At 43.5% G+C, this 143282-nt stretch overlaps 4 protein-coding genes, 2 long non-coding RNA genes, 1 other non-coding gene and 2 pseudogenes across 10 annotated transcripts; 6 read left to right on the top strand and 3 right to left on the bottom strand.

Moving 5' to 3' along the window:
* Window positions 1-12912: 12912 nt before the first annotated feature.
* SMIM42 (small integral membrane protein 42) lies at window positions 12913-15527 on the bottom strand. The gene has a single exon (XM_088834956.1). It carries the CDS (start codon window positions 13606-13608, stop codon window positions 13393-13395), a length of 216 nt encoding a protein of 71 aa, XP_088691082.1. The 5' UTR covers window positions 13609-15527; the 3' UTR covers window positions 12913-13392.
* Window positions 15528-17156: 1629 nt separating this feature from the next.
* On the bottom strand, window positions 17157-29428 carry LOC129541641 (uncharacterized). Of its 2 annotated transcripts, XR_008682860.2 has the most exons (5): window positions 29244-29428; window positions 27691-27876; window positions 23462-24153; window positions 20626-20697; window positions 17157-17899 (listed from the first exon to the last, which is right to left on the bottom strand). It is a non-coding gene; the product is annotated as an uncharacterized LOC129541641 (long non-coding RNA). The 2 variants fall into 2 exon arrangements; XR_008682859.2 differs by lacking the exon at window positions 23462-24153.
* A 174-nt stretch (window positions 29429-29602) lies between these two features.
* On the top strand, window positions 29603-39735 carry LOC129541468 (uncharacterized). The gene is made up of 3 exons (XR_008682826.2): window positions 29603-30137; window positions 32951-33028; window positions 39211-39735. It is a non-coding gene; the product is annotated as an uncharacterized LOC129541468 (long non-coding RNA).
* On the top strand, window positions 33499-36964 carry LOC129541466 (ferritin heavy chain pseudogene; annotated as a pseudogene).
* A 6475-nt stretch (window positions 39736-46210) lies between the features above and the next one.
* On the top strand, window positions 46211-46282 carry TRNAF-GAA (transfer RNA phenylalanine (anticodon GAA)). The gene has a single exon. It is a non-coding gene; the product is annotated as a tRNA-Phe (tRNA).
* Window positions 46283-82361: 36079 nt separating this feature from the next.
* LOC129540919 (antigen-presenting glycoprotein CD1d-like) lies at window positions 82362-87086 on the top strand. Of its 2 annotated transcripts, XM_055402456.2 has the most exons (6): window positions 82368-83019; window positions 83313-83342; window positions 83445-83591; window positions 84324-84602; window positions 85361-85460; window positions 85557-87086. In XM_055402456.2, exons 1-6 carry the CDS (start codon window positions 82443-82445, stop codon window positions 85576-85578), a joined length of 1155 nt encoding a protein of 384 aa, XP_055258431.2. In that variant the 5' UTR covers window positions 82368-82442; the 3' UTR covers window positions 85579-87086. The 2 variants fall into 2 exon arrangements, with proteins under 2 accessions (XP_055258432.2, XP_055258431.2); XM_055402457.2 differs by having other exon boundaries at window positions 82362-83019; window positions 83313-83591.
* Window positions 87087-94982: 7896 nt separating this feature from the next.
* Window positions 94983-99819, top strand: LOC129540918 (antigen-presenting glycoprotein CD1d-like). 2 transcript variants are annotated; one of them, XM_055402455.2, is made up of 6 exons: window positions 95110-95775; window positions 96069-96098; window positions 96201-96347; window positions 97080-97358; window positions 98117-98216; window positions 98313-99819. In XM_055402455.2, the coding sequence occupies exons 1-6, from the start codon at window positions 95199-95201 to the stop codon at window positions 98332-98334; spliced, it is 1155 nt and encodes a 384-aa protein (XP_055258430.2). In that variant the 5' UTR covers window positions 95110-95198; the 3' UTR covers window positions 98335-99819. The 2 variants fall into 2 exon arrangements, with proteins under 2 accessions (XP_055258428.2, XP_055258430.2); XM_055402453.2 differs by having other exon boundaries at window positions 94983-95775; window positions 96069-96347.
* A 17258-nt stretch (window positions 99820-117077) lies between these two features.
* On the top strand, window positions 117078-121999 carry LOC129540920 (antigen-presenting glycoprotein CD1d-like). Its single transcript, XM_055402458.2, has 5 exons — window positions 117078-117759; window positions 118263-118541; window positions 119252-119530; window positions 120289-120388; window positions 120485-121999. Exons 1-5 carry the CDS (start codon window positions 117183-117185, stop codon window positions 120504-120506), a joined length of 1257 nt encoding a protein of 418 aa, XP_055258433.2. The 5' UTR covers window positions 117078-117182; the 3' UTR covers window positions 120507-121999.
* Window positions 122000-141793: 19794 nt separating this feature from the next.
* LOC129540429 (deoxycytidylate deaminase pseudogene) overlaps window positions 141794-143282 on the bottom strand; it is a 1496-nt pseudogene continuing 7 nt past the window's right edge.

Below are 143282 nucleotides of genomic sequence, written 5' to 3' on the forward strand. Positions count from 1 at the left end.
AAGATGCAGCCACAGGTAATTCCACTATGAGATGGGGTGGGGGAAGCTGCTAACCTCACCTGGGATTTCAGAAGAGGCTCTAGGGAAGAACGAGCAACATACTGAGATAAACTATACAGCTACAGCGAGAGGAAGCGTGTGGCAGGCTCTGCGCTAAAGAACGTGGCCCGAGAGAGAACTATCGATCACAGAAGACTCCTCGCTGGAGCTCTCCCTGCCCCTCCACAGAGGACATCAATCACTCTGTCGTGGTGGGCTGCCCAATGTGCCGCACATATTCTGCTCTGCTCTTTGGTGATACAGACCAGTCTATGCCAGACTCGGTGCCGGACATTACACTGATGCTCAACAGACGCCCCACGAATAAATGACTGAACAAGGACAACATTTCTTTTAGTTTTATTGATGAGGGAGTCGAAGCCGTCCCTCAGATTTGGAAGAACTGAAAACTAAATTTTTTGTAGATTCCGTGGGCTTAAACAGTCTGTTTTTCTTAAAAAAAAAAAAAAAAACCAAAAAACAAAAAACAGTATGTTCACAGGTTTGACTTATTTAAGCTTTCATGCTGGTCAACATAAAATGATTATAAGAATACAGTGAAAATCACCACCATTTTAATTAATTTATTTAAAGTTTAGAAAGTTCGTAGGCTATATACGTTATCGTCCACGTTTTCTCCTGGGAACATTAAAAAATAAAATCCTGTCGTTGCAACAGAAAAAGTTTTAATCGAAAGAGGAAGGAAAAATGGGACGATAGGGGAAGGAAAAGGGGGAAGATAGTGGGTGTGGGGAGAATGCAGGCAGGAGTCTGGGGGATGGGGAGGCCCTCCCCCTATCCCTGAGAAACTGCAGTTCCCACCGCTTCCAGAGCAGAACCAGGGGTGCCGGCTGGGACCCCCCAGGCTCTGGGCGGCTTCTCCTCTAGAGGGCGCAGCCGAGCCCCTGTGCCGGGTCCGCACGGGCCCTGGGGGTCCGGCATGTGGCCTCTCATAGAGCAGCTCGCTTTGGACGAGGCGCGGGGAGCGCACTGACTGTGCCTGCGTCTGTCGTCACCCAAGAGCCACGACACAGTCCAGAGAAGCCTCCGCGCTTGGGCCAGGGCCCGCCGCAGTCCCTCCCGGCCCCGCCGCCCGCCCAGCCGTGGATGAGTAATGGGTCGGCGGGCTCGGCGTCGGCCCCTGCCCCGCCCGCCCCTGCCCCCTCCTCCCCTCCACCACACGCAGTGTCTGGAGGTGGCCATACCCGGAGCAGGGTAAGGCCGAGCACAATCTGTCTTTGTGCAATTATCTGTCAGGTACAGCTGGTGAAGCCTGGGCCACCTCCCCCCAGCCCCGCAAGAAAATAAATTACACACATGCACTTGGAGACACGGATGGCACGACGGCGCCCTCCACCCCGCAGCGGGCTCATCTCCCGGAGGAATGCGGGGCTCACGTGAGCCCAGGACCGCTGGTACCTGCACTGCGGCCGGACACCCATCCTCCCTCCTCCCGGCCCTGACACGTTTGCTTTCCTTGTTTTCAGCCCGAGTGCCTCCCCTGGAGACAAGGGGAAGAGCCATTTGGCCGCTAAGAAGTCATGGATGCTGAGAGAGAAGGAAAACAAATTCTTAGCCGTTTCTGACAAGAGGAGTTGGAGATGGGAGAATGGCCTGAAAGTTGCCTATAATTTCTAAAACAGACTGTGAGGCAACCACGATGCAATGACTGAGTCTCTTCTCCGTGGCGCTGATGGCGGCCAGTGTACGGGAAGCGGATGTGAGCCCCATGCCGAGCTCTTTACACACGTTGTTTCAGGGAGCTCCGCCAGGAAACCCTATGGGATTGGTGTTTTTTGTCCCCCCTGCGCAGAGGAGGACTCGGAGACTCAGAGGAGTTGAGTTGAGTGACCTGAGTCACACAGATGGTTGTGCCTGACTTGAGGCCAAGCTCTTCTCTATTGTGGGGTGGGGCTCCGCGGAGCTTTAGCCCTTGAAGGCAGAGGGCAGGAGATGGGCTGTTGCGCATTTCTTGTGTGAGCTTCTGTTTCTTCCTCTTTAAAATATGCACAATACGGTCATCTTCTCTGAATTCTTGTAACAGTTCAACAAGATACCAAATCTTACTATTTGTAGGGGCTGGAGAAAGGAGGCCCTCTCTCCACTGTCTCTAAGCAGGGAGCTTGGTGCTATGAGCCTGGTTGGACACAGACACCCTTGAGGACTCAGAGGGAGCATTTGGGGTCAGGGGGCTTGATCCTTTCTATGTGCAGGACTCCACTGGCAGCCTGGTGAAGCCGATGTTCCCAAATGCATACACTGAAATACCTAAGATTACGAAGGAAGCCAATTGTACTGAAATACTGTTATCAAAAGAGTCAAAAAAAAGAAAACCACACCAAATTTCTGACAGAGTAATCTACCACTTCCTTTAACAATGCATTCAATAAACAGATCTAGCAGCAGATCTAATAACTACAATGATTTCCAAGTTGTGATGAGTGCAAATAATATTTCAAGAGACCTGCAGCAACTGAGAGACTGTGAAAGCATCTTGATTTCAGTTAGTGACAGGAGCACAGGAACTGCTAATCCTGCTGGGGCTCGTAGAAGAGAAATACTAAATTCACTTAGAGGTTAGTGAGATGTATCCCCCTCTCCAGTTTGTTCTCAGAACCCATTGCCCCTTAAAATCTATCCATGGATCCAGGTTAAGAGTAGAAGTGACTGGCTGAAATACATATTAGTATGAATTACAAAGTACAATTTAGGGGCAGACAACTGGGGAGACAGGCCTTCCCTGGTGGCTCAGATGGTAAACAATCTGCCTGCAATGTGGGAGACCTGGGTTCAATTCCTGGGTTGGGAAGATCCTCTGGAGAAGGAAATGGCTACCCACTCTAGTATTCTGGCCTGGACAATTCCATGGACAGAGGAACTTGGCAGGTTATAGTCCTTGGGTCTCAAAGAGTTGGACACAACTGAGCAGCTTTCACTTTACAGTGGGGGAGATAAAATGAAGCCTCCTTCAGACAGAGAGGTCTGACAGTACTTGGGCCTTCCTTTGGCTTGTGTTTATACATGGAATAAAGGTATATTTGGAAACATACAAGGTGTATCTATGAATGAAGCCACCAAGGATCAGGGTGGTTCAGGGATCTGCTTGAGTGCCCTGAGGAATGAGTGGAAGTTAGCTCAAAGTCTTCAGTGCCCCAGATTCTGGTCCTTAGTGGTCTCCACCTCACTGTGGCCCCTTTTCCCTCTGACTTCTGTTGGGCTCTGCTCCCCCCTTGCCTCCACACTGCCCTGTGCCCCCAGCTGCCACATGGCTCGTGTGGCTTCACATGGCCCAGTGCTGCACAGCTGTGGGCTGTGAGAAAACTGCCTGGGAGGGTTTGGGCTGGGTGCTAGGAGGAAGTTGGGCTCAGAAAAGTGGTGGCAGTTCCTTAAAACTGAAGAGTAAGGCCATTTTGCATTTCAGGAGAAAGCCACCTGCATTAACTGGAGGTTGAGGAAGTGTGGGCCAGGAGCCCTCAGGCTGGATAAAGTCAGCCTTGCAAAGTGGTTGGTGATGGAGCTGCCCACAGGCCATGTCTGAGATGTGAGATGGAGGTGGTGATTCTTTTACCACCCCACTCTTCTGAGGCTGCACAGTGGAGAGAATGCAAACCTTGGATTCAGAGGGTCTGGCTGTACCCCTGACTTGCTTTGAGATCTTGAGCAAGTGACTACACTTCTTTGGGCCTATTTTCTAACTATGAAAGAAGATGAATGAGAATGTCTTCTTCTCTGTTTTCAGGAGGAGTTGGAGGAATGTGAGCAAAACCACTTTGTAAGCTATAAAGTGTTAAATAGGTGTTAATTCTTATTAACGGGAAAGTGCGGTTCTTCTCAGGTCACATTTGTATGGTTGTCTTCTAGAGCCATCTTATTTGGACTGAGCTTTAATTAAATCAGGAAACCCAGAAAACTCTAAGGAACTTGATCTTGCTCAGTCACTGGGCCTTTCCGATCCAAGTCAGGCATGTATATATTTTTGGCACACATTCAAAAAGACTTACATATCTATATACCTATCTATCTATATCATGCATGTGCGTGAAGTCACTTCAGTTGTGCTTGACTCTTTACAACCCCATGGACTACAGCCTGTCAGGCTCCTCTGTCCATGGGATTCTCCAGAAAAGAATACTGGAGTGGGTTGCCATGCCCTTCTCCAGGGGATATTCCCAACCCAGGGATGGAACCCGTGCCTCTTATGTCACCTGTATTGGCAGGTGGGTTATTTACCTCTAGTGTCACCTGGATTTACCTATTTGGCTTTTCCTAAGATATAATATTATTAAAGAGCTTATAGCGCCTCAGACTTCACAAAGATTCTTTACATCATTCTCCTTCGAGCCTCATAATCCTATGAGATGGGTATGCTTTTTCCTTCTTTCAGTTCAGTTCAGTTCAGTTCAGTCGCTCAGTCATGTCTGACTGTTTGTGACCCCATGAATCACAGCACACCAGGCCTCCCTGTCCATCACCAACTCCCGGAGTTCACTCAAACTCATGTCCATTGAGTCGGTGATGCCATCCAGCCATCTCATTCTCTATTGTCCCCTTCTCCTCCTGCCCCCAATCCTTCCCAGCATCAGAGTCTTTTCCAGTGAATCAACTCGTCGCATGAGGTGGCCAAAATATTGGAGTTTCAGCTTTAGCATCAGTCCTTCCAATGAACACCCAGGATTGATCTCCTTTAGAATGGACTGGTTGGATCTCCTTGCAGTCCAAGGGACTCTCAAGAGTCTTCTCCAGCACCAGAGTTCAAAAGCATCACTAATGAGGAAACTGGGGCTCACTTATATAGGGAATTAGTGGCCAAGTGGGTCCAGGAATCCATTTTATGACACCTAGCATTTGCTTTCATTGAAATTAAGACAGGCTTATGAAGTTGAATGGATCTATGAAGACCTACAAGACCTTTTAGAACTAACAACCAGAAAAGATGTCCTTTTCATTATAGGGGACTGGAATGCAAAAGTAGGAAGTCAAGAAACACCTGGAGTAACAGGCAAATTTGGTCTTGGAGCACGAAAAGAAGCAGGGCAAAGACTAATAGTTTTTGCCAAGAGAATGCACTGGTCACAGCAAACACCCTCTTCCAACAACACAAGAGAAGACTCTACACATGGACATCACCAGATGGTCAACACCGAAATCAGATTGATTATATTCTTTGCGGCCAAAGATGGAGAAGCTCTCTACATTCAGCAAAAACAAGACCAGGAGCTGACTGTGGCTCAGATCATGAACTCCTTATTGCCAAATTCAGACTGAAATTGAAGAAAGCAGGGAAAACCACTAGACCATTCAGATATGACCTAAATCAAATCCCTTATGATTATACAGTGGAAGTAAGAAATAGATTTAAGGGACTAGATCTGATAGATAGAGTGCCTGATGAACTCTGGATGGAGGTTCATGACATTGTACAGGAGACAGGGACCAAGACCATCCCCATGGAAAAGAAATGCAAAAAAGCAAAATGGCTGTCTAAGGAGGCCTTACAAATAGCTGTGAAAAGAAGAGAAGCGAAAAGCAAAGGAGAAAAGGAAAGATATAAGCATCTGAATGCAGAGTTCCAAAGAATAGCAAGGAGAGATAAGAAAGCCTTCCTCAGTGATCAGTGCAAAGAAATAGAGGAAAACAACAGAATAGGAAAAACGAGATCTTTTCAAGAAAATTAGAGATATCAAGGGAACATTTCATGCAAAGATGGGCTCGATAAAGGACAGAAATGGTATGGACCTAACAGAAGCAGAAGAGATTAAGAAGAGGTGGCAAGAATACACAGAGGAACTGTACAAAAAAGATCTTCACGATGAAGATAATCATGATGGTGTGATCACTCACCTGGAACCAGACATCTTGGAATGGAAGTCAAGTGGGCCTTAGAGAGCATCACTACGAACAAAGCTAGCAGAGGTGATGGAATTCCAATTGATCTATTTCAAATCCTGAAAGATGATGCTGTGAAAGTGCTGCACTCAATATGCCAGCAAATTTGGAAAACTCAGCAGTGGCCACAGGACTGGAAAAGGTCAGTCTTCATTCTAATCCCAAAGAAAGGCAATGCCAAAGAATGCTCAAACTACCGCACAATTGCACTCATCTCACACGCTAGTAAAGTCATGCTCAAAATTCTCCAAGCCAGGCTTCAGCAGTATGTGAACCATGAACTTCCAGATGTTCAAGCAGGTTTTAGAAAAGGCAGAGGAACCAGAGATCAAATTGCCAACATCTGCTGGATCATGGAGAAAGGAAGAGAGTTCCAGAAAAGCATCTATTTCTGCTTCATTGACTATGCCAAAGCCTCTGACTGTGTGGATCACAATAAACTGTGGAACATTCTGAAAGAGATGGGAATCCCAGACCACCTGACCTGCCTCTTGAGAAACCTGTATGCAGGTCAGGAAGCAACAGTTAGAACTGGACATGGAACAACAGACTGGTTCCAAATAGGGAAAGGAATACGTCAAGGCTGTATATTGTCACCTTGCTTATTTAACTTCTATGCAGAGTACATCATGAGGAACACTGGGCTGGAAGAAGCACAAGCTGGAATCAAGATTGCCGGGAGAAATATCAATAACCTCAGGTATGCAGGTGACACCACCCTTATGGCAGAAAGTGGAGAGGAACTCAAAGGCCTCTTGATGAAAGTGAAAGAGGAGAGTGAAAAGGTTGGCTTGAAGCTCAACATTCAGAAAATGAAGATCATGGCATCTGGTCCCATCACTTCATGGGAAATAGATGGGGAAAGAGTGGAAACAGTGTCAGACTTTATTTTTTTGGGCTCCAAAATCACTGCAGATGCTGATTGCAGCCAGGAAATTAAAGGACGCTTACTCCTTGGAAGGAAAGTTATGGCCAACCTAGATAGCATATTAAAAAGCAGAGACATTACTTTGCCAACCAAGGTCCGTCTAGTCAAGGCTATGGTTTTTCCAGTGGTCGTGTATGGATGTGAGAGTTGGACTGTGAAGGAAGCTGATCACCGAAGAATTGATGCTTTTGAACTGTGGTGCTGGAGAAGACTCTTGAGAGTCCCTTGGACTGCAAGGAGATCCAACCAGTCCATTCTAAAGGAGATCAGTCCTGGGTGTTCATTGGAAGGACTGATGTTAAAGCTGAAACTCCAATACTTTGGCTACCTCATGCGACGAGTTGACTCACTGGAAAAGACTCTGATGCTGGGAGGGATTGGGGGCATGAGGAGAAGGGGATGACAGAGAATGAGGTGGCTGGATGGCATCACCAACTCGATGGACATGAGTTTGAGTGAACTCCGGGAGTTGGTGATGGACAGGGAGGCCTGGCGTGCTGTGATTCATGGGGTCGCAAACAGTCGGACACGACTTAGTGACTGAACTGAACTGAACTGATGGAGCCAGCAGTGACAAGTTGGGGACTTTGGGAAGGACACTGCTATATTTAAAATCGATAACCAACCAAGAGCTACTGTATAGAACATGGAACTCTGCTCAATGCTGTGTGCTAGCCTGGATGGGAGGGGAACTGGGGGAGAATGGATACCTGCATATGTGTGGCTGAGTCCCTTCGCTGTTCACCTGTAACTACCACAACATTGTTCATCAGGTATACCCCGACAAAATGTTTTGGGTGTTAAATAAATAAAACGCTAAACAACAACAACAACAAAATCCCGAGGGTGGGGACTGGGGAGGTAATACAACTTTTGAAATCTTTCCTTGAAAACAGATCACTGGGACTCTTCAGGGTTGTTTCTCATATTCTTGGTTTATCATCCCTGTTGCCAGGTTGGCTGCCCTTACTGGTCTTTGGAGAAAGTCACAGAGGTTTCAGGGGCTTCCCTTGTGGCTCAGCTGGTGAAGAATTCGCATGCAATGCGGGAGACCTGGGTTCGAGCCCTGGGTTGGGAAGATCTCCTGGAGAAGGGAACGACTCCCCACTCCAGTATTCTGGCCAGGAGAATCCACAGATCGTATATAGTCCATGGGCTCCCAGAGTCGGACATGACTGCGCAACTATGACTTTCACTTTTCTGGCAGGTCAGCGCCCCTCACTAGTTGTTGGAGGAATATCACAGAGGTTTCAGGGAGACACTCTCTGAAAGAAGGCATTCTTTGAAGTTAACTTTTTCTGTTCTGAAAGCGCCAAGCTTATTTTTTGTCCTGAGTGGGCTCTGCTGTTCTACTTGTGGGGGCGTGCTGCCCTCAGGTGGTGACAGAGGTGAACTATAGCTGCACAAAGGTTTCTGGGCCCTCTGTGGCACAAGACAATCTAGTAGAACTGTCACTCTTTGTTTGCAGACCTTGATATGGGGATCTGCCTCAGGCACACAAGGGGACTTTGTGCCTGCAGACACTGGCTTCCAGTAGCATAGCATCTTCATACCCAACTCTGCTTCATCCCCCACACTCTAGGGTCTCTGAAGTGAAAGTGTGGAAGTCTTAGTTATGTCCGACTGTTTGCGACCCCCTGGACTGTAGCCCACCAGGCTCCACTGTCCATGGAATTCTCCTAGCAAGAATACTGGAGTGGGTAGCCATTTCCTTCTCCATCCAGGGGATCTTCCTGGCTCAGGGATCGAATGTGGGTCTCCCACATTGCAGGCAGATTCTTTACCTTCCCAGAGAAAGCCAAGAACAGATCTGAGGTGAGGTTGGAGAGGCCATTGTTCAAGAAACACAATACAGGAGACCTTGAGCAGAAGTTTTGCATTTTATCTGGAGTACCTTTTTCTAAGTCTCAAACTAGCCTGTGAGATAATATGCCCATTTTGCAGATAAGGAAATGAAGACCCAGAGAGCTTAAATTCCTACTTCTCAAACTTTTTAGTTTCATTATCATCCAACACTTTTAAGAAGTATGGAGAACCCCAAGGAACTTTTCTTTACGTAGGTTATATTCATCCATGTTTACAATATTAGAAATTAACACTGAACTTTAACAAGAACTTATTGATTCATATAAAATAACAACAAACTTATTGTTAACATAGATAAACTCTAAAAGGGAGGAAGAAGAGTACTGTTTCACAGTTTTGTGAATCTAACTCTTGAGTTCCTAGAAGACATGTCATGTACCCTCTCAAAAACTCATGAGGGAATGAGAACGATAAAGGAAAATAAGAATTTACTGTTTCTGTGAAAATAGTTTCAATCTTTCAATTTCCTGAGAGAGTCTTGGGGGAGCACCAGGGATCCCAGGATCACACTTTGAGAGCCACTGGCTTAAATAATTTGCCTGTGGATGCATAGCTAGTGTGAAGTGGTGATCTTACCTGCTCTGGCCTCTCCTCCACACTCACTGTTTCCCTCACTTCCCCTCTGGGCATCAGGGGCCTCTTCTGTGAAATGAGAGTGGGGTTCTGGATGGCCTAAGGCCCTTCTGATGCTGACGCTTCATGGTTCAGTCCAGACGCTGGCAGCTCTGATTCCCAGGCTGCAGCTGGCTTAGGGAATCACAGTGTTTGAGCTTCAGTCGTCTGGAACAGTTAGGGCACCTAACGGACTGGAGAAAGAGCAGTGGGGGTGGGGGTCTCCTCCCATCCGCGCATCCTCCTGAAAAGACAGCTCTGAGAGTTTAAACTTTTCTAAGGAAACAGATGTCTCACCCCACCCCCAGCTTGTAGCATCATCTGTTTCAGCCCCTGACACAGTCACTCAGCTCTCAGGGCTGGGAGAATGGGAAGAGGCAGAGGTCCTCCTCTCTATGGCCTGCTTTTAGGCCAAGTCCTAGGATGTACCTCTCTGGATTCCACTCTCCCTTAAAAACTATTGAGCAGAGAAAGGTTTACGAAAGGGCATTTCAAGTGGAAGGAATAGAATGAGCAAAGTCACAGAAGCAGGAAAGTACCAGAAATTTCAGAAAGTCTTGTTACTCAGCTGGCATTTTTACCTGTCTTCTCACTCAGTCTCTCCTCTCATTTGCTGACACATTGACTATGTCAGAGTAATCTTGTTAATGTTTATTTCACTTGTCACTCCCCTTGTCAAAACCCTTCACTGGCTCCCCCCTAGTTGAAATCCAGCACTCTCGCCTGGCATTCAAGGCCCTTTCCCACTGACTGGTGCTCTATTCTAGACCTGATTTCCTGTTGTTTCCCTTCATGCATTGTTTGGTTGACTCACTGCCCCTTATTTCTATCACATGGTCCTGCCCACTCCTAAATCCAAGCCATATATTTTCCTAACAATTCCCCTGCTTTGGGGAACCCTTTGCCCCCAACTGATTTAGCCCATAGGGGTTCCCCAGGCTTCAGAATGCTGAAAGCATTCCATTAGTACCCCACCCCTGGCCTTTCTCAGAACCCGCCTGGCAGTGTGATTGAGGAAGCCCTCAGTCACAACTGGCTGAAAAACTCCCTGCAAAAGGGAGCAATGTCTTCTCTTTTTCACTACCTTTGCCCTCTGGTTCCTATTACCCACAAGGAAAGATTGAGGGCAGGAGGAGAAGGGGGTGACAGAGAATAAGATGGTTAATAGACATGAGTTTGAGAAAATTCTGGGAGACAGTGAATGACAGGGAAACCTGGCATGCTGCAGTCCATGGGGTCGCAGAGTTGGACACGACTGAGCAACAGAACAACAGCAACACCTCCTACACTATGCACTATGGTGCACTATGGTCGTTGGTATTTGTTGACTTCATCCCTACAAGTGCAGGACCTGGAGTTGCAGACAGACCTCTCTGAAGGTGCTAGGGAGAAGTCAGAGGAGGTGATAACAGGGAAAGATGCAGGGCACAATATCAACTCATGCTAGTGGCAATTTGGAGCCAACAGACTTCTGGTAGGGAAAGAAGAGATGCCTCTGAGCAGGAGATGTCTTATTCCTCAATGAATGCAGGAGGCAGCAGGGAGAGGAAAGATAATATGGCCCTGCTGTGAGACATTGGATGGAGAATTAGCCTGTTTAGGAGTTGAGCCTTACTCAACTTCCCACCTGTGGGCATAATGTCCTTTTCATAGTGTAGTTAAGCAGAAGAGAGACACTGCTAAGAGCCAGCACATAACTGATGCTAAAAAATTATGAAATTTCTAGCCCAGAAGATCTGGATAAGAGATTCCCATTATCTTAAATAACCTAATTATCGTCTCTTAGGGACTAACTTTCCAACTCTCATAGGGTGAAGGAGAGGGGCTCGCCCAGCCTAGGGGTTGCCGCAGGGGCCAGGTTTGCTGACTCTCTGCTGCCATCAGGTGGCCATAAGCTCACAGTGCAGTCCGATTGATTCGTCTGCACGTATCCAAGTTCGGATAAAGCTGAAGAGATTTGTGTGCGTGAGAAGTTTGGGGAGGGAGGAGATCCTGGAGGGTAGAAGAAAATGGGAGGAGGCTGACTTCGAGTCCCCGGGGAGCATGGAGTGACCTGGCCCAAGAGTCTCGTAATCTGGTACAGCGCTGTTAATTCAAGGAACTTTAGAGGACTCACCCATCCCCCTCACGGCCATCCTGACTAGCATTGCCCACAGGGGTGCGGTGAGATCCAGTCCCACAAACTTCTCCAGCTCCATACGGTTCCGTGCTCGTGCTCCAGAATCACCGTCTTTCCGGCCCATTGTTACAACAGGCCCGTTGCTACAGGCCTTCGCACACGCCGATCTCTGTCTAGAAGGCCGTGCCCCTCCCCACACCCGTCAGCGTCTAACTTCCGCTCGCTGCTCAGTTCTTAGCTCCGCGGTGAGTGACTGCCCCAGGTAAACCTTCCCCAGGCCACGTCAGTTTCCTCTGATACACGCTCTCACAAAGCCACATTCTCTTCGGAGCACTGTTCTCAGTCGATAATGAAGCGTCCATCCCTGTGAGTAGTTGGTTAACATCCACCTGGCACTGCTGTGTAGGCGCTCCTATGCCGAGCTCCCAGGTCCGGAGCCTGATACACGTCGAGAGCTCAGTGACCTCAGCTGGATGAATAAAGGCGTTGCGGGATAGGAGAGAACGGTCTGGAGGCAGTGAGGAGTGGTGAGGATCTTTCTGCCAACTCTGAGGCATGACTGACCTTTCGCGGACCGTCCCTTCCCCCAAAAGAGGTGCGTAAGAACCCCACGCACCTCATTTCCCACTCCACGCCATCCTACCGCACCCCCCACCTACTTCCCAAACAGGCAAGGTGGACTGAGAGAAAGTGTGACAGTCATCTTGAAGGGAAGGTTCGGTTCGGTTCGGTTCAGTTGCTCAGTCGTGTCCGACTCTTTGCGACCCCGTGGACTGTAGCCTACCAGGCTTCTCCGTCCATGGGATTCTCCAGGCAAGAATACTGGAATGGGTTACCATTTCCTTCTCCAGAAGGGAAGGTTAGCCGCCTCTATATAGGGTCCCTCTACCAGAGGGGAGAGGGATATGGCTTCCTTGGCCATGAGGCCTTGGGTCCTCTTGCGGGCCACCTGTAATCAGTGTCTGCTGAAGCTGGTCAACCCCCAAAACACACACCACCCCTGCCAGGCACTGGAGGAAGCAGATGTGAGGGAGGCACATGTGGGCTCCCCTTGGGTCTGATAGCCTAGTAACCTCTCCTCAGCAGCCAGTGAGCAAGCTCCTTCATTTCTGTGGGTTAAAGTGAAAGGGAAGGAATGACCCATGGGTTGAGAGCCAAAGTACACAGCTCAGAAAGCGGGGGTTGTGTACTCAAGCCTAGTTTTCTGAGGCTATGGATTTTCAAAACATTGTGGCTTTAATTTAGATTTCATTTGAAAAGGAAGTTAATGTGTTCCAAATTCAGAAAAAAATTCTTAAAAATCAAACAAAATTATGGTTTTAGAATATGCTATTTTAAAAACTTACCAACCCACAAAGTTGAAGGATGGGGAAGAAAAGAGAAAAAGTACTTGGTGCTTCAAACTGTTTTTTGAGAGGAAATACTCTTTATTTCCAGAATTAGGTGAGGAGGAGGGAGAATTTTACCTAGAATTCAGAGTAGGTGAGCCTTTCAAGGATCTTCTGGAACTGAGCTTCCACTATGGTTTCATTGTAGAGTTTGAGATGCTATGAGTTTCCAATAATTTCAATATCCCAGAGTCAACACATATCCAATTTTAAAAATGTGGGCTTTGTAAGTGATTTTTAATCCTCCATGTGTCTTTTCCTTTCATCTGTTAATGCAAAAATCAAAAGCCATTTATAATTTCAGTCTGGAAAGATCCACGGAGAGAAGACATTTAAACTCAGGAGTTGGAGAAGACAAAGAGCAGCAGAATGAATGTGAATTACAGCAGAAGTGGTCGTAGGGGAGGGAAATGAGGCCAAGGGGAGCATATGGCAGGGGGGATGGAGTGCCCGAAGCAGCTCTTCTTTCCCACGCTCTACCAGCCCCTAAGTGGTCCGCCTCTTGGCCTCCAGGTCTTCGCTTCAGTGGGGTCTCCACCAAGAAGCATAGGTCTTCACGCCAGCAGTGTCGCCTCCTTTCTTTGGTCTGGTTGTTGTTTGTTCTTGTTGCCTTTGTCTTTGGTTACCTTCCAGACTAGGATGAGTAGAGAGACCAGAGTCATCAGGAGTGCAAAGAAAAAGAGGACTTTGACCAGGTAAGCAGGATCAGATATGGCAGTGGTGAGTGTATGCTTGTCCCATAAGAAGGCTGGAAGCTGTGGGGAAGACATAGGTTTCTCAAAGACAGCTGAGATATGTGGTAGAAGCAGACTGCCCACACGACCAAGAAAACACGAGGAAAATTGGTCTTGCCCTTTGTAAGAGCTTAGGAATGAGTGTCAAACGGTTGAACTTGTTGCTCACATGGGGCCATTTTCCTTCCGATGTAACTGAACAGGAGATCAGTTTGCTCAGCAAGGTTGAACAACTGCTTCCAAAGTGAACACAGGCCTGACATGTAGTTCAACTGGCAAGACTTCTGAGAGATAGGTGGAGCTTCTGAGGCTTTGTGATGTCACTTGAAGATAAAGTGAGGGTCTGACTGAAGGTTCCTGTCCAGAACGCTCTGTCCTCTGGGCACCATCTCCCTTCATGTCTGGCCTCCAGAGTGAAATGGGAGCTCCCTAAATGCCTGTGAAGTTGCCCCTTCAATCCTCTTTTATTTAAAAAATTTTCATTTTCAAATTATTTTAGATATATAGGGATTTACAAAGATAATACAGAGAGGTTCCATGTCTCCTTCACCCAGTGTCCCCCAGCGTCCCCCAGTGGCTAATCTTGTGTAACTATAGTACAAAATCAAAACCAGTAAATGGACTTAGAAACAAATGTGTGCATATAGTATATGTACAGACATTTTATCATGCAAGTAGATTCAGCCCTGAAATCAAGATACAGAATAATTCCATCACCATGGAGATCCATTGGTGTTCACATTGTCAGTTGGAGATAAGTGTAGAAAACTCACCTCCCTTTAAGTCCCTTTACCACCTCCATTTAGAATATAATTCTAGTAAATATTTCTTCTACATTCTTTGAAATTAACATTTAGACAGTGTTATACTTTTCACTTTAATTTCTAAACGTAATTTAGAAAACACAAGAGGAGAAGGAAAGTATTATTTTTACCCAAATTACTCTGTTTGGATAATTGACTCAACTTGGGTCATTTATATTGTTTGATCTTCAGTTTCATTGTTCATTGATTCTTTTCCTCCTTCCCTTCCATTCTGCTGTTGAGCTTTTCCATTGAGTTTTTAATTTTCGTAATTGTATTTTCTAGTTCTAAAATCTCCATTTGGTTCTTCTTTATATCTTCAGTTATTTCACTGAGATATTCTATTTTAAAGTTGTTTGTTGAGACATTTTTGTGATTCTTCAAAATCCTTGTCAGATTATTTCAATATCTGTATCATCTTGGTTTGGGCCTCTGCCAATTGTCTTTAAAAATTTAAGATGAGATTTTCTAGGTTCTAGGTGTGATTTCGGAGAAGGCAATGGCAAGCCACTCCAGTACTCTTGCCTAGAAAATCCCATGGATGGAGGAGCCTGGTAGGCTGCAATCCGTGGGGTCGCTATGGGTCGGACACGACTGAGCGACTTCACTTTCACTTTTTACTTTCACACATTGGAGAAGGAAATGGCAACCCACTCCAGTGTTCTTGCCTGGAGAATCCCAGGGACGGGGGAGCCTGGTGGGCTTCCGTCTATGGGGTCACACAGAGTCGGACATGACTGAAGTGACTTAGCAGCAGCAGCAGCAGGTGTGATTTATGGTCTCGATTGCCTGCTGGACGTTTTCGGTGTAATGAGACTCCGGATCATGTTAAAATCTTCTGTTTTAGCAGGGTTCCTCTGACATCATGCTAGTTGTGGGGAGGGGGCATCACCTCACAAACACCAGGCAGGAATGAATGTCCACGTTCTCCACTCAGGCCTGTTTGTTCACCCAGGGGAGAGGGGAGAGGTAACTCCTTATTGCAGGGTGGATGTGGGATTTCAAACTTGCCAGGCGGCCTCCTCTGACACTCTGGCAGAGAGGGGGAGGGGTGTCTTATTACCTCCGGATGGGGAGCTCACTACCTCTGGGCAGGAATGAAAGCCCAGGCTCCCCGCTCTCCTCTGATACTGCTCTGATGAGGGATGAGGTGTGGGGAAGGGTACCTCATTGTGGCCGGAGCCTAGGGTCTCTACCTTCCTATAGGGTTGGAGGTGGGACCATGATTTTTTTCCATGGTGTTTGGCTGGAGTAAGGCAGTGATTGTCCAAAGGTTTTCTGTCTTGCTGAATTGCGTTTTTCCCTGTCCTTTGGTAAGCAGGCTTTTCTTGGGACTTCATTTTGTCTGTGCCTGTTGACATTTCCAGGTTGTTTTCTAGCATCCAGTCCAGAATATATATGAGGCAAGAAAACCCAGGAACTCTTGTTATGTCAATCTTTGGGTTCCAAGAGCCCTCACCAGTCTGCTTTCTTCTTCCCACCTTTCAGATCTTCCTATGTTGGTTTTATATAAAGTGTCCAGGATTTCCAGCTGTGCTTAGCAGGAAGAATAGGGAGAACTGAATTTACTCCAAGTGCATCTACCCTATCCTGGTCTAGAACCTCTTGATGCTATATCAAGATTCAGGCAGGTGATGGTAGAATGGGTACCAAAGGATGTAGAGGGCAAAGACAAAGGCTGAATCCAACCCTGGCACCTTCCAGCGTGGGTGACCTTGGTTAGATCACTTAATCTTTCTCACCCTCCATTTTCTCATTGGAAATGAAATTATAGTGATAATAACAAATTTACAGGTTTTTATGGGATTGCAATGAGCTGACAAATGCATAATAACTTTTCAAACCATAAAATTCCATACAGATGGAAGTTATTTTAAATATGAACTAGGAAGGAAGGGAAGTGAGGAAGGAGGTGTTTAGAGAATGAAAGGCAGTTAGAATTTTCTCAAGTTCATTCTGTCAACTCTCCTATAAACTTGCGAAGATCTATATATGAACTACCCCCTTCCCCCAAGATATCTATGTCAATCACTTGGAACACATGAATGCTACCGTATATGGCAAAAAGTGTGATTTAATTAAGGACATTGAGAGGAGGAGTTTATACTGGATTATCCAAGTGGAAAGACAGAGCAGAGAAAGGTGCAGACACAAGCCTAGGAACAAACCCAGAAAAGACAAGGAATGCGTTCTCACCGAGGGCCTCTGGAGGGAGCATGGTGTTGTCAGTACCTTGATTGCAGCCTTATAGCCTCCAGAACTGTGAGAGAATAACTTTCTGTTGTTTGAAGTTTGTGGTAATTTGTTACAACAACCCCAGGAAACTAAGACAGGAACCTTACAGGTCATCTACTCCAGTGCCTTCATCTAACAGGTGAGGAGAGTGGGGCACGAGAAGGGAAAGTGACCCAAGTCACACAGAATCCGCCTGCGAGTGTAGGAGATGCAAGACAGCAGGTTGGATCCCTGGGTCAGAAAGATATACTGGAGTAGAAAATAACACCCCACTCCGGTATTCTTGCCTGGAAAATGTCATGGGCAGAGGAGCCTGGAGGCCAGACAGTTTGAGCTCCTTTCAGTAACTCCAGAGGAAATAGTCCTTGGGGCTGCAAAGAGTTGGACAGGACTGAGCGACTATAAACAAGGTCACATAGTTATTGGCACAATAAGCAAAGGACCGGAATTCTGGTCTCTTTTCTCCTAGTCCACTACAGCTAGTGGCCTGTGTCTTTTCTAAAATAAATTAATCGTCTTTATTGAGGTAAAATTCACATACCATACAATTCACCCATTTAAAGTATATAGTTCAGGGGTATTCCCTGGTTGCCTAGTGGTTAGGATTCTGGTATTTCACTGCTGTGGCCCAGGTTCAATCCCTGGTTGGAGAACTGAGATCCCACAAGTCATGTGGCACAGCCAAAAAAAAAAAAAAAACAAAAGACAACATACAGTTCAATTTTTTTTTGTAGATTCGTAGGATTGTTCAAACATCATCACAATTTAATTTGAGAATATTTCCATCCCTCCCAAAAGAAATTCTGTATCCATTAGCATTCTTGCCCGTGTCTGTTGCCCTTCCTTGATTCAGGTATATTGGCCTTATCTCCTCAATCAGACTAGATTTCTCCGTCTCTTATCGTTATACTCTTTTCTCCTTCTCTAGGCTGATGCTTTATTGGGGTTGTGGTTTGATTGCTGACACTCACTCACTTTAGATGAGGTGCTGAGGAGTCTTTGGCGAAGCTCTGGACCTGGCAGTTTCTTTTATGTTCCCCAGTTATGTTGCTGACTTGTAGGAAATGACCGATCAATTATCATTCTCTGAACCGACAGCCAAAGATAAGCAGGTGGAATTGTCCTTCATGTATTTCTGGAGAGGTAGGGCCCAGAAATGAGTCACAAAGGCCAGACAGTTTGAGCTCCTTCCAGGATCTCCGGGGAAGTTCCACTGTGTCACCCACAACAGTGTTGAGGAAGACTGGCCGGGCCACCATCTAATGACCTGAATGGTGATCTGTGGAAGCCTAAGGGGAAAAAAGAAACAGAGAGTGGTATTGGGGGAGCACTTTCTCCACATTCCTGGTGTTTTCTTTCCTAGGACAGAAGACTTTTACTGACATTCCTGGCATCTCTCCACTCAGCTTTCATTCCCTTTCTCCCAGGTGCAGGGAGCAGTCACCTGGATCTGCTTCTTTCCAGCCGTTTCAGAGAGGCGCACTCCCACAAGTCAGAAATCTATAGTTTTCCAAGGATAATTATGATGGGGTGGTGAGTCATCTAATTCTGAACTTCCTGTTAGGAAAAAACTTTTTTAATAAAGGGAGTTTCCTGGAGGCCTGATGGTTAGAACTCCGTGTTTTCAGTGCTGTTGCCCAGGTTCCATCTCCCGTCAGGGAACTGAGATCCGAAAAGCCATGCAACGCAAGTGAAAAAAAATCCCAACTTTGTGTTAGGAAGCCCACATGTGGGCTAACACTTTGTGTTAGGTGGCTGCACACCTAAGCCATGTCTTCCAGTATGGTCTTTATCAGTTTTAAAGGTGAGCATTGCCATCTGCCTCATTTTTCTATCTCCACTGGTTCAGAACTTGGGTGGAGAAGAGAGACCTGTTATGTACACAGGTGGGGAAAAAGGAGGTGTTATGCATTGACCACTTAGCTCCTAACACATGTGTCTTCCATGAATTCTGGAGGTCCTGAGCTGTGATGGTGAATTTTATGTGTCAACTTGACGCGGCTAAGGGATGCCTGTATGTGTATGTGTGCATGCTCAGTGGCTCAGTCATGTTTAACTCTTGGCGACCCCATGGACTGTAGCCCACCAGGCCTCTGTCCATGGAATTCTTCAGACAAGAATACTGGAATAAGTCCCCGTGTCCTATTCCAAGGGATCTTCCCGACCCAGGGATCAAACCGTGTCCCCTGCAGCACTTGCAGTTGGCAGGAGGATTCTTTAGGATGCCTGAAAGTGAAAGTCACTCAGTTGTGTCCGACCCTTTGCAACCCCATGGACTGGAATTTTCCAAGCCAGAATACTGGAGTGGGTTACCTTTCCCTTCTCCAGGGGATCTTCCCAACTCAGGGATCAAATCCAGGTCTCTCGCATTGTGGGCGGATTTTTTTACCAGCTGAGCCATCCTGGAAGCCCATGAATACTGGAGTGGGTAGCCTATCCCTTCTCCAGGGAATCTTCCCGACCCAGGAATCGAAACGAGGTCTCCTGCATTGCAGGCAGATTCTTTACCAACTGAGCTATGAGGGAAGCCTCTTAGGATGCCTAGATAAAAGTAAACAATTTTTCTTAGGAAGTCTGTGAGGATGTTTCCAGAAAAGATTAAGATTTGAACGGGTAGACTAAATAAAGAAGATTGCCTTCACCAATGCAGGTGGACTCATCCACTCCACTGAGGGTCTGGAAACAACAAAAAGGTGAAGGAAGAGAGAGAATTTACTCAGTTTAAGTTGGGGCATCAATCTTCACCTGTCTGTGGACATCAGTGCTTCTCGTTCTCAGGTCTTTGGACCTGGGGTGCATTAAACCACCAGCTTCCCTGGATTAAACCCATCCAGCTTGCAGATGGCAGATCATCAGACTTCTTGGCTTCTGTCATCCAGTGAACCAATTCCTATAGCGCGCGCGCGCACACACACACACACACACACTCCTGTTGGTTCTGTTTCTTTGGACACCCCTGACTACTATATGAATCTTCTTACCTAGATGACAGTAACAGAATCTCAAGAGCTACCCAGCTTCCAGAGCTTCTCATGCCCTGTTTACAGAAAGCATTTAGTTTAAATTTTTCATGCAGAGCAGTTAGTTTAAATTTCTAATATGAAAGAGAGGAAATTAAAGTTCACTGAGCCTCCATGAAGACACTATCCTTGGTGCTTTGATGTGTTATTTTATTTAAAACAATAACTCTGCGAGACAGTAATAGCAATAATTTATTGTGTTATTTCTTTACGTAGCTTCTGGGCTAAGTGCTTTACCTGTATCAGCTGGTTTCATCCTCTCAGGCAACTGAAGCGCAAAGAGTTTGTGTAATTTGCTCAAGGTCACGCAGAAATTAATTCTAGAACCAGGCATTTAAACTAAAACAAAACAAAACAAAACAAAAAACAAACCCAAAAACCCAACATAGTGTTTTTTTTTTTAAATTCCAAGTCTCTTTCTATTGTAGTGTTGTTATTACATCTTTCAGAATCCTAGGGCAATTCTTAATTTATCTTGTATCGGTGCTAACTCATTCTTGGGGCTTTAATATCCTCTACTGATTACCTGCTCAATCAGCTCAGCCAGCGTTTAAGGAGGGAAACTTGATCCCAACATGCCACCTTGCACTCCCATATTCTTTTTTACCTCTGAAGAATCCTTTCCACCTGCAACACCTCCTATTCTGTTCTTTTTTGTTGTTTTGTTTTTTTGAATATTTATTTTTATTTATTTGGCTGCACTGGGTCTTAGTTGTGGCGTGTGGGATCCCTCCACTTCTGTTCTTTAAGCTCATTCCTTTCAGGCCTTTGTGCAGAAGTCTTCATTGTTGGGAGTTGTGAAGCCTTACCAACCATTTTGATCACCTTAAATCAATATTTTCCCCGTCCTTTAAGTTTGTTAATTTATTTTTTCATCATTTCATTTATTTGCTCATTCCCAAATATTTATTGAGCATCTGTTTTGCAAAAGAGGCTAAGCTGGAAGCTCTGGGAGAAACAATGATCAATCAGAAGTGAAATTTTGGGGCACTTACATGACTGCATGTGGCGGGGCTTGTCAGGCTGAAGCAGTGACAAAACAATGGTCCTTCACTGGTGTAGGCACACTTAAATGAATAAAGGAGAAAAAAGAATTGAATGATATGTTAAAATTTTTTGTCATTATGTCACTTAATGTCCAGGACCCACAACGTTCGTTCCTCTGTGTTCTGGATACAACCCTTTAAGACTAGGGGTTCTTGCTTTCTCTATCTCTCTCTCAGAGTCTCTCTCCCTCTCCTATGTTTGTAAGGTCTTTTTGATGGCTCTATCTCTTCAGCATATACATTTAAATATTATTATCAGTAATAATATTTTGAGCAAGTACTATGTGCCAAAAGTGATGAGCTGTGAAATGTCTCTTCAAAGATCTTCTATCCTAATCCTCAGGAACATGTGGATACGTTCTCATACATGGTAAAAGGGACTTTTTGAAGATATGCTTAAGTTAAAGATCTTCCTGAATTATCTGAGCAGGCCAGGTGTAGTCACCAGTATCCTTTTAGGAGTCAGACAGAAAGGCAATGTGACAAGAGAAGCAGAGAGACAAGCAGAGGCCGGTGGGGAGACAGAGACAGAGACCGAGATTGGAAGACGCTGCTCTGTGGCTTTGAATATGGAGGAAGGGGCCACAAACCGAAGAATACAGGCAGCCTCTAGACGTTAGAAAAGGCAAAGGAACAGATTCTTTCCTAGAACCTTCAAAAGTAACACAGTCTTGCCAAACATTTTAAGACTGCTGATCTCCAGAAGTGAAGATACTAAATTTGTGTACTGCCCCTGCCAAACCCTGCTTCACTGCACTCTGCAATTTGTGTACTTTTAAGGTATGAAGTTTGTAGTAATTTGTTACAGCAGCAATAGGCTAATATACCAAGCTAAGTCTCTCTTATCTTTAAAAGAAAGAAATGAAGGGAAAACCCATTCCGCAATGTTGTGTTTTCTCTCCTTTGCATAAGAGTTTCTTGAAATGTGCTTATCTCCACCTCCTTCCTCCCACACTTGCTTCTAATCCCACTTTGACCTAGGGTCCATCTCTACTACTGAATCATTTTCCCCCAGAGTCAATAACAACCTCTTAGTCCCAAATATCGGAGAAGGCAATGGCAAGCCACTCCAGTACTCTTGCCTGGAAAATCCCATGGATGGAGGAGCCTGGTGGGCTGCAGTCCATGGGGTCGCTAGGGGTCGGACACGACTGAGCGACTTCACTTTCACTTTTCACTTTCACACATTGGAGAAGGAAATGGCAACCCACTCCAGTGTTCTTGCCTGGAGAATCCCAGGAACAGGGGAGCCTGGTGGACTTCCATCTATGGGGTCACACAGAGTCGGACACGACTGAAGTGACTTAGCAGCAGCAGCAGTCCCAAATATATAAGCACTTCTGAAATTCTATCCTGATGTTTCAGAATTGACCAATTATTCTTTCATGAAACACTTTGCTCCATCTAGTTTTTTTTTTAATTAAAAAATACTTGTTTGTGGCTGTACTGGGTCTTTCTTCCCGCAAGAGAGCTTTCTCTACTTGCAGTGCAAGGGGACTACTCTCTAGTTGTGGTATTTGGACTTCTCATTGTGGTGGCTTCTTTTGTTGCAGAGCATGGGCTTTAGGGTGCTGGGCTTCAGTAGTTGTGGTGCATGGGCTTAGTTGTGCTACAGCATGTGGAATCAAACACAGTTCTGGTTGTTGGTCAGTCGCTTAGTAGTGTCTGATTCTTTGTGACCCCATGGACTGTAGCATGCTAGGCTTCCCTGTCCTTCACCATCTCAAACCCATGTCCATTGAGTTGGTTGAATGTTGAGTTTTAAGCCAGCTTTTTCACTCTTCTCTTTCACCTTCATCAAGAGGGTCTTTAATTCCTCTTCACTTTCTTCATAAGAGTGTCATTTATATATTTGAGATTATTGGTATTTCACCGGCAATCTTGACTCCAGGTTGTGCTTCATCCAGTCCTGTGGCCACTGGTGGGTTTTCCAACTTTGCTGGCATATTGAGTGCAGCACTTTAATAGCATCATCTTTTAGCATTTGAAATAGCTCAGCTGGAATTCCATCACCTTCACTAGCTTTGTTCATAATGATGCTTCCTAAGGCCCACTTGATTTCGCACTCTAGGATGTATGGCTCTAGGTGAGTGATCACACCATCGTGGTTATGTTGGTCATGAAGATCTTTTTTGTATAGTTCTTCTGTGTATTCTTGCCACCTCTTCTTAATATCTTCCGCTTTGGTTAGGTCCATCCCATTTCTGTTCTTTATCGAGCCCATCTTTGCGTGAAATGTTCCCTTGGTATCTCTAAGTTTCTTGAAGAAATTTCTAGTCTTTCCCATTGTATTGTTTTCCTTTGTTTCTTTGCACTGATCACTTAAGAAGTGATCCTTGCTATTCTTTGGAACTCTGCATTCAGATGGGTATATCTTTAATTTTCTTCTTTGCCTTTCACTTTTCTTCTTTTCAACCCACAGACCAGGGATCAATTCCATGTCCCCTGCATTGGCAGGTGGATTTTTAACCACTGGACCACCAGGAAGTCCAACTTCTCTTAGTTTTAGCAGTGGTAGTTGCTCAGTTGTGTCCGACTCTTTGCGACCCCATCAACTGTAGCCTGTCAGGCTACTCTGTCCATGGAATTCTCCAGTCAAGAAGACTGGGGTGAGTAGCCATTCCCTTCTCCAGGAGATCTTCCTGACCCAGGGATTGAACCAGTCTCCCACATTGCAGGCAAATTCATTACCATCTCAGCCACCATGGAAGCCCCAGTTTTGGTAGATGCCTACACAATCTTCCTCCTACTTTGGCTCCTCCTTAGTCTCTTTGCATCCAATTACCTTTGTGTAGTATACTTGGTATTTCCTCAGGGTCCACCCTCAGTTTTCTTATCTTCTGAAATCCTCTTTGAGTGATCTCATCTATTCTTATAGTTTCAATGACAACCTGTATGCCAGTGGTTCTCCAATTTGTGTCTTTACTCAGATCTCGTTCCTTACTCCACACTCCTAAATGTAACTTCTCATTGTCTTGCTTAGTTGACTGTTCAACGGTAACACAGACATTTCAAACCCTCATATCCAAATGCATTTTAAATATCTTTCCTTTCAAGCCTGCTTCTCCTCTATACTTCAGTTCAGTTCAGTTCAGTCGCTGAATCACAGCACACCAGGCCTCCCTGTCCATCACCAAGTCCCGGAGTTCACTCAAACTCATGTCCATCGAGTCGGTGATGCCATCCAGCCACTTCATTCTCTGTCATCCCCATCTCCTCCTGCCCCCAATCCTTCCCAGCATCAGAGTCTTTTCCAGTGAGTCAACTCGTCGCATGAGGTGGCCAAAGTATTGGAGTTTCAGCTTTAGCATCAGTCCTTCCAATGAACACCCAGGACTGATCTCCTTTAGAATGGATTGGTTGGATCTCCTTGCAGTCCAAGGGACTCTCAATAGTCTTCTCCAGCACCACAGTTCAAAAGCATCAATTCTTCAGCAATCAGCTTTCTTCACAGTCCAACTCTCACATCCATAGTCTCTGAAATAAAATAAGAAATCTGGGAATCATGAGAGAATGCTCTTTCTTCCTGACTTTCTGCACCTATTATCAATATACTGTCAGTTCCACTTCTGAATCACATTCCCTCCTCTTTATAGTCATTGCTACTACCTTAGTTCAAACTTTTATTTCCTAGTCCTTATTCATTCTTTCCTGCATCACTGCAAGAGCTTCTTCTTTTTTAAAGTGAAGCATAGTTGATTGACAATGTTCTTCTCACTTCTAGTACTCTTATTCCCTTATAACTTATCCTACTCCATGTTAACAGAGTAATAAATATAAATAAATCAGGCCACTTTACTCCTCGAAATCCATCATTTGGATCCCTGTGACCTTTAAGATAAAGTCCAAATGTCACCAATGTGGTATATAAACTCTTCATTCATGTTGTCTCTCCCTGCCTGTTGTAGGTGTGTGTGCCCAGTCATGTCAAACTCTGTAACTTTATGGCCTGTAGCCCACCAGGCTCCTCTGTCCATAGGATTTCCCAGGCAAGAATATTGGAGTGGGTTGTCATTTCCTTCTCCAGGGAATCTTCCCAACCCAGAGACTGAACCCATGTCTCCTGCATCTCCTGCATTCACAGGCAGATTCTTTACCACTAGAGCCACCTGAGAAGTCCCTTCCCTGCCTGTCTACCGAGTTTATTTTTCAAGTATGCTTTGCCATGAATCTTATACTCCTTTAGGAAAGACAACTCATGAATCCAAAGTACCAGGTAAGAAGGTGGGGGAGGGTAGCAGTTCTGGACTCAAACTTGCTGATTTGTGTCTTGGCTTCATCACTTATTGGCTTCCCAGATGACACAATGGTAAAGAATCCGCCTGCCAATGCAAGAGGTGTAAGAGATGTGGGTTCAGTCCCTGGGTTGGGAAGATCCCTTGGAGGAGGAAATGGCAACCCACTCCAGTATTCTTGCTTGGAAAGGGCAAGAGGAGCCTGGCAGGCTGTCATCCATGAGGTTACATCACTTATTAAGGAAACTGTGATCTTGTTTGATAAGTTTACTTCAGCTTTCCATGCCTTATGTGTAGCTTATACTTTAACTCCTTCATCTATCAAGTGGGCCTACTATCTATTTCAAAGAGTTGTGACAATCTAATGAGCCTGCAAGGCAGGAGACCTGGGTTCAATCCTTGGGTCAGGAAGATCCCCTGGAGAAGGAAATGGCAACCCACTCCAGTACTCTTGCCTGGAAAATCCCATGGACAGAGAAGCCTGGTAGACTACAGTCCATGGGATCGCAAAGAGTTGGACACGACTGAGCGACTTCACTTCACTTCAATGAGGTAATACTTGTTGAACTCTTAGGGTGGTGTCCAACAGTGCTTAGCACGGGTTTTCTTGTGTTATTTCTCGGACTCTGTACTTGGTGTGTATCCTGCCTGTGAACCTGCATTGCTTCCCTCCCTTTTCCTGCTTGGTTAATTTCTACTTTAAGGGTAAACCAGTATTATTTCTATTGGGAAGCTTTCCCTGACTTCCACCACCTCCAGGCCATAGGTGCAAAACTCTATCATAGTTCTTAGTGCTGAAATCGGTTTTCCCTCACTAGATTGTAACTTGAGAGCAGGAATTGTGTCTTTACTGTAGTATACCCAGAAACAAGCATATAAATACTGCTCCACATATATTTGTTGGATAAATGGGTGAATGTGATATTCTGGATAAATTCATATTTTAGTTAATCCATGAACTTGGTGTTTCAGACAAAATGCTGCCCCCATTTTCAAAGAGAGAGTAGACAGTTCGGGGCATGGGACTGTAACAAGATCTTTTGTCTGGAACTGACTTCCTAAAAAATGAGATCATATTTCATGTCAGGTTTCTGAAAGCCAAGGGGCATTTTTCCATAGGCTTGTGGCATAACTTTTCCTTTCTGCTCCATTGCAGGGGCATGGACAGGAAGGGAAAGGGAAGAGGGAAGGAATGGCTTGGGCTCTTTGGAACTCTAGGGTCCGAGCATATGTATATGCTTATTTTGGGAATTCGTTTATCCTTCATCCTGTTGCCAGTAGCCTGAAGGGCCCTGGTAGGACACACTGTAAAGCTCTCTCAGCTCTTCTAGGTCAGTTAAAAATGTTTTGCATGAAGGAATGTTGCATCCAGAGACTATAATGTAGTCATAGGAGAAGCCATCGTTTCCTTCCACCACAGACCAACAGTGGGAAGGGAGATCCTACTGGGCATACTCAAACTTCTAAACAAATGGGAAGGGAATTCTGGGCCTGCAAGGAATGGAGTCAAAAGTGTAGGGTAACACCCGATCCTTGACTGCCTCACAATTTCCTATTTTACAAACTTTGCCAATGCTTATATAGCTGGTTGATAGAATAAAACTAATTTATAAAAGTGCAGATTTTCAGACAGCTCTTTAGATGTTTCAGAGATGTTCCAGCAACACAACTTGATATACAAAGTAGGCGCAGAGAACAGCAGGTCTCAGGGAGGTAGAAGCAGCAGGGACAGAGGCATTGGAGCAGGACCCGGGCTTGCTCTTTTCTATTTTTAAAACTCATTGTTTTGGCTGCACTGGGTCTTCATTGTGGTGTGTGGGCTTCTCATTGTGGTGGCTTCTCTTGTTGTGTAGCTTGAGCTCCAGAGAGTGTGGGCTCAATGGGGGCTTAGTTGCTCTCTGGCATGTGGGATCCTAGTTCCCTGACCAGGGATTGAATCAGCATCCCCCACACTGGCAGGTGGCTGCTTAACCATGGGGCATGGAGAAGGAAATGGCAACCCACTCCAGTATTCTTGTCTGGAAAATTCCTTGGACAGAAGGCCTGGTGGGCTACAGTCCATGGGGTCCCAAAGGGTAGGACAAGACTGAGCGCACATCATTTTTTTAACCACTTGACCACCAGGAAAGTCCCGCAACCCTCAGCTCTTTCAAACCACACAGACTCTTCCCCAAAGCCTAGGAATCCTTCGTTTATGTATTTAGTGCTTTCTGTGTATGAGTGACGATGAGAGGAAGATGAGCAAAACTGACAGGGTCCCAGCCGTTGTGGTGCCTGGGCTCATGGGCAAGATGTACTGTCAAGAGTCATTTAGAACATAACGTGGTAAGTGTTATGATGAGGGAGGCAAGAGGACCTTTGGAGGTGATAGATCCATCTGCTGCTTTAGGCTTGGCAGTGTTAGGATTTCTTCTTGGCAGTGATGATAGTTACATTGATACATTGATAGTAAAAGATGAGAAGGAGCTAATCACAGATAAAGGGAAAAAAGAGAAGGTGTTGAAGTATGTGGCGAGTATCTGGGCAAAGGAGACAGCTTTTTTGTTTCAGGATGTTAAGCAGGACTCATTCAGTACCCTGGAATTGTCAGTTTTGCCACAAAAGTAAAAGGTACCATTAAGAGGTGGCAAGTCAGTTCTGCTATATCCCCAGTACCCCATCCTCTACCTCCCCAGGAAATAAATAGAAGATGGTGTGGAGGTGGAAAGAGGAAAGGGATTGATGGAGTCACGTGTCTATCACCAGTCAGAGGATCAAGTGCTGTGCATTTTGTCCTCACCTCCTTAGAATGAGGGGTCTCAGAAATTGGTGGCTTGGCAAGGAGAGACTGCATCTCAGTCCCTGGTTGGAAAGCTGTTGATGGGCTTGCTGATCTGTTCTTTGTGATCACTGGAGTAAAGAATGAGGGTTGACTGGAAAAGAGCTGTCACTTGTACCATGTGGTTTAGCAGGATGTATGAATTTCCTGTAAGTCAAAAGAACAGTGTGAAAAGTCAGTAGAGCTGGAGCCATCTTGCTGGTCCTCCTCCCAGGAAGACTAGTAGCAGGAGAGCTTAGTTTTACAGCCAAAGGCAGGACCTGAGGCCTTGTGGGAAGCAGTTAGACTGGAGCAGATTTACCATCAGGGGATTGTGCAATGGGGAGAGCTCCCAGGAAACTGATCCATGTGCCCATAAGCATTAGCATTTGGGCATCTTCTAAATGGAAGGTATCCACGATCAGTCAGCTTTAGCCTGAGAGTCAAACAACAAACAGATGATTACCATGACTTGCCCAGTTAGGGAAAAGGACATTTTGCCCTTCCTCCTAGGCCCTCCCCAGTCCTTCCTCCAGGTTCCAACACAACAAGTAGCTTCAGTTAGCAAAAGAGAGAGTTCTAGTTCCACTATTAAAGGACAGGATGTACCAATTCCCCAAATGGCATCCCATGCTGAAGGTTGGCTGGTGCTGAGGGTAAGGAAGCTACGTAAACTTGATGTGAGACTGAAGCTTTAAAGTGGACTCATTACATTAGGCTGGACTTCTAATAACTAAACAAACAGAAAGCTACATAATCTTTCAAAGAGGAAAAGGGAGAATTGACAGAGTATGGTGGAAGGCACTGCTTGAAACCAAGCCAGGATTGTGTTCAGCAGTGTTCAGAATGTTTATTACTTTGTTTCCACACATAAAAAGGCCAGGTGGTAGGAAGCAGCCTCCTGTGTTAAAAGAATTTGAAGGTGATTCGAACAAAGAGTGAGAGAAGACTGGCGGAGAAGGAAGAGACCAGACAATAAGAGCCTTCTTAAGGTGTTGGCACTTAATTTTAGGGGCAAAGAGAAGTTATGACACATTTTAATGATCATGTTTGCAGTTTACAATAGTTCAACAGGGGGTGGAGTGGGGACTGGAGACAGAATTTAAGCAAGAGATGATCTTGATCTGTGAATGACAGTAGGGATGCAGAAAAGTCAGATGGGATGATATTTAAATAGAGAATTATAAGCAATTGCTGGTAGAGGGGAAAACCCAACAAAATTTTTCTTTCCCCATTTCTCCCTCCAGCTGCCCCCCCGGATGCCATCCCATTTCCAGTTCCTATCTTTCACTGCATTCGACGATGCTCCACCAATGCTCAGCTCGGTCATTTGGTTTTCTGGTGCACTGCCCTTAGAAGTTTCCAGTGGCCTGGAAACTACAGTCCTACGGGGACCTGGAGGGCTGTGGGCACCAGCAGTTTGCATACAGCTCTGCCAGCAGCGCGAATAAATGACCTGCCCAATACCCCAAAGCCGGTGTGTTACAAAGTGCATATTTCAAATCCAGCTTTAGGGATTTTTCAGTAACACTTACTTCATTGCTGCTTCCCGATGTTAAACAAGAGAAAGTTAAAACAAACAAAAAACCCCAGCACTACCCAAAATACAATGTCCTGACCATAGCAACGGAAACAACCAGAGACCTCTGACAGCCTGTCAGGTCTTTTTCTAGGGGTACTAGTGCTGCAAGTCCGAGGCCAGTCCCAGGGAACGTGGAGAAGTGCGCATGTGCTAAAGGTCCTAGGCTCGCCCCATCACAGGGGCGGAGGAGGGACTGCGCATGTGTTGAAGGTCAGAGGTCCGCCCCGGAAGAGGTGGGGAAGGGGCCTAAAAGCAGAGGTTTGGTGCTATCCGTTAGCATAAACAGCCCACGTTCTGTTAGCGGAACCCATGCCACGGACGATTCATTACACCTAGGATCGCTGCCTTACGGCTTCTCCGTAAGCACTACATCTTTAGATTCCCCAAGGGCCAAAGAGAACATGGGACCGGAAGCGCCGACCACCCCCTCCGTGATATTTCAAGGGGCAGGAAGATGGAGAATCCTATTGGCTAGTCGGCATCAGAAGAGGGCGGTTCACTCGACCTGCGCGTGGGGCACTATGGGTATTGTAGTTCAGGGCTCCGCGGTCCAGCTTGCAGCGAGGAATCTTGGAAGCCGAGCTGGTCAGGGAAGCACCTTGCACGGGGGAATCAGGTGTGGAGTAGCTGCAGGGGTGTGTCTTCGTTCTGCTATTTCTCTTTCCGGTGAGGCCTCACTCTGTCTTGCCTTCAGGGGCCTTCACTTCATCCCATACTTGAGGCTACTTTATAAGCCCCAGTCACCTACAGATTATCCCTTACAATTCCGAGCTGGTCTTGAGTTCCTCCTGTCGTCTATCTCCCGCACATCCAAGCCCTGGAATTCTTCTCAGTCTTTCTTTCTCCCGTGAGTACCTTTTCTTGTTTCTGTTCTAGACAGAACCTCTCAACACTCTGCCCTTAACCCGTGAGGCGTGTCAGCCTCTCCAATAAAAGGCTGTCACAGCAAATGTTTGTAGGCACGAGAAGATCTGAGGCTTCCCCTTCAGAAGCCTTGCAGCTCACTTCTTTTGTGTTTCTCTTATAATCATTGCAATTGCCTTTCTTCCAATGCCGCGTCTGTGTAATCTCTGCCTAAGTCTGGCGGGCAGCCTTGGTTATACACGGTTTCCCCTTGGTCCTATCAGTTTGGCTCTGGCTGCCACATTTTGGTAATACGACAGAGGGCGCACACCTGGGCTGACTTACAGGACAGAGAGGGAAATGGAAAAAAAAAAACAAAAAACAAACTGAATAGAAACAAAAGAATAAATAGCAGAACTAGGTTTTATAGAAGTCAGAAAGATACATGGTGAAAGAGAGGGAAGAGAGAGCAATCCTTTCATTCTCGTACCTCCACAAACAATTTAGTGCTAAGTGTGAGCAGGGCTCAGTGGGCTCCGTGCTGGGAATGCACCACCAGAAACCACTTAGACACTGGGGGATCCAGTCCAGGAGGGCACAGACACACAGGTAAACAGCAGTGCAGGGTGATATCAGTGTGTGTCCTACCTTCCTGTGTGTTTCTCTTTTCGTTCTCTTCCCTCCATCAGTTCATTCCAAAGTACTTTCTCTTTTTACATCTTCTGTTCCATGCTCTTCTTTCCATTCTCAAACTCCCTTCTCCCCTTGTTCTGACCCAAGCTGTTTCTTTTGTATTTTGCTCTTTTGCCACTTTGACAGCAGAAAGTGTTGCAGGGAAAGTCATGCTCATAGGGGATTTAGTAACACGGAATGCCTGACTTCATCTTTATGTGAGAAATATCTATTAATTGTGATCTCATTCCAGGGCAATCTCAGCATTTATACACACTGCTTGTAGTAGAATCAATTGCAGATCTTTTATACCCCTTTTGCCAGAATCATGGAATGTAATTCACAATTGATGTAATTCTTATGCTGCCTGTTGAGTGATTGGAGGAATCTGAGGTTTGGAAGGTTAATCTCATGGAAACAGTAGTCAGGAACGACCCTTGATGTGTGATGAGAAGTAGAACCCTGCATGACTGGAGAGGATAAGCCTTGGCCTTTTAAAAAAAAGTATACCTTGGTGGATAGACTAGGATAGAACAGGAATATTACTGTTTTGAAAGATATTTTTGAACCATTATTTCAGAAGTCTACACCCCAGTCTATTCTAAATTGTCTTATTGGAGGCAATAAGATTCTTAGTGTAGGGTGGTAGTGGATAGATTTCCAAGTAATAAATAATCTAATAATTATGCTTACTTAGTTTAAGAATGCTTTGCAATGCCTTTGAGCAGTAGATTTACCTCTAAGATTTTCTACAACTAATCCTACTTCCTTTGTGTTTCTTGAGAATGGGATTCACCATGAAGAAGTGAAATTTCATCTTCGATTATACCTAAAGAAATTCATATCCAAGTCCCTACATGATTTGATCCCCAGTCACCTCTCTAATCTCATCGCCTTACCCTTGTCCTTATGGTCCCTTTGCTGTAGCTACCCTGGCTTTCTTGCTGTTTCATAAACTCCCTGTGCACTCTCCTGCCTGGAATACTCTGTTTCAGGTATCTTTGTTATGGGCTTTACTCAAATGTTCATCTCGTCAGAGAGACCGTCTCTGATCACCTTATCTAAACTAGAACCTTTATAAGAAAAATTAGAGCCTTCACCACTCTATCCCTATGTTAAGTAGTATCACTTCTTGAAAATATTATGTATTTGTTTACTGTATGTTTCTCAAACTAGAAGATAAGCTCCATGAGAGTATGGTTCTAATCTGTTTCCTTAGTTCCTAGAACGTGGTGTATAGAGAGTGCTCATTTGTAAAATGAAAGGATTTTTAAAAAAGCATGAACAGAGCACTTATGTGTAAGTCACTGTGTGTACAGTGAATAATGAGGGACCTGCCGATACAAATAAGATATAGTCCTTAACACTGAACAATCTGCGGTGTAGAAAGACTATAGAATAATCTAAGATAATTCATGAAATTGTAGCTGAGCAAAAAAGTCTTAAGTCTGAAGAGCCAGGGTCAGCTGTGGTGTATTTGGTATGTAGAAGCTTTTGTCCCTTATATCATAGTTTTGAACTGGCCTCTGTGCTGCTCTATTATTTCTGTGACCAATTCCCACTGTGTCCTTGTATAGGATGAACTTGACCAATCAGGGACAACACAAAAGGAGCTATTGCTTTACTTCTATCTGACCTCCTAGCTGCCAGTCTCACTTCTTTTCCAGGGCATCCAGTTCGTTTCCACCAGTGTGCCTATCATCAACCACATATCTCACAGTGTCTCCCACTTAAAACCCTTCAATTGGCAACTCAGTTGGCATTCCAGACATCCCCTTCTCCCCTCTCCCTACTCTGACTCCTTTTTACCTCAGCATCATTTTTTTGTTTTAGATTATTTATTCATATTTGTTTGTTTATTTGGCTGTATCAGGTCTTAGTTATAGCATGCAGGATCTTTAATGGTAGTACATGGGATCTAGTTCCTTGACCAGGGGTGGAAGCTGGGCTCCCTGCATTGGGAGCACAGAATCTTAGCCACTGGACCACCAGGGAAGTACCCTACCTCAGTATCTTTATCTTCCTCAGTACTCTTCCTGAACGTTTGACTCAGAAATGTGAAATTTGCAGTTCCTTGTTTGATTTTTCTCTGTGTTTTTCTCTTTGCCCCGAATGCCCTTTCCCTTAATTCTTACCTTACTATAGTTGCTGGTCTTCCACAACTCAGAGGAATCAGCCATCTTCCAAGAAGTTTTAGCAACTCTCCTCTCCTATCCAGGATAGGTGAGTTTCTTCCCTCCACCCCACTCCTTTCCTCAAAACAAAACACATTTCAGTACTGATCAGTCTCTCTTACCTACTACATTTTAGGTCCTTCGAAGGTGATCATTTGAAGGGCTGTCTGCTTGGTTTTTAAGAGTCCAGGCATTTGAATTCCAGCTCTGCCTCTTGTTGGCCAACTGTCTTTGGGCCAGTCATATGATTCATTGAGCCCATTTCTTTTTCAGTAAACTCTATTTGTACTTGCCTTTGTATTGCCAACCTCTGGTACCATGCTTAATGCACTCAACTTGGTTATCTCTTTGTAGATTTCTTTACATTCCCTGCCCATCTCTTGTTTCTACAGGTTTGAGATGCTAACTCTTGGCTATAAGGACAGTAGACCTGACCTGTGTGAGTGATGAATGATTGTGTCTCTGTGTATTTGAGAGAGAGAAGGAGAGACAAAGAAGAATAATAATGTGTGAGTAGGCTGTATCCCACTCAGTCTTGCTCTGTTAAAGAGTCAAAAGTGGGTAGTGTATATCTGCGTAAGGTGAGGTGGTGACAGTAGGAAAGAAGAATAGATTTATTAAGCAAAACAACACTGGAAAAGATTAAACTTTCAAACTACTTATACTTGCTTTTTATGCACTTCCCAGTTTAAAACCCACAAAACTAACTTTGAGTATGGTTAATTAAATTAACCTCTTAAACTTTAAGGTGGTTTTTATTTTGATTCATAGTATGGAAACCTGACCTGCCTCCTGAGAAATCTGTATGCAGGTCAAGAAGCAACAGTTAGAACTGGACATGGAACAACAGACTGGTTCCAAATTGGGAAAGGAGTATGTTAAGGCTGTATATTGTCACCCTGCTTATTTAACTTATATGCAGAGTACATCATGAGAAATGCTGGACTGGATGAAGCACAAGCTGGAATCAAGATTGCCAGAAGAAATATCAATAACCTGAGATATGCAGATGACACCACACTTATGGCAGAAAGTGAAGAAGAACTATAGAGCCTCTTGATGAATGTGAAAGAGGAGAGTGAAAAAGTTGGCTTAAAACTCAACATTCAGAAAACTAAGGTCGTGACATCTAGTCCCATCACCTCCTGGCAAATAGATGGGGAAACAATGGAAACAGTGATAGACTATTTTTTTGGGCTCCAAAATCACTGCAGATGCTGATTGCAGCAATGAAATTAAAAGATGCTTACTCCTTGCAAGAAAAGTTATGACCAACCTAGAAAGTATATTAAAAAATAGAGACATTACTTTGCCAACAAAGGTCCATCAGGTCAAAGCTATGGTTTTTCCAGAAGTCATGTATGGATGTGAGAGTTGGACTATAAAGAAAATGGAGCACTAAAGAATTGATGCTTAACTGTGGTGTTGGAGAAGAGTCTCAAGAGTCCCTTGGACAGCAAGGAGATCCAACCAGTCCGTCTTAAAGGAAATCAGTCCTGAATATTCATTGGAAGGACTGATGCTGAAGCTGAAACTCCAATACTTTGGCCACCTGATTTGAAGATCTGACTCATTTGAAAAGACCCTGATGCTTGGAAAGATTGAAGGCGGGAGGAGAAGGGGATGACAGAGGATGAGATGGTTGGATGGCATCACCGATTCAATGGGCATGAGTTTGAGTAAGCTCTGGGAGTTGGTGATGGACAGGGAGGCCTGGTGTGCTGCAGTCCATGGGGCTGCAAAGGGTCTGATACGACTGAGCAACTGAACTGATGGAAACTTTTAGAGAAGGAAATGGCAACCCACTCCAGTATTCTTGCCTGGGAAACTCCATGGACAGACGAGCCTGATGGACTACAATCCATGTGGCCGCAAAGAGTCAGACACGACTGAGTGACTGAGCATGGCAACTTTAACTTTTGTTTCGAACAACCATGAGAGAGGCAATCTTTCTGGAGAATCACCACAATTTCCTGCTGCAGCAGTGCTTGGACAGAACCTGGTGCTCGTCCTTCGCCTTGGCCAGCCGCTCAGAGCCAGCCCTCGCCACCACACACCCAGAGACCTCCACCCGCCCTGGCCCCACCACCACCATGCAGCTGCCTGCCAGGATGACCGCAGCCTCTGGCAGATGCTACCTGGACTACCACCAGGACTCAGAGGATGCCATCAACCACCCCATCAGTCTGGAGCTGTTTGCCTGCGACGTCTGTGTCATCCCATTTTGACTGTGATGACGTGGCTTTGAAGAACTGTGCCAAGTACTTTCTTCGCCAATTTTGTGATGAGAGGGACCATGCTGAGAAACTAATGAAGCTGCAGAACGAGTAAAGTGGCCGAATCTTCCCTTCGGATATTAAGGAACTAGACCTTGATGACTGGGAGAATGGGCGGAATGCAATGAAATGTGTGCTACATTTGGAGAAAAGTGTGAATCAGTCACTACTGGAGCTGCACAAACTGGCCACTGACAGAAATGACCCCCATTTGTGTGACTTCACTGGGACTCAGTACCTGAATGAGCAGGTGAAATCCATCAGAGAACTGGGTGACCATGCAACCAACCTGTGCAAGACGGGGGTCCCCCGAGTCTGGCATGGCAGAGTATCTCTTTGACAAGCACATACTGGGAAACCGTGATAATGAGAGCTAAGCCTTAGGCTGACTTCCCGTAGTCACAGGGATGACTTCCCTGGTCATCAAGGCAGTGCATTTGTGTTTGGGTTATACCTACTTAAGTTCTTTCCTTGTTTTCCTTCAAATAAAATAATTTGGTATGCCACCCTCCCCTCACACCCAAAAGGAAAAAAAATGCAAGAAAAAGATTTGAGAAGTCTGTGTGCCAAGTTGTTTCAGTCATGTCCAACTCTTTGTGATCCTATGGACCATAGGCTACCAGGTTCCTCTCTCCAGGCAAGAGTACTGGAGTGGGTTGCTGTACCCTCTCCAGGGGATCTTCCCGACCCAGGGATTGAACCTGCGTCTCTTATGTCTCCTGTATTGGCAAGTGGATTCTTTACTATTAGCACCAGCTGGGAAGCCCTTCAGAAGTCTGTTCTTAATCACTCCTGGTGTCCAACTCTTTGTGACTTCATGACTATAGCCTGCCAGGCTCCTCTGTCCATGGAATTATCCAGGCAGGAATATTGGAGTGGGTTGACATGCCCTCCTCCAGGGGTTCAGTCCAACCCAGGGATTGAACCCAGGTCTCCTGCATTGCAGATGGGTTCTTTACCATCTGAGCCACCAGGGAAGCCCTTAGAAGTCTAAAATGTGTCATTTGATGGATGCCCTGGTAGATCTGCTTTAGAGAATGAGTTAATAATATCTCATATTAAAATCTGACTTCAGCCAAGCTTTTAGAAAACTTGTGGCTGTAGAACTTCTAGAATCTGCTTACTATGTCCTTCAAAGCATGATGTGTGCTTTATTGTGCTTCTGTTAAACAGAAATGGTTAGCCAGTTAGAATGGCTGCTATCCAAAAGTCTACAAGCAATAAATGTTCGAGAGGGTGTGGAGAAAAGGGAACCCTCTTACACTGCTGGTGGGAATGCAAACTAGTACAGCCACTATGGAGAACAGTGTGGAGATTCCTTAAAAAACTGGAAATAGAACTGCCATACAACCCAGCAATCCCACTCCTGGGCATACACACCGAGGAAACCAGAATTGAAAGAGACACATGTACCCCAGTGTTCATCGCAGCACTGTTTATAATAGCCAGGACATGGAAGCAACCTAGATGTCCATCCGCAGATGAATGGATAAGAAAGCTGTGGTGCATTTACACAATGGAGTACTACTCAGCGATTAAAAAGAATACATTTGAATTAGTTCTAATGAGGTGGACGAAACTGGAGCCTATTATACAAAGCGAAGTAAGCCAGAAACTAAAACACCAATACAGTATACTAACACATATATATGGAATATAGCAAGAGGATAATGATAACCCTGTATACGAGACAACAGCAGAGACTTGGATATGTGGAGCAGTCTTTTGGACTCTGTGGGAGAGGGTGAGGGTGGGATAATTTGGGAGAATGGATTGAAACATGTATATTATCATATGTGAAATGAATCTGACGTGGTTGGGGGCTCCCCACCTCAACACTCTGTGGATTTAAGAGACCGTTTCTTCCAGAAGTGTATAAATTAGCCTGGGATAGAACCTGCACGCTGAATTTACTAATTAAGAAATGAGAAACCAGAACTATAAAGGTGGCATAGAAATACAAGAAATTATTCTTAAGTAATTTTTTAAAACTTTGAACAGAGTTACAGATTTTGCCATTTGTTATAAACTGGTATATGTAATTTAACCAGAACCATGAGAAAGTTGGTATTGTGTGAATTCTGAGGCACTTTCAACATGTTGGAGGAGTGATGTGGACTTTTTTGAGTTTTACACATTCATAAATGAATGGTCTGTGTCTCTTGCCTTTGTTGGTTTTCTGTGAGCTGTAGTTTCTGGGAAATGAGCAGCTCTCATATCTGTAACTTTTGTAATCCAGTCATTCGTGTGCCTCCTTTATGAGGATTCAGTGTGGCTGTGGTGCTGTTATCCCTCTGATAGGAACTCTAACTCAGTGTAAAGCCCCAAAGATCTGTTACTTATTTTTATTTTATATTGTGCTATGATTTATTTATGTTTTTTTATTAAAAAAAAAGCTGAAGGTTAACAGTTAAAAGTAGACAGTGATAATAGATAATTGAAAGTTGACCATGGAGAAGGAAATGGCAACCCACTAGCATTCTTGCCTGGAAAATCCCATGGATGGAGGAGTCTGGGAGGCTACAGTCCATAATGTTGCAGAAGTCAGACACAACTTAGTAACTAAGCAACAACAAATGTGTATGCCATGGATATTAGTACAGCACCACTTTCAACGGTGTCATAAAATCTACCATCCTTTGCAAGATATTGAGTTTCATGCTGCCTTTTGTTTACATTGAATTTTTACTTTGAACTATAGGCAACAAATGACTCAGCAATGATATTGATTCAAAGGCCATGAATCAATTCAATGATTTGCTGGTAAATCTTGAACAACTAGTTCTCAGAAAAACAAAGAGATCTGGTTTATAGTGTTTCCCAATTGCCTCGTATAGGTTCTCCACTGTGGTCTATTCCAAGTGACCAAATGTGATGTCACTGAATGTGGAGTTGGAAAGGCACATGTACACCATTTCTGAGAGCCTGTATGAGCCAGCTCCAGGAGCAAACTCCCAGAGATAGTGAAAGACCGGGAAGCCTGGAGTGTTTCAGTCCATGGGTTGCAAAGAGTTGGACATGACTTGATGACTCCACAACAATAATATAATAGAAAGTGATCTTTGAGTGTTTACCAGTGTTTCAACTGGTTAGTTTTTAATGGGTATTTCCATGTTGTAATGACTTGTCTTCCTAGTAAACCTTGTATAACCTTTAGGATTCAATAATTAAGATTCTCATGCATATCATATAAAGTTCCCTAAGAAAGTAAATTAAAATCTTAGCAATATCGTATTATCTCTAGAGCAGACCTTGATTTACTCTCAGGGGATTTCCTGGTAACTCAGCTGGTAAAGAATCCTCCTGCAATGCAGGAGACCCCAGTTCGATTCCAGGGTTGGGAAGATCCGCTGGAGAAAGGATAGGCTACCCACTCCACTCCAGTATTCTTGGGCTTCCCTGGTGACTCAGCTGGTAAAGAATCTGCCTATAATGCAGGAGACCCTGCATTATATTATATTATTATTGGTTTGATCCCTGGGTTGGGAAGATCCCTTGGAGAAGGGAACAGATACCCACTCCAGTATTCTGGCCTGGAGAATTCCATGGACTGTATAGTCCATGGGGTCGCAAAGTGTCAGACACGACTGAGTGACTTTCACTTTCTCTGTATCTTGGTGAGTTTTCTTTTTCCCCAAAACAATTCTCCCCTAAACCCACCACCACTCCTACATTCAGGGATTAACTAGCAGGCCCCTCACATCTTTTTAGCAATATTCTCCATAAACACAGGGAGACTTGAAATGAGGCCTAAATTCCTCTGTATTTCTTTTACCTCCCCCAAAACACAGGAACTGAATTTTTGTACCTCTCCCCCAACCCATCCAATTCGTATGTTGAAATCCCTTCACCCAATGGGACTTTGTTTTGAGATAGGGCTTTTAAAGAGGTAACTTTGGTTAAGTGAGGTTGTAAGTGTTGGGTCTTAATTGAATATGACTGATGTTCTTTTTAGAAGAGGAAGTGACACCAGAGAGGCATACACAGAGAAGAGGCTACGCAAGGACACAGCAAGAAGGCAGCCATCTGCAAGCCAGGATGAGAGGTCTCTCTAGAAAACCATCCTGCCAGCACTTTGATCTTGCTTGACTTCTAGACTCCAGAAGAGTAAGAAAATAAATGTCATTTGTTTAAGCCACCCAATATGTGGTATTTTGTTATTGCAGCCCTAGCAGTCTAATACACAAATGAATTATTAGAATGACCTTGATCATCATGTAGTTCTTCTTGGTAAATGCATTTGACCCTGGGATATGTGCAAACATGTTTGTAAGCATAAATTTATGTATTACTCTTTTTAATTTGGTACACAGTTTACCATCATTTAAAGATTGTTGAGAAGGTTGATCTTGGACAGTCTGTAGATAATTGCAACTTGATCTACCAGATGACATGTAACTATTTGATTCCAAAAAATTCACTCACTTGGGGAATTACTGTAATTAAAATAAAATATTCTTGCATATTAAAAAAAAAAGTTGACCAGACATCGTTTTGGTTTTCTCCCTTTGTTCTGAATTCTTCAAAAGAGAAATATTGCATTATCCTAATAACCAATATTTGAGGCATGTAATTTTTTTTCTCAGGCTTATAGTTAGTTGTAGAATATTTCCAGGGTATCCAAGTGTACTGAAACAGTATGAGAAAAGTCAGTAAATGATGCACAGCATCCAAACTGGAAAAAATTAAGCAACAGGGAGATAGTGAACAATAAAGAAGTCTTCTCACCAACAAAAACGTGTCAGTAATTTCCCCTAATTTATTTTTGTCCTGAAGAAACATTCTCAGGGGAATAGGTATGAATATGCAGTGAGTTTGGGCTTCCCAGGGCTTCCCTGGTGGCTCAGATGGTAAAGAATCCAACTGCAAATTGTGAGACCTGGGTTCGATCGCTGGGTTGAGAAGATTCCCTGGAGGAGGGCCTGACAACCTACTCTAGTATTCTGCCTGGAGAATTCCATGGACGGAGGAGCCTGGTGGGCTATAGAGTTGGGCACAAATGAGTGATTTTCACTCACTTCACTTTGGGCTCTAGTGGTAAAGAACCCTCCTGCCAAAGCAGGAGATGTAAGAGATGTGAGTTTGATTCCTGGGTCAGAAAGATCCCCTGGAGGAGGGCATGGCAACTCACTCTAGTGTTCTTGCCTGGAGAATCCCATGGACAGAGGAGCCTGACAAGCTACAGTCCATGGGGGTCACAATTGAAGCGAGTTAGCATGCACACACACATGTGGTGAGTTTGAGAAGAGCTTCAGTTGGCATGCTGTCCTTAGAGAATGTACTCGAGGAGAAATCCCATATATATATGTTGTGTGTGTGTATGTGCAGCCAGTGTGACAGTGCTTCCTTCAGAGCTTTTATTTCATCCAGCACTACAGTTCAGTTCAGTTGCTCAGTCGTGTCTGACTCTTTGAGACCCCATGAATCACAGCACGCCAGGCCTCCCTGTCCATCACCAACTCCCAGAGTTCACTCAAACTCATGTCCATCAAGTCGGTGATACCATCCAGCCATCTCATTCTCTGTCGTCCCCTTCTCCTCCTGCCCCCAATCCTTCCCAGCATCAGAGTCTTTTCCAGTGAGTCAACTCTTCACATGAGGTGGCCACAGTATTGCAGTTTCAGCTTTAGCATCAGTCCTTCCATGAACACCCAGGATTGATCTCCTTTAGGATGGACTGGTTGGATCTCCTTGCAGTCTAAGGGACGCTCAAGAGTCTTCTCCAGCACCACAGTTCAAAAGCATCAATTCTTCGGCGATCAGCCTTCACAGTCCAACTCTCACATCCATACATGACCACGGGAAAAACCATAGCCTTGACTAGATGGACCTTGGTTGGCAAAATAATGTCTCTGCTTTTTAATATGCTATCTAGGTTGGTCATAACTTTCCTTCCAAGGAGTAAGTGTCTTTTAATTTCATGGCTGCAATCAGCATCTGCAGTGATTTTGGAGCCCCAAAAAATAAAGTCTGACACTGTTTCCACTGTTTCCCCTTCTATTTCCCATGAAGTGATGGGACCAGATGCTATGATCTTTGTTTTCTGAATGTTGAGCTTCAAGCCAACATTTTCACTCTCCTCTTTGACTTTCATCAAGAGGCTTTTGAGTTCCTCTTCACTTTCTGCCATAAGGGTAGTGTCATCTGCATATCTGAGGTTATTGATATTTCTCCTGGCAATCTTGATTGCAGCTTGTGCTTCTTTCAGCCCAGCGTTCCTCATGATGTACTCTGCTTATAAGTTAAATAAGCAGGGTGACAATATACAACCTTGACGTACTCCTTTTCCTATTTGGAACCAGTCTGTTGTTCCATATCCAGTTCCAACTGTTGCTTCCTGACCTGCATACAGGTTTCTCAAGAGGCAGGTCAGGTGGTCTGGTATTCCCACCTCTTTCAGAATTTTCCAGTTTATTGTGATCCACACAGTCAAAGGCTTTGGCATAGTCAATGCAGCAGAAATAGATGTTTTTCTGGAACTCTCTTGCTTTCTCCATGATCCAGCGGATGTTGGCAATTTCATCTCTGGTTTCTCTGCCTTTTCTAAAACTAGCTTGAACATCTGGAAGTTCACAGTTCACATATTGCTGAAGCTTGGCTTGGAGAATTTTGAGCATGACTTTACTAGTGTATGAGATGAGTGCAATTGTGCGGTAGTTTGAGCATTCTCTGGCATTGCCTTTCTTTGGGATTGGAATGAAGACTGACCTTTTCCAGTCCTGTGGCCACTGCTGAGTTTTCCAAATTTGCTGTCATATTGAGTGCAGCACTTTCACAGCATCATCTGTCAGGATTTGAAATAGCCCAGTTGGAATTCCATCACCTCCACTAGCTTTGTTTGTAGTGATGGTTTCTAAGGCCCACTTGACTTCACATTCCAAGATGTCTGGCTCCAGGTGAGTGATCACGCCATCGTGATTATCTTGGTCGTGAAGATCTTTTTTGTACAGTTCTTCTGTGTATTCTTGCCACCTCTTCTTAATCTCTTCTGCTTCTGTTAGGTCCATACCATTTCTGTCCTTTATCAAGCCCATCTTTGCATGAAATGTTCCCTTGATATCTCTGATTTTCTTGAAGAGATCTTTTGTTTTACTCAGTTTAAACTCTGTTCAGTTCAGTTCAGTTCAGTTCAGTCGCTCAGTCGTGTCCGACTCTCCGCGACCCCATGAATCACAGCACGCCAGGCCTCCCTGTCCATCACCAACTCCCGGAGTACACTCAAACTCATGTCCACAGAGGGATTATACAACAACAATGTATCCGCCTGGAGGACAGTTTCTCTTTCCTGAAAACCATCTGACTAATCCTGATATCTTAGAATGCATATTATGGGAGTGGGTCTGGAGGATCTTTCTATTGTTAAATTCTAATCTTGTTATTCTAAAATGTAAATTGTGGGAGTAAGTCTGGTAAAATTTTCACAAACGAGACATTCTTTTGATTCATCGTAATAACTAATTAAATGGTATATAACTCTGTTGCTAACACTAGCAAGGGAGTACTCTTTCTGCCCCCTTCTGATGTCTTTGTCAGAAGTTTTCTCTGTCCCTTTTATACTTTAATAAAACTCTATTGCACAAAATCTGAGTGATCAAGCCTTGTCTCTGGCCTCAGATTGAATTCTTCTCTTCCAGAGGCCAAGAATTTTGGCATCTTTTCATGGGTCAACAACAACCTTCCAAAAGCACAGTGATCAAACCAGTCAATCCTAAAGGAAATCAACCCTGAATATTCATTGGAAGGACTGATGCTGAAGCTGAAGCTCCAATACTTTGGCCACTTGATGTGAAGAGCTGAATCACTGGAAAAAGACCCTGATGCTGGGAAAGATTGAAGGCAAGAGGAGAAAGGAACAGCAGAGGATGAAATGATTAGATAGCATCGTTGACTCAATGGACATGAGTTTGAACAAGCTTTGGGATATGGTGAAGGACAGGAAAGCCTGCCATATTGCAGTCCATGGGGTCCCAAAGAGTCAGACATGACTGAGAGACTGAACAACAACAATTCAAGAAGTACCGTCTCCCGTTTCTAGTAAAATTGTTCTTGCTTTCCCTTCTACTATAGACTGTCTTTTCCCAGGAACCCTTTCTTCAGTTAGATTTATGAGTCACCTGGGAAGATGGTGTGTAACCTCAGGGAATTCCCAGTAGGAGGGAGTCAGCAAGGCTTAACACCACTTACAAAAGCGTGAGAGGTGACTTCAACTTTAACTAATCCAATCCTTTCATTTTCAAGTGAAAATGAAATGCATAGAGAGGAACATTATACATAGTGATAAAGAATCTAAATTCTAGCTCTTGAATCCAAGACAAGAGAACAAAGGAGCTGATCAAACATGTTAGTCACTCCGTTGTGTCCAATTGTGACCCCATGGACTGTAGCCCACCAGGCTCCTCTGTCCATGGAATTCTCCAGGCAAGAATACTGGCGTGGATAGCCATTCCCTTCTCCAAGGGATCCTCCCTACCCAGGGATGGAATCCAGGTCTCCTGCATTGCAGATAGATTCTTTACCATCTGATTCACCAGGGAAACCCAGCTGATCAAAAGAGTCTGGTAAAAGAACTAGAGGTTGAAGCAAGTGGAGGTCATGGTACTACAATCACAAATATAGTCCACGCAGATATGAGAACATGGGACTTTCCTGGTGGTCTGGTGGTTCAGACTCCATGCTTCCACTGTGGAGGATCGATTCCTGGTCCCACAGGCTATGGGCATGGCCAAAAGGAAGAAAAGAAGGAAAGGAGAGTGTAACTCTGAAAAAGTGACAGGGCTGATGTTTTGGCCAAGTAGTGGAAGCTGAGTGAGAAACAGTGGTAAGGATATATGGGGAGGAGATACTGACAGAAGGATTTCCATGGTTGACCAATTTCTTTAACTCAAACAGAACGAACACCTAGAGTCCAGGGTCAAACAGCCCCCCCGCCTTTTTTTTTGGTAAACTAGCTGACATCGGCAGAGAATTTGCAATTATTCTTCTCAATGGCCTAAGAAAGTGTTTTCTCTCTTCAGTACTTTTTTTTAAGTGTTTCTGCCAGGTTGCCTTCTCCCTGAAAGACTGCAAAAAAAAAAAAAAAAAAGTTGTTCTCTGATACACAATGAGATCTGAGACTCAGATGAAAACTGTCTCTGTTTTTACAGTACAGGTCTCTCCTACTTACTAAGGTGGACTGTGGCGAAACTTTTTCTCAAACTCAGTACATTTATAGGCTCTTTCACTAATGAGAACTCTAGTGCTGGATGAAATGAAAGTGCTGAAGGAAGCACTGCCATACTGGGTGTGTTCTTGCATGCACACACACACACACACACACACGTGGGATTTCTCTTCCAGTGCATTCTCTAAGGACAGCATGCCAAATGAAGTTCTTCCCAAGCTCACCTCATGTATGCGTGCAGCCTGCATCGCTTCAGTCGTATTTTGATTCTTTGTGACCCCGGGGACTGTAGCCTGTCAAACTGCCCCGTCCATGGAATTCTCCAGGCAAGAATACTGGAGTGGGTTGCCATGCCCTCCTCCAGCAAATCTTTCTGATCCAGGAATGGAACCCACATCTCCTACATCTCCAGCTTTGGCAGGAGGGTTCTTGCCACTAGCGCCACCTGGGATGCCCAAACTCACTGCATATTCACACCCATTCCTCTGAGAATGTTTCTTCTGGAGAAGAACATCTTACGGGAAATTACTGACACGTTTTTCTTGTGGAGAAGCCTTCTTCATTGTTCACTATCTTCCTGTTGCTGAATTTTTTACAGTTTGGATGCTGTGCAGCATTTATGGATCTTTCTCGTACTATTTCAGTATGCTTCGAAATATTCTTCAACTAGACTTGAGAAAAAAATTAAAGAATAACATGTCTCCAATATTGGTTATTAGGAAAATCCAGCATTTCTCTTCTGAAGCATTCAGAACAAAGGAAGAAAACCAAAATGATGTCTGGTTAACTTTCAATTATCCTGTTCACTTTCACCTGTTAACCTTCAGCTCTTATTAACCATTTTGGGCTTCCCTGATGGCTCAGAGGTTAAAGCGTCTGCCTGCAATGCGGGAGACCCTGGTTCGATCCCTGGGTCGGGAAGATTCCCTGGAGAAGGAAATGGCAACCCATTCCAGTATTATGGCCTGGAGAATCCCATGGAAAGAGGCGCCTGGTAGGCTACAATCCACGGGGTTACAAAGAGCCTTACATTACTGAGCAACTTCACTTTTTTCTTAAGAGAAGCACAATAAAGCACACATCATGCTTTGAAGGACATAATAAGCAGATCTAGATGTTCTACACGGAGAAGGCAATGGCAAGCCACTCCAGTACTCTTGCCTAGAAAATCCCATGGACGGAGGAGCCTGGTAGGCTGCAGTCCATGTGGTCACTAAGAGTCAGGCACGACTGAGTGACTTCACTTTTCACTTTCACACATTGGAGAAGGAAATGGCAACCCACTCCAGTGTTCTTGCCTGGAGAATCCCATGGATGGGTGAGCCTAGTGGGCTGCCATCTATGGGGTCGCACAGAGTCAGACATGACTGAAGCGACTTAGCAGCAGCAGCAGCAGCAGATGTTCTACAATCACAAGTTTTCTAAAGGCTTGACTGAAATGAGACTTTCATACGAGTTATTATTAACTCATTCTCTAAAGCAGACCTACCACAGCATCTATCAGATGACACCTTTTAGACTTCTGAGGGCTTCCCAGCTGGCGCTAGTGATAAAGAATCCAATTGCCAATACAGGAGACATAAGAGGATTTAGGTTAGATCCCTGGGTCAGGAAGATCCCTGGAGAGGGTACAGCAACCCACTCCAGTACTCTTGCCTGGACAGAGGAGCCTGAACTAAACTAAACTGATTTAGAAACTTTAATTTTATCTACAACTTTAATTCCTCTTTGCCATGTAACCTAACATAATCACACATTCTTGGGATTAGGACATAGATATCTTCCAAGATAGGCTTCCCTGGTGGCTCAGAGGTTACAGCGTCTGCCTGAAATGCAGGAGACCTAGGTTCGATCCCTGGCTTGGGAAGATCCCCTGGAGAAGGAAATGGCAACCCACTCCAGTATTCTTGCCTGGAGAATCCCGTGGACGGAGGAGCCTGGTGGGCTACAGTCCAGGGGGTCACAAAGAGTTGGACACGACTGAGCGACTTCACGCACACACACACACATCTTCCAAGAACCATTGGCTAGGTCTGGAGTGAGTGAGTGAAGTTGCTCAGTCGTGTCCAACTCTTTGCGACCCCATGGACTGTAGCCCACCAGGCTCCTCCGTCTATGGGATTTTCCAGGCAAGAATACTGGAGTGGGTTGCCATTGCCTTTTCCAGGAAACTATACCTAAAATCCCTCAAATTTATGTAAGCACTTACCCTCATGACCACGCATTTCTTGCATTCAATAATACATTATATTACAATGCATATGTGTGGTTTTTCTTTCATATTGATCAAATACCTGATGTCTTTCCAACACCTCCAGCTCTGTTACCAGCAAGGTGGCCCATAATTCAGTTCAGTTCTGATACTAATTACCTGGAGTTAGAGTCAGAGGGAATCACAGGTAGCTCAGTGGTAAAGAATCTACTTGCCAATGAAGGAAATGTGGATTCAAACCCTGGGTCGGGAAGATCCCTTGGTGAAGGAAATGGCAATCCACTCCAATATTCTTACCTGGAAATTCCGTGGACAGAGGAGCCTGGCAGCCTACAGTTCATGGGGCTGCAAAGAGTTGGACACAACTAAGTGTGCACACATGCAAAACAGTAGACTGCCAGATATTTCTCTGGTGAAATGGGTTTATTTGGGATCAGCAGAGAATTTCAGTTTGGAGTCTGTAACCCATGAGCAGGTAGGGAAAGAGAATGCTTTTATAGAGGGAACAGAAAGTTGGGAAAGACGAAGTAAGCAAAGACTCAATGGCTTTTCATTGGCTGAGTCCTTACCAGGAAAGAAGAGGGATCTTTCCTCTTCCTGTTGGACTCTTGTTATCCTTGAGGGGCTTGAGAGCTTCCCCTTCTGGTCTCCTGAGTATTTAATTGAAGCATCTCTTTGTTAATTTTCCACACTTAATTAAAGTTGTGAACCTAAATAAAGATGGGAGGCAATAATCAAGCAGAACACATTTATTTGGGAATAAAGAATTGCAATTCAGAACACATAGATTCAGGTAGCAACCCAAACAGTGTCCTGCTGAGGAATAAAAGCCAGAGGTTTTGGAAGGCAGAGAAGGAAAGTTTGTCTTACAAGAGTTGGAGGCAAAAGTTGGTCTTGTCTAAACTTGATTGATTGCCAAGATTATCACTATAGGGAGGTAAAATTTCATTTGTGTGACATGTTGCAGGTGTTCTTGCAGAGTCCTTGGAATATATTTGTGGTTTGGCTCAGTTCAAAAGTTTATAGTTCCTCCTCCCTTCTGAGAATGTGCATAATGTTCACCACCTTAATGACCTCCTGGCTGCATTTTAAGGTCCCTTAAGTGACTCTATCTTATTTCACTTTTCACAAAGTGAAAGCCTTTATTTTCAACCTTCAACTATTATTTATGACTGATCAAGGGGAAAAAAATCTATCATTTCATTCAATAAGTTTATTCAACAAATATTTTATTGACTGCTTGAGACATGCTTTGTAATGTTCTGGATGCTAGGTGAACAAGAGTGAACTTAGCACATTTCATGACCTGAAGTTTCTTGCTTACATTCTTACGCTGAGTGGCAGACAATGAACAGCTGTGTAAGTAAATATATAACATGGCATCAGGTAATTATGCATATTATGAAGAAAAAGGAAGCAGTGTAGGGAGAAAAACCTACAGGGAGGAGGAGTGGCAGGAAGGAGATGGTGCTTCATGTAATGTGATGTTAATAATGCTGATATCTGGGGTGTTAAAGAAACAGCAGACCTCAAATCAAGTCCTTTGTTCTCATGACAGCAAACCAAGACTTAATTGCAGCTTCAACCTCTACCAGGAATACTACCTTTAAATATAATCTGAAATTTCCTGATCAGTACTAGTGAGTATGAACAAAGAAAGCAAAGAATGTTGCTCACCAGCAATTCTACAAGGATTTAGTTGTAACCCTGTTAAGTCACTGACCAACAGTACAGTGACTTAATTTCCTCTCAAAGGAAATTAATTTCCTTTGAGAGGAAATTAAGACAATAACAGGATGAGGTCCTCTGTGCTTAGCCTCCTTAGGTAGATGTATATTCCAGAAAGAATTTTAATGAACCCAGATTCTTGCATTTTCCAGTATGATGAAATAAAATCTGTATTTTCAGGCAAGGCAAGAAAATTCAAACATAAAATTTTCTCTGTCTGTGTTTGTGTCTGCTCCCTTCCTCTCTAAAGTGTACTGAGCATCTGCCTTACACGTTAACCAGACCTCTTCCAAGATGAGAGTGCCTGCTCAACAGCAAAGATCATTTTCCCCCTCTCTGATGCTAGTGATGTAAGCACTTAAATGAATATTATTTCCCAACTCTGTAGGAGGTTGCAGTGACTTACTGCTTGCTCTGTATGCACTTACCTGGACTGTATATATTATGTAAAATATCTTAATGTCATTTTGGTGCACAAAAATGTATATGACCATGCCTTTGACTTCTAACGGGTGAAACAGTGCCTCAGAACTTCTGAGCATTTGTCTTCCAGGCTATGATCCTCAGTTTGGCTTGAATAAGTTTCTTTCTTTTCTTCTTAACTTGATGGTAAATTGAATTTTCATTGACACATACTTAGAAAAATTATTAGAATTGTTAACTTTGGATAACTGGTCTTTGTGCCTAGATTTTGTTTGTTACCAAGATGCCTGACTGACTACACATATTCTCTAGTCAAAAATAATGTGTGTGTGTGTGTATTGCACTAAGTCATGTCCCACTCTTTTGTAACCCTACAGTGCATCAGACTCCTCTGTCCATGGGATTTCCCAGGCAACAATAGTGGAGTGAGTTGCTATTTCCACTTCCAGGGTCTTCCTAACCCAGGAATCGAACTCATGTCTCCTTCATTGGCAGGCAGATTCTTTACCACTTGAGGCACCTGGGAAACCCAATCAAAAATTATATATACATGTATATACTGTCTCCTCTTCTATCTTGGGAGCACTTTCTTCAGAGCCACTGAGATACTGTCTCCCTAGCTATTGGTTATCATCCTCAGTAAGATCTTGAATAAAACTGAAACTCACAATTCTCATGTTGTGCATTTTTCTGTAAGTCAACATGAAGTAATCTGCATAAAAAGACTTGAATTTCCCTCCCCGCAAAAGAGGATGACCTGACCTGAAGCAGTTTTTTCTTTTGCCAATAATTTCCTTATCCTCCCTTTTTTTCTGTCTGTAGAAACCTTTCATTTTGTACAACTCCTTGGAGTACCTTTCTGTTTTCTAGATGGGATGCTGCATGATTCATGAACCATTGAATAAAGTCAATTAAATTTCATATTTACTCAACTGCATTCAGTTTTCTAACAGGGGGATGAGCATTCCAGGCAGTGAGAAACACAGTGCAAAACGTCCTGAAGTGAGAATTTGATTGGAGGTTTTATGGAACAACATAGAAGCCCAAGTGTGACTATTGCCAAGTGAACGAGGAGAAAAGAGGCCGGAAGCTGAGCAAGGGCGGTCCAGTGGCTAAGACCTTGTGCTTCCAATGTAGCGGCCCAGGTTTGATCCCTAGTCAGGGAATTGATCTCACATGCTGGCCAAATAAGTAAGTAAGTTGTTTTTTTTTTTTAACCCAATGCACAAATTAAAGGAGAAAAAGAAAAGAATTTGAGCCAGAGAAATATGGCAGGGGACCAGATGCTTCAGGCCCTTGTAGGGTTCAGGCTCTGGATTCTACTCTGAGTAAAATCAGAGCCATTGGAGAGTTCTGAGCAGATGAGCACTGTGATTTGACATTCTTTAAAAGGCTCTTTCTGGCTAAATTAAGAAGTATAGGTTGCAAAATTGAGGCAGAGAGAGATCAGTGAAGAGACTACTGCAACAGTCACAGTGTAAAAAGGAAATGTGATATGGACCAGAGTAGTTGTAGTGGTGGTGGTGAGAAGTGGTAGGATGTTGGATATATATATATATATATATATATTATTTTTTCAAAAATAATTTTAGGAATCTTTACTTAAAAACAACCTTATCTTAAAATGGAGTAACTTTGGTTTTACGAGCAGCAAGCAAAGTACAGAAGCAAAAATGCATTACAGGAGCATTAAGTTCTACATTAGGTCACAGTGTCTAATCTGAAATCACACCTATCATTTTTCAGGATATCTGGGAAATAGTTATTTCCCAAGGTGTCTGAACTATAGCTACTCTATTTTGACTTTTAATTGTAAAAAAAAAAAAAATTTTATTTTATTTTTTTTTTAATACATAAATTACAAAGTACATAAATATAAAACCCTGCATACAATATAAAAGGTAAGAGAAAGAGCAACAGAATAAACCTAAGGGAAAAAGTAAAAGATACTTAATAAAAGACAGGTATGAATTTTAGGAAGAGGAAAAATAAATTCAACTAATAAAGACAATGTGCTAGTTTACATAATTTTTTAACACATGTATATACATTTTTAAAATATTCTTTTCCGTTGTGATTTATCACAGGAGATTGGACATAGTTCCCTGTGCCGTATAGTAGGACCTTGTTGTTTATCCATTCTGAGTGTAATAGTTTGTATCTGCCAACCCCAAATTCCCAGTCCATTCCTCTCAGTTTACATAATTGTGAAGAAAATGGACAAAGCCCAAGTACACATAATAAGAAATATGAATAAGACACTAACGGTATATTACAGAATTAAAACAGTATAATCTGGAACTCAGATATTTTCAGAATATTGATGAAATGGCTAGTAGGGTAGAAAAACAAATATTATTTAACATACCCCACAGTAACTAAATAACATCACAGATACCGTGGATAAACTTTTGAAATTGGTCAGAGTTGTCTCTCAAAAGCCATTATCATTTAGAAGCAAAGAAAAATATCTGCTTTTCCAGACTTTCTTTCTGTCTTCCTGCTTGCTTTCCTGTCTCCCAGCACCGCGGGACACAATGGCCATGAAATGGTGTCACATGGTCAGATATGTGGCTATGAAGGGACCCTGCTGACTGGAAGTTGGTACTTGCCAGCTGCCTCTACAAAGATTACATCATGACCATTGCAAGCTGCTGACCTTCAACACCCCCTGAAAAAAGTTCAGGGTGAAAATCAGGAATGAGGCACTCTGTGCTCTGAAAAAAATAAAAAAAAAACCTGGCAGAACAGGCCTTCAGATAGTTAGATCTTTTCAGAAAAAGGTTTTATGAGTTCCAATTCTTGTATCTTCTCATACCTAGAAAAACACTGACGTCGTTAATGGTGAAATCTGCTTTGGCTATTAAAAAAATTTTTTTTTTTACAATTAAAAGTCAGAGTAGCTATGGTTCAGACATCCTGGGAAATAACTATTTCCCAGATATCCTGAAAAATGATATTACGGGTGTGATTTCAGATTAGACGCTGTGACCTAATGTAGAGCTTAATGCTCCTGTAATGCATTTTTGCTTCTGTACTTTGCTTGCTGCTTGTAAAACCAAAGTTACTCCATTTTAAGATAAAGTTGTTTTTAAGTAAAGATTCCTAAAATTGTTTTTGAAAAAAAAAATAAAATAGATGGAAAAAAAAAGCCATTATCATTTAGAAGCAAAGAAAAATATCTGCTTTTCCAGACGTTCTTTCTGTCTTCCTACTTGCTTTCCTGTCTCACTCATACTCCATCTTGCTCTCCGTTTTCTTCTCTTCTCTCCTTTTTTCTTTTTTTGGTGTGGCTGTGAGAAACAGTCCTATTTCTGCTTCACATTTTGATGTCACCATGTCAATACATTTAAATGACACTTTTAATTGGAGGATAATTGCTTTGCAATACTATGATGGTTTTTGATGATGGTTTTTGCCATACATCCCACTCTTAAAGAACTGTCACTCTTAAAGGACTAACAAAAATCTGAGCCTCATGATATAATCGTCTCTAACCATATCTGCCGTCTATGGGGTCACACAGAGTCGGACACGACTGAGGTGACTTAGCAGCAGCAGCAGCAACCATATCAAATATGTTATTTTTCCTCTTTGATACATCAGTTTAAAAAGTTTTGAAAGTCAAAGTCTGTAACTCTATTTCTTCCCGCATAATCAACTTAGTATCTTTCACATACGTGTTTTCCAAATTGCTGACAATTAATTGCCTGCTTCTGATTTTAAAGGAGGGACTTCATGGTTAGGGAAGAATTTACTGTGTATTCCGTTCCGTTCCGTCGCTCAGTCGTATCCGACTCTATGCGACCCCGTGGACTGTAGCCTACCAGGCTTCTCCATCCATGGGATTCTCCAGGCAAGAATACTGGAGTGGGTTACCGTTTCCTTCTCCAGGGGATCTTCCCGACCCAGGGATCGAACCCGGGTCTCCCGCATTGGAGGCAAACGCTTTAACCTCTGAGCCACCAGGGAAGCAGCCTTCTAGATATTTTCACTTTACATTTTTGTTCCATTCCATTAGAACATTTAGACGAAAATAGCACTTGCAGACTGCTTTCAAGTAACTATAGAACATGATTAAAATGTTCTCATAGAAAAATCTTAGCCCTAAATATGTGTGGTACTTAAAAAGAACAATACATAAATTACAAAGTACATAAATATAAAACCATGCATACAATATAAAAGGTAAGAGAAAGAGCAACAGAATAAACCTAAGGGAAAAAGAAAAAGATACTTAATAAAAGACAGGTATGAATTTTAGGAAGAGGAAAATAAATTCAACTAATAAAGACAATGCTGGTTTACATAATTTTTTAACACATATATATACATTTTTATTTATTTATTATTTTTTTTTTATTCTTTGCCTCTCAAACTTATTTTTTTTTATTTTAATTTATTTTATTGGAGGCAAATTACCTTTCATTAATATATTGGTTGGTTTTGCAATACATTGACATGAATCCGCCCTGGGTGTACATGTGCTCTCCCTCCCGAACCCCCCTCCCACCTCCCTCCTCCCCATATCCTCCCCCCATGTCATTCCCGTGCACCAGCCCCAGGCATCCTGCATCATGCGTCGAACCTGGACTGGTCACATATGCTAATATACATGCTACAATGCCATTCTCCCCAATCATCCCACCTTCACCCTCTCAAGGTTAAATTGATGGATTTCCTCATGGGATGGAAAAAAGAAAGATGTCAAAGGGTGATTCCAAAATTTTTTTTTTAAATAAGAACTGAAGTGACATTGATTAAGATGAGAAAACTGGCATAGAATGAGTCTGGGGAGGGGCAAGAAGCAGGAACTTGGCTGTTGGCATGTTAGGTATTTTTGTCTAGCTGATGACAGTGAACCAAATACATGCAACATTATGGTCAAACCAAAGAAACATCACAGCTCTGTGAGGAGACATTAATCGTCCCCACTTTTTAGATGAGGAAATTGGGATTCAAGGAAGTGAAGAGCCTTGTCCAAGTTGACACAGCCGGAACAAGTGAGACTTGGTGCTGAGGACCCTATGGGGCCTTCCCAGGACAGGTCTTCCCCTACAGCCTCTGCTTTAGCTCTTTTCTGAAGTACCTAGATAACTTTATTTGATGAACATTTCTTGAATTGTTTTACAGATGTAACTCCCATGCCCCAACAAATGGAAGATGTTAACTACTTGATGACCATGAACACACAGGTCCAGGCCTCCTGGTACCTAAGGACTGATCATGTTAGCCCCTGTGACACCATCCTGTTACCTCACCTTCAGCCAGTCAGAGAACTGTGTTTGAGCTGATCACATACCCTGCAACCTCCCGCCCTTACCTGGGTTTTAAATATGCTTTACAAAAACGCTTAGGGGAGCTTGTGGCTTTTTAGTGGATGAGCCACCCATCTCCTTGCATGGCCCTGAAAATAAGCCTTTCTCTTCTCTCAACTCCAAAGTTTAGGTTTTTTGGAATCACTGTACATTGGGCACATGAACTTGTACTAATAAGACAAGGGTTTCCAGTGTGGTCTTCTAGGTTCTCTTAAGCATCAGGGTTGCCTCAGCTCCTCACAGTTTGTAGCACAATACAGCTAAACAACCAGACAACAGACACACTGCTGACAACCTCCTGTGGCTCATGACCTGAATTAGACAATAATATTTTTTACCTTGTCATAACTTCTTATAGACTGTGTTCCTTCTGAATCTACTGTAGATTTTGGTTGGTAACCAGAAATTTTAAAACACAGGCTTAATGCCCATTTTAATATGGAATATGTCTCTCTATTTTTACAATTTACATGTATAATGCAAATCTGGCTTTTAATATTTATATGTAGCTTTGAAAAAAGCAGAAAGATGATTTTTTATATATATTTTGCCCATATGTCTATTTTGCTGATTTGTGCTTTGAATGGGAGTGTTGACTTCCTTTGTTATGATCATTTTAACTTCTCATAAGTTTAACCAGACATTAGAAAGCTTAAAATATCAGGTAGTTACCAAACAATTATATTAGGTGATAATTTCCCACTTTTCCTATAGTGAATAAACCACTAAGTTCTTTTATATACTTTTTTCTCTAAATATGAATGTTTGCTTCCAGACCATTAGCAACTTGGTAGAGAAACTTTATAGCTTTATAGCAGCATAACCTAAAGAGAAAATGAAACCTTGCAACTCAAGATCAATTTGAAATTCATAATAGCAACACAAGACAGTGTGAAACTAACATTTGATATTCTTTAAGTCAGTTTTTACTAAATTTTCTGGGGATATACCCTTTGGTCAATGAGGTGCACTTGTTTTTAAATACAAACTAGTAATTCCATTCAATTAACTTTCTTGTTTGGCCACACCATGTGGCATGTGGGATCTTAGTTCCCTAACTAAGGTTTATAACCCATGCCCCCTACAGTGGAAGCACAGAGTTATAACCACTGGACCACCAGGGAAGTCCTTTATTTAATTTTTCAAATCAAAATTCCAGATGCTGTTTTGAATGCTGGGATATAGAGCAGTGAAAAAGAAACTGATAAAAAAATAACACCTTCATGGAGCTTAATTTCTAATGGGGAGAGATGCGTTCAGTGAAAACAATTATACTGTCAAGAGTAGGCAAAGCTATCTAGGTTAGATGAAGGCTTATCTGACTGTTGGGATTCTATTGTGGAGAGTTAAAAAAAAATGGTGAGGAACAGGAGGGAGTTAAAATGAGAGTTCTGAGGGTGAGTTAGGATGTCAAAGTGGAGGGGAGTCAGTATCTAGGGGTGGAGAACAACTTCACTTAAGAGCCTTGTTTGGTGGGAAATGGACCTAAGTGTCTACTCAGTGATCATTAAACATTTATTGAAAAAAAGTTACCCAATTCTCCATGTCCAGATAACTTATTTTACATAGATTTTTGTTTTATTAAAGGCTTAAATAGAATTGTCTATCAGTTCAGTTCAGTTGCTCAGTCGTGTCCGACTCTTTGTGACTCCAAGTACTGCAGCACATGCCAGGCTTCCCTGCCCATCACCAATGCCCGGAGCTTGCTCAAACTCATGTCCGTTGAGTTGGTGATGCCATCCAACCATCTTATCCTCTGTCATCCCCTTCTCCTCCTGCCTTCAATCTTTCCCAGCATCAGGGTTTTTCCGGTGAGTCAGTTCTTTGCATCAGGTGGCCAAAGTATTGGAGTTTCAGCTTCAGCATCAGTCCTTCCAATGAACACCCAGGACTGATCTCCTTTAGGATGACTGGTTTGATCTCTTTGCAGTCCAAGGGACTCTCAAGAGTCTTCTCCAACACCACAGTTCAAAAACATCAATTCTTTAAAACATCAGCTTTCTTTATAGTCCAACTCTCACATCTATATATGACTACTGGAAAAACCGTAGCTTTGACTATATGGACCTTTGTTAGCAAAGTAATGTCTCTGCTTTTTAATATGCTGCCTAGATTGGTCATAACTTTTCTTCCAAGGAATAAGCGTCTTCATTTCATGGCTGCACCACCATCTGCAGTGATTTTGGAGCTCCCCAAAATAAAGTCTGTTACTGTTTCCCCATCTACTTGCCATGAAGTGATGGGACTGGATGCCATGAAGTGATGGGACTGGATGCCATGATCTTAGTTTTTGAATGTTGAGTTTTAAGAAACACTCTCCTCTTTCACTTTCATCAAGAGGCTTTTTAGTTCTTCTTTGCTTTCTGCCACAAGTGTGGTGTCATTTGCATATCTGAGATTATTGATATTTCTCCTGGCAATCTTGGTTTCAGCTTGTGCTTCATCCAGCCCAGCATTTCACAAGATGTACTCATCATGTGATAAGTAGTCAGGTTAAATAAGTTAAATAAGAATTGTCTATCAAAGGCTGCCAAAAGATTGAATCCAAAGTACTGATGGTTGGTTATATCATAGTTGGGAGCTGTTTAGAGATACCATGTATAGAGTTGGGGTAAATGCACACTTTTTTGAATGGAGAAAAGTAGATTTGGGGTTCTCCCAGTGGTCAGAAGAACACAAGATTTTCAGACAAGATCAGGCACATTCAGGGTGGTAATGGCCATAGACAGAAGAACACAAGATTTTCGGAATATAATCTTTCTCCTCTGATGGAGCTAGCAAAAGATACGTTGGGGAAGTTATGGCACAGAAGGCATTGGTGTCACGTCAGCTATTCATCACAAGTGAAGTAAGGAGTTCAAAACAGAACAAAAATCTTGCAAAAATTTGTATGTTACAAAGTGTTAAATAAGCCTTTAAGTGGAGAAATATAAAAGTGGTAAAATTAGGAAAAAAATGGTATAAACTATTGCTAATACTAGACATCCCAAAAATGATATTTGAAGTTCTGCTAATAAAAGTTGAAGAACAGAAAACTCTACATTAAAAAAATTCTCCCAAAGCTAATTATACACAGACAAGATTATAGCCATAATCTATACAATCATAAAATTTTAGAGTTGGAGGAATGCAGAGGTTCACTGGTTATCATATTCAAAATGACCAGCCACATAAAAGGGAAATGAATAGATTTCAGATTCATTAGAGCTGACTTTCTGAAAATGCTTGATTTTATGCTGCTGCAGCTGAAACAGTGCCAGGAATCATTAGGAATACCACAACTTGAAAGCCAAATAATAAACATAGCTCTATTCTTGGGCAAACCTTGCTTAAACGTTATCAGGGGATCGCAGAGCCAGGGAGAGAAAGGAAGCAGGATATGCATGTAAGATTATAACTTTTCAGTCTCTGAAGAGGGATACTGAAAAAAATTGGGACTCAAGTGATTAAAATTTAAGACCAAGAAGAATCCCAGCCAAGCTTCAGAAATTTTTTTTAAAGTCTTTTATTTTGTTTTAGGGTATGTCTGCTCAGTTGCTCAGTTGTGTCTGACTCTGCAGCCCCATGAACTGTAGCCCACAAGCTCTTCTACCCATGGAATTTTCTAGGCAAGGATACTTGAGTGGGGTGTCTTTTCCTACTCCAGTATTGGGATATAGCTGATTAACGATGTTGTGATAGTTTCAGGTGAACAGGGAAGGGGCTCAGCCATACCTGTACAAGTATCCGTTCTCCTCCAAACTCCGCTACCATCCAGGTTGCCACAACATTGAACAGAGTAAGCCTGGGGTATTTTTAGAGTAACTTGAGAAAGAAAAAGGACACCGAAGGAAGCAGTGTTATTTTAAATAGAAATGAGTCATTATATGAGTCAATATAGAGAGTCACAAGAGACTTTCTAGAATCTTCAGGGTTTTTTCTCAGGATGGGGGACAGGCTGATGTATTCCTTCCTTTCATAGCTGCATGGTTCAGCCATATTTTCTTGTGCTGAGGAGTTGTCTCTGATTACTATTATATATATATATATATATAACTACAATATATACTAGTATATCCCATAACCATTTTTCCCAGGAAGTCTGGCTACCCAAATGGGTAAGATTAATGAAACTTCTCCTTTTCTTCCTACTCCAAAAGACAAGAACAGTGAGCCTTCTAGTTTTTTATTTCCATGAGTTTATTCCTATTCACTACAAGGACCTATGGGAAAGTTACAAAGAATCCAGAATCTTACAAAGATCTTACAGTCACGACTTCTATGCTTTCTTATTTTATTCTTTTATAACAAAGTATAGGTATGTGGCAAACTGGTAGCAATGGGACAGTTAGGCAACAGGGACAATGCCCAATTTATAGGACTGTTGTAAGGATCTATATGAAAAGTGCATGTAAAGAACTTAATATAATCCTGGCATGTAGAAACTGCCCCCGAAATACTAACAATTGTAGTTTATATATAATAAGATCTGTCCATGGGATTTCCCAGGCAAGAATACTAGTGTGGGTTGCCATTTTCTTCTCCAGGGGATCTTGCCAACCCAGGGATCAAACCCACATCACCTGCATTGGCAAGCGGATTCTTTATCACTGACCCACCAGGAAAGACCCATTACTCCATTATGGTCCCTTTTCTTGACACCTAGGCTTTTATGCAGATGATTTTCAAACTTTTGACTGGAATTCTCACTAAAAAAAAAAAAAAAGTTTTCCATCTTGTCCTAGTACATACAATTATTTCATAAGACAAGATTTACCTTGCTATTTTTGATTCACGCTCATAGTTTCTGTTTTACATATATATACCCCAGTCTAGTCTATTTCATTAAAACAAATATTCGCAGTGACTCAATTAATTTCACAGGTTTTAATGAACTTTTCATTCTAGCTTGCAAAACACTGTTTTCGAGGAAGTCTGGGAAGAGCAAACAAATATTTGCCTTCTGAATTCTTGCAGGCTGGATGAGAAGCATGTGATAGCAATTGACTCATCTGAGCAACTCCTTTCATATTACCACTGAAAACAAAATATGTCTACATATCTAGTACAATGGCCCAAACCTGGAACACTGATAGCACCAGGTGCTGGCAAGTGTAGGGAACAGTAGATATCTTCGTTCACTGCCGGTGGGAATGCAAAATGGCATAGCCACTTTGGAGGACAGTTTGAAAGTTCCTTTCAAAATTAGACATACTCTTACCCTATGATCCAGCAGCAGCTGTACTCCTTGGAATTTACCCAAAGGAGCTAAAAACATATGCCCACACAATACCCTGCACACGGATCATTATGACAGCTTTATTTGTAATTGCCAAAGCTTGAAAACAATAAAGATATCCTTCAGTAAGTGAATGGATATGTAAACTGTGGTACATCCAGATGGTGGAATATTATATAGCACTAAAAAGAAATAGGTTATCAAGCGATGAAAAGACTTGGCTTAAATGCACATTACTAAGTGAAGGAAGCCAATTTGAAAAGGTTACATGCTGTGTGATTCCAATGATGTGACATTCTAGAAAAGGCAAAATTAAGCAGACAGTAGAAAGATCAGGGATTTCTAGAGGTTGAAAGTCGGGGGAGGGAGGAATAGGCAGAAGCACAGAAGAGTTTTTCTGTACAATATAACATAATGATGTATTCATGTCTCTACACGTTTGTACAAATCCATAGAATGTGTAACAACAGGAGTAATCCCCAAGGTAAACTATGGACTTTGAGCGATAATGATGTGCCAATGTAGTTTCATCAGTTGTAAGAAATGTATCAGTCTTTCGGGGGATGTTGATAATGGCTATGCATATGTCGGGGGTGGTAGGTTATGGGAGATCACTGTACCTTTCTCTCAGTTTTGCTTTCAACCTAAAACCACTCTAAAAGAATGAAGTATTATAACACAAAAAGAAAAGTTTGTTAGATTCACAGTTGGCATTTTTGAAAGAAAAGACCTGAATTCACAAGCCTAGTTCGGAAGCCTGCTAGGTAGACTGTGTGATGAGAGCCATAAAAAGGGCACACACACAAGGGCCTACAGGAAAAACAATTGTCAGTTAACTGAGATTGAGGGGGTGAGGGGTGGGGTGAGAGGCATTTCTGAATTAAACATTAGAATTGGTGGATGATTTGGAATTACCTGGAATGGGTCTGCCCATGTTGAGGAAGGGAGTATGTTACTAGAAGAAATTGGATGAAGATTCAACTAAAAGATACCAAGTATCTACTGTGTGCCAGAAATGTAAACACTTTATCTAATCTCCAACATAAACTCACATAAGATACTCACTTCATAAATGAGGAACCTGAGACTCAGAGATGTTAAATGACTTTCCCATAAAATGGAGAATTTGGATTTTAACTCCTTTTTAGACTTTCTTAGTTCTCTGTGTTTCTGTTTTTAAAAGTGATATGTGCTGTGCTTAGTAGCTCAATGGTGTCCGATTGTTTGCGACCCCACTGGACTGTAGCCCGCAGGGCTCCTCTGTCAATGGGGATACTCCAGGCAAGAATACTGGAGTGAGTTACCATGCCCTTCTCCAGGGAATCTTCCAAACCCAGGGATCAAACCCAGGTCTCCTGCATTGCAGGTTAATTCTTTACTAGTTGAGCTCCCAGGGAAGCCCAAAGGTGATATAGGGAAAGCTAATCATATCTTGCTACCTAATTTCTCTTAGTGTCATTACACAAAATGGGCTGAAAAGTACATTATTGAATGCAGGGATATCTGACTTTCCTCTGAAAATACCAAACCACTTCAAGCAGAGCAGTGGATGAGACAAAGGAGTAAGACCCTTCACCACTTCCTCCCCCTCTGGTCAAGACTGAATTCTTGAGTAGTTAAGAACCTGGCTCAGGGCTCAAATACCATCAGTGCCATCTCAAACTGTACAACTTTTAACAAGTTACTCTGCACTTCTAACTGTACAAGGTGATTAAAAATAGTAATTTATCAGGCTGTTGTGAGATTCAAAAGAGAAAAAAAATGTAAAATGCTTACTGTAGGGATGGTGTGTAGAAACTGCTCAAGAAATATTTGCAATTAAAGCATTAGGAAGAGGCTATTTCACTTCCCTAAATTAGTTTCACTCATTGCTTTGAACCTTGGTTGACTTGTCACCTTCCCTAAAGCCTACACTATGAATAAAACAGAAACTGACCAAAGAGGGTATGTCCAGAGCAGTCATGGGAAAAGCACAAAAAGCTTTTTTTTTTTTTTTTAAAATGTTCCTGGATAGTGCTCTGAATCCGTAGAATATTACAGGCACATTTACATTTGGAATGTGGGAGAATAATCGTCTCAGGAACTGAAGTGCAAGGGAGGGATGAAATGATGGATAGGAAAGAGTAAGGTAGAAGGAAGTAGGAAAGGAAGGAGGGAGGAGATGATTCTGCTGTGTGTGGGTGAAGATGTACAGCAGCCAGAAAGAGAGAAGCGGGGGAGAGACGGGGAAAGGAGAGATATGGGGTGGGGGAGAAGGAAATGAGAATAACGAGAGATTCAAGAGATACTGGCAGCATATGTTAAAAGAAATAACACATGTCAGTTGTAGCTATGTGTCTGTTACATCATGGTTCCTTTTCAAAGGCATCTGCTTTGTGAATTGTGAGTCACCGAGGGACCGTTAGAAAAGAGTAGGTGCTCCTTTGAAGTTGAAGCTGAGAGCTGTGAGAAAGCAGCCATTAACTCATTATTGATCCATGGATTGTTGCAGAAACTAATGTCTGCAATTTATGGATATTTATATTGTCCAGCCAAAAATTAATTCTGTTATTTCACTTCCCTAAATTCTTTTCACTCGTTGCTTTGAACCTTGGTTGACATGTCACCTTCCCTAAAGCACTTTGCAGGTTATTACATTCAATAGTTTCACCCGATATACCTGTAAAGTCATCTAATTTTTGTGAAATGTTTTCTTCAATCCGCTCTTCTATAGAAGCAAGGAACGTTTTCCAGCACCATTTCATTTTCACTTTCTGTACCAGAATTTATCACTAAGGTTTTTCTTTTTTTGTCTTTTTGTTGGTCTAATATTCATATTGTCTGAATCAGAACTATATTTTGAAGAACTATCACCTTCTGAGAACTAGTATATATGTCTCTCGAACGATCAAAGAAAGTATCTGCATAATATTCATTGAAAGATTCTTCTTCACTCAAAATTTCACGCTGCATCATTTTCAAAAATTTTGTGTTTAAAATATGCACAAGGTTGAAACAAAAGCTTAATGGAACAAAATGTGAGTGATAATGACAACCATAAATTTCTTAATGAACCCTCAATCAATTTTAAGCTCTAACAACTTCTCATGGTGATGTTAATTGCATCACTCTCTAAAAACATACTTGTATGTCTCCAGTCAATAACGTTTGGGTAACAAAAGACATATTAATAGCTCTCTGGTCAATAGCATGTTTTAAGATATCTTCTGGTACTCTATGAGCCTTGTTCAATTTTACTGGTGGTTAATGACTTCTTAATATGTCTAAGCTATAAGCTTAGATATCCAGGCTAATTGAATCACAGATAATGAAAATTGAGGTCACAGGATTAGAATTTTGTCACAAAACCAAAGGACCTTATAATTACAAGACTCCACAAAAGTGTTCCCCAGTGGCTCAGACAGTAAAGAATCTGTCAGCAATGCCAGACATCCAGGTTCAATCCCTAAGGTCAGGAAGATCTCCTGGAGAAGGAAATGATTACCCACTTCAGTATTCTTGCCTGGAGAATCCCATGGGTGCTTCTTCATTGACTATGCTAAGTCCTTTGACTGTGTGGATCAAAACAAACTGGAAAATTCTTAAAGAGATGGGAATACCAGACCACCTTACCTGCTTCCTGAGAAACCTGTATGCAGGTCAAGAAGCAACAGATAGAATGAGGCATGGAACAACGGACTGATTTCAAATTGGGACAGTAGTACTTCAAGGCTGTCTGTATATTGTCACCCTACTTATTTAGCTTCCATTCGGAGTACATCATGTGAAATGCTGGGTTGGATGAAACACAAACTGAAATCAAGATTGCCAGGAGAAATATCAATAACCTCAGATATGCAGATGACACTATACTTATGGCAGAAATAGACGAGGAACTAAAGAGCCGCTTGATGAAGGTGAAAGAGGAGAGTGAAAAAGCTGGCTTAAAACTCAACATTCAAAAAACGAAGATCATAGCATCCAGTCCCATCACTTCATGACAAATGGACAGGGAATCAATGGAAACAGCAACAGACTTTATTTTGAGGGGGTCCAAAATCACAATAAACTGTAGAAAATTCTGAAAGAGATGGGAATACCAGACCACCTGACCTGCCTCTTGAGAAACCTGTATGCAGGTCAGGAAGCAACAGTTAGAACTGGACATGGAACAACAGACTGGTTCCAAGTAGAAAAAGGAGTACGTCAAGGTTGTATATTATCACCCTGCTTATTTAACTTATATGCAGAGTACATCATGAGGAACGCTGGGCTGGAAGAAGCACAAGCTGGAATCAAGACTGCTGGGAGAAATATCAATAACCTCAGATATGCAGGTGACACCACCCTTATGGCAGAAAGTAAAGAGGAACTCAAAGGCCTCTTGATGAAAGTGAAAGAGGAGAGTGAAAAGGTTGGCTTGAAGCTCAACATTCAGAAAACAAAGATCATGACATCTGGTCCCATCACTTCATGGGTAATAGATGGGGAAACAGTGTCAGACTTTATTTTTTTGACCTCCAAAATCACTGCAGATGCTGATTGCAGCCATGAAATTAAAAGACGCTTACTCCTTGGAAGGAAAGTTATGACCAACCTAGATAGCATGTTAAAAAGCAGAGACATTACTTTGCCAACAAAGGTCCATCTAGTCAAGGCTATGGTTTTTCCCGTGGTCATGTATGGATGTGAGAGTTGGACTGTGAAGAAGGCTGATCACCGAAGAATTGATGCTTTTGAACTGTGGTTCTGGTGAAGACTCTTGAGAGTCCCTTGGACTGCAATGAGATCCAACCAGTCCATTCTGAAGGAGATCGATCCTGGGTGTTCATTGGAAGGACTGATGCTAAAGCTGAAACTCCAGTACTTTGGCCACCTCATGTGACGAGTTGACTCACTGGAAAAGACTTTGATGCTGGGAAGAATTGGGGGCAGGAGGCGAAGGGGACGACAGAGAATGAGATGGCTGGGTGGCATCACCAACTCGATGGACATGAGTTTGAGTGAACTCCGGGACTTGGTGATGGACAGGGAGGCCTGGCGTGCTGTGATTCATGGGGTTGCAAAGAGTCGGACACGACTGAGCGACTGAACTGAACTGAACTGAAAATCACTGCAAATGGTGACTGCAGCCATGAAATTAAAAGATGCTTGCTCCTTGGAAGAAAAGCTATGACCAACCTAGACAGCATATTAAAAATAAGAGACTTTACTTTGCTGACTAAGGTCTGCCTAGTCAAAGCTATGGTTTTTCCAGTAGTCACGTATGGATGTGAATGAAATTTACTCAGTTGTGTCTGACCCTTTGCGACCCCATGGACTACACAGTCCATGGAATTCTCCAGGCCAGAATACTGGAGTGGGTAGACTTTCTATTCTCCAGGGGATCTTCCCAACCCAGGATTGAACCCAGGTCTCCCTCATTGCAGGCAGATTCTTTACCAGCTGAGCCACAGGGCAAGTCCAATGGATGTGAGAGCTGGACTATAAAGAAGGCTGAGTGCCAAAGAATTGATGCTTTTGAACTGTGGTGTTGCAGAAGACTCTTGAGAGTCCCTTGGACTACAAGATCAAACCAGTCAATCCTAAAGGAACCCTGAATAGTCACGGGAAGGACGAATGCTGAAGCTGAAGTTCCAATACTTTGGCCACCTGATGTAAACAACTAACTCATTGGAAAAGACCCTGATACTGTGAAAGATTAAAAGCAGGTGAAGGGGATGACAGAGGGCGAGATGGTTGGATGGCATCACTGACTCAATGGACAAGAGTTTGAGCAAGCTCTGGGAGATGGTGAAGGACAGGGAAGCCTGGTGTGCTACAGCCCATGCAGTCACAAAGAGTTGGACATGACTGAGAGACTGAAAAACAAAATGCTCAAAATATCTTCAACATAGTCAGTGTATTTGGCAGATGGCCAGCAAAGTCCAGTATGAACATCTTTATTGGCAGAGTTTATTAAAAAAAAAATCCCCAGACTATTCTTAATATATTAATATATAGTTTTCAGTCCTCCAGCAAAAGTAAAATCTAGATTGTAAATTTATGGCAAAAGCAAATTCAAAATCAGACTATCCTTATTGGATAATTTTAACAGCTATGAACTTTGCTCATTCTTTCATTGATCTAAATTTTGTCCTCTGGTAACTTTCACACAGTGGACCTAATGCCACCCCGAAAGCAACTGAGAACTGAGTGAATTTCCATTTTCTTATGACAGATCTTTAAACATTGGCTAGAGATCCACCGTCCCCTAGATTGTTTTTCATTTTGATAATTTCAGACCCTTCCCATTTTGAATGACCTCTTCTGGACAAGATGCAATTGTAAAAACTCCTCTCCTGTCAGGTGCTCAGAGTAATATCAAACATCATAGTGGACCATTTCTGGTAACAAGACAGAGGAAGGTAATAGAGACTGCTCACTCATCTCAATACATACTTCAAATATTTTAAATGCTGAGTGAAATGTAACCTAAAGATTATAGACTATGCAGTCAAGCTCAAGCCTGCCTGTAACAAAGAGAAATGCTAAATCCATAATAGTAAGAGTGAAGTGACAGAGTGACAACTCATTTGTGTCCTGGTCATGGCAAATAGATGGGGAAACAGTGGAAACAGTGAGAAACTTTATTTTTGGGGGCTCCAAAATCACAGCAGATGGTGATTGCAGCCATGAGATTAAAAGACACTTACTCCTTGGAAGGAAAGTTATGACCAACCTAAATAGCATGTTAAAAGCAGAGACATTACTTTGCTGACAAAGGTCTGTCTAGTCAAGGCTATGGTTTTTTCAGTGGTCATGTATGGATGTTAGAGTTGGACTGTGAAGAAAGCTGAGCGCCGAAGAATTGATGCTTTTGAACTGTGGTGTTGGAGAAGACTATCAAGAGTCTCTTGGACTGCAAGGAAATCCAACCAGTCCATTCTAAAGGAGATCAATCCTGGATGTTCATTGGAAGGTCTGATGTTGAAACTCCAGTATTTTGGCCACCTGATGCAAAGAGTTGCCTCATTTGAAAAGACGCTGATGCTGGATAAGATTTAGGGCAGGAGGAGAAGGGGACGACAGAGGATGAGATGCTTGGATGGCATTATTGACTCAATGGACGTGAGTTTGGGTGGGCTCCGGGAGTTGGTGTTGGACAGGGAGGCCTGGCATGCTGCGGTTCATGGGGTCGCAATGAGTCGGACATGACTGAGTGACTGAACTGAAATGGTTATTCCTAGGTGCTGGGGGCTGGGTTTCTCTTGCCCATATGGGGATCAAACACTTTGCCTTTGGCCCAGTGGGAGGTTCAGTTCAGTTCAGTTCAGTCGCTAGTCGTGTCCGACTCTCCGCGACCCCATGAATCACAGCACGCCAGGCCTCTCTGTCCATCACCAACTCCCGGAGTTCACTCAAACTCATGTCCACAGAGTCGGTGATGCCATCCAGCCATCTCATTCTCTGTCGTCCCCTTCTCCTCCTGCCCCCAACCTTTCCCAGCATCAGAGTCTTTTCCAGTGAGTCAACTTGTCGCATGGGGTGGCCAAAGTATTGGAGGTAGGGCTCTGCAAAAGAGGCCCCTGAATAAAGCTGTATCCTTTAACAGATGAAAAGCTTATGACTAGTGGGCAAGAAAACCCTGCCCACTGGTCCTGAGAAGTGATGAAAAAACTTACTAGGTCTGTGGGTATAATAAAAAAAATATCTTGGAGATATTAAAACCCCAAGCTTGTGTTATGCACTGGTTTGAGGCCTTGATATTTTGTTGTCTGCATGGGGTGTGAACTACGTGCTAAGAATTAATACAAGAACTGACCTGGTACCATTAACATTCCTGGGACCTTGACAGAGCAAATGCAAAATAGTTCTTTATGGATTTTTCCCCTAATCTAGGTCAGATGGGACTTCTGTGGAGAAAAATACATAAAACATTAATTAAAAAAAAAACCTCCGTGGCAATGAGGACACAATAAATACAAATCACATTAGTATAAGAATTAGTAGACATAAAAGAAAACTCACATCCCAATAATTAAAGATAGTAAAATAATGTGAAAGATAATAAAATAATTATGTTCAAAATGTTTAATAAGCTAAAAGAAAGAACAGAAATCATAATAAAAATAAGACAGCACAATAAAAAGAACAGTATTAAAATAAATCAAGTAAATCTCTGAGAACTGAGAAATTAGTCTTCAATATTAACAAGTCAGTTTACAAATTAAATAGCAGAACAGAGATGATTGAAGGTAAAGTTAGTGAAATAGAAGGTAGCTCTAAAGAAATTACCCAAAATGCACCAAGAGAAATTAAAAAGGAGGAAAGCATAAAAATGAGCCATACAGATATAGTGGTGAGAATCAGAAACTCCAACACATAGCCAATTGAAAGTCTAGAAGAAAACAGCAAAGATAATGGAGAAGGATCCATCAAAATGATTATTCCAAAATAAAGAAAAATGTTAAGGTTCCATCTAAAGAAGTACAACCACTCTGTGTTAATAAATTAGCACATTTTCAGTTTGGGGTCATTACAAGGGGCTTCCCAGGTGGTGCAGTGGTAAAGAATCCACCTGCCAAGCAGGAGACCCAGGTTCGATCCCATGGTCAGGAAGATCCCTTGGAGAAGGAAATGGCAACTGGATCCAGTATTCTTGCCTGGAGAATCTCATGGACAGAGGAGCCTGGTGGGCTACGGTCTATGTAAAGAAGTGTAAATGCACTTGAGTTGTTAAACAAACACATTTTCAATTTGGGATCATTACAAACAATACTGCTATGATCATGTCTCGTGGTATGCCCAGATGAGGCAGGAGGTAGATGAGCTCCAGTCTTGGCATTCACATCTAGCCTCCTATTTACATTTCTTGAGTAAGGAGGCAAATGGTCTCTAGGCTAGATATTTACAATCAACCTCCTGTTCCCACTTTGGGATGAAAATAACAACAGGAACTGGGCATTGTCTTCTGTGGACACTTACAGATAACAAACAGCGTGGCAGGGACAGAGAGGGGCTAAACCCTGTTGAGTAAAAGATCAACAAGTCACTTATTTCCCGTCCTTGTGGCAAGGGAGACACTGCATACCCTTTCTCTCCAGCTGTGTATCTCTGCCTTGGCTTCTGTCTTAAATTGCTTCTCTGTGTGCTCTTCCACTTGTTATACTGTGCCTCTAATAATAAACTATGAACCTATTTTTACAGTTTTTGTCTCCTTGAGAAATTAATTTTTCAATGAATTGAATGGGCAAGAGCCAGGGGAACTCTGCTTGTAGCCTCCAGCCCCCGGTAGACTAGCAGTTAGGATTTCTGGTTTTCACCCAGGCTGCTCAGTTCTCATTCCTGGGCAGAAGACTAAGATCTTGTTTCAAGTCAGCACTCACTGCTGCCTTTCTGAGATCACAGGCATGTATTTATATAGGCACTCAGGAGAAGAATTGCTAGGTCAGACCTAGATCTGGATTGCTGTCTGATATACATAATGCTTATTTCAAGTAGGATACTTTGTGCAAGTAGGATACTGTGCACGATATCCATGCACTGTCTGTATGCAGGTCAGGAAGCAACAGTCAGAACTGTACATGGAACAGCAGACTGGTTCCAAATAGGAAAAGGAGTGCGTCAAGGCTGTATATTGTCACCTTGCTTATTTAACTTATATGCAGAGTACATCATGAGGAACGCTGGGCTGGAAGAAGCACAAGCTGGAATCAAGATTGCTGGGAGAAATATCAATAACCTCAGATATGCAGATGACACCACCTTTATGGCAGAAAGTGAAGAGGACCTCAAAAGCCTCTTGATGAAAGTGAAAGAGGAGAGTGAAAATGTTGGCTTGAAGCTCAACATTCAGAAAACAAAGATCATGGCATCTGGTCCCATCACTTCATGGGAAATAGATGAAAAAACAGTGGAAACAGTGTCAGACTTTATTTTTTTGAGCTCCAAAATCACTGCAGATGCTGATTGCAGCCATGAAATTAAAAGACGCTTACTCTTTGGAAGGAAAGTTATGACCAACCTTGATAATATATTAAAAAGCAGAGACATTACTTTGCCAACCAAGGTCCGTCTAGTCAAGGCAATGGTTTTTCCCGTGGTCATGTATGGATGTGAGAGTTGGACTATGAAGAAAGCTGATCGCCGAAGAATTGATGCTTTTGAACTGTGGTGTTGAAGAAGACTCTTGAGAGTCCCTTGTACTGCAAGGAGATCCAACCAGTCCATTCTAAGGGAGATCGATCCTGGGTGTTCATTGGAAGGACTGATGCTAAAGCTGAGACTGCAATACTTTGGCCATCTCATGCGACGAGTTGACTCACTGGAAAAGACTCTGATGCTGGGAAGGGTTGGGGGCGGGAGGAGAAGGGGACGACTGAGGATGAGATGGCTGGATGGCATCACCGACTCTGTGGACTTGAGTTTGAGTGAACTCCGGGAGTTGGTGATGGACAGGGAGGCCTGGCGTGCTGTGATTCATGGGGTCGCGGAGAGTCAGACACGACTGAGCGACTGAACTGAACTGAACTGATGGAAATCTTTGAATCTAATTTTTAGATTCTTTGACTCTGCTACATGACCATAACATATAGTGCGCAATTCTTCTCTGCTAAACGCAGAGTACATCCACAGTGTCTGCAACTGCCAAGGCTTCCACCTTCTCTAATGGTGCTTGCTGGATACACTGCTGCTATGTTAGCCCGACTATCACGTAATGGACAATGCAGTTTCCTTCTTATATTCCAGTCCATTCTTCCTCACAATATTCTCTATCCCCGTGTCTCTGTCTTTCTTTCTGTCTTTCACCTACACATAGTGCACAATCACCCTCAAACTGCAACAAAAATATGTTGTTTGCTTTTCCAATAAACAACAATATTGCCTGCCATTAAGCCATGGATTATTGCAGACCCTCCCCACCCCTATCCCCCAGTGGTGGATCCTCAGGGGAATTCAGGATGAAAGAAAACAGAATACTGGCCCTACATAGTTAAGATGCATATCTAATAAATAATTTCAGTGTGTCTAGATTCTTGCATCTTCCCACACAAGGGAAAGCACTAAAATCACTAACTCTAGATGTCTGTTTTTTTTTGTGATTAGCAGTTATCTTTGATGTTTGATTAATTATTTTTGAGCAGAACTCCTATATATCCTGACTTCTTACCTCTTCTGAACAGTTTCTCAGTGCTATTTGACAGACTGTCTCCTGGGCTATAGTTCTCAGTAAAGTCCATAAAACATGTAACTATTAGGTTGTGCATTTTTCTTCAGTCAGCAATACTCTATCTACATATACTTTAGGTTGATTCTCTCTTGACAGCAGGTTTCCCGAATATCTTCAGTCCTGAAACTCCTGGCTCTCCCTCACTCTAAATTACTTTTTCCACCTTAACCACTCTCTCACCCCCAGCATACTCAGATTATTCCTAGGGGTAATATGAGGGGCATGACATTTCTCTGGGGGTAATATGAGTGCAAGGAACATGACATTTGGGAAGACACTTAAGTTAGACTCCTACAGTCAACATTTACAAGCTGATGAGAAGTTATTTAAAATCTCTGTGTGTCAATTTCCCCCCAGAAATAAAATGTGGATTAATACTACTTACCTTCATTTTTTTGGAAAAATACTTGAGTGCTTAAAAACTGTCCCAGGAACTATTCTAGGTGAATGAAACCAGTAAGATATCTTGTGGATATCTGTGGAAAACTGTTTCAGGGACTATTTTAGGTGAATGAAACCAGTAAGATATCTTGTGGATACCAGGATTAAGTAAGACAATGACTGTGAAGTACTTAGAATAGCTGCAGACCTAGCAAATGTGCTTGGCAATTTTTTTTTAACAGATATTTATTGAATATCTACAGTGTTCTAGTCCGTGGTGTACCCAGTGGGGATACAGTACTGAGAAAAACAGGGGAAACAGATCCTGAAAATAAACAAGCAAAATAAATGAGTCAGTTTCAGATCGTGATATGTGCATGTGATTCACATAAATCAGTAAGAGTAAATGAAAGTACTATTGAGATCAGTAGGGAAATTTTATTCAGAAACTTGAACCAAGCCAGCCTACTGAACAGTAATGCTAAGAGTAAAAACAGAATCAAAAAGTACTTTCAGGAGTAAAAAGAGAACTAAGGAAATCAACATGTGGTGATCAGAACCAATCAGGATACATCAGAGAGAGAGAGCTGACTTTGAAGCAAACAGTGTGGTAAAATCAACAGCAAGCACGAAGTTCCCATTATATATCTCACTGAGAAGAGGGTTGGGGTGGGGAGGTGAAAGAGGAATCTCACAAAGCCCTCATGATACTTGGGCTTCTGACTACTTAATTCATAACCAATAATATTTGTGACTATTTTCAGTCAAATCATCTTTGGTTCTTGAATTCTAGGCCAACTTCACTTCCATCCAAGAAATCCCTACTCCATTCTCTAGCTGTGTCGACCTTGGATCACAGACTCTAAAGGTTAGCAGAAACCACATCCGTCATATCACTTAACCACATCCTTAGAGTAGGACATGCAACCTCAGAAAGCAACCATGAGGGACAGAGAACCAGGAATTAGAAGATGGAGTTCTGGGGCAGACTCTGAATCATTATTGTGTGTCGCATCGTTCTCTCTTTGATCTGGTTTCTTCATTTACAAAATAAGAATAATGATCCCTATTTCTCACAGTTGTTACCAGGATTAAACAAAATGGTATACATGAAAGCTCTTTGGGAGCCAGAAACACTCTAGAAGTCAAGAGACATGACTAATCTAGCTGCATGGATTGCGGCCAGTTCCTGGGCAACACGAAAGGTACTATGGCTGACTTCTCCCTACCATGGGCTGATTTTTGAGGACCTGAGTAAATCACCACCTCGCTATGCTCTGGTTTTCTGACCTCTAGTATGTGAGCCTGTCTTGCCCCCGAAAGGTTCTTCCATGATTCCATGAGTCTCTTCCCAGAGGAAAGCAGTGAAACCTGAAATAGCTAAAAACTATCTGACTCAACTGACTTTTGGAAAAATATATTTATTTCCAGTCCTAACTACCGAATGCCATGCTGATTTTTTTTTGTTTTTGTTGTTGATAAAAAAAGAGTTCTTGTATTTATCTCTGAAGGGTTGATAGCACTTGCAAATTTTAAGATACAGATAAACTAAATAGAACCATGTAAATGCTAAAAGGGAGGTTGGAAATTTCAATAATGCAAAGTTGGATATTGCTCCATGATTTGTACATAACCATTTTTCCTTTTACTTCCAGCTTCATAGCTTCCCTCCCCTCCAGGCTTCTATCCACTATTTGGACAATTTTGTATCCCAATTTAATCACTTGGCCTCTTACTTCAAATAACAGAAATAATTTTTCCACTTTATTGCAGAGAGTTTTGGGGCAACATTAAGCATCATAAGATAGGCTGGGAAAGGCTAGCTCAAAGATGCCAGCAGAAGCAGGTTCAGTTCAGTTCAATTCAGTCGCTCAGTCGTGTCTGACTTTATGGGACCCCATGAATCACAGCAAGCCAGGCCTCCCTGCCCATCACCAACTCCTGGAGTTCACTCAAACTCATGTCCATCAAGTCGGTGGTGCCATCCAGCCATCTCATTCTCTGTCATCCCCTTCTCCTCCTGCCCCCAACCCCTACCAGCATCAGAGTCTTCCAGTGAGTAAACTCGTCCCACGAGGTGGCCAAAGTATTGCAGTTTCAGCTTTAGCATCAGCCCTTCCAATGAACACCCAGGACTGATCTCCTTTAGAATGGACTGATTAGATCTCCTTGCAGTGCAAGGGACTCTGAAGAGTCTTCTCCAGCGCCACAGTTCAAAAGCATCAATTCTTCGGCAATCAGCTTTGTTCACAGTCCAACTCACACATCCATACATGACCACGGGAAAAACCATAGCCTTGACTAGATGGACCTATGTTGGCAAAGTAATGTCTCTGCTTTTTAATATGCTATCTAGGTTGGTCATAACTTTCCTTCCAAGGAGTAAGCGTCTTTTAATTTCCTGGCTGCAATCACCATCTGCAGCGACTTTGGAGCCCCAAAAAATAAAGTCTGACACTGCTTCCACTGTTTCTCCATCTATTTCCCATGAAGTGATGGGACCAGATGCCATGATCTTCGTTTTCTTGAATGTTGAGCTTCAAGCCAACATTTTCACTCTCTTCTTTCACTTTCATCAAGAGGCTTTTTAGTTCCTCTTCATTTTCTGCCATAAGGGTGGTGTCATCTGCATATCTGAGTTTATTGATATTTCTCCCGGCAATCTTGATTGCAGCTTGTGCTTCTTCCAGCCCAGCGTTCCTCATGATGTACTCTGCATATAAGTTAAATAAGCAGGGTGACAATATACAGCCTTGATGTACTCCTTTTCCTATTTGAAACCAGTCTGTTGTTCCATGTCCAGTTCTAACTGCTGCTTCCTAAACTGCATACAAGTTTCTCAAGAGGCAGGTCAGGTGGTCTGGTATTCCCATCTCTTTCAGAATTTTCCACAGTTTATTGTGATCCACACAGTCAAAGGCTTTGGCATAGTCAATGAAGCAGAAATAGATGCTTTATTTTTTATTCTTGCTTTTTCCATGATCCAGCGGATGTTGGCAATTTGATCTCTGGTTCCCCTGCCTTTTCTAAAACCTGCTTGAACATCTGGAAGTTGACGGTTCATGTATTGCTGAAGCCTGGCTTGGAGAATTTTGAGCATGAATTTACTAGCGTGTGAGATGAGTGCAATTGTGCGGTAGTTTGAGCATTCTTTAGCATTGCCTTTCTTTGGGATTGGAATGAAAGCTGACCTTTTCCAGTCCTGTGGCCACTGCTGAGTTTTCCAAATTTGCTGGCATATTGAGTGCAGCAATTTCACAGCATCATCTTTCAGGATTTGAAATAGCTCAACTGGAATTCCATCACCTCCACTAGCGTTGTTCGTACTGATGCTTTCTAAGGCCCACTTGACTTCACATTCCAAGACGTCTGGCTCTAGATGAGTGATCACACCATCATGATTATCTTGGTTGTGAAGATCTTTTTTGTACAGTTCTTCTGTGTATTCTTGCCACCTCTTCTTATTATCTTCTGCTTCTGTTAGGTCCATACCATTTCTGTCCTTTATCAAGCCCATCTTTGCATGAGATGTTCCCTTGGTATCTCTAATTTTCTTGAAAAGATTTCTTCCCTGTTCTGTTGCTTTCCTCTATTTCTTTGCATTGATCGCTAAGGAAGACTTTCTTATCTCTCCTTGTTATTCTTTGGAACTCTGCATTTAGATGCTTATATCTTTCCTTTTCTCCTTTGCTTCTCACTTCTCTTCTTTTCACATCTATTTGTAAGGCCTCCTTAGACAGCCATTTTGCTTTTTTGCGTTTCTTTTCCATGGGGATGTTCTTGATCCCTGTCTCCTGTACAATGTCACGAACCTCTGTCCATAGATCATCAGGCACTCTATCTATCAGATCTAGTTCCTTAAATCTATTTCTTACTTCCACTGTATAATCATAAGGGATTTGATTTAGGTCATATCTGAATGGTCTAGTGGTTTCCCCTACTTTCTTCAATTTAAATCTGAATTTGGCAATAAGGAGTTCACGATCTGAGCCACAGTCAGCTTCTGGTCTTTTTTTTTGCTAACTGTATAGAGCTTCTCCATCTTTGGCTGCAAATAATATAATCAATCTGATTTCAGTGTTGACTATCTGGTGATGTCCATGTGTAGAGTCTTCTCTTGTGTTGTTGGAAGAGGGTGTTTGCTATGACCATTGTGTTCTCTTGGCAAAACTCTGTTAGCATTTGTCCTGTTTCATTCCGTGCTCCAAGGCCAAATTTGCCTGTTACTTCAGGTGTTTCTTGACTTCCTACTTTTGCATTCCAGTCCCCTATAATGAAAAGGACATCTTTGTTGGATGTTATTTCTAAAAGGTCTTGTAGTTCTTCATAGAAGTGTTCAACTTCGGCTTCTTCAGCCTTACTGGTTGGGGCATAGGCTTGGATTACTATGATATTGAATGGTTTGCCTTGGAAACTAACAGAGATCATTCTGTCGTTTTTGAGATTGCATCCAAGTACTGCATTTCGGACTCTTTTGTTGACCATGATGGCTACTCCATTTCTTTTAAGGGATTCCTGCGCACAGTAGTAGATATAATGGTCATCTGAGTTAAATTCACTCATTGAAATCCATTTTAGTTCACTGATTCCTAGAATGTCGACGTTCACTCTTGCCATCTCCTGTTTGACCACTTCCAATTTGCCTTGATTCATGGACCTAACATTCTAGGTTCCTATGCAATATTGTTCTTTACAGCATCAGACCTTGCTTCTATCAGCAGTCACATCCACAACTGGGTATTGTTTTTGCTTTGGCTCCATCCCTTCATCCTTTCTGGAGTTATTTCTCCAGTGATCTCCAGTAGCATATTTGACACGTACCGACCTGGGGAGTTCCTCTTTCAGTATCCTATCATTTTGCCTTTTCATACTGTTCATGGGGTTCTCAAGGCTAGTATAATGAAGTGATTTGCCATTCCCTTCTCCAGTGGACCGCATTCTGTCAGACCTCTTCACCATGACCCGCCTGTCTTGGGTGGCCCCACACGGCATGCCTTAGCTTCACTGAGTTAGACAAGTCTGTGGTCTGTGTGATCAGATCGAGTAGGTTTCTGTGATTATGATTTCAGTGTGTCTGCCCTCTGATGCCATCTTGCAGTACCTACCGTCTTATTTGGGTTTCTCTTACCTTGGTCGTGGGGTATCTCTTCACGGCTGGTCCAGCAAAGCGCACCCTCTGCCCCTTACCTTGGATAAGGGGTATCTCCTCATGGCTACCCCTCCTGACCTTGAACATGGAATAGCTCCTCTCTGCCTTCCTGCGCCTGTGCAGCTGCTGCCACTTGGACGTGGGGTAGCTCCTCTCGGCCTCCGCCCCTGACCTCGGTCTTGGGGTAGCTTCTCTCGGCTGTCACCCCGGCCTCGGATGTGGGGTAGTTCCCCTCGGCCACACTTCTGTGCGCGGTCAGTCGAGCAGCCGGTGTCGCTTCTGCAGGTGGTCGGTCGCCAGCAGAAGCAGGAGCAGAAGTCTGTTCTATTGGACTCCTGTTTCCTATTGTAACTACCTAACATTCCCATTTTGAACTGTGGTGCTGGAGAAGACTCTTGAGAGTCCCTTGGACTGCAAGGAGATCCAACCAGTCCATTCTAAAGGAGATCAGTCCTGGGTGTTCATTGGAAGGACTGATGCTAAAGCTGAAACTCCAATACTTTGGCCACCTCATGCGAAGAGTTGACCCATTGGAAAAGACTCTGATGCTGGGAAGGATTGGGGGAGGAAGAAGAAGGGGACGACAGAGGATAAGATGGCTGGATGGCATCACCGACTCAATGGACATGAGTTTGAGTGAACTCCGGGAGTTGGTGATGGACAGGGAGGCCTGGAGTGCTGTGATTCATGGGGTCGCAAAGAGTCGGACACGACTGAGCGACTGAACTGAACTGAACTTTCCCATTCTGCCAACATTAACGCTTCCCTCTTCCCTCAGTCTGCCATAGTAAGAGCCCTAGAGAGAATAGCAGAAGCAGGAGCAGAAGTCTATTCTCTCTAGGGCTCTTGCTATGCAGAGTCAGGGAAGAAGGAAGTGTTAGTGTTGGCAGAATGGGAATGTTAGATTGTTAGAATAGGAATCAGGAGTCCAAAATGGCGGTGGCTAAAAGACAAGGTCGTTTATGGATGTGAGAGTTGAACTGTGAAGAAAGCTGAGCACCGAAGAATTGATTCTTTTGAACTGTGGTGCTGGAGAAGACTCTTGAGAGTCCCTTGTACTGCAAGGAGATCCAATCAGTCCATTCTGAAGGAGATTGATCCTGGGTGTTCATTGGAAGGACTGATGCTAAAGCTGAAACTCCAATACTTTGGTCACCTCATGCGAAGAGTTGACTCACTGGAAAAGACTGATGCTGGGAAGGATTGCTGGTGGGAGGAGAAGGGGATGACAGAGAATGAGATGGCTGGATGGCATCACCGACTCGATGGACATGAGTTTGAGTGAACTCCGGGAGTTGGTGATGGACAGGGAGGCCTGGCGTGCTGTGATTCATGGGGTCGCAAAGAGTAGGTCACAACTGAACGACTGAACTGAACTGAACTGAAAAGACAAGGAAGGGAAAAGCCCGCAAAAATAGAACAAAGGAAGGTCAAAGGAAGGTCCGAGAACTGGAGTGAAGACCTCAGGTAGAACAAACATCACTCCTGGGTAAGCCTAATTTGCATAAGGCAGGCCCAGGGGGAGGAAAAAAATAAAAGGAGGAGCCAAAGCGCTTTCTCTCTCTTTCTGTCCTGCATGCCTGCACTCTTTTTCTCTCTCTCTCCCCTGCCTGCTGGTGCGCTCCTCCACTCTCTTCTCTTCACATCTTTGGGTCAGCATGCCTTCACGCTTCGAGGATGGATTCTCCTGCTATCTTCTAAATAAAATAAAGCTGTAACACTGAATTGTCTAAGAGCTATAACACAGTTTGTCCAAGACCCGAGAGCTGTGACGTGACGAGGGCTTTAATGTCCATCACTTCAAATCTTTGTTGTGACGAGACAGAACTGAGGAGCATACACTCGCCTGAGAGGAAGAAAACATAATCTTTGAATTCTGGACACTCTCTAGTGGGCTAAGGAAAAGACAGACGGATGTGTGAACACTTCTATAATTACAAGCTCTGGTATGTACTGGGAGGAAATGTTTACAAAGCTAGCTGTTGTACAAGGAGCGGAGGTGGGGCTGACCTAGTTCTGCCTTTGTTCACACAGCCTGGGAGGCCTGGAAAATTCCCCTGGGAAAAGAACTTTTCAGCTGAGATCTGAGCAGGAAGGAAAAAACTAGGCACTGTAAGGGAGTGTGGGGAGGAAGGGGCCAAGAGATTTCCAAGCAGAGAGAACTATTTGTGCAAAGACCTTGGGCAGGAAGAGGCTTTGCGTATTAGAGGAACTGAAAGCATGTCAGCTGGGTTAAGGTCAAAATTAGTGAGACTGGAGTGAGAGGTGATGCTGAAAGGCAGACCAAGGTCAGGCTGAACACAATCTTGTATCCTGAGAAAGCTATTTCAGAAGATGAGGCAAAAGAATGGATGGTGGTGGAGGTGGAAATACAGACAAGTGGGCACATGCAAGAGATATTTCAAAAGAGGTAAAATAGAGGAGAGTTGTGATGGACTTCATAAAAGAAGGGGGCAGGAGGTGCCAGGTGCTGTCCTGGTTCTGACTCACCAAAGAGGGGACTTTCTTTCTTACTGTGATCTGAAGTTCTGAACTGCTAGGCTTCATTGCTCTCATTTTCAGAGTGATAACTGGAGAGCTGCTGTTCAGGAACACATCACAATCTTGTCTCTGTTCTTTAAAACAGAAGCTCATATTTGGAAAGTGAATGAGTGAAGAGGCAGAAGAGAAAATGAGCAGGCAGAGACCAGGTGGGAGATGGAATGGGAGGAAGAGAGTGTCCCAGAAGGAGGCAGGGAAGACAGAGAGATTGGCGGAGTGGATTCAGGGACCATGACAGGAGGAAAGAGAGATTGGGGATGGGGACAGTGAGACGGAAGGATGTTGGGATAGTAAAGCTTGAAAATTTTTAGCCAACCCAGTCCAATCCTGTCAATGTAGAGCTGAGGAAATCAGGGCTTACGTTAATATTTTATTTATTTATTTGGCCATGTGCATCGGATCCTATTTGCAGCACATTGGGTCTTTGTTGTGATGTGGGATCTTTCATTGCAGTGCAAGGATTCTCCAGTTGTGTCTTGTGGGCTCCAGAGCACATGTGATTCATTCAGCAGTTGTGGCATGACAGCTTGTCCCCCTGAGGTAGGGAGTAGATTACCTCCCCCTGCCTGCTAGGGTAAAGCGATTGGAGATACATTCCTTGTGAATTGAAACTCCAAGACAAGAATAGCAGGTGTTTTGCCGAAAGTTTTCATTTTCGTCTCAGATTCAAAGAATTTGTTAACAAAATCATCCACTCTTTATATACAAACAAGTAATACAAATATTTATCAGAGAATTATCTAGCTTACTTTCAATATACTAAAATTAAGAGAAAGGAGAAATAGAAACAGCAGAGGATACATCACCAAACTGGGTTTTGACCAACATCCAGACTCAAACAGCACTGGGAAGTCCCATGACACAGCACATCTGGAGTCCCAATTGGGAAAAGGTCCCTGGCAAAGAGTCCCCTCCATGGGTGAGACTTCAAAGATTGCAGTTTGGGGTTCCTGTTTATAATCTCAGGACGCAAACTGGTATCATCATCAATCTGTAAGCAAACTGCAGCTCTGGTTTCATGTTAATGCTGTTTGTCACGTAAAACTTGGAATTGTTGTTAAGCTTGGGTCTTGATTGGCCAGGTCCCCTCCAGGGGCTCAACAATCTCAAGATTACTCCCCCATCTTATCGACGGTGCTGCAAGACTTGCACTCACAGCAGGCAGTCACTTCCAGTCACTTCCAGACACACCTAGTTAGGACAGTGTCCAGGCAGGTTAGAAGCAAGGTCAGAAGCCTGCGCTGCTTTGTCTCTGAAGTCTAACTCAGTTCAGTTTAGTTCAGTTCAGTCACTCAGTCGTGTCTGACTCTTTGCAACCCCATGGACTGCAGCACGCCAGGCCTCCCTGTCCATCACCAGCTGCCGGAGTTTACTCAAACTCACGTCCATCGAGTCGGTGATGCCATCCAACCATCTCATCCTCTGTTGTCCTCTTCTCCTTCCACCCCCAATTCTTCCCAGAATCAGAGTCTTTTCCAATGGGTCAACTCTTCACATAAGGTGGCCAAAGTATTGGAGTTTCAGCTTCAGCATCAGTCCCTCCAATGAATATTCAGGACTGATTTCCTTTAGGATGGACTGGTTGGATCTCCTTGAAGTCCAAGGGACTCTCAAGACTCTTTTCCAACAACAGTGCAAAAGCATCAGTTCTTCGTGCTCAGTTTTCTTTATAGTCCAACTCTCAGACCCATATATTACTACTGGAAAAACCATAGCGTTGACTAGATAGACATTTATTGGCAAAGTAATGTCTCTGCTTTTTAATATGCTCTCTAGGTTGAAACTGAAATACTTTGGCCACCTCATGTGATGAGTTGACTCACTGGAAAAGACTCTGATGCTGGGAAAGGTTGGGGGCGGGAGGAGAAGGGGACGACAGAGAATAAGATGGCTGGATGGCATCACCGACTCTGTGGACATGAGTTTGAGTGAACTCCGGGAGTTGGTGATGGACAGGGAGGCCTGGCGTGCTGTGATTCATGGGGTCACGGAGAGTCGGACATGACTGAGCGACTGAACTGAACTGAACTGAGGTTGGTCATAGCTTTTCTTCCAAGGAAAAATTAATTTCATGGCTGCAGTCACAATCTGCAATGATTTTGGAGCCCCCAAAAATAAAGTCTGTCACTCTTTCCATTGTTTCTCCATCTATTTGCCATGGTGTGATGGGACCAGATACCATGATCTTAGTTTTCTGAATGTTGAAGTCAACTTTTCACTCTCCTCTTTCACTTTCATCAAGAGGCCCTTCAGTTCTTCTTCACTTTCTGTCATAAGTGTGGTGTCATCTGCAAATCTGAGGTTATTGACATTTCTCTTGGCAATCTTGATTCTAACTTGTGCTTCATCCATTTCAGCATTTTTCATGATGTAATTTGTGTATAAGTTAAATAACCCAAGTGACAATATACAACCTAACTAATACTTTTTATTTAATATCCCTAACATCAGGTCAATTTGGAGAAGGAAATGGCAACCCACTCCAGTACTGTTGCCTGGAAAATTCCATGGATGGAGGAGCCTGGTAGGCTAGAGTCCATGGGGTTGCAAAGAGTCGGACACGACTGAGCTACTTTACTTACTTACTTAACATCAGGTCAATTAAGACAGGATGCTGGGCCCTACCCAGAGCACATATTTCTTAAAGTCAGGAGACCTCCCAGACCACATATGTGCAGAAAAGGCTCCTTGGTGGCCAAAGGAGAGTTTGTCAAGGGATGTTCTACCCAGATGCCTTTTCAGTAAAATCCATCTTGGCTAAGAGATGCATGCGCACAGTTGGGAGGATCTTGAAATATACCAAATACGGACTGTGAAACAGGCAAATTAAAATGATTGGCCAAAGGAAAACTGGAAGAAATGCCCTTTATTATAAAAGTAATTCAAACTGCCAGGAGGGTGCGCCTCAGTGAATGTCTCTCCTTGAGTCGAACTCTCCCTGTTGTACTGTCCTTTTTTCTTCTCAATAAATACCGTACTTGCTTCACTGCTTTCTTTCTTTGTGGGAATTCTTTTCTGCAAAGCTGAAGACCAGGGCCCTTGTCACTGACCACTAGTCTACTGGCTAGGATGTGGTGTTCTCACTGCTGCAACCCAACCTCAATCTCTGGTTGGGAACCCAAGCCGTTCTGGGAGCTGTTAAAGGCTGAGATCATCCAAGATCACCCTGACCAGGGATCCAACCAACACCCCCTGCATTGCAAGGTGGATTCTTAACCACTGGACCACCAGAGAAGTCCCTTATTATTTTATCATTAACATGATGTTTGCACTCCTAGACATTTTGGAAAACAAAATGTAAAACAAATGAAATCTTCCATAATCTCTTTCCCTAGAGACATCCATTGCTTGCCTCCCACTGAAAACTTTGTTTTTAAAAACATGGTAGACGTTATACCATAGATACAACTTTATGTCCTGTTTCTAAAACTTAAATAGTGGTTGTAAAGTATTTCCACATACTATCTGTACTCCACGTTGGAAAAAGAGGTTTGGACAAGCCAGTTGTGAGAAACGTGATCCTTAAGCGAGTGCCTGTGAGCACGGCTCTCTGCAGCTCAGATTCCTTACGGAGAGGGACCATCTGACAGACGCAAAAGGGATCCCTGACTGGAGGGGGTTGGAAGCAAGTCCCGGGAGAGCCAGAATGGGAGTCCTGCGTGCCTCCAGGCTTGAGAATTGGCCAGCAACAGGGTCAAGTTCAGGCTTTTGGCAGCCCCGGAAACCGCGGTGTGTGGGCGGGCGTGGGGGAAGGACGGGGGGGTGGGGGTGGGGGCGGAGATTCGAGGTCCGAGAGCAGAGCTAGGACGTGGGGTGCTTGCTGCTTCTGTTCTGGGGGGTCCCCCAGATTTGGGGGAGTTTTGAGGATGAGTGGAACCGGGGCTCCCGCGCAGAGAGCGGCGAGAGGGAGCGGAGCGGGGAAAGCGGCCGACGCTTGCGGCTGGCTGGCACAGGCTGATTCACCTCGGAAAGCCGGGAGCTCGATCCACCAGAGCCAGAAGCTGCTACTCCCTGCCTCCAGCTGCTGGGCCCCTGGAGACCGAGCTCGATTCAGAGCCAGCAGACATCGCCCTTTCTTTCCAAAGCTAACTGTTTGTTTGTTTCTTTTTGTCTTCCTTCTCCCTTCTGTGCTCTCCCTCCCGCGGCCCCGGCTCCTCCGATCTGTGTTCTCTCCAGACCCGCAAACGTCTTTCCCCTTCCGCGGCCTCCAGATCTCCTCCTTCGCCAACAGCAGCTGGACCCGCACGGACTTTCTGGGGTGGCTGGGGGAGCTGCAGCCCTATACTTGGCGCAATGAGTCGGACACCATCCGCTTCTTGAAGCCTTGGTCTAAGGGCACATTCAGCGACCAGCAGTGGGAGCAGCTGCAGCATACGTTTCAGGTTTATCGCAGCAGCTCCACCGGGGTCATCTGGGAATTCGTCAAAATGCTGCCCGGCGAATGTGAGCTGAGGGACGGTATCATGGACAGCTGCCCACGGGGAGACAGTAGATGTTGAAGCCCAACCGGGAGGTTCTGGCCCCACGGGATTCTCTCCTCTCTCCCTTTTGAGTCCCACTTCTGCCTGAGAGGTCCTAGCTTGAGTCCTCAAAATACCCTTTGTTCGTCCCTATGCAGGTCACCCATTCTCATTTACATGAACTTTGGGGTCCCCAGTATAACCCTCACATCAGTTTCTTCAACTCCTTTCAGTCTTCTAAGCTCTTCATAGAACTATTTCCATTCCTTCCTTCAGTACCTCTTGAGATCCAGGGATCTGCAGGATGTAAGTTGCTTCCGAGGAACACATCAGAAAGCTTCTTACGTGCAGCATTTCAAGGAAGGTATGTCCTGAGTTTCCAAGGAATGTCTTGGGTGTCAACCCCAGATGCCGCCCCTTGGATCCAGGAGGTCTGCAAGATGCTCAATCGGGACCAAGGGACCAAGGAAACAGTGCACTGGCTCCTCAATGACATCTGCCCTGAGTTAGTCAGAGGCCTCTTGCAGACCGGGAAGTCCGAACTGGAGAAGCAAGGTCAGCCTGCCTTTGTCACCTCTTGCCCTCCACTCCACTCTGGGGCTCCATCTGGGGTTTGCATTCCAGAGTTCACATCCCTTTAAGCATCACGGGAAGAGGAGGGGATGGATAAAGTGTGAGGGTATTATAGCATTCCACAGACATTAACTAGGTACATTTTGGGTTCCATGAATTGAATTAAATAACCCCTGGGGGTCACTAAGAAACTGTACTTGAGGAGGGAGAGGAGAAGGCAGATGAACAGTTAAAGCAGTGTCCTGGTGGCTCAGATGATAAAGAGTCTGCCCACAACGCAGGAGACTCTGGAGTCTCAGACCCCCGGAGTTTGACCCCTGGGTTGTGAAGATGCCCTGGAGAAGGAAATGGCAACCCCCTCCAGTATTCTTGCCTGAAAAGTCCTGTGGACAGAGGAGCCTGGTGGGCTACAGTCCATGGAGTTGCAAACAGTCGGGCATGCCTGAGTGACTCACACTTCGAAACATGCTAGGTATGTTACAGCTGAACACAGGGTGCTTTGGGAGTATAGAGTAGGGGCATTTACAGGAGACTGGATCAGGGAAGGGAATGGGGATCGGGGAAGGCTTTTCTGGAGAAGCTAATACAAATGGATTGAAATGGTGGGAGTTCATCTTGAGGTAGAAATGTAGGACTGATGAGCCTGCGTTGAAGTCCAGAGCCTCTGATGCAGAGTCTTCACTTTAAGATCCCTCCTTCTCCTGTCGAATACAGTGAAGCCGGAGGCTTGGCTGTCCAGTGGCCCCCCTCCTGGACCTGGCCGTCTGCTGCTGGTGTGCCACGTCTCAGGATTCTACCCAAAAGCTGTGAAGGTGATGTGGATGAGGGGTGAGCAGGAGCAGCCTGGCACTCAGCAAGGAGACGTCATGCCCAATGCAGACTGGACTTGGTATCTGCGAGTAACCCTGGAGGTGGCGGCTGGGGAGGCGGCTGGCCTGAGTTGCCGAGTGAGGCACAGCAGTCTGGGAGACCAGGACCTCGTCCTGTACTGGGGTGAGAAGGAACGGGGGCCCAGCTGGGGATGGGAGGGGGAGGTCCTCAAGAACAGAGGGAGGGCCTCGGGAAGGGGAGGGAAATGACACACCCAGGATGGAGGCAATGAGCTGCAGCCAGGAGTGATGAAAGCAGGGGATTCTCAAAGGGGAGGAGTAAAGATCTGAACTCAAAAAGGATTGAGACAAGGTGTTCTACATTCGGGAAAGAACAGACTAAAGTCCCCACAGAGCCAGAAATCGGTAGCAAGTACAGAATCCCAGGAAGATTTGTTCCCCAGAAGAGGGAACTGGGGACTTTGAAAGGCAGGGTAACTAAGATAGCTGTGGTTTATTGAGTGCTTTCTCGGTGTGAGCTGCACACTCTGCATACAGCAGAGTATGTATGAACAATCATCCCAACGCTCCTTTGAGCAGGTACTATTGTTTTCATGTTACAGATGAGAAATTGAGGCTAAGCTAGGTCAAACTGTCTGAGTCTCATCATTAGAAAGTGGAAGAGCTGGATTTAGACTCAGGTTTGGACTAGCTGTGAAACTAGTGCCTTCCTCCATATGTGTACTAGCATATGCTGAAGTGAACTGAATTATAGATGCCCAGACCCCAAGAAAAGATGGGGCGTCTAAAAACTTCAGAGGAATACAAGTGGGCACATTAAACAGGAGAAGAAATAAGCATCTGGCATGCTCACATGTGCTTATAGTAGGGGACCTGATGCAGATTCCCGAACTAAGACACATTCTGTTTTCCCCCACACAGATGGGAACCGTGTCTCCAGGAGCTTGATTGTCGTCCTGGTAATACTGGCGTTTGTCCTTCTGTTCGCTGGAGGCCTAGTCTTCTGGTTTAAAAAGCGCCGGTAAGTCTCTCCTTTCCATCTCCTCCCTACCTCAACCCCTCTGCCCAGGTTTTCTCCTCTTCCCTTTTCCTTAATGGTCTCTGTTTTCTCTCACAGCCGCTATCAAGATATCTCGTGACTCTCCTCACCTCGCCTGTCTGTCTGGACTCAGGGTCTTAGGGCCTTGCCCTCAGAATTTGAAAGTGAAAGAGGGCTACCTTGAAGAAGCAGAGAGCAGGCAGCTCTTGTCTCACACTTTGAACAATTTATCTACGAGGATATAAGTTTGTTTTTTTTTTTTCTTTTTAGTATACTACAAGTGTATATGTCCAGGTAGTTCTGTAAAAAACAGAAGTGCAAACTTAGCTGCCTCTCAGGGACAAGCAGATAAAGGCTGCAGTGCAACTGTGTGTGGTCATTATTTGAATGATGGAATATGCAGTCAACTGGAAGATACTTTTCCTGTTCCAAGGAAGCAAGTCCAGCTGTTCCTTGTGAAGTATAAAATAAGACCCTGGCTTGGCTGTAACCCACCTTTTTTCAAGAAAAACAGAGGGCTAGCATTATATGTGAACAAGCCTATATTAACATGTTGACAGAAACCTTTACAATATGTGGGGTGTTGTTCAGTTGCTCAGTCGTGTCTGACTCTTTGCAACCCCATCAGTTCAGTTCAGTTGCTCAGCATACCAGGCTTCCCTGTCCTTTGTCATCTTCTGGAGCTTACTCAAACTCATGTCCATTGAGTCAGTGATGCCATCCAACCATCTCATCCTGTTGTTTCCTTCTCCTGCCTTCAATCTTTCCTTACATCAGGGTTTTTTCTAACAAGTCAGCCAAAATATTGGAACTTGAGCTTCAGCATCAGTCCTACCAATGAATATTTCGGGTTGATTTCCTTTAGGATTGACTGGTTTGATCTCTTTGCAGTCCAAGGGACTCTCAAGAGTCTTCTCCAATACCACAGTTCAAAAACACTAATTCTTCGACACTTACCCGTCTTTATGGTCCAACTCTCATGTCCATACATGACTACTGGAGAAACCATAGCTTTGACTAGAAGGACCTCTGTTGGCAAAAACGTATCAAAAAAGTAACGTCTTTACTTTTTAATACACTGTCTAGGTTTGTCATAGCTTTTCTTCACCCAAAGAGCAGGCATCTTTTGATTTCATGGCTGCAGTCACCATATGCAGTGATTCTTTGTGGGAACCATGTTTTATTGATTTCTCAGAAATACCTCCTGGAATTTAATACTCATTCCCTCTTCCTAGGTTGCTCTCTCCTACCCTTAATTCAGACGTTCTGACTAACACGTCAGCATTAGCTAGATGCCTTTCTGTACACAGAACAAACCCCCTTATCTTCAAAGACCTTTTCTTCCGACTCTTGTATGATTACCTCCAGACCTCCAGGAGGAAGCCTCCTTGATCCCTGAATTCTAGTCTAATCCCTGAATTCCTGTTCTTTGTTAAAGCTTACGAGATAAGTTTCCAATATAATGTGTGCTCAGCAATTCCTGGGGAGTTGCTTGTCTGAACGGTCTCCCTGTGCTGTCTGTCATAATACTGTATGTTTCAGAGTATTATTCAGTGGGAAACCACCACAATTTGGAGCTCAAGAAAATAAACTCTGTCACTGTTTCCACTGTTTGCTCATCTATTTGCCATGAAAGAACGGGACCAGATGCATGATCTTAGATTTTTGAATGTTGAGTTTTAAGTCAGCTTTTTTTGGGATGTGGGATACTCCAAATACACCTCTGCTGGATGACTCTAGGCCTCCAAGTTTGTGTCTGTGATATAAAAAATTTGTCCTGAATGATACATTGAGGATTTCAGAACCTTCTCTGGTAGTTCAGATGGTAAGGAGTCTTCCTACAATGCAGGACGCCTGGGTTTCATCCCTGGGTCAGGAAGATCCCCTGGAGAAGGAGATGGCAACCCACTTCAGTATTCCTGCCTGGAGAATCCCATGGACAGAGGAGACAATCCATGGAATCACATACAGTTGGTCATGACTGAGTGACTAATGCTTTCACTTTCACTTTCAGAACCTATCTTCTATTTTGAACCTGAGTTTACAAAGAGAGACATTTTAAAAGAAAGTTAGGTTGTAGGAAACAGAGGTGTCTCAAGTTTTTTACTTCAAGTAACTTGATTAAAGAGGAGAAATCATAGTGTGGGTATATAACGTAGAAAAAGCTACTTTTGGTAGTGATATTTCTCTCAAGTGGCCAGTTATTTTTTTCAGAGTGGTCGGAGACAGATTCTCCCACTTATAGCCATTAAATGAGACTATACATGAGCTGGGCTGAATCCATTTGGGCATGCATGAGCGCTAGTGGAGGGATCAGATGTCTGCTCTATTCTTAGCCTAGATAAAAGAAGCAGGAAACATAGAGGAACAGCAGCCCTTCTCGATGAGAAGAAATTTGAAGGTCAAGATAAAATCATCTGTAGCTACCAGGTAAGTAGTCGCTTGACATTCAAGGCCCTTGAACATCCAGAAAAAAAGACTAAGCTTTTGAAGTCTTTGCCTGAGAAAATTAAGATTTGGCACTTTCTGTGTTGGACTTTCAAATAAAACCTAGGATGTATGTGGAAATTCAGCTAGTTTTTAAATCCGTGATTTCCAAACTGGTTTCCTAACGTGTAGCCTTATCACCTGGAAAGCTGCAAATTATGTTGGGCCACCCCCTGCCAATGAGCCCTACTAAATGCGAAATCTTAGGACTGGGGCCCAATCATTTGTGTTTCCTCAAGCGCTCAGGAGATTCTGGGGGCTTCAGAGGTGGTCAGTGGTAAAGAATCTGCCTGCCAATTCAGGAGGTACAAGAGACGTGGGTTGGATCCCTGGGTCAGGAAGATCCCCTGGAGTAGGAAATGGCAACCCTCTCCAGTATGCTTGCCTAGAAAATTCATTGGACAGAATGCTTGGTGAGTTACAGTCCATGGGATCACAAACAGTCATACGTGACTGAAAGACTTGGCGTGCACACACACACACACACACACAGAGGTAGTTCTGATGTTCAGTTAAATTTAGAGAATCACTGTTTGTAAGTACTGTACATTGCTATGCAACAGATTCCTCAGAATGGTAAATGAAATGTTGGCTTGAGGTCAGTTAGGGAAGGCGTCTTAGAGGGAGGGGAAATTGAAGCAGGAAGTCGAGAACCACTGAGGTGAACCAACAAGTGCACTGGATCAGGAGACAAGGATCTCTTTATTCACTCACTTCATTCCTGTGCCTAAACGAGATACTAATGTCTGTTTTGATCATGCTACAGATTGAATGTCTATGTCCTGTGTCTTCTGTTGAAAACCGAATACCCAAGGTGATCGTTTTAGATGGTGAGTTCTTTGGGAGGAGATTAAACCATGAGGTCTGAACTCTCATGAATGGGATTAGTGACCTTATAAAAAGGGTCCTTATCTATATATAGCACAGGGAACTCTACTCAGTACACTGTGGTAATCTATACGGGGAAAGATCTCAAAAAGAATAATATGTGTATGTATAACTAAATCACTTTGCTGTACACCTGAAACTAATGCAACATTGTAAATCAGCTATAAAAGTGAAGTCGTTCAGTCGTGTCCAACTCTTCGCGACCCCATGGACTGCAGCCTCCCATGCTCCTGCGTCCATGGGGTCTTCCAGGCAAGAGTACTGGAGTGGGTTGCCATTTCCTTCTCCAGGGGATCTTCCCAACTCAAGGATTGAACCCGGGTCTCCTGCATTGCAGGCTAATGTTTTACCCACTAATCCACCAGTTCAGTTCAGTTCAGGTGCTCAGTCGTGTCCGACTCATTGCGACCCCATGAATCACAGCACGTCAGGCCTCACTTTCCATCACCAACTCCTGGAGTTCACTCAGACTCATGTCTATCGAGTCAGTGATGCCATCCAGCATCTCATCCTCTGTTGTCCACTTCTCCTCCCGCCCCCAATCCGTCCCAGCATCAGAGTCTTTTCAAGTGAGTCAACTCTTTCCACGAGGTGGCCAAAGTACAGGAGTTTCAGTTTTAGCATCAGTCCTTCCAATGAACACCCAGGACTGATCTCCTTCAGAATGGACTGGTTGGATCTCCTTGCAGTCCAAGGGACTCTCAAGAGTCATCTCCAACACCACAGTTGAAAAGCATCAATTCTTCAGCGATCAGCTTTCTTCACAGTCCAAATCTCACATCCATACATGACCACGGGTAAAACCATAGCCTTGACTAGACGGACCTTTGTTGGCAAAGTAATGTCTCTGCTTTTTAATATGCTATCTAGGTTGGTCAAAATTTCCTTCCAAGGAGTAATTGTCTTTTAATTTCATGGCAGCAGTCACCATCTGCACTGATTTTGGAGCCCAGAAAAAGAGAGTCAGCCACTGTCTCCACTGTTTCCCCATCTATTTCCCATGAAGTGATGGGACCAGATGCCATGATCTTTGTTTTCTGAATGTTGAGCTTTAAGCCAACTTTTTCACTCTCCTCTTTCACTTTCATCAAGAGGCTCTTTAGTTCGTCTTCACTTTCTGCCATAAGGGTGGTGTCATCTGCATATCTGAGGTTATTGATATTTCTCCCAACAATCTTGATTCCAGCTCGTGCTCCCTGTAGCCCATCGTTCCTCATGATGTACTCTACATATAAGTTAAATAAGCAGGGTGACAATATACAGCCTTGACGTAGTCCTTTTCCTATTTGGAAGCAGTCTTTTGTTCCATGTCCAGTTCTAACTGTTGCTTCCTGACATGCATACAAGGTTTCCCAAGAGGCAGGTCAGGTTGTGGTATTCCCATCTCTTTCTGAATTTTCCACAGTTTATTGTGATCCAGACAGTCAAAGTCTTTGGCATAGTCAATGAAGCAGAAATAGAAGTTTTTCTGGAACTCTCTTGGTTTCTCCATGATCCAACAGATGCTGGCATTTGATCTCTTGTTCCTCTGCCTTTTCTAAATCCAGCTTGAACATCTGGAAGTTCATGGTTCACGTATTGCTGAAGCCTGGCTTGGAGAATTTTGAGCATGACTTTACTAGCGTGTGAGATGAGTGCAATTGTGCGGTATTCTGAGCATTCTTTGGCATTGCCTTTCTTTGGGATTGGAATGAAAACTGACCTTTTCCAGCCCTGTGGCCACTGCTTTGTTTTCCAAATTTGCTGTCATATTGAGTGGAGCACTTTAACAGCATCATCTTTTAGGGTTTGAAATAGCTCAACTGGAAGACCATCACCTCCCCTAGCTTTGTTTGTAGTGATGCTTTCTAAGGCCCACTTGACTTCACATTCAAGGATGTCTGGCTCTAGGTGAGTGATCACAGCATCATGGTTTTCTGGGTCATTAAGATCTTTTTGTATAGTTCTTCTGTGTATTCTTGCTACCTCTTCTTAATATCTTCTGCTTCTGTTAGGTCCAGACCATTTCTGTCCTTTATCGAGCCCATCTTTGCATGAGGTGTTCCCTTGGTATCGCTAATTTTCTTGAGGAGATCTCTAGTCTTTCCTATTCTGTTGTTTTCCTCTATTTCTTCGCATTGATTTCTGAGGAAGTCTTTCTTATCTCTCCTTGCTATTCTTTGGAACTCTGAATTCAGATGCTTATATCTTTCCTTTTCTCCTTTGCTTTTCGCTTCTTTTCTTTTCACAGCTTTTGTAGGTTCTCCTCAGAAGCCATTTTGCTTTTTTGCATTTCTTTTCCATGGGGATGGTCTTCATACTTGTCTCCTGTATAATGTCACGTACCTCCTCCATAGATCATCAGGCACTCTATCTATCAGATCTAGTCCCTTAAATCTATTTCTCACTTCCACTGTATAATCATAAGGAATTTGATTTAGGTTATATCTGAATGGTCTAGTAGTTTTCCCTGCTTTCTTCAATTTAAGTCTGAATTTGACAATAAGGAGTTCATGATCTGAGCCACAGTCAGCTCGTGGTCTTGTTTTTGCTAACTGTAAAGAGCTTCTCCATCTTTGGCTGCAAATAATATAATCAATGTGATTTCGGTATTGACCATCTGGTGATGTTTACGTGTAGAGTCTTCTTTTGTGTTGTTGGAAGATGGTGTTTGGTACGACAAGTGTGTTCTCTTGCAAAACTCTATTAGCCTTTGCCCTGCATCATTCCCTATTCCAAGGCCAAATTTGCCTGTTTCCGCAGGTGTTTCTTGACTTCCTACTTTTGCATTCTAGTCCCCTGTAATGAAAAGCACATCTTTTTTGGGTGTGAGTTCTAAAAGGTCTTGTAGGTCTTCATAGAACCGTTCAACTTCAGCTTCTTCAGCACTCCTTGTTGGGGCATAGGCTTGGATCACTGTGATATTGAATGGTCTGCCTTGGAAACGAACAGAGATCATTCTGTCATTTTTGAGATTGCATCCAAGTACTGCATTTCAGACTCTTGTTGATGATGATGGCTACTCCATTTCTTCTAAGGGATTCCTGCCCACAGTAGTAGATATAATGGTCATCAGAGTTAAATTCACCCATTCCAGTCCATTTTAGTTCACCGATTCCTAGAATGTCGACGTTCACTCTTGCCATCTCCTGTTTGACCACTTCCAATTTGCCTTGATTCATGGACCTAACATTTCGGGTTCGTATGCAATATTGCTCTTTACAGCATTGGACCTTGCTTCTATCACCAGTAACATCCACAACTGGGTATTGTTTTTGCTTTGGCTCCATCCCTTCATTTTTTTCTGGAGTTATATCTCCAGTGATCTCCAGTAGCATATTTGACACGTACCGACCTGGGGAGTTCCTCTTTCAGTATCCTATCATTTTGCCTTTTCATACTGTTCATGGGTTCTCAAGGCAAGAATACTGAAGTGGTTTGCCATTCCCTTCTCCAGTGGACCACATTCTGTCAGACCTCTTCACCATGGCCCGCCCATCTTGGCTGGCCCCACACCGCATGGCTTAGTTTCATTGAGTCAGACAAGGCTGTGGTCCCTGTGAGCAGACTGACTAGTTTTCTGTAATTATGATTTCAGTGTGTCTGCTCTCTGATGCCTTCGCACAACACCGTCTTATTTGGGTTTCTCTTACCTTGTTCGTGGGGTATCTCTTCACGGCTGTTCCAGCAAAGTGCAGCCGCTGCTCCATACCTTGGATGAGGGGTATCTCATTGCGGCCGCCCCTCCTGACCTTGAACGTGGAGTATGTCCTTTTGGCCCTCCTGTGCCCATGCAGCTGCCGCCACTTGGACGTGGGGTTGCTCCTCTTGGCCTCAGCCCTGACCTCGGGCTAGGGGTAGCTCCTCTAGCGCGGTCTGTAGCAGCCAGCGGGCCACCCGGGAAGCCCAAATCAGCTATCAGTTCAGTTCAGTTCAGTCACTCAGTCCTGTCCGACTCTTTGAGACCCCTTGAATCATAGCATGCCAGGCCTCCCTGTCCATCTCCAACTCCCGGAGTTCACTCAAACTCATGTCCATCAGGTCGGTGATGCCACCCAGCCATCTCATTCTCTGTCGTCCCCTTCTCCTCCTGCCCCCAATCCCTCCCAGCATCAGAGTCTTTTCCAGTGAGTCAATTCTTCGCATGAGGTGGCCAAAGTATTGGAGTTTCAGCTTCAGCATCAGTCCCTCCAATGAATATTCAGGACTGATTTCCTTTAGGATGGACTGGTTGGATCTCCCTGAAGTCCAAGGGACTCTCAAGACTCTTTTCCAACAACAGTGCAAAAGCATCAGTTCTTCGTGATCAGTTTTCTTTATAGTCCAACTCTCATACCCATACATTACTACTGGAAAAACCATAGCGTTGACAAGATAGACATTTGTTGGCAAAGTAATGTCTCTGCTTTTTAATATGCTCTCTAGGTTGAAACTGCAATACTTTGGCCACCTCATGCGACGAGTTGACTCACTGGAAAAGACTCTGATGCTGGGAAAGGTTGGGGGCGAGAGGAGAAGGGGACGACAGAGAATGAGATGGCTGGATGGCATCACCGACTCTGTGGACATGAGTTTGAGTGAACTCTGGGAGTTGGTGATGCACAGGGAGGCCTGGCGTGCTGTGATTCATGGGGTCGCAGAGAGTCGGACATGACTGAGTGACTGAACTGAACTGAACTGAGGTTGGTCATAGCTTTTCTTCCAAGGAAAAATTAATTTCATGGCTGCAGTCACAATCTTCAATGATTTTGGAGCCCCCCGAAATAAAGTCTGTCACTGTTTCCATTGTTTCTCCATCTATTTGCCATGGTGTGATGGGACCAGATACCATGATCTTGGTTTTCTGAATGTTGAAGTCAACTTTTCACTCTCCTCTTTCACTTTCATCAAGAGGCCCTTCAGTTCTTCTTCACTTTCTGTCATAAGTGTGGTGTCATCTGCAAATCTGAGGTTATTGACATTTCTCTTGGCAATCTTGATTCTAACTTGTGCTTCATCCAGTTCAGCATTTTTCATGATGCAATTTGTTTATAAGTTAAATAACCCAGGTGACAATATACAACCTAACTAATACTATTTATTTAATATCCCTAACATCAGGTCAATTAAGACAGGTTGCTGGGCCATGCCCAGAGCACATATTTCTTAAAGTCAGGAGACCTCCCAGACCACACATGTGCAGAAAAGGCTCCTTGGAGGCCAAAGGAGAGTTTATCAAAGGATGTTCTACCCAGATGCCTTTTAAGTAAAATCCATCTTGGCTAAGAGATGCATGCGCACAGTTGGGAGGATCTTGAAATATACCAAATATGGACTGTGAAACAGGCAAATTAAAATGATTGGCCAAAGGAAAACTGGAAGAAATGCCCTTTATTATAAAAGTAATTCAAACTGCCAGGAGGGTGCGCCTCAGTGAATCTCTCTCCTTGAGTCGTACTCTCCCTGTTGTACTGTCCTTTTTTCTTCTCAATAAATACCGTACTTGCTTCACTGCTTTCTTTCTTTGTGGGAATTCTTTTCTGCAAAGCTGAAGACCAGGGCCCTTGTCACTGACTACTAGTCTACTGGCTAGGATGTGGTGTTCTCACCGCTGCAACCCAACCTCAATCTCTGGTTGGGAACCCAAGCCGTTCTGGGAGCTGTTAAAGGCTGAGATCATCCAAGATCACCCTGACCAGGGATCCAACCAACACCCCCTGCATTGCAAGGTGGATTCTTAACCACTGGACCACCAGAGAAGCCCCTTATTATTTTATCATTAACATGATGTTTGCACTCCTAGACATTTTGGAAAACAAAATGTAAAACAAATGAAATCTTCCATAATCTCTTTCCCTAGAGACATCCAATGCTTGCCTCCCACTGAAAACTTTGTTTTTAAAAACATGGTAGACGTTATACCATGGATACAACTTTATGTCCTGTTTCTAAAACTTAAATAGTGGTTGTAAAGTGTTTCCACATACTATCTGTACTCCACGTTGGAAAAAGAGGTTTGGACAAGCCGGTTGTGAGAAACATGATCCTTAAGCGAGTGCCTGTGAGCACGGCTCTCTGCAGCTCAGATTCCTAACGGAGAGGGACCATCTGACAGACGCAGAAGGGATCCCTGACTGGAGGGGGTTGGAAGCAAGTCCCGGGAGAGCCAGAATGGGAGTCCTACATGCCTCCAGGCTTGAGAATTGGCCAGTAACAGGGTCAAGTTCAGGCTTTTGGCAGCCCCGGAAACCGCGGTGTGTGGGCGGGCGTAGGGGAAGGACGGGGTGGGGTGGGGGCGGAGATTCGAGGTCCGAGAGCAGAGCTAGGACGTGGGGTGCTTGTTGCTTCTGTTCTGGGGGCTCCCCCAGATTTGGGGGAGTTTTGAGGATGAGTGGAACCGGGGTTCCCTCGCAGAGAGCGGCGAGAGGGAGCGGAGCGGGGAAAGCGGCCGACGCTCGCGGCGGGCGGGCGCAGAATGATTCACCTCGGAAAGCCGGGAGCTCGATCCACCAGCGCCAGAAGCTGCTACTCCCTGCCTCCAGCTGCTGGGCCCCTGGAGACCGAGCTCGATTCAGAGCCAGCAGACATCGCCCTTTCTTCCCAAAGCTAACTGTTTGTTTGTTTCTTTTTGTCTTCCTTCTCCCTTCTGTGCTCTCCCTCCCGCGGCCCCGGCTCCTCCGATCTGTGTTCTCTCCAGACCCGCAGATGTCTTTCCCCTTCCGCGTCCTCCAGATCTCCTCCTTCGCCAACAGCAGCTGGACCCGCATGGACTTTCTGGGGTGGCTGGGGGAGCTGCAGCCCTATACTTGGCGCAATGAGTCGGACACCATCCGCTTCCTGAAGCCTTGGTCTCAGGGCACATTCAGCGACCAGCAGTGGGAGCAGCTGCAGCATACGTTTCAGGTTTATCGCAGCAGCTCCACCGGGGTCATCTGGGAATTCGTCAAAATGCAGCCCGACGAATGTGAGCTGAGGGACGGGATCATGGACAGCTGCCCACGGGGAGACAGTGGATGTTGAAACCCAGCCGGGAGGTTCTGGCCCCACGGGATTCTCTCCTCTCTCCCTTTTGTGTCCCACTTCTGCCTGAGAGGTCCTAGCTTGAGTCCTCAAAATACCCTTTGTTCGTCCCTATGCAGGTCACCCATTCTCATTTACATGAACTTTGGGGTCCCCAGTATAACCCTCACGTCAGTTTCTTCAACTCCTTTCAGTCTTCTAAGCTCTTCATAGAACTATTTCCATTCCTTCCTTCAGTACCTCTTGAGATCCAGGGATCGGCAGGATGTAAGTTGCTTCCGAGGAACACATCAGAAAGCTTCTTACGTGCAGCATTTCAAGGAAGGTATGTCCTGAGTTTCCAAGGAATGTCTTGGGTGTCAACCCCAGATGCCGCCCCTTGGATCCAGGAGGTCTGCAAGATGCTCAATCGGGACCAAGGGACCAAGGAAACAGTGCACTGGCTCCTCCATGACATCTGCCCCGAGTTGGTCAGAGGCCTCTTGCAGACCGGGAAGTCCGAACTGGAGAAGCAAGGTCAGCCTGCCTTTGTCACCTCTTGCCCTCCACTCCACTCTGGGGCTCCATCTGGGGTTTGCATTCCAGAGTTCACATCCCTTTAAGCATCACGGGAAGAGGAGGGGATGGATAAAGTGTGAGGGTATTATAGCATTCCACAGACATTAACTAGGTACATTTTTGGTTCCATGAATTGGATTAAATAACCCCTGGGGGTCACTCAGAAACTGTATTTGAAGAGGGAGAGGAGAAGGCAAATGAACAGTTAAAGCAGTGTCCTGGTGGCTCAGATGATAAAGAGTCTGCCCACAACGCAGGAGACTCTGGAGTCTCAGACCCCCGGAGTTTGACCCCTGGGTTGTGAAGATGCCCTGGAGAAGGAAATGGCAACCCCCTCCAGTATTCTTGCCTGAAAAGTCCTGTGGACAGAGGAGCCTGGTGGGCTACAGTCCATGGAGTTGCAAACAGTCGGGCATGCCTGAGTGACTCACACTTCGAAACATGCTAGGTATGTTACAGCTGAACACAGGGTGCTTTGGGAGTACAGAGTAGGGGCATTTACAGGAGACTGGATCAGGGAAGGGAATGGGGATCGGGGAAGGCTTTTCTGGAGAAGCTAATACAAATGGATTGAAATGGTGGGAGTTCATCTTGAGGTAGAAATGTAGGACTGATGAGCCTGCGTTGAAGTCCAGAGCCTCTGATGCAGAGTCTTCACTTTAAGATCCCTCATTCTCCTGTCGAATACAGTGAAGCCGGAGGCGTGGCTGTCCAGTGGCCCCCCTCCTGGACCTGGCCGTCTGCTGCTGGTGTGCCACGTCTCAGGATTCTACCCAAAAGCTGTGAAGGTGATGTGGATGAGGGGTGAGCAGGAGCAGCCTGGCACTCAGCAAGGAGACGTCATGCCCAATGCTGACTGGACTTGGTATCTGCGAGTAACCCTGGAGGTGGCGGCTGGGGAGGCGGCTGGCCTGAGTTGCCGAGTGAGGCACAGCAGTCTGGGAGACCAGGACCTCGTCCTTTACTGGGGTGAGGAGGAACGGGGGCCCAGCTGGGGACGGGAGGGGGAAGTCCTCAAGAACAGAGGGAGGGCCTCGGGAAGGGGAGGGAAATGACACACCCAGGATGGAGGCAATGAGCTGCAGCCAGGAGTGATGGAAGCAGGGGATTCTCAAAGGGGAGGAGTAAAGATCTGAACTCAAAAAGGATTGAGACAAGGTGTTCTACGTTTGGGAAAGAACAGACTAAAGTCCCCACAGAGCCAGAAATCGGTAGCAAGTACAGAATCCCAGGAAGATTTGTTCCCCAGAAGAGGGAACTGGGGACTTTGAAAGGCAGGGTAACTAAGATAGCTGTGGTTTATTGAGTGCTTTCTCGGTGTGAGCTGCACACTCTGCATACAGCAGAGTATGTATGAACAATCATCCCAACGCTCCTTTGAGCAGGTACTATTGTTTTCATGTTACAGATGAGAAATTGAGGCTAAGCTAGGTCAAACTGTCTGAGTCTCATCATTAGAAAGTGGAAGAGCTGGATTTAGACTCAGGTTTGGACTAGCTGTGAAACTAGTGCCTTCCTCCATATGTGTACTAGCATATGCTGAAGTGAACTGAATTATAGATGCCCAGACCCCAAGAAAAGATGGGGCGTCTAAAAACTTCAGAGGAATACAAGTGGGCACATTAAACAGGACAAGAAATAAGCATCTGGCATGCTCACTTGTGCTTACAGTAGGGGACCTGATGCAGATTCCTGGACTGAGACGCATTCTGTTTTCCCCCACATAGATGGGAACCGTGTCTCCAGGAGCTTGATTGTCGTCCTGGTAATACTGGCGTTTGTCCTTCTGTTCGCTGGAGGCCTAGTCTTCTGGTTTAAAAAGCGCCGGTAAGTCTCTCCTTTCCATCTCCTCCCTACCTCAACCCCTCTGCCCACGTTTTCTCCTCTTCCCTTTTCCTTAATGGTCTCTGTTTTCTCTCACAGCCGCTATCAAGATATCCCGTGACTCTCCTCACCACGCCTATCTGTCTGGACTCAGGGTCTCAGGGCTTTGCCCTCAGAATTTGAAGGTGAAAGAGGGCTACCTTGAAGAAGCAGAGAGCAGGCAGCTCTTGTCTCACACTTTGAACAATTTATCTACGAGGATATAAGTTTGTTTTTTTTTTCTTTTTAGTATACTATATGTCCAGGTAGTTCTGTAAAAAACAGAAGTGCAAACTCAGTTACCTCTCAGGGACAAGCAGATAAAGGCTGCAGTGCAACTGTGTGTGGTCATTATTTGAATGATGGAATATGCAGTCAATTGGAAGACACTTTTCCTGTTCCAAGGAAGCAAGTCCAACTGCTCCTTGTGAAGTATACAATAAGACCCTGGCTTGGCTGTAACCCACCTTTTTTCAAGAAAAACAGAGGTCGAGCATTATATGTGAACAAGCCTATATTAACGTGTTGACAGAAACCTTTACAATATGTGGGGTGTTGTTCAGTTGCTCAGTCGTGTCTGCCTCTTTGCAACCCCATCAGTTCAGTTCAGTTGCTCATCATACCAGGCTTCCCTGTCCTTTGTCATCTTCTGGAGCTTACTCAAACTCATGTCCATTGAGTCAGTGATGCCATCCAACCATCTCATCCTGTTGTTTCCTTCTCCTGCCTTCAATCTTTCCTTACATCAGGGTTTTTTCTAACAAGTCAGCCAAAATATTGGAGCTTGAGCTTCAGCATCAGTCCTTCCAATGAATATTTCGGGTTGATTTCCTTTAGGATTGACTGGTTTAATCTCTTTGCAGTCCAAGGGACTCTCAAGAGTCTTCTCCAACACCACAGTTCAAAAACACCAATTCTTCGACACTTACCCTTCTTTATGGTCCAACTCTCACATCCATACATGACTACTGGAGAAACCATAGCTTTGACTAGAAGGACCTCTGTTGGCGAAAACGTATCAAAAAAGTAATGTCTTTACTTTTTAATACACTGTCTAGGTTTGTCATAGCTTTTCTTCCAAAGAGCAGGCATCTTTTGATTTCATGGCTGCAGTCACCATATGCAGTGATTCTGTGTGGGAACCATGTTTTATTGATTTCTCAGAAATACCTCCTGGAATTTAATACTCATTCCCTCTTCCTAGGTTGCTCTCTCCTACCCTTAATTCAGACGTTCTGACTAACACGTCAGCATTAGCTAGATGCCTTTCTGTACACAGAACAAACCCCCTTATCTTCAAAGACCTTTCCTTCCGACTCTTGTATGATTACCTCCAGGAGGAAGCCTCCTTGATCCCTGAATTCTAGTCTAATCCCTGAATTCCTGCTCTTTGTTAAAGCTTACAAGATAAGTTTCCAATATAATGTGTGCTCAGCAATTCTTGGGGAGTTGCTTGTCTGAACGCTCTCCCTGTGCTGTCTGTCATAATACTGTATGTTTCAGAGTATTATTCAGTGGGAAACCACCACAATTTGGAGCTCAAGAAAATAAAGTCTGTCACTGTTTCCACTGTTTGCTCATCTATTTGCCATGAAAGAATGGGACCACATGCATGATCTTAGATTTTTGAATGTTGAGTTTTAAGTCAGCTTTTTTTGGGGATGTGGGGTACTCCAAATACACCTCTGCTGGATGACTCTAGGCCTCCAAGTTTGTGTCTGTGATATAAAAAATTTGTCCTGAATGATACATTGAGGATTTCAGAACCTTCTCTGGTAGTTCAGATGGTAAGGAGTCTTCCTACAATGCAGGACACCTGGGTTTCATCCCTGGGTCAGGAAGATCTCCTGGAGAAGGAGATGGCAACCCACTCCAGTATTCCTGCCTGGAGAATCCCATGGACAGAGGAGACAATCCATGGAATCACATAGAGTTGGTCATGACTGAGTGACTAATGCTTTCACTTTCACTTTCAGAACCTATCTTCTATTTTGAACCTGAATTTACAAAGAGAGACATTTTAAAAGAAAGTTAGGTTGTAGGAAACAGAGGTGTCTCAAGTTTTTTACTTCAAGTAACTTGATTAAAGAGGAGAAATCATAGTGTGAGTATATAACGTAGAAAAAGCTATTTTTGGTAGTGATATTTCTCTCAAGTGGCCAGTTATTTTTTTCAGAGTGGTCGGAGACAGATTCTCCCACTTATAGCCATTAAATGAGACTATACATGAGCTGGGCTGAATCCATTTGGGCATGCATGAGCGCTAGTGGAGGGATCAGATGTCTGCTCTATTCTTAGCCTAGATAAAAGAAGCAGGAAACATAGAGGAACAGCAGCCCTTCTCGATGAGAAGAAATTTGAAGGTCAAGATAAAATCATCTGTAGCTACCAGGTAAGTAGTCGCTTGACATTCAAGGCCCTTGAACATCCAGAAAAAAAGGCTAAGCTTTTGAAGTCTTTGCCTGAGAAAATTAAGATTTGGCACTTTCTGTGTTGGACTTTCAAATAAGACCTAGGATGTATGTGGAAATGCAGCTAGTTTTTAAATCCGTGATTTCCAAACTGGTTTCCTAACGTGTAGCCTTATCACCTGGAAAGCTGCAAATTATGTTGGGCCACCCCCTGCCAATGAGCCCTACTAAATGCGAAATCTTAGGACTGGGGCCCAATCATCTGTGTTTCGTCAAGCGCTCAGGAGATTCTGGGGGCTTCAGAGGTGGTCAGTGGTAAAGAATCTGCCTGCCAATTCAGGAGGTACAAGAGACGTGGGTTGGATCCCTGGGTCAGGAAGATCCCCTGGAGTAGGAAATGGCAACCCTCTCTAGTATGCTTGCCTAGAAAATTCGTTGGACAGAAGATCCTGGTGAGCTACAGTCCATGGGCTCACAAACAGTCATACGTGACTGAAGGACTTGGCGTGCACACACACACACACACAGAGGTAGTTCTGATGTTCAGTTAAAATGAGAGAGTCACTGTTTGTAAGTACTGTACATTGCTATGCAACAGATTCCTCAGAATGCTAAATGAAATGTTGGCTTGAGGTCAGTTAGGGAAGGCGTCTTAGAGGGAGGGGAAATTGAAGCAGGAAGTCGAGAACCACTGAGGTGAACCAACAAGTGCACTGGATCAGGAGACAAGGATCTCCTCTTTATTCACCCACTTCATTCCTGAGCCAAAGGGAGGTACTAATGTCTGTTTCAATCATGCTTCAGATTGAATGTCTATGTCCTGTGTCTTCTGTTGAAAACCGAATACCCAAGGTGATCGTTTTAGATGGTGAGTTCTTTGGGAGGAGATTAAACCATGAGGTCTGAACTCTCATGAATGGGATTAGTGACCTTATAAAAAGGGTCCTTATCTATACATAGCACAGGGAACTCTACTCAGTACACTGTGGTAATCTATACGGGGAAAGATCTCAAAAAGAATAATATGTGTATGTATAACTAAATCACTTTGCTGTACACCTGAAACTAATGCAACATTGCAAATCAGCTATAAAAGTGAAGTCGTTCAGTCGTGTCCGACTCTTTGCTACCCCATGGACTGCAGCCTCCCATGCTCCTGCGTCCATGGGGTCTTCCAGGCAAGAGTACTAGAGTGGGTTGCCATTTCCTTCTCCAGGGGATCTTCCCAACTCAAGGATTGAACCCGGGTCTCCTGCATTGCAGGCTAATGTTTTACCCACTAATCCACCAGTTCAGTTCAGTTCAGGTGCTCAGTCATGTCCGACTCATTGCAACCCCATGAATCACAGCACGTCAGGCCTCCCTTTCCATCACCAAACCTGGAGTTCACTCAAACTCATGTCCATCAAGTCGGTGATGCCATCCAGCCATCTCATTCTCTGTCGTCCCCTTCTCCTCCCACACCCAATCCCTCCGAGCATCAGAGTCTTTTCAAGTGAGTCAACTCTTTCCATGAGGTGGCCAAAGTACAGGAGTTTCAGTTTTAGCATCAGTCCTTCCAATGAGCACCCAGGACTGATCTCCTTTAGAATGGACTGGTTGGATCTCCTTGCAGTCCAAGGGACTCTCAAGAGTCATCTCCAACACCACAGTTCAAAAGCATCAATTCTTCAGTGATCAGCTTTCTTCACAGTCCAAATCTCACATCCATACATGACCACGGGTAAAACCATAGCCTTGACTAGATGGACCTTTGTTGGCAAAGTAATGTCTCTGCTTTTTAATATGCTATCTAGGTTGGTCAAAATTTCCTTCCAAGGAGTAATTGTCTTTTAATTTCATGGCAGCAATCACCATCTGCACTGGTTTTGGAGCCCAGAAAAAGAAAGTCAGCCACTGTTTCCACTGTTCCCCCATATTTCCCATGAAGTGATGGGACCGGATGCCATGATCTTAGTTTTCTGAATGTTGAGCTTTAAGCCAACTTTTTCACTCTCCTCTTTCACTTTGATCAAGAGGCTCTTTAGTTCGTCTTCACTTTCTGCCACAAGGGTGGTGTCATCTGCATATCTGAGGTTATTGATATTTCTCCCAACAATCTTGATTCCAGCTCGTGCTCCCTCCAGCCCATCGTTCCTCATGATGTACTCTGCATATAAGTTAAATAAGCAGGGTGACAATATACAGCCTTGACGTACTCCTTTTCCTATTTGGAAGCAGTCTTTTGTTCCATGTCCAGTTCTAACTGCTGCTTCCTGACATGCATACAAGGTTTCCCAAGAGGCAGGTCAGGTTGTGGTATTCCTCTCTCTTTCTGAATTTTCCACAGTTTATTGTGATCCACACAGTCAAAGTCTTTGGCATAGTCAATGAAGCAGAAATAGAAGTTTTTCTGGAACTCTCTTGGTTTCTCCATGATCCAACAGATGCTGGCAATTTGATCTCTTGTTCCTCTGCCTTTTCTAAATCCAGCTTGAACATCTGGAAGTTCATGGTTCACGTATTGCTGAAGCCTGGCTTGGAGAATTTTGAGCATGACTTTACTAGCGTGTGAGATGAGTGCAATTGTGCGGTATTCTGAGCATTCTTTGGCATTGCCTTTCTTTGGGATTGGAATGAAAACTGACCTTTTCCAGCCCTGTGGCCACTGCTTTGTTTTCCAAATTTGCTGTCATATTGAGTGGAGCACTTTAACAGCATCATCTTTTAGGGTTTGAAATAGCTCAACTGGAAGACCATCACCTCCCCTAGCTTTGTTTGTAGTGATGCTTTCTAAGGCCCACTTGACTTCACATTCAAGGATGTCTGGCTCTAGGTGAGTGATCACAGCATAGTGGTTTTCTGGGTCATTAAGATCTTTTTTGTACAGTTCTTCTGTGTATTCTTGCCACCTCTTCTTAATCTCTTCTGCTTCTGTTATGTCCATACCATTTCTGTCCTTTATCGAGCCCATCTTTGCATGAGGTGTTCCCTTGGAATCTCTAATTTTCTTGAGGAGATCTCTAGTCTTTCCTATTCTGTTGTTTTCCTCTATTTCTTTGCATTGTATTCTGAGGGAGTCTTTCATATCTCCCCTTGCTATTCTTTGGAACTCTGAATTCAGATGCTTATATCTTTCCTTTTCTCCTTTGCTTTTCGCTTCTCTTCTTTTCACAGCTTTTGTAAGGTCTCCTCAGACAGCCATTTTGCTTTTTTGCATTTCTTTTCCATGGGGATGGTCTTGATACTTGTCTCCTGTATAATGTCATGAACCTCCTCCATAGATCATCAGGCACTCTATCTATCAGATCTAGTCCCTTAAATCTATTTCTCACTTCCACTGTATAATCATAAAGGATTTGATTTAGGTTATATCTGAATGGTCTAGTGGTTTTCCCTGCTTTCTTCAATTTCAGTCTGAATTTGGCAATAAGGAGTTCATGATCTGAGCCACAGTCAGCTCCTGGTCTTGTTTTTGCTAACTGTATAGAGCTTCTCCATCTTTGGCTGCAAATAATATAATCAATCTGATTTCGGTATTGACCATCTGGTGATGTTTACGTGTCGAGTCTTCTCTTGTGTTGTTGGAAGAGGGTGTTTGCTATGACCAGTGCGTTCTCTTGGCAAAACTCTATCAGCCTTTGCCCTGCTTCATTTCGTGCTCCAAGATCAAATTTGCCTGTTACTCCAGGTGTTTCTTGACTTTCTACTTTTGCATTCCAGTCCCCTATAATGAAAAGGACATCTTTTTTGGGTGTGAGTTCTAAAAGGTCTTGTAGGTCTTCATAGAACCGTTCAACTTCAGCTTCTTCAGCACTACTGGTTGGGGCATAGGCTTGGATCACTGTGATATTGAATGGTCTGCCTTGGAAATGAACAGAGATCATTCTGTCATTTTTGAGATTGCATCCAAGTACTGCATTTCGGACTCTTGTTGACGATGATGGCTACTCCATTTCTTCTAAGGGATTCCTGCCCACAGTAGTAGATATAATGGTCATCTGAGTTAAATTCACCCATTCCAGTCCATTTGAGTTCACTGATTCCTAGAATGTCGACGTTCACTCTTGCCATCTCCTGTTTGACCACTTCCAATTTGCCTTGATTCATGGACCTAACATTCCGGGTTCGTATGCAATATTGCTCTTTACAGCATTGGACCTTGCTTCTATCACCAGTCACATCCACAACTGAGTATTGTTTTTGCTTTGGCTCCATCCCTTCATTTTTTCTGGAGTTATATCTCCAGTAGCATATTTGACACGTACCGACCTGGGGAGTTCCTCTTTCAGTATCCTATCATTTTACCTTTTCATACTGTTCATGGGTTCTCAAGGCAAGAATACTGAAGTAGTTTGCCATTCCCTTCTCCAGTGGACCACATTCTGTCAGACCTCTTCACCATGACCCACCCATCTTGGCTGGCCCCACATGGCATGGCTTAGTTTCATTGAGTCAGACAAGGCTGTGGTCCCTGTGAGCAGATCGACTAGTTTTTTGTAATTATGATTTCAGTGTGTCTGCTCTCTGATGCCTTCGCACAACACCGTCTTATTTGGTTCTCTTACCTTGTTCGTGGGGTATCTCTTCACGGCTGGTCCAGCAAAGCGCAGCCGCTGCTCCATACCTTGGATGAGGGGTATCTCATTGCGGCCGCCCCTCCTGACCTTGAACGTGGAGTATCTCCTTTTGGCCCTCCTGTGCCCATGGAGCTGCCGCCACTTGGACGTGGGGTTGCTCCTCTTGGCCTCAGCCCTGACCTTGGGCGAGGGGTAGCTCCTCTTGGCCACGCTTCTGCGCGGTCCGTAGCAGCCAGCGCGCCACCCGGGAAGCCCAAATCAGCTATCAGTTCAGTTCAGTTCAGTCTCTCAGTCCTGTCCGCCTCTTTGCGACCCCATGAATCATAGCATGCCAGGTCTCCCTGTCCATCTCCAACTCCCGGAGTTCACTCAAACTCATGTCCATCAAGTCGGTGATGCCACCCGGCCATCTAATTCTCTGTCGTCCCCTTCTCCTCCTGCCCCCAATCCCTCCCAGCATCAGAGTCTTTTCCAGTGAGTCAATTCTTCGCATGAGGTGGCCAAAGTATTGGAGTTTCAGCTTTAGCATCAGTCCTTCCAATGAACACCCAGGATTGATCTCCTTTAGAATGGACTGGTTAGATCTCCTTGCAGTCCAAGCAACTCTCAAGAGTCTTCTCCAGCACCATAGTTCAAAAGCATCAATTCTTGGGCGATCAGGTTTCTTCACAGTCTAACTCTCACATCCATAAATAATTAAAAAAAGTCTTTGTCTCCTCCACCACTTGCACAGCAAGACACAGCAAGAATATGCTGTCTACGAACCAGGAAGTGGACTCAGTTGATTTGCTAGTTCTCAGCCTCCAGAATTGTGAGAAAAAAATTACTGTTTTTTTTAAACCACCCAGTTTATGGTATTTGGTTATGGTAGCCAAGTGGACAAAGATAGATAATCTTATAAATGCCGTGGAAAGCAATGTGGACAAATGTGTGGCAGTCCACAATGCTTTTAAAAATGTAGCGCCTGTTCACAGTTTTTGGTACGATGCTGACCTCAGGGGATGCTCTTCAGCTTAGCATTCTTGAGCAGTGTCTAGTTTCTGAACAATGCCATTGGTCTTCTACAGTTTTCAGGCATGTGTGTTAATGTCCTTTCTGAAATCTTTTTCAGAATGCTTCAGCATGAATGTACAATAACTCTGGTTCATTTAAAAATAAATTAAATTAATTGATTTTACTTTCCGGGTGCACTGGGTTTCTCTGCTGTGTGCAGGCTTTCTCCAGTTGTGGGAACAGGAGCTCTCTTCCTTGTGGCACAGTGGCTTCTCATGCACTGGCTTCTCTTCCTGGGGACCACAGGCTCTAGGTACTCGGGCTTGTAGTTGTGGGGCATGGGCTTGGTTGCTCCATGGCGTGTGGAATGCTCCTGGAATGAACCTGTGACCCTCACATTCACAGGCAGATTCTTAACCACTGGACCACCCTGGAAGTCCTTTTTGTTTCATTTTTAAGCAACTTTGGTTTGTTTTGGAAGTAAATGTTTATTTCTCCAGGAAATTTTGTCTCCTTCCTTTAAATACTCAGCTCAAAGTATCTCAGAAAATCCCTTTACTTCATTTCAGAATGTTTATTGTCTTTATGGATACTGTGTTCCTTAGTGAGTGCTGTGCTGAAAGTCACTTTATTGACCCTTACGTCATGCTTCATTGTATACTCTGATAATTGATGAAATTCCTCTAATCATTTTTTCTTCAGATTTAACACAATGTTAAACACTTTTTCATGGGGTCTCGGAGAGTCGGACATGACTGAGCGGCTGAACTGAACTGAATTGAACTAAACACTTTTTCAGTAGAGGACCCTGGAGAGGTAGTGTTGGAGGGAGGTGCTCTCCTGCCGTTTCCAACTTCTGCAGGTCAGGTCAGCAGAGTGGGTAAGAAGGCTCCCTCTGGGGTGCTGCCCCAGCCATGTGCCCCGAGCTCATGGACACTCGGTAACCTTGCAGCTTCGGCCTGCCAACTACCTTCCGATGGAAACCAGCACTCTGAAGGCTTCCTGCCCCTGCCAGTGCCCCATCCTCTCTTCGGATGCTCACATGGCCTATGCTAATAGGTTCATCTTCTGCCCAGAGCTTTCTGCTGAGTCTCACTCTCTCTGCCTGCCCTCCTGTGTGGTCTGGAGAAAGGCTTTCAGCTTGTCCGGTGACTGCAGACCAGCTATGCCCTGAACAAACCTGTGAATTGCTTTGTTACCCACAGGGGCTACACTGCATCTCCAAGAAGATGTGTACTCCAGCCTATTGTTGTTCACTCTCTTTGTCATGTCTGACTCTTTTGGGGCCTCATGGACTGCAGCACACCAGACCCTCACTATCTCCTGGAGTTTCTCCAAGTTCATGTCCATTGAGTCAGTGATGCCATCCAACCATCTCATCCTCTGCTGCCCCCTTCTCCTTTTGCCTTCAGTCTTTCCCAGCATCAGGGTCTTTCCCAATAAGTACTCCAGCCTTGGGGAGGGGTAATCCTTCCAACTTTATTCTACCTTAGATATTCTCCTTCAGCCCTAGAGTTCCATGTGGAGTTTTCTTAATCTTTCCCATTATAGTTTAATAATTCTATTAAAGTTCATCTGTTTAGCTCATTGTGTGGTTTCTATTTCCTAATTGAACTCAGGTCATACATGGGTCTACTCTTGACCATACACAGGAAATCTAAACTTTTCAAAGCTATTTCTTGAATTTTCTTTTGCTCGTAATTCGATGGCATGGAGTTGACCCACTTTGCTGTGTGTGGTTTAGCTCTTCCTCCAAGAGCTCAGATTTCATGTTCTCCTCTGCAAAACCATCCCAGGAATCATTAGCTGCCCCACTTTTAGTGCACCTGTTCTTCTCATTCACAGGGACTCGCAGTTTTGAGGGGTGTGGTTAATAGTTTGACCAGGACAGGTGTTAACTGTCCTGTGTTCTGGCTCAAACTTTCTGTTGATTTATTATTTTCTATTTGTGCTGTGCAGTTGCTCAAACTACTGCACAATTGCACTCATCTCACACGCTAGTAAAGTCATGCTCAAAATTCTCCAAGCCAGGCTACAGCAATACATGAACTGTGAACTTCCAGATATTCAAGCTGGATTTAGAAAAGGCAGAGGAACCAGAGATCAAATTGCCAACGTCCACTGGATCATTGAAAAAGCAAGAGAGTTCCAGAAAAGCATCTATTTCTGCTTTACTGACTATGTCAAAGCCTTTGACTGTGTGGATCACAATAAACTGGAACATTCTGAAGATGGGAATACCAGACCATCTCACCTGCCTCTTGAGAAACCTGTATGCAGGTCAGGAAGCAGCAGTTAGAACTAGACATGGAACAACAGACTGGTTCCAAATAGGAAAAGGAGTACGTCAAGGCTGTATATTGTCACCCTGCTTATTTAATTTATATGCAGAGTACATCATGAGGAACGCTGGGCTGGAGGGAGCATGAGCTGGAAACAAGATTGCTCTGAGAAGTATCAATAACCTCAGATATGCAGATGACACCACCCTTATGTCAGAAAGTGAAGAAGAACTAAAGAGCCTCTTGATGAAAATGAAAGAGAAGAGTGAAAAAGTTGGCTTAAAGCTCAACATTCAGAAAACTAAGATCATGGCATCTGGTCCCATCACTTCATGGGAAATAGATGGGGAAACAGTGACTGGCTTTATTTTTCTGGGCTCCAAAATCACTGCAGATGGTGACTTCAGCCATGAAATTAAAAGATGCTTACTCCTTGGAAGGAAAGTTATGACCAAGCTAGATAGCATATTAAAAAGCAGAAACATTACTTTGCCAACAAAGGTCCGTCTAGTCACGGCTATGTGTTTTCCCGTGGTCATGTATGGATGTGAGAGTTGGAGTATAAAGAAAGCTGAGCACCAAAGAACTGATGCTTTTGAACTGTGGTGTTGGAGAAGACTCTTGAGAGTCCCTTGGACTACAAGGAGATCCAACCAGTCCAACGTGAAGATCAGTCCTGGGTGTTCATTGGAAGGACTGATGCTAAAGCTGAAACTCCAATACTTTGGCCACCTGATGGGAAGAGCTGACTCATTTGAAAAGACCCTGATGTTGGGAAAGATTGAAGGCAGGAGGAGAAGGGGACGACAGAGGATGAGATGGTTGGATGGCATCACCGACTCAATGGACATGAGTCTGGGTTAACTCCTGGAGTTGGTGATGGACAGGGAGGCCTGGCGTGCTGTGGTTCATGGGGTTGCAAAGAGTTGGACACGACTGAGTGAGTGAACTGTACTGAAATGAGTGGTTCAACCCTTGCTTTTCTGGTCTTATTCCTGGGACCGGCCTCTACCCTCAGGTTACATAAATCTTCCCACTCCCATGGCCCATTCCTCAATTCTCTTGTCCCTCTGAACTTCCTTTGTCTTCTGTGTTCATTATCGTCCCTCATTTTCAGCTGAGATACAGTGATGGCGAAGTCTTTATTCTCTGAAACTTCTTTTACTACCTCTGGCTGAATCTTCTCAAGACTTGCCTTCTTCTTTTACTGATGTTATTGAGCCATCTCTGTGGCAGTGTTCCCCCATGTTTGTCCCTGCTTTTCCCCCTGCAGAACCATCTTTCCTATTTTCTTGTGAAAATCAGGATTATCCAATAACACCTCCCTCGTCTTAGCTCCCTGGTTTATACATGACCATTGTACACCTTTCCATCTTCCCAAAACACACAGAAACTTTCCAGCTTTCCAAAAATCCTTCTTGTCACTTTGTTAACACTACCTCATACCCTTGGTCTCGTGCATTCACTGCTCTGCTTTCTGTCTCTATAGATTTGTTTCCCCAAACTGAGAATTTCATATAAATGGAATTGTGCTTATTGTTTTGAGAATCATCCATATCATTGCATGTATCAATAGTTCTTTCCTTTTCATTTTTATGTAGTACAGTATTTTCTTGTCTGAACATACCATGACCATCCACTGACCTACTGATGAAAATTTTGGGATTCTTGGGAATAAGACTGCTGTGATCAGATGTGTATGTGTTTTTGTAGACTTAGGTTTTTATTTATTTTGGGTAAATACATAAGAATGGACTTGCTGAGTTGAATAGTCAGCGTATTTAACTTATGGATGCATTGGTTATTTAAAAATGTGTTGTTTAATTTCCAAATATTTGGAGATTTTCCATGTGCCTTTTAGTTATTAATTTTTAATTTGATTCCCTTTGGTCAGAAAACACACTCCATGTGATGTCAATCCTTTAAAATCAGCTGAGACTTTTTTTTGGGCCCAGTATGTGTCGATCTTGGTGAATGTTCTATGTGCATTTGAGAAGAATATGTAGTCTGCTGTTGTTGGATGGACTGTTCTATAAATGTCAGTTAGGTTGTTATTTGATATTGTTCTTCAAATCTTCTAGAATTTTTTAAACTTTCCATCTGATCTGTTACTGAGATTGTTGTTGTTCAGTCGCTCATTTGTGTCTGACTCTTTGCAACCTCATGGACTGCAGCATGCCAGGCTTCCCTGTCCTTCACCATTTCCCAGAGCTTGCTCAAACTCATGTCCATTGAGTCAGTGCTACCATCCAACCATCTCATCCTCTGTTGTCCCCTTCTCCTGCCTTCTATCTTTCCCAGGGTCTTTTCCAGTGAGTCACCTCTTCACATCATGTGGCCAAAATATTGGAGTTTCAGCTTCAGCATCTGTCCTTCCAATGAATATTTAGGATTGATTTCCTTTAGAATTGATTGGTTTGACCTCCTTGTAGTTTAAGGGACTCTCAAAAGTCTCCTCTAATACCACAGTTCAAAAGCATCAGTTCTTCGACACCTAACCTTATTTATGGTCCAACTCTTATATTCATACATGACTACTGGAAGAAACATAGCTTTGACTATATGAAACTTTATTGGCAAAATAATGTCTCTGCCTTTTAATATGCTGTCTAGGTTGGTCATAGCTTTTCTTCCAAGGAGCAACTGTCTTTTAATTTTATGGCTGCACTCACCATCTGCAGTGAAATCGCCAACTATCATTAGGGATTTATCTATTTCCCTTGCATTTCTGTATGCTTTTGCTTATGGATTTTGACATTCTATTATTAGGTGCAGACACATTTAAAATTTTTTTTCTTGAGGAGTTGACTTTTTTCTTTTTTGGCCAAGCAGCTTGTAGGATCTTAGTTTTCCAACCAGGGATTGAATCCAGACCTTAGCAGTGACAGCACTGGGTCTTAATCTTTAGATCTCCAGGGAATTCCCATGATTGACACTTTTACCATTATTAAATGCCCTGTTTTATTTCTGATAGTCCTTATCCTGAATTCTACTTTGTCTGACATTAAAATAGTCACTCTTACCTTCTTATTACTGGGGTTTACTTGGTATATCTTCTTCCAGTTTCTGTTTTTAACCTATATGTTTCTTTATTCTTAAAGTATGTATTTGGTGGCTAGCAAATAGTTGGGTTTTGCTTTTTAATGCATTATGACAATTTCTGCTTGTTGACTAGAGGGTTTTGACCATTTAAGGTAATGATTAAATTTTTGACATGGGTCAAGTCTAGTTTCTTGCCATTTGTTTTCTATTTGTCCCATCTGTTGCTGTTATTTATTCACTAAGTCGTGTCCAACTCTTTGAGACCCGATGGACTGCAGCATGCCAGACTTCCCTGGTTTTCACTGTCTCCCAGAGGTTGCTCAAACTCATGTCCATTGAATCAGTTGATGCTATCCTACTGTCTTATCCTCTGTTGCCTCTTTCTCCTCCTGCCTTCAGTCTTTCCCAGCATCAAGGTCTTCCCCAATAAGTCAGCTCTTCACATCAGGTGGCCAGAGTATTGGGGCTTTAGTTTCAGCATCAGATCTTCCAATTCAGTTTAGTTCAGGATTAATTTCCTTCAGGATTGATAGGTTTGATCTCCTTGCAGTCCAAAAGACTCTCAAGAGTCTTCTCCAGCACCGCAATTCAAAAGCAGCAATTCTTTGGCACTCAGCCTTCTTTATGGTTCAGTTCTCACATCCATACAATGATTTCTGAAAAAACCATAGCTTTGACTATGCAGACCTTTGTTGGCAAAGTGGTATCTCTGCTTTTCAATATGCTGTTTAGGTTTGTTACAGCATTTCTTCCAAGGAGCAAGTGTCTTTTAATTTTGTGGCTGCAGTCACCATCCACAGTGATTTTGGAGCCCAAGAAAAAAAAATCTGTCACTGTTTTCACTTTTTTAACCTTTCTATTTGCCGTGAAGTGGTGGGACCGGATGCCATGATCTTTGCTTTTTGAATCTTGAGTTTTAAGCCAGCTTTTAAACTCTCCTGTTTCACTCTCATCAACAGGCTTTTTAGTTTCTTTTTGTTTTCTGCCATTAGAGTGCTATCTTCTGCACGTCTGAGGTTGTTGATATTTCTCTCAGCAGTCTTGATTCCAGCCTGTGATTCATCCAGCTCAGCATTTCCCATGTGCTTTGCATAGATGTTAAATAAGTAGGGTGACAATGTACAACCTTGATGTACTCCTTTCTCAATTTGGAACCAGTCCATTGCTTCATGTACAGTTCTAACTGCTGCTTCTTGACCCTCATACATGCTTCTCAGGAGGCAGGTTAAGTAGTCTGGTATCATCTCTTTAAGAATTTTACACAGTTTATTGTGATCCACACAGTCAAAGGCTTTATCATAGTCAATGAAGCAGATGGTTTTGGAATTCCTTGCTCTCTCTGTGAGTCAATAAAAGTTGGAAATTTGATCTCTGGTTCCTCTGACTTTTCTAAATTTAGCTTGAACATCTGGGCATTCTGTTTTTGTGCTGTTGAAGCCTAGCTTGAAGGGTTTTGAGCATGACCTTACTAACACGTGAAATGAGAGCAGTTGTACAGTAGTTTGAACATTCTTTGGCATTGCCCTTCTTTGGGATTGGAATGAAAACTGACCTTTTCCAGTCCTGTGACCACTACTAAGTTTTCCAAATTTGCTGACATATTGAGTGCAACACTTTAACAGCTTCATCTTTTAGGATTTGAAATAGCTCTGCTGGAATTCCATCACCTCCATTGGGTTTGTTCATAGTAATGGTTCCTAAGGCCCACTTGACTTCACTCTCTAGGATGTCTGAATCTAGGTGAGTGACCACACCATCATGGTTATCTGTGTCATTAAGAAACGTTTTTATGTAGTTCTTCTGTGTGTTCTTGCCACCTCTTCTTACTTCCTTCTGCTTCTGTTAGGTCCTTACCATTTCTTTGCTTTGTCATGCCCATCCTTGCATGAAATGTTCCTTTGATATCTTCAAGTTTCTTGAAGAAATTGTTAGTCTTACCCCTTCTATTGTTCTCCTCTATTTTTTTGCATTGTTCACTTAAGAAGACTTTCTTTACTCTCCTTGCTATCCTTGGAACTCTGCATTTAGTTGGGTATATCTTTCCCTTTCTCCTTTGCGTTTCACTTGTTGCATCTGTAGGTTTTCCTCTTTAGGATTCTATTTTTATCCACTAGTGCCTTACAGGCATGCCAGTTTTTAAACCTTTTAAAAGACATTTCTCTAGGATTTACAATTGTTTTCAATGTATTGCTGGATACCTTTAAATAATATTATATTACTTCCCAAATGCAGTTCCCAGGTGGCTCAGTGGTAAAGAATCTGCCTGCCAATGCAGGAGATGCAGGAGATATGGGTTCAATCCTTGGGTCGAGAAGATCCCCTGGAGTAAAAAATGGCAACCAACTCCAATATTCTTGCCTGGGAAGTTCCATGAGCAGAGGAGTCTGGTGGGCTATAATGCATAGGGCTGCAGAGTTGGACACAACTGAACACGCATGCATGCCCTTCATATATATTGTAAGGACTATGCACAAGATATTTTCATTTTTCCCTTCCTGTTCTTTGTTATTGTAACATTTAGTTTTTTTTTTTTTTGGTCTCGCTGCATGACATGTGGATTTCTAGTCCATGAAATCTATTCCAGGGAATCAAACCTGAGTCCGTTGAATTTGAAGCACTGAGTCTTAACCACTGGACTGCCATGGAAGTCCCAAAGGTTATTTTTTTCTTTTTGAAGAAACATAAGCCAATTATCTTTATTTTTTTGACATTCAATATTTTAAGTTTATTTTAGTTTCTTTTAAAAAAATTTTATTACAATACTTTATTACAAAGCATTGTTTTACAATGCTCTGTTAGTGTTTAATATACAGTGAAGTGAATCAGCTATAGATATACACATATGCCCTCTTTTGTGGATTTCTTTCCATTTAGGTCACCAAAGTTTCATTTCAGTTCAGTTCAGTCGCTCAGTTGAGTCCGACTCTTTGCAACCCCATGAATTGCAGCACGCCAGGCCTCCCTGTCCATCACCAACTCCTGGGGTCCACCCAAACACATGTCCATTGAGTCGGTGATGCCATCCATCTCATCCTCTGTCTTCCCCTTCTCCTCCCACCTTCAATCTTTCCCAGCATCAGGGTGTCTTCAAATGAGTCAGTTATTCATATTAGGTGGCCAAAGTATTGGAGTTTCAGCTTCAGCATCAGTCCTTCCGATGAATATTCAGGACTGATTTCCTTTAGGATGGACTGGTTGGTTTTCCTTGCAGTCCAAGGGACTCTCAAGAGTCTTCTCCAACACCACAGTTCAAAAGCATCAATTCTTCTGTGCTCAGTTTTCTTTATAGTCCAACTTTCATATCCATACATGACTACTGGAAAAACCATAGCTTTGACTAGATGGACCTTTGTCGGCAAAGTAATGTCTCTGCTTTTTAACATGCTGTCTAGGTTGGTCATAGATTTTCTTCCAAGCAGCAAGCATCTTTTAATTTCATGGCTGTAGTTACCATCTGCAATGATTTTGGAGCCCCCCAAAATAAAGTCTGTCACTCTTTCCATTGTTTCCCCATGTATTTGCCATGAAGTGATGGGACCAGATACCATGATCTTAGTTTTATGAATGTTGAAGTCAACTTTTCACTCTCCTCTTTCACTTTCATCAAGAGGCCCTTCAGTTCTTCTTCACTTTCTGTCATAAGTGTGGTGTCATCTGCAAATCTGAGGTTACTGATATTTCTCCCAGCAATCTTGATTCCAGCTTGTGCTTCATCCAGTCCAGCATTTCTCATGATGTACTCTGCATATAAGTTAAATATATGGGTGACAATATACAGCCTAACTAAGACTATTTATTTAATTTCCCTAACATCAGGTCAATTAAAAGAGGATGCTGGGCCCTGCCCAGAGCACATATTTCTCAAAGTCAGGAGACCTCCCAGACCACACATGTGCAGAAAAGGCTCCTTGGAGGCCAAGGGAGAGTTTGTCAAGGGATGTTCTACCCAGATGCCTTTTCAATAAAATCCATCTTGGCTAAGAGATGCATGCACACATATGGGAGGATCTTGAGATATACCAAATATGGACTGTGAAACAGGCAAATTAAAATGATTGGCCAGGAAGCCACCCTGGTTAAAGGACGCTGAGTCCGGAGCGCCTAGCCCTACCGGACTACGAGTATCTGGACGGAGAAACTGAGGCTGAAGAGATAACTTACACAAAGCCACATCGCTAGGAAATGGGAGACTAAGCCAATGGCATTGTTGATAATGAATCTATAAACAGAATCAAAGTTTCAGATTGGCCGTAAAAACTCCAGCATCCAGCCACTTAACTAATTATTGAACCCTGGATTATTGAAGCTCTTTCAGGTTCTGTTGCATATTTAAGTGTCTTAACTCCATGTCCCAGTCACTGTCTGGACATTCATACTGCCCTAAGCAGGGTCATATTACTCACTGCCTTCCTCATGGTTGCTCAAACCATACAGCTCTGCTGAAATGCGTTTGTCTGTAGTTGAGAGCAACACTGCCCATTTCAGTTTGGTCTCTTTTAGAGGCATGCTGTTGCTGTTTTGAAGTATTCACCCTCCATTTAACAACCACTGAAAAATCATCCCTTATAGATTAATTTAATGAAATATTTTCTGGTTTGAAAATTAAAAAAAAAAAGATTGGCCAAAGGAAAACTGGAAGAAATGCCCTTTATTATAAAAGTAATTCAAACTGCCAGGAGGGTGCGCCTCAGTGAATCTCTTTCCTTGAGTCGAACTCTCCCTGTTGTACTGTCCTTTTTTCCTCTCAATAAATACCGTACTTGCTTCACTGCTTTCTTTCTTTGTGGGAATTCTTTTCTGCAAAGCTGAAGACCAGGGCCCTTGTCACTGACCACTAGTCTACTGGCTAGGATGTTGTGTTCTCACCGCTGCAACCCAACCTCAATCTCTGGTTGGGAACCCAAGCCCGTTGGGAGCTGTTGCAGGCTGAGATCACCCATGATCACCCTGACCAGGGATCCAACCAACACCCCCTGCATTGCAAGGTGGATTCTTAACCACTGGACCACCAGAGAAGTCCCTTATTATTTTATCATTAACATGATGTTTGCACTCCTAGACATTTTGGAAAACAAAAATGTAAAACAAATGAAATCTTCCATAATCTCTTTCCCTAGAGACATCCAATGCTTGCCTCCCACTGAAAACTTTGTTTTTAAAAACATGGTAGACGTTATACCATGGATACAACTTTATGTCCTGTTTCTAAAACTTAAATAGTGGTTGTAAAGTGTTTCCACATACTATCTGTACTCCACGTTGGAAAAAGAGGTTTGGACAAGCCGGTTGTGAGAAACATGATCCTTAAGCGAGTGCCTGTGAGCACGGCTCTCTGCAGCTCAGATTCCTAACGGAGAGGGACCATCTGACAGACGCAGAAGGGATCCCTGACTGGAGGGGGTTGGAAGCAAGTCCCGGGAGAGCCAGAATGGGAGTCCTACGTGCCTCCAGGCTTGAGAATTGGCCAGTAACAGGGTCAAGTTCAGGCTTTTGGCAGCCCCGGAAACCGCGGTGTGTGGGCGGGCGTGGGGGAAGGACGGAGGGGGTGGGGGCGGAGATTCGAGGTCCGAGAGCAGAGCTAGGACGTGGGGTGCTTGCTGCTTCTGTTCTGGGGGCTCCCCCAGATTTGGGGGAGTTTTGAGGATGAGTGGAGCCGGGGTTCCCGCGCAGAGAGCGGCGAGAGGGAGCGGAGCGGGGAAAGCGGCCGACGCTCGCGGCGGGCGGGCGCAGGCTGATTCACCTCGGAAAGCCGGGAGCTCGATCCACCAGCGCCAGAAGCTGCTACTCCCTGCCTCCAGCTGCTGGGCCCCTGGAGACCGAGCTCGATTCAGAGCCAGCAGACATCGCCCTTTCTTCCCAAAGCTAACTGTTTGTTTGTTTCTTTTTGTCTTCCTTCTCCCTTCTGTGCTCTCCCTCCCGCGGCCCCGGCTCCTCCGGTCTGTGTTCTCTCCAGACCCGCAAACGTCTTTCCCCTTCCGCGGCCTCCAGATCTCCTCCTTCGCCAACAGCAGCTGGACGCGCACGGACTGCCTCGCGTGGCTGGGGGAGCTGCAGCCCTATACTTGGCGCAATGAGTCGGACACCATCCGCTTCCTGAAGCCTTGGTCTCAGGGTACATTCAGCGACCAGCAGTGGGTGCAGCTGCAGCATACGTTTCAGGTTTATCGCAGCAGCTTCACCAGGGACATCTGGGAATTCGTCAAAATGCTGCCCGACGAATGTGAGCTGAGGGACGGGATCATGCACAGCTGCCCACGGGGAGACAGTGGATGTTGAAGCCGAACTGGGAGGTTCTGACCCCACGGGATTGTCTCTCTTCCTTTTGTGTCCCACTTCTGCCTGAGAGGGCTTCCCTGGTGACTCAGACGGTAAAGCGTCTGCCTGCAATACGGGAGACCCGGGTTCGATCTCTGTGTCAGGAAGATCCCCTGGAGAAGGAAGTGGCAGTATTCCTGCCTGGAAAATTCCATAGACTGAGGAGACTGGTAGGTTACAGTCCATGTGGTCACAAAGAGTCGGACACGACTGAGCGATTTCACTTTCACTTTCTGCCTGTGAAATCCCAGTTTGAGTCCTCAAAATACCCTTTGTTCGTCCCTATGCAGGTCACCCATTGTCATTTACATGAACTTTGAGGTCCCCAGTAAAACCCTCGCACCTATTTCTTCAACTCCTTTCAGTCTTCTAAGCTCTTCATAGATCTCTTTCCATTCCTCTCCCCAGATCCTCTTGAGATCCAGGTATCTGGAGGATGTGAGTTACTCCCGAGGAACGTCTCAGAAAGCTTCTTACGTGCTGCATTTCAAGGAAGGGATGTCCTGAGTTTCCAAGGAATGTCTTGGGTGTCAGCCCCAGATGCCCCACCTTGGAGCCAGGTGGTCTGCAATGTGCTCAATGGGGACCAAGGGACCAAGGAAACAGTGCACTGGCTTCTCCATGTCATCTGCCCCGAGTTGGTCAGAGGCCTCTTGCAGACCGGGAAGTCCGAGCTGGAGAAGCAAGGTCAGCCTGCCTTTGTCACCTCCTGCCCTCCACTCCACTCTGGGGCTCCATCTGGGGTTTGCATTCCAGGGTTCACATCCCTTTAAGCATCACGGGAAGAGGAGGGGATGGATAAAGTGTGAGGGCATTTTAGCATTCCACAGACATTAACTAGGTACCTTTTGGGTTCCATGAATTGAATTAAATAACCCCTGGGGGTCAATCAGAAACAGTACTTGAGGAGGGAGAGGAGAAGGCAGATGAACAGTTAAAGCAGTGTCCTGGTGGCTCAGATGATAGTCTGCCTGCAATGCAGGAGACCCGGGTTTGATCCCTGGGTTGTGAAGATGCCCTGGAGAAGGAAATGGCAACCCCCTCCGGTAATTTGGCCTGAAAAATCCTGTGGACAGAGGAGCCTGGTGGGCTACAGTCCATGGAGTTGCAAACAGTCGGGCATGCCTGAGTGACTCACACTTCGAAACATGCTAGGTATGTTACAGCTGAACACAGGGTGCTTTGGGAGTACAGAGTAGGGGCATTTACAGGAGACTGGATCAGGGAAGGGAATGGGGATCGGGGAAGGCTTTTCTGGAGAAGCTAATACAAATGGATTGAAATGGTGGGAGTTCATCTTGAGGTAGAAATGTAGGACTGATGAGCCTGCGTTGAAGTCCAGAGCCTCTGATGCAGAGTCTTCACTTTAAGATCCCTCATTCTCCTGTCGAATACAGTGAAGCCGGAGGCGTGGCTGTCCAGTGGCCCCCCTCCTGGACCTGGCCGTCTGCTGCTGGTGTGCCACGTCTCAGGATTCTACCCAAAAGCTGTGAAGGTGATGTGGATGAGGGGTGAGCAGGAGCAGCCTGGCACTCAGCAAGGAGACGTCATGCCCAATGCTGACTGGACTTGGTATCTGCGAGTAACCCTGGAGGTGGCGGCTGGGGAGGCGGCTGGCCTGAGTTGCCGAGTGAGGCACAGCAGTCTGGGAGACCAGGACCTCGTCCTTTACTGGGGTGAGGAGGAACGGGGGCCCAGCTGGGGACGGGAGGGGGAGGTCCTCAAGAACAGAGGGAGGGCCTCGGGAAGGGGAGGGAAATGACACACCCAGGATGGAGGCAATGAGCTGCAGCCAGGAGTGATGGAAGCAGGGGATTCTCAAAGGGGAGGAGTAAAGATCTGAACTCAAAAAGGATTGAGACAAGGTGTTCTACGTTCGGGAAAGAACAGACTAAAGTCCCCACAGAGCCAGAAATCGGTAGCAAGTACAGAATCCCAGGAAGATTTGTTCCCCAGAAGAGGGAACTGGGGACTTTGAAAGGCAGGGTAACTAAGATAGCTGTGGTTTATTGAGTGCTTTCTCGGTGTGAGCTGCACACTCTGCATACAGCAGAGTATGTATGAACAATCATCCCAACGCTCCTTTGAGCAGGTACTATTATTTTCATGTTACAGATGAGAAATTGAGGCTAAGCTAGGTCAAACTGTCTGAGTCTCATCATTAGAAAGTGGAAGAGCTGGATTTAGACTCAGGTTTGGACTAGCTGTGAAACTAGTGCCTTCCTCCATATGTGTACTAGCATATGCTGAAGTGAACTGAATTATAGATGCCCAGACCCCAAGAAAAGATGGGGCGTCTAAAAACTTCAGAGGAATACAAGTGGGCACATTAAACAGGACAAGAAATAAGCATCTGGCATGCTCACTTGTGCTTACAGTAGGGGACCTGATGCAGATTCCCGGACTGAGACACATTCTATTTTCCCCCACATAGATGGGAACCGTGTCTCCAGGAGCTTGATTGTCGTCCTGGTAATACTGGCGTTTGTCCTTCTGTTCGTTGGAGGCCTAGTCTTCTGGTTTAAAAAGCGCCGGTAAGTCTCTCCTTTCCATCTCCTCCCTACCTCAACCCCTCTGCCCAGGTTTTCTCCTCTTCCCTTTTCCTTAATGGTCTCTGTTTTCTCTCACAGCCGCTATCAAGATATCTCATGACTCTCCTCACCTCGCCTGTCTGTCTGGACTCAGGGTCTCAGGGCTTTGCCCTCAGAATTTGAAAGTGAAAGAGGGCTACCTTGAAGAAGCAGAGAGCAGGCAGCTCTTGTCTCACACTTTGAACAATTTATCTACGAGGATATAAGTTTGTTTTTTTTCTTTTTAGTATACTACAAGTGTATATGTCCAGGTAGTTCTGTAAAAAACAGAAGTGCAAACTCAGCTACCTCTCAGGGACAAGCAGATAAAGGCTGCAGTGCAACTGTGTGTGGTCATTATTTGAATGATGGAATATGCAGTCAACTGGAAGACACTTTTCCTGTTCCAAGGAAGCAAGTCCAACTGTTCCTTGTGAAGTAAAAAATAAGACCCTGGCTTGGCTGTAACCCACCTTTTTTCAAGAAAAACAGAGGTTGAGCATTATATGTGAACAAGCCTATATTAACGTGTTGACAGAAACCTTTACAATATGTGGGGTGTTGTTCAGTTGCTCAGTCGTGTCTGCCTCTTTGCAACCCCATCAGTTCAGTTCAGTTGCTCATCATACCAGGCTTCCCTGTCCTTTGTCATCTTCTGGAGCTTACTCAAACTCATGTCCATTGAGTCAGTGATGCCATCCAACCATCTCATCCTCTGTTGTTTCCTTCTCCTGCCTTCAATCTTTCCTTACATCAGGGTTTTTTCTAACAAGTCAGCCAAAATATTGGAGCTTGAGCTTCAGCATCAGTCCTACCAATGAATATTTCAGGTTGATTTCCTTTAGGATTGACTGGTTTAATCTCTTTGCAGTCCAAGGGACTCTCAAGAGTCTTCTCCAATACCACAGTTCAAAAACACCAATTCTTCGACACTTACCCGTCTTTATGGTCCAACTCTCACATCCATACATGACTACTGGAAAAAGCATAGCTTTGACTAGGAGGACCTCTGTTGGCGAAAAAGTAACAAAAATGTAACATCTTTACTTTTTAATACACTGTCTAGGTTTGTCATAGCTTTTCTTCCAAAGAGCAGTCATCTTTTGATTTCATGGCTGCAGTCACCATATGCAGTGATTCTGTGTGGGAACCGTGTTTTATTGATTTCTCAGAAATACCTCTTGAAATTTAATACTCATTCCCTCTTCCTAGGTTGCTCTCTCCTACCCTTAATTCAGACGTTCTGACTAACACGTCAGCATTAGCTAGATGCCTTTCTGTACACAGAACAAACCCCCTTATCTTCAAAGACCTTTCCTTCCGACTCTTGTATGATTACCTCCAGGAGGAAGCCTCCTTGATCCCTGAATTCTAGTCTAATCCCTGAATTCCTGCTCTTTGTTAAAGCTTACAAGATAAGTTTCCAATATAATGTGTGCTCAGCAATTCTTGGGGAGTTGCTTGTCTGAACGCTCTCCCTGTGCTGTCTGTCATAATACTGTATGTTTCAGAGTATTATTCAGTGGGAAACCACCACAATTTGGAGCTCAAGAAAATAAAGTCTGTCACTGTTTCCACTGTTTGCTTATCTATTTGCCATGAAAGAACGGGACCAGATGCATGATCTTAGATTTTTGAATGTTGAGTTTTAAGTCAGCTTTTTTTGGGGATGTGGGACACTCCAAATACACCTCTGCTGGATGACCCTAGAACTCCCAGTTTGTGTTTGTGATATAAAAACTTTGTGCTGAATGATACGTTGAGAATTTGAGACCCTTCTGGTAGTTCAGATATCAAGGAGTCTTCCTACAATGCAGGACACCTGGGTTTGATCCTGGGTCAGGAAGATCCCCTGAAGAATGGGATGGCAGCTCTCTCTAGTATTCCTGCCTGGAGAATCCCATGGACAGAGGAGACAATCCATGGAATCACATAGAGTTGGTCATGACTGAGCGACTAATGCTTTCACTTTCAGAACCTATCTTCTATTTTGAACCTGAATTTACAAAGAGAGACATTTTAAAAGAAAGTTAGGTTGTAGGAAACAGGTGTCTCAAGTTTTTTACTTCAAGTAACTTGATTAAAGAGGAGAAATCATAGTGTGGGTATATAACGTAGAAAAAGCTACTTTTGGTAGTGATATTTCTCTCAAGTGGCCAGTTATTTTTTTCAGAGTGGTCGGAGACAGATTCTCCCACTTATAGCCCTTAAATGAGACTGTACATGAGCTGGGCTGAACCCATTTGGGCAGTCATGAGATGACACCACCCTTATGGCAGAAAGTGAAGAGGAACTAAAAAGCCTTTTGATGAAAGTGAAAGAGGAGAATGAAAAGGTTGGCTTGAAGCTCAACATTCAGAAAACAAAGATCATGGCATCTGGTCTCATCACTTCATGGGAAGTAGATGGGGAAACAGTGTCAGACTTTATTTTTTTGGGCTCCAAAATCACTGCAGATACTGATTGAAGCCAGGAAATTAAAAGACACTTACTCCTTGGAAGGAAAGTTGTGACCAACCTAGATAGCATATTAAAAAGCAGAGACATTACTTTGCCAACCAAGGTCCATCTAGTCAAGGCTATGGTTTTTCCCGTGGTCATGTATGGATATGAGAGTTGGACTGTGAAGAAAACTGATCGCCGAAGCATTGATGCTTTTGAACTGTGGTGCTTGAGAAGACTCTTGAGAGTCCCTTGGACTGCAAGGAGATCCAACCAGTCCATTCTAAAGGAGAGCAATCCTGGGTGTTCATTGGAAGAACTGAAAGAACTCCAATACTTTGGCCACCTCTTGCGAAGATTTGACTCACTGGAAAAGACTCTGATGGTGGGAGGGATTGGGGCTGGGAGGAGAAGGGGACGACAGAGAATGAGATGGCTGGATGGCATCACCGACTTGATGGACATGAGTTTGAGTGAACTCCAGGAGTTGGTGATGGGCAGGGAGGCCTGGTGTGCTGTGATTCATGGGGTCGCAAAGAGTGGGACACGACTGAGCGACTGAACTGAACTTTACTGAGTGCTAGTTGATGGCCCAGATGTCTGCTGTATTCTTAGCCTAGATAAAAGAAGCAGGAAACGTAGAGGAACAGCAGCCTTTCCCGATGAAAAGAAATTTGAAGGTCAAGATAAAAACTTGATAAAAACAAACAAACAAACAAAAAAGTAGCTACCAGGGAAGTAGTTGCTTGACACTCAATGCCCTTGAACATCCAGAAAAAAAAAAAACAACAAAACAAAACTAAGCTTTTGAAGTCTTTGCCTGAGAAAATTAGAATTTGGCATCTTCTGTGTTGGACTTGCAGATAAATCCTAAGATGTGTGTGGAAATGCAGCTAGTTTTTAAATCCGTGGTTTCCAAACTGGTTTCCTAGTGTGTAACTTTATCACCTGGAAAGCTGCAAATTATGTTGGGCCACGCCCTGCCAATGAGCCCTACTAAATGCGAAATCTTAGGACTGGGGCCCAAAATCTGTGTTTCGTCAAGTGCTCAGGAGATTTTGGGGGCTTCACAGGTGGTCAGTGGTAAAGAATCTGCCTGCCAATTCAGGAGGTACAAGAGACGTGGGTTGGATCCCTGGGTCAGAAAGATCCCCTGGAGTAGGAAATGGCAACCCTCTCCAGTATGCTTGCCTAGAAAATTCGTTGGACAGAAGATCCTGGTGAGCTACAGTCCATGGGCTCACAAACAGTCATACGTGACTGAAGGACTTGGCGTGCACACACACACACACACAGAGGTAGTTCTGATGTTCAGTTAAAATGAGAGAGTCACTGTTTGTAAGTACTGTACATTGCTATGCAACAGATTCCTCAGAATGCTAAATGAAATGTTGGCTTGAGGTCAGTTAGGGAAGGCGTCTTAGAGGGAGGGGAAATTGAAGCAGGAAGTCGAGAACCACTGAGGTGAACCAACAAGTGCACTGGATCAGGAGACAAGGATCTCCTCTTTATTCACCCACTTCATTCCTGAGCCAAAGGGAGGTACTAATGTCTATTTCAATCATGCTTCAGATTGAATGTCTATGTCCTGTGTCTTCTGTTGAAAACTGAATACCCAAGGTGATCGTTTTAGATGGTGAGTTCTTTGGGAGGAGATTAAACCATGAGGTCTGAACTCTCATGAATGGGATTAGTGACCTTATAAAAAGGGTCCTTATCTATACATAGCACAGGGAACTCTACTCAGTACACTGTGGTAATCTATACGGGGAAAGATCTCAAAAAGAATAATATGTGTATGTATAACTAAATCACTTTGCTGTACACCTGAAACTAATGCAACATTGTAAATCAGCTATAAAAGTGAAGTCGTTCAGTCGTGTCCGACTCTTTGCTACCCCATGGACTGCAGCCTCCCATGCTCCTGCGTCCATGGGGTCTTCCAGGCAAGAGTACTGGAATGGGTTGCCATTTCCTTCTCCAGGGGATCTTCCCAACTCAAGGATTGAACCCGGGTCTCCTGCATTGCAGGCTAATGTTTTACCCACTAATCCACCAGTTCAGTTCAGTTCAGGTGCTCAGTCGTGTCCGACTCATTGCGACCCCATGAATCACAGCACGTCAGGCCTCACTTTCCATCACCAACTCCTGGAGTTCACTCAGACTCATGTCTATCGAGTCAGTGATGCCATCCAGCCATCTCATCCTCTGTTGTCCCCTTCTCCTCCTGCCCCCAATCCGTCCCAGCATCAGAGTCTTTTCCAGTGAGTCAACTCGTCACATGAGGTGGCCAAAGTATTGGAGTTTCAGCTTTAGCATCAGTCCTTCTAATGAACACCCAGGATTGATCTCCTTTAAACTGGACTGGTTGGATTTCCTTGCAGTCCAAGGGACTCTCAAGAGTCTTCTCCAGCACCACAATTCAAATGCATCAGTTCTTCAGTGATCAGCTTTCTTCACAGTCCAACTCTCACAGCCATACACAACCACTGGAAAAACCATAGCCTTGACTAGATGGACCTTGGTTGGCAAAGTAATGTCTCTGCTTTTTAATATGCTATCTAGGTTGGTCATAACTTTCCTTCCAAGGAGAAAGTGTCTTTTAATTTGTGGCTGCAATAAGCATCTGCAGTGACTTTGGAGCCCAGAAAAAGAAAGTTTGACACTGTTTCCACTGTTTCCCCATCTATTTCCCATGAAGTGATGGGACCAGATGCCATGATCTTAGTTTTCTGAATGTTGAGCTTCAAGCCAACTTTTTCACTCTCCTCTTTCACTTTCATCAAGAAGCTTTTTAGTTCATCTTCACTTTCTGCCATAAGTGTGGAGTCATCTGCATATCTGAGGCTATTGATATTTCTCCCAGTAATCTTGATTCCAGCTTGTGCTTCTTCCAACCCAGCGTTCCTCATGATATACTCTGCATAGAAGTTCAATAAGCAGGGTGACAATATACAACCTTGACATACTCCTTTTCCTATTTGGAACCAGTCTGTAGTTCCATGTCCAATTCTAACTGTTATTCCTGACCTGCATACAGGTTTCTCAAGAGGCAGGTCAGGTGGTCTGGTATTCCCATCTCTTTCAGAATTTTCCGCAGTTTGTTGTGATCCACACAGTCAAAGCCTTTGGCATAGTCAATGAAGCAGAAATAGAAGTTTTTCTGGAACTCTCTTACTTTTTCCATGGTCCAGGGGATGTTGGCAATTTGATCTCTGGTTCCTCTGCCTTTTCTGAAACCAACTTGAACATCTGGAAGTTCACGGTTCACGTATTGCTTAAGCCAGGCTTGGAGAATTTTGAGCATGACTTTACTAGCGTGTGAGATGAGTGCAATTGTGCGGCAGTTTGATCATTCTTTGGCATTGCCTTTCTTTGGGATTGGAATGAATACTGACCTTTTCCAGTCCTGTGGCCACTGCTGAGTTTTCCAAACTTGCTGGCATATTGAGTGCAGCACTTTCACAGCATCATCTTTCAGGATTTGAAATAGCTCAACTGGAATTCCATCACCTCCACTAGCTTTGTTTTTACTGATGCTCTCTAAGGCCCACTTGACTTCACATTCCAAGATGTCTGGCTCTAGGTCAGTGATCACAGCGTCGTGATTATCTTGGTCTTGAAGATCTTTTTTGTACAGTTCTTCTTTGTATTCTTGCCATCTCTTCTTAATGTCTTCTGCCTCCGTTAGGTCCATACCATTTCTGTCCTTTTGCTGTGATTCATGGGGTCGTGGAGAGTCGGACACGACTGAGCGACTGAACTGAACTGAACTGAATACTCCATTGTGTATATGTACCAAAGCTTTCTTATCTATTCGTCTGCAGATGGACATCTAGGTTGATTCCATGTCCTGGCTATTATAAACAGTGCTTTGATGAACATTGGAGTACATGTTTCTCTTTCAATTCTCGTTTCCTCGGTGTGTATGTCTAGCAGTGGGATTGCTGGGTCGTATGGCAATTCTATTTGCAGTTTTTTTAAGGAATCTCCACACTGTTCTCCATAGTGGCTGTACTCATTTGTATTCCCAACAGTGTAAGAGGGTTCCCTTTTCTCCACACCCTCTCCAGCATTTATTGCTTGTAGACTTTCGAAGAAGGCAATGGCATCCCACTCCAGTACTCTTGCCTGGAAAAGCCCATGGAAGGAGGAGCCTGGTAGGCTGCAGTCCATGGGGTCGCTAAGAGTTGGACACGACTGAAATGAATTAGCAGCAGCAGCAGACTTTTGGATAGCAGCCATTCTGACTGGCGTGAAATGGTACCTCATTGTGGTTTTGATTTGCATTTCTCTGATTATGAGTGATGTTGAGCATCTTTTCATGTGTTTGTTAGCCATCTGTATGTCTTCTTTGGAGAAATGTCAGTTTAGTTCTTTGGCCCATTTTTTGATTGGGTCATTTATTTTTCTGGAATTGAGTTGCAGGAGCTGCTTGTGTATTTTTGAGATTAATTCTTTGTCAGTTGCTTCATTTGCAATTATTTTCTCCCATTCTGGAGGCTGTCTCTTCACCTTGCTTATAGTTTCCTTTGCTGTGCATAAGCTTTTAATTTTAATTAGGTCCCATTTGTTTATTTTTGCTTTTATTTTCAATATTCTGGGAGGTGGGTCAAGAAGGATCCTGCTGTGATTTATGTCGGAGAGTGTTTTGCCTATGCTCTCCTCTAGGAGTTTTATAATTTCTGGTCTTACGTTTAGATCTTTAATCCATTTTGAGTTTATTTTGTGTATGGTGTTAGGGAGTGTTCTTCTGGTGCTGCTGCTAAGTCGCTTCAGTCGTGTCCGACTCTGTGCAACCCCATAGATGGCAGTCCACCAGGCTCCCCCGTCCCTGGGATTCTCCATGCAAGAACACTAGAGTGGATTGCCATTTCCTTCTCCAATGCATGAAAGTGAAAATTGAAAGTGAAGTCGCTCAGTCGTGTCTGACTCTTAGTGACCCCATGGACTGCAGCCTACCAGGCTCCTCTGTCCATGGGATTTTCCAGGCAAGAGTACTGGAGTGGGTTTTAGTTTCATTCTTTTTCAAGTGGTTGACCAGTTTTCCCAGCACCACTTGTTCAAATCTTAATACATGGCTGTCCCTTGCTATCGCAACACATCTTTTTTACTCCTGGTATCTAACTCTTTGGACTATTTGGGCAACTCCATTCCTCAGGGTTCTGGAACCCACCGATCCATTGTTAGCTTCCCTGGTGTGTGTGTGTTGTTGGGTCCCTTGCTCCAAAATCTAATGATCAATTGCAGTTCACTCAAGAGTTTTTCAAAGTATGAAAGTGAAAGTTGCTCATTCATGTCTGACTCTGCAAATCCGTGGACTGTGGCTGTTTCATGGAATTCTCCAGGCAGGAATACTGGAGTGAGTAGCCATTCCTTTATTCAGAATACCTTCCAGACCCAGAGATTGAACCCAGGTCCCCTGCATTGAAGTCAGATGCTTTACTACTTGAGCCAGCAGGGAAGTGTTAGAAAAATACATGTATATTTGGGGGAGGGGTACAAATGTTATTTTTTCTTTTGTTTTCCCTATTATTGGAATCTAGCAAAAAACAAAACAAAACAAAAAACACACACTTTATCCAAAATGCAGAGTGGCTAGCTAAATTTTTCTTTGATACCTTCTTTTATGGCAAAGTCTAGAAAGGCAAAAACTACATTTCTTAAACTTTTCTGCAGCTAAAGTTTGTAAATTAGGTTTCACCAATTAGATGTACTCATGTGACACTTGTGGGAATGTTTTTTTATCTACATTTGTAGCTAAACTTTCTTTGATAGAAATAAACTTACTCAGCTGATCTCTTTCATTTTAAGTGAAATGGTGGTCTATGTTTTTCAAGGAGTCTATTCATTTCTTCAGAGTTGTTAAATTTTATGCCATAAAGTAGTTTGCAATATTTCATTATTGATCTTTTAGCATCTATAAGGTCTGTGGTTATGTCATCTTTTTCCTATCTGTTATTATTAATTTGTATCTTTCCTCTTTTTTTTTTTCTTTTTTTGTTGACTAGTCAGGCTAGAGTTTTATCAATTTTATTGATCTATTCATTAATGTCCTTTTTTATTTACTTCATTTGAATTTTGTTTTGGGTTAAAACTAAGTTACTTGGAAAATTTTCTGATCCATTAGAGGTTTGATTTTAAGTGTTGTTAGGTAAGATCAGTGCAAACTTTGGGGTTAATTTTGACTCACTGCTTTAAGTAATACCATCTTAACACTTTACTGAAGTACTGTTGTTCAGTTGTGTCCGACTCTTTGCAAACCCATGGATGATAACCCACTAAAGTTCCTCTGTCCTTGGAATTTTCCAGGCAAGAATACTGGAGTGGGTTGCCATTTCCTTCTGCAGAAGTACTGAATTACTAGAGGGGTTCCAAACCTGTGGACTTCTCTGTGCAGCTTTTTCCTGTCTGCACTCTGCACTGTGAAATATGACCACCTTGTTGCAACCACATGGACTATAGAATCCATGGAGTTCTTTAGACCAGAATACTGGAGAGGGTACCTTTTCCTTCTCCAGGTGATCTTCCCAACCCAGGGATCAAACCCAGGCCTCCTGAACTGTGGGCTGAGCCACAAGGGAAGCCCTTGCCTTTCTGTATTCCTAACTCTGTATCCTCAACTCAAGGAGATTGCCAGGCTCTACAGGTAACCCTTTCCCTGGATGCAGCTTAAAAGCTCTCTTCAAGCAGTGAACTGGGGGTAATTGACTCACCTTGCTTATTCCCCTGTCAGAGATTGCTGCCCTGTGTTGCCTGACGGTCAGTGTCCAAACATTGTTGTTTCATATAGATTGCCCACTTTTTTATATTTTATTTTTAATTGTAAGATTATCACTTTACAATATTATGATGGTTTTTGCCATATATCAACATGAAACAGCCATAGGTATACATATGTCCTCTTCTTGTACCCTCCTCCCACCTCCCTCCCCTGTCCACTTTTTCAGTTGTGTCAGGCCAGAATAAATACAGTTTTTGTTTTTCCATCTTGTCTGGAAGAGGAGGTCCACTTATGTGACCTTTGGAAATCAGGAATAAATAAGAGCTTTTCCTACTTCATTTCTGTTCGCTGGCAACCAGAGTTGTGGATATGTAAGGTTTTTCTGTATTCCAGTTTCCATTCTCCAGACCTTTGAGTTCATAGACAGTAGCTGTGGTTAACAGTGATAGAAGAATCTCTCTAACTCCAGCTTCCCTGGATTACAACCATTGTATTGAACTTGGATTTGAATTCAGTAGATTAAAGATCCCTCCTTCCCTTAATCACCACCATGACTCAGTTGTAAAGTGTCCTGTGTGCTAATCGTGTTTTCAAAATTTTCTGTTTTATAATGCTTTGGCATCCTGAGGTCCTTATCTGCCAAAGACAGACTGTCCCTCCCAGGGATAACTAATTCCTTGAGATAGTAAACTCTTCTTTAAGCAAACCTTTCATATGCAGGTTAACAAATCCAAATCGCATATCCCAACCACCTCCATTACTAACTCTCACATACCAAGTCAATATTTCCCCTACCCTTAATCACCCCAAGACCAGGTACCAAACAACTGGTTGTTGTTGTTCAGTCACTAAGTCGTGTCCAGCTCTTTGGAACCCCATGGACTGCAGAATGCCAGTCTTCCCTGTCCTTCACTATCTCCCAGACTTTGCTCAAATTCATGTCCATTGAGTCGGTGATGCTATCTGACCATCTCATCCTCTTCTGCCCCCTTCTCCTTTTACTTTCAATTTTTCCGGGTATCAGGGTCTTTTCCAATGAGTCAGCTCTTTGCAACAGGTGACCAAAATATTTGAGCTTCAGTTTCAATCCTTCCAATGCATATTCATGGTTGATTTCCTTTAGGATTGACTGGTTTGATCTTCTTGCTCTCCAAGGGGCTCTCAAGAGTCTTCTCTAGCACCATCATTTGAAAGCACCAATTCTTTGGCTGTCAGCCTTATTTATGGTCCAACTCTCACCAAACAGCTGGAGACCACCCTTATAACTCATTTGTTTTTATTGTTGTTAGTAGCTAAGTCACATCTGTTTTTTTTGTGACCCTCACAGACTATAGCCTGCCAGGATCCTCTGTCCATGGGACTTCCCAGTCAAGAATACTGGAGGAGGTTGCTTTTTCCTTCTGCAGGGGATCTTCCCAATCCAGTGATGGAACCTGTGTCTCTTGCATTGGCAAGAGAGTTTGTTACCACTGAGCCACCAGGGAAGCCCATTTAAAACTCATAACCAGCTGAAATTATTCAAATAACCCAATTCTAAACTATTTATTTTGCCCTGCTTTGCCTTTCCTGTGGAAATCACAATAAAGGCTTATTCCCCTGCTGTCCCCTTATTCCTTCTCTCTCCTGACTGCTCTTGATTTTATCTGATGTGGACTTGCATGACGTGGTATGCCCCCTTCTCTTGAGAAAGTAAGTAATAATTTCTTCCAGCACAGGCAATTATCTCTGTGTCTGTCACATTATAATACTTGATTAAATGAAATCCTGGTCCAAGTTAAAACATCCTGGCAGTCATTTCTGTAATTCTCAGCCTAGACTGTTCTCTCCACCTTCTAACAGTTTTGTAACACTCTATTGCTTGTAATGAAATCTCTTATTGCCTAAAACACTTATTCATCTCATTCATTACTGACTTCGTCATGCAGCCACATGAAGGAGACTATAAGAAAAATGTTCTTGCTGTTAAAAGTTATACCCCATGGTAATATTAAAAGTCACATGCTTAAGACTAAATGAGTGGTGACCTCCCTGGTGGTCCAGTGGTTAAGAATCTGCCTTGCTACGATGCAGAAAATGAGGGTTCAGTTCCTGGTTAGGGAACTGAGATCTCACGTGCTGATGGGCAACTAAACAATTACGGAGCCTGCAATCTGGAGCCTGCGAGCCACAACTAGAGAAGCTCATTCACTTTCAGGAAGCCAAATAAATAAATATTTCTTCTTCTTCTTTTTTTTTTTTTATTGGAGGCAAATTACTTTACATTAATATATTGGTAGATTTTGCCATACATTGACACGAATCCGCCTCGGGTGTACATGTGTTCCCTTTCTTGAACCCCCCTCCCACCTCCCTCTTCCCCATATCCTCCCTCCAGGTCATCCCTGTGCACCAGCCCCAAGCATCCTGTATCATGCGTCGAACCTGGACTGGAGATATATTTCAACTATGATAATATACATCCTACAATGCCATTCTCCCAAATCATCCCACCTTCACCCTCTCCCACAGAGTCCCAAAGACTGTTTTATACACCTATGTCTCTTTTGCTGCCTCGTATACAGGGTTAAGGTTATCATCTTTCTGAATTCCATATATATGCGTTAGTATACTGTATTGATGTTTTTCTTTCTGGCTTACTTCACTCTGTATAATAGGCTCCAATTTCATCCACCTCATTAGAACTGATTCAAATGCATTCTTTTTGATGGCTGAAAAATACTCCATTGTGTATATGTACCAGAGCTTTCTTATCCATTCATCTGCAGATGGACATCTAGGTTGCTTCCATGTCCTCACTATTATAAACAGTGCTGCAACGAACATTGGAGTACATGTGTCTCTTTCAATTCTGCTTTCCTCGGTTTGTACGCCCAAGAGTGCAATTGCTGGATCATATGGCAGTTCTATTTCCAGTTTTTTGAGGAATCTCCACACTGTTCTCCATAGTGGCTGTACTAGTTTGCATTCCCACCAACAGTGTAAGAGGGTTCCCTTCTCTCCACATTCTCTCCAGCATTTATTGCATGTAGACTTTTGGATAGCAGCCATTCTGACTGGTGTGAAATGGTACCTCATTGTGGTTTTGATTTGCATTTCTCTGATTATGAGGGATGTTGAGCATTTTTTCATGTGTTTGTTAGCCATCTGTATGTCTTCTTTGGAGAAATGTCTGTTTAGTTCTTTGGCCCATTTTTTGATTGGGTCATTTATTTTTCTGGAATTGAGCTGCAGGAGCTGCTTGTATATTTTGGAGATTAATTCTTTGTCAGTTGTTTCATTTGCTATTATTTTCTCCCATTCTGAAGGCTGTCTTTTCACCTTGCTTATAGTTTCCTTTGCTATGCAGAAGCTTTTGATTTTAATTAGGTCCCATTTGCTTATTTTTGCTTTTATTTCCAATATTCTGGGAGGTGGGTCTTGGAGGATCCTGCTGTGATTTATGTCGGAGAGTGTTTTGCCTATGTTCTCCTCTAGGAGTTCTATAGTTAAATACTTAGGAATATATCTACCTAAGGAAACAAAAGACTTGTACATAGAAAACTGTAAAACACTAGTGAAAGTATTCAAAGAGGACACTAATAGATGGAGAAATATACCGTGTTCATGGATTGGAAGAATAAATATTGTAAAAATGAGTATACTACCCAAAGTAATTTGTACATTCAATGCAATCCCTATCAAGCTACCAACGATATTTTTCACAGAGCTAGAACAAATAATCTCACAATTTGTATGGAAATACAAAAAACCTCGAATAGCCAAAGCAATCTTGAGAAAGAAGAATGGAACTGGAGGACTCAACCTGTTGTACTTCAGGCTCTACTACAAAGCCACAGTCATCAAGACAGTATGGTACTGGCATAAAGGCAGAAATATAGATCAATGGAACAAAATAGAAAGCCCAGAGATAAATCCATGCACCTACGGACACCTAATCTTTGACAAAGGAGGCAAGAATATTCAATGGAGAAAGGACAGTCTCTTTAACAAGTGGTGCTGGGTAAACTGGTCAGCCACGTGTAAAAGAATGAAACTAGAACACTTCCTAATACCATACACCAAAATTAACTCAAAATGGATTAGAGAACTAATTGTAAGACCAGAAACTATAAAACTCCTAGAGGAGAACATAGGCAAAACACTCTCCGACATAAATATTTTTAAAAAAGACTAAATGAGTAAAGGGAATGGTAGAATGCAGGGCATAAAAGAGTTAATTGGTTGAAAGCGGCAGCTACAAATTGGCCCTTTCTCTCTGCCTCTACAAGTATATCACAAGCTGCTGACCTTCAACAGACTCTGAAAGGAGTTCAGGGTGGAGATCAGGAAAGAAGCACTCTGTGTCCTGGGAAAAACTGGCATAGTAGGCCTTCGGATAGTTAGATAGTTTCAGGAGAAGATTTTATGAGCCCAGTTCTTGCGTCTCCTCCTATCTAGAAAAGTACTAAAATCTTTCATGGTGATACTGCTACTTGTGACTAGCAGCAACTTTCTGCAAAAACATGTGCTTGATTGCATGTATTCACCCTTCACCAAAATCACATGTATACTGACCTTACTCCTTGCCTCTTTGGAGCAGTGAAATCTATCTGAAATGCTGCCTTTTGGGCTATAGGCCTCATTTTCCCACAAATAAAACTTAACTCACAACGCACTCTCACACTCTGCATTTTTTTCAGTCAACATACTTATGTAGTCACAGAATATTAAGAACAGTGCCGACATGATGTGAATTTACATCCAAGGGCTTCAGCTAAGATCATGCTTCATTTTCCAGGATTAGCCAAGAGACCACTAATTCTCCTCTCTGAAGTCTTTTAAAGTGCTTTCTGGAATAACAGAGCTTCCTATTGTTTAGCAAGACAGGAGATTGGGCCAGTTAATTGTGTAAAACTGTTGAATATCAAAGGTTTTTGATATTACAGAATCTATTATCATATGGATATTCAGACAGATTTGTCACTTCTATATGGTATTCAAAAATTCTGGAAATATAGATACTGCTGTAACATTATGTGAAGGTTGAAGAGATTGTTGACATAATACCATTAGTAGCCAAAACGGCCCTGGCCCATCTTTGGACTCAGGACATGTGTGAGAAGGGTGGACTAGAGTCTTGACTGTTTTGGGTCAAAAATTAAAAAAAAAAACCAAAACAAAACATTTCCAATCATGAGTACAGTGTGTCCTGGTCAGCTGTTCCTTCCGGTGGCTGCACAGCCTTTTAGCTGATATCACTATGAAGGTCCTTATCAGCAAGGGCTTCCATCTTGGAGGTTGCTTGTGACCACAGATATTAGTCTGCTCCTACTCTGGTCATTTAATTCTAGGCAGGGTTGCAGCATAAGCAGAGTTCCTTGCAAGGCTGGGAATGATTGAGATTATAGAATAGGCCAGAGACTGTCAATTTTTTTTTTCTGTAGGGGACCAGATAGTAAATATCTCAGGCTTTGTGGACTGTATTGTCTCAGTTGCAAAAGCTCAATCCTGCTTCTGTGGCACAAAAGCAGCCATAGGAAAGAAATGAACGAGTTCATCTGTGTCCTAATAAAACTTTATTTATAATATTAAAACATGCATTTAATATACTTTTATGAATTATGAAATATTATTGTTTTTTCCCCCAATCATCTAAAAGTGTAAAAAGTATTTTCTTTAACACACTGGACGTGTAATGGAAGCAGATAATTGTTTATTGTTTTAGGTGTGGTTGTGGTTTTGTGATATGCTTCAAAATGCCTATAGATAAAAGAATAAAATGGCTGGATTTGGTTCAGAACATGAGTGAGGGTAAGTGGCAGGCCAAGCCCAAGAGAGGAGGGAGGTGGGTCCAATTAGGTTCATCATGCCATTCTGCCTTTTCTGTATATGTTCAATTCTCCATAAGAAAGCTTAGAAAATGGGGGAGCAGCAATATTCTGCCAAGTAACTTCAACTTTTTCAAGCTGTCATCTCCCAGGAAAACCATTTAACCTATGAAAGGCTGGAAAGCTGTGGACTCAAGATCCTGGAGTGCCCTGCAGGCAAGTCATGGTCCTCCGACCCTGGCCTGGATACCATTTACTTGCACCTTGGGTTGGCCAAGGAGCATCAAATAGAATATCTGGGTGACACTGCTGGTCAAGGGGCCATAAAACCATTCTTAGTCTATGGGCCATTCAAAAAGAGGTGACAGGCTGGAATAAGACCACGGGCTATAACTTGCTGACCCCTGGATCAGGGTAACTATCTATTTGTTAATTGTAGCTCTCCAGTGCACAGATGATCCAAAGTATGAAGCGAATAAAGAACATTCCTCACTATACCTGTTTTTGGTAAAAATTCTTCATGGTTTATATTTAATGTGGGCTATAAGTGATTGAATAGTAGTCTTAGGTGGTGGTATAGATGGACTTGTAAACCTTTCTTACCTATTCTGATGGTAAATTTATAATATGATCAGAATTCATATTTATCTTATTTTTACCAAGAAAGAAAACTCAACCAAATTAGCAGATTTAGAAAATTTTCAGAATAGTATTGAAAAGATAAATCACACTTTATAGAAGAATATAATTGAAAAAATAAAACCATTTATTTAGGACACAGCTGCTAGTGTTATTACAATGAAGTCTATTTTTAAAAATTTAATTAAGCTAGTTGAGTTTAAAGTCCTTAAATCTAATTTTAATGTTTCTCTGTTCATACTTCTTTGAAGTATAAAACTATGAATCTGCACTCAGCCTGCACTTCCTTCATGGTTCTACATATTTATTGCATACCACAGCTAGCATAGAAATTCTAGATCCTGTATATATGGCAATTCTCATTCATAGTTTCTGTGACACCTTGCAAATCTTTTATTATGAATTTGTATTTGTCTGTTGGACTTCAGTTCAGTTCAGTCACTCAGTCATGTCTGACTCTTTGCGACCCCATGAATCACAGCACGCTAGGCCTCCCTGTCCATCACCAACTCCCGGAGTTCACTCAAACCCACCTCCATCGAGTCGGTGATGCCATCCAGCCATCTCATTCTCTGTTGTCCCCTTCTCCTCCTGCCCCCAATCCCTTCCCAGCATCAGAATCTTTTCCAGTGAGTCAACTTGTCACATGAGGTGGCCAAAGTATTGGAGTTTCAGCTTTAGCATCCTACAGATGGTCTAATTAGTTATAGTCCTTAGTCGATGACCTATTAGCATGTTTGGTCTGGGAAATAATTTTTTTGGTTTAACTGATTTATTGCCTTTATCCTCATTAGCCAACTCCATTCCCAATTTCATTCATAGGTAACTATTTTCAAGTGTTTCATGGGTAACCTTTTGTTTATTTATGTCCTTAAGAATTGTTTTGTGTGCATGTGTTTTAGAGAAAGCAAGGGTGGGATGATTAGAGAGAATAGCATAGAGACATGTATATTACCATATGTGAAATAGATCACCAGTCCAAGTTCAATGCATGAAACAGGACACCAAGATGGGGAGGAAACTGGGAGAGGTCTCAGGATGGGGGACATGTGGACAACTGTGGCTGATTCATGTCGCTGTATGGCACAAAAACCACTACAATATTGTAAAGTAATTCAGTCCAGTTCAGTTCAGTCGCTCAGTCGTGTCCGACTCTCCGTGACCCCATGAATCACAGCACGCCAGGCCTCCCTGTCCATCACCAACTCCCGGAGTTCACTTAAACTCATGTCCACAGAGTCGGTGATGCCATCCAGCCATCTCATTCTCGGTCGTCCCCTTCTCCTCCCGCTCTCAACCCTTCCCAGCATCAGAGTCTTTTCCAGTGAGTCAACTCGTCGCATGAGGTGGCCAAAGTATTGCAGCTTCAGCTTTAGCATCAGTCCCTCCAATGAACACCCAGGATTGATCTCCTCTAGAATGGACTGGTTGGATCTCCCTGCAGTATAAGGGACTCTCAAGAGTCTTCTCCAACACCACAGTTCAAAAGCATCGATTCTTCGGCGATCAGCTTTCTTCACAGTCCAACTCTCACATCCATACATGACCACGGGAAAAACCATAGCCTTGACTAGACGGACCTTGGTTGGCAAAGCAATGTCTCTGCTTTTTAATATACTATCAAGGTTGGTCATAACTTTCCTTCCAAGGAGTAAGCGTCTTTTAATTTCATGGCTGCAATCAGCATCTGCAGTGATTTTGGAGCCCCCCAAAATAAAGTCTGACACTGTTTCCACTGTTTTTCCATCTATTTCCCATGAAGTGATGGGACCAGATGCCATGATCTTTGTTTTCTGAATGTTGAGCTTCAAGCCAACCTTTTCACTCTCCTCTTTCACTTTCATCAAGAGGCTTTTGAGTTCCTCTTCACTTTCTGCCATAAGGGTAGTGTCATCTACATATCTGAGGTTATTGATATTTTTCCCAGCAATCTTGATTCCAGCTTGTGCTTCTTCCAGCCTCATGATGTACTCTGCATATAAGTTAAATAGCCTCCAATTAAAACAAATAAATTAAAATAAAAAAGTTCACAAATGGTGTTTGATATATCAGTCGTCTCTATTTATCGTTCTCTTACCTTTCTTACCTTTTTTCTCCTAAACATTGTTTTAAGATTTGTCTCTACTGCTATATGCACATCTAATTTGTTGTTTATAATTGCTGCATAGTAAGATGTACAAATTCCTTTCCTGTTATTGTGGTGGTGATGGAATTCCAGTTGAGCTATTTCAAATCCTGAAAGATGATGCTGTGAAAGTGCTGCACTCAATATGCCAGCAAATTTGGAAAACTCAGCAGTGGCCACAGGACTGGAAGAGGTCAGTCTTCATTCCAATCCCAAAGAAAGGCAATGCCAAAGAATACTCAAACTACCGCACAATTGCACTCATCTCACACGCTAGTAAAGTCATGCTCAAAATTCTCCAAGCCAGGCTTCAGCATTATGTGAACTGTGAACTCCCAGATGTTCAAGCAGGTTTTAGAAAAGGCAGAGGCACCAGAGATCAAATTGCCAACATCCGATGGATCATGGAGAAAGCAAGAGAGTTCCAGAAGAGCATCGATTTCTGCTTCATTGACTATGCCAAAGCCTTTGACTGTGTGGATCACAATAAACTGTGGAACATTCTGAAAGAGATGGGAATCCCAGACCACCTGACCTGCCTCTTGAGAAACCTGTATGCAGGTCAGGAAGCTGTAGTCAGAACTGTACATGGAACAATAGACTGGTTCCAAATAGGAAAAGGAGTGCGTCAAGGCTGTATATTGTCACCTAGCTTATTTAACTTATATGCAGAGTACATCATGAGGAACGCTGGGCTGGAAGAAGCACAAGCTGGATTTAAGATTGTTGGGAGAAATATCAATAACCTCAGATATGCAGATGACACTACCCTTATGGCAGAAAGTGAAGAGGAACTCAAAAGCCTCTTGATGAAAGTGAAAGTGGAGAATGAAAAGGTTGGTTTGAAGCTCAACATTCAAAAAAACAAAGATCATGGAATCTGGTCCCATCAGTTCATGGGAAATAGATGGAAAAACAGTGGAAACAGTGTCAGACTATAGTTTTTTGGGGCTCCAAAATCACTGCAGATGCTGATTGCAGCCATGAAATTAAAAGACGCTTGCTCCTTGGAAGGAAAGTTATGACCAACCTTGATAGTATATTAAAAAGCAGAGACATTACTTTGCCAACCAAGGTCCGTCTAGTCAAGGCAATGGTTTTTCTCGTGGTCATGTATGGATGTGAGAGTTGGACTGTGAAGAAAGCTGATCGCCGAAGAATCGATGCTTTTGAACTGTGGTGTTGGAGAAGACTCTCGAGAGTCCCTTGGACTGCAAGGAGATCCAACCAGTCCATTCTAAGGGAGATCGATCCTGGGTGTTCATTGGAAGGACTGATGCTAAAGCTGAAACTCCAATACTTTGGCCACCTCATGCGACGAGTTGACTCACTAGAAAAGACTCTGATGCTGGGAAACATTGGGGATGGGAGGAGAAGGGGACGACAGAGAATGAGATGGCTGGATGGCATCACCGACTCTGTAGACATGAGTTTGAGTGAACTCCAGGACTTGGTGATGGACAGGGAGGCCTGGTGTGCTGTGATTCATGGGGATAATCACGATGGCGTGATCACTCACCTGGAGCCAGACATCTTGGAATGTGAAGTCAAGTGGGCCTTAGAGAGCATCACTACGAACAAAGCTAGTGGAGGTGATGGAATTCCAATTGAGCTATTTCAAATCCTGAAAGATGATGCTGTGAAAGTGCTGCACTCAATATGTCAGCAAATTTGGAAAACTCAGCAGTGGCCATAGGACTGGAAAAGGTCAGTCTTCATTCCAATCCCAAAGAAAGGCAATGCCAAAGAATGCTCAAACTACCACACAATTGAACTCGTCTCACACGCTAGTAAAGTCATGCTCAAAATTCTCCAAGCCAGGCTTCAGCATTATGTGAACTGTGAACTCCCAGATGTTCAAGCAGGTTTTAGAAAAGGCAGAGGCACCAGAGATCAAATAGCCAACATCCGCTGGATCATGGAGAAAGCAAGAGAGTTCCAGAAGAGCATCGATTTCTGCTTCATTGACTATGCCAAAGCCTTTGACTGTGTGGATCACAATAAACTGTGGAACATTCTAAAAGACATGGGAATAGCAGACCACCTGACCTGCCTCTTGAGACACCTGTATGCAGGTCAGGAAGCAACAGTTAGAACTGGTCATGGAACGACAGACTGGTTCCAAATAGGAAAAGGATTAAGTCAAGGTTGTATATTGTCACTCTGCTTATTTAACTTCTATGCAGAGTACATCATGAGGAACGCTGGGCTGGAAGAAGCACAAGCTGGAATCAAGATTGCTGGGAGAAATATCAATAGCCTCAGATATGCAGAGGACACCACCCTTATGGCAGAAAGTGAAGAGGAACTAAACAGCCTGTTGATGAAAGTGAAAGAGGAGAGTGAAAAGTTTGGCTTAAAGCTCAACATTCAGAAAACGAAGATCATGCTATCTGGTCCCATCACTTCATGGGAAATAGATGGGTAAACAGTGGAAACAGTGTCAGACTTTAGTTTTTTGGGCTCTAAAATCACTGCAGATGGTGATTGCAGCCATGAAATTAAAAGACACTTACTCCTTGGAAGGAAAGTTATGACCAACCTAGATAGCATATTAAAAAGCAGAGACATTACTTTGCCAACCAAGGTCCGTCTAGTCAAGACTATGGTTTTTCCCGTGGTCATGTATGGATGTTAGAGTTGGACTGTGAAGAAAGCTGATCGCCAAAGTATTGATGCTTTTGAGCTGTGGTGTTGGTGAAGACTCTTGAGAGTCCCTTGGACTGCAAGGAGATCCAACCAGTCCATTCTAAAGGAGATCAATCCTGGGTGTTCATTGGAAGGACTGATGCTAAAGCTGAAAGTGCAATACTTTGGCCACCTCATGGGACGAGTTGACTCACTGGAAAAGATTCTGATGCTAGGAGGGACTGGGGGTGGGAGGAGATGGGGACGACGGAGAATGAGATGGCTGGATGGCATCACCAACTCGATGGACCTGAGTTTGAGTGAACTCCAGGAGTTGGTGATGGACAGGGAGGCCTGGCGTGCTGTGATTCATGGGGTCGCAAAGAGTCGGACACGACTGAGCGAATAACTGACTGAACTGAAGATGTTTGTCCATGACATAGCACTTATCAGGACAGATGTGTTTTTTATCTCGGCTTTTGGGTGGGCAGGTGTGTTTTCCTAAACCCTTTAAAGTAAATTCTTCAATGCTGCTGTCATTTAGGCCTTATTTTTTTCCCCCAAGGACACTACATATTATCTTCATTTGGGCCGGATGTTCACATAGGTGTGTCTGCTCATCCCCACTGAGAGCACAACTATCATTTGTTCTTCCAGCACACATAGCAGAGAAGAGCAATTGATGACGTGCAGCGAATGACAGACAGCTGATTCCCTTCTGCAGAACCATCAGCATCCCAGGAAATCAGGATAAAAAAGGGTGGGTTACCCTCATTCAATCCATAGATGACAGACTTTTATTTTAAACCCTAAATCAATAGTTTAAACATATGTAGATTTCATGTGACAAGAGAGACAGGAAGATTTGAGACTTTACGTTTTTCAGATGTGCACTTCTGCTGTCCTGACTGTTAAAAAGTTATGTGTAAATTCAAGAAGAAAGGCATCAGGAGTTTCTTAGCAGAAAGTAATCCCAGTCTCCGGGAGGTTTAATGAGATGTGGCTCACAGAAACTTCTGACTCCATCTGCTGTTAATTGAATTAAAGTCAGTAACACTCTTGTGCTTCAGTGTGAATTTCCTGAATGTGAACCTAGCCATATTAAATATGAGCCTCACAGCGATTGTCTTATCTCTATCATGGCTTTTATCAGACATGGAAATAGCTTCTTTTATATTGGCCTGGATGACAAGCCAATGCATTTATTACATGGGAACAAGGCAACACACAGTACGGCCTTTCATATCAGCCAAATTTTTGTTTGTGATGACATTCAGCTCGTCATGGCACATGTAAAGATATTTGGTACCCAGATTACTCTCCAAGGTAGCAGGACATTGTTATTGTGCCTAATCCCTACTATCTTATTTTCTGCCTTTGGGATTCAGGCTCTGACTTGGGAATTCAGATCTTTGCTTTTCTGTGCTGACAGTAAGAAGGCCATTGCCATCCAAAATTCAGACCATTACACATAGTCACTCACTTTTTTCAGGAAATTTTGCTCTAGCTGGGTTCTCAAGGCTGACCCACACTCATCTTCCTGTCCAGGACCTGCAAACCTGCAGGTTCCTGTCCCCACAACCAAAGCATGCCCAGGCAATTGGCGATGTCTTAAGTCATTAGCTCACAAATTTTCAGTGTTTCCTTGTTCCAATACAAACATTTTAAAGTCTACAGATTTCTCTTGAAATTCCACTTTACTCAAAAATTGATGGATTTTCAAGGGAGGTTTCAATACAACTCTCAAAATTATTAGTAAATACAGTAGCCAAAAAAATCAGCATAGATATAAAAGATTTGAGCAACAAAAGAAAAATATTAATCTAATTGACCTACATAGAATCTACCTTCAGAAACTGGACAGTAAAACTGTACATCTCACAGGTTTTGATGTGTAATATTTTTATTGTCATTTGGTCTTAAGTTTTTTAAAATTTTCAGTATATTTTCTCTTTTGACTAATAAATTCCCTAGAAGTAGGTTTTTAAACCAAGTATATGGAAATTTAAGCACTTACTTTTTTGTTATTAACTTTTAGGTTAATAGTGATGTTATGATCAGAGAATGTGAACAGACTTTATAAGCTACCTGTTCATTGAAAAGTATTGGGACTTTATGCTTTAGAACATAGCCATTTATATATTTGATTCTTGAATCCTTGAGGAGCCCATGTTCTTCCTAATTTTTAGATGTAGAATTTTATACAGACCCAAATAACTTTTCTCAGGTTCAAGCTTTGCTTGACAAAATTATAATATATTTAAAGTGTAAAACATGATTTGCTGTACATATTGTGAAAGTCTTCCCACAACTGAGTTGATTAACATGTACATCATGTAACAGTTTGATCTTTTTATGTAAGTTCTACTATCTCAGCAAATTTCAATTATGCAATACGGTATCATCAACTCTAGTCACCATACACTGCCTTAGATCCTTAGACTTCATTTATCTTATAATTCAAAAGTTGTACCCTTTTACCAACTTCTTCTT

The sequence above is a fragment of the Moschus berezovskii genome, chromosome 4 (genome assembly GCF_049115385.1).
Source record: "Moschus berezovskii isolate FMDL1 chromosome 4, NW_MosBer_1.0, whole genome shotgun sequence".
Lineage (NCBI taxonomy): Eukaryota > Metazoa > Chordata > Mammalia > Artiodactyla > Moschidae > Moschus > Moschus berezovskii.

Bases quoted from the DNA above. Each gene is read 5' to 3' on its own strand.
- LOC129540918 (XM_055402453.2), top strand. From the start codon at position 94,983: ATGGGAGTCCTACATGCCTCCAGGCTTGAGAATTGGCCAGTAACAGGG. The intron at 97,359-98,116 runs GTGAGGAGGAAC...TCCCCCACATAG, and splicing joins GGACCTCGTCCTTTACTGGG to ATGGGAACCGTGTCTCCAGG. The intron at 98,217-98,312 runs GTAAGTCTCTCC...TTTCTCTCACAG, and splicing joins TTCTGGTTTAAAAAGCGCCG to CCGCTATCAAGATATCCCGT.
- LOC129540919 (XM_055402457.2), top strand. From the start codon at position 82,443: ATGAGTGGAACCGGGGCTCCCGCGCAGAGAGCGGCGAGAGGGAGCGGA. The intron at 83,592-84,323 runs GTCAGCCTGCCT...TGTCGAATACAG, and splicing joins GTCCGAACTGGAGAAGCAAG to TGAAGCCGGAGGCTTGGCTG. The intron at 85,461-85,556 runs GTAAGTCTCTCC...TTTCTCTCACAG, and splicing joins TTCTGGTTTAAAAAGCGCCG to CCGCTATCAAGATATCTCGT.
- LOC129540920 (XM_055402458.2), top strand. From the start codon at position 117,183: ATGAGTGGAGCCGGGGTTCCCGCGCAGAGAGCGGCGAGAGGGAGCGGA. The intron at 117,760-118,262 runs GTGAGCTGAGGG...TCCTCTCCCCAG, and splicing joins CAAAATGCTGCCCGACGAAT to ATCCTCTTGAGATCCAGGTA. The intron at 120,389-120,484 runs GTAAGTCTCTCC...TTTCTCTCACAG, and splicing joins TTCTGGTTTAAAAAGCGCCG to CCGCTATCAAGATATCTCAT.
- SMIM42 (XM_088834956.1), bottom strand. From the start codon at position 13,608: ATGTCTTCCCCACAGCTTCCAGCCTTCTTATGGGACAAGCATACACTC.